Source organism: Salminus brasiliensis, chromosome 2 (genome assembly GCF_030463535.1).
Source record: "Salminus brasiliensis chromosome 2, fSalBra1.hap2, whole genome shotgun sequence".
In the NCBI taxonomy this organism is placed as follows: Eukaryota; Metazoa; Chordata; class Actinopteri; order Characiformes; family Bryconidae; genus Salminus; species Salminus brasiliensis.
In genome coordinates this window covers 52,818,445-52,940,340 of record NC_132879.1, presented here as the reverse complement: position 1 = coordinate 52,940,340, position 121,896 = coordinate 52,818,445, and the positions used below count along the sequence as shown (strand labels likewise).

General features: G+C 41.8%; 4 protein-coding genes and 1 non-coding gene across 12 annotated transcripts; 3 read left to right on the top strand and 2 right to left on the bottom strand.

The window, feature by feature from the left end:
* The first annotated feature begins 655 nt into the window (after positions 1 to 655).
* On the top strand, positions 656 to 5,927 carry phyh (phytanoyl-CoA 2-hydroxylase). The gene is made up of 9 exons (XM_072673161.1): positions 656 to 854; positions 1,203 to 1,258; positions 1,382 to 1,495; positions 2,652 to 2,820; positions 2,969 to 3,050; positions 4,241 to 4,422; positions 4,589 to 4,738; positions 4,972 to 5,106; positions 5,197 to 5,927. The coding sequence occupies exons 1-9, from the start codon at positions 783 to 785 to the stop codon at positions 5,248 to 5,250; spliced, it is 1,014 nt and encodes a 337-aa protein (XP_072529262.1). The 5' UTR covers positions 656 to 782; the 3' UTR covers positions 5,251 to 5,927.
* A 7,213-nt stretch (positions 5,928 to 13,140) lies between these two features.
* On the top strand, positions 13,141 to 26,909 carry ucmaa (upper zone of growth plate and cartilage matrix associated a). Its single transcript, XM_072673976.1, has 5 exons — positions 13,141 to 13,298; positions 16,144 to 16,200; positions 16,287 to 16,382; positions 22,520 to 22,618; positions 26,110 to 26,909. The coding sequence occupies exons 1-5, from the start codon at positions 13,241 to 13,243 to the stop codon at positions 26,205 to 26,207; spliced, it is 408 nt and encodes a 135-aa protein (XP_072530077.1). The 5' UTR covers positions 13,141 to 13,240; the 3' UTR covers positions 26,208 to 26,909.
* On the top strand, positions 24,873 to 25,034 carry LOC140550394 (U1 spliceosomal RNA). Its single transcript, XR_011979098.1, has one exon. It is a non-coding gene; the product is annotated as a U1 spliceosomal RNA (small nuclear RNA).
* A 583-nt stretch (positions 26,910 to 27,492) lies between the features above and the next one.
* On the bottom strand, positions 27,493 to 39,949 carry mcm10 (minichromosome maintenance 10 replication initiation factor). The gene is made up of 18 exons (XM_072673975.1): positions 39,674 to 39,949; positions 38,713 to 38,961; positions 38,302 to 38,616; positions 37,141 to 37,345; positions 36,755 to 36,920; positions 36,495 to 36,662; positions 35,621 to 35,737; positions 35,332 to 35,531; positions 35,172 to 35,242; positions 34,918 to 35,031; positions 33,451 to 33,568; positions 32,382 to 32,613; positions 31,177 to 31,309; positions 30,942 to 31,078; positions 29,511 to 29,624; positions 28,856 to 29,001; positions 28,041 to 28,083; positions 27,493 to 27,893 (listed from the first exon to the last, which is right to left on the bottom strand). The coding sequence occupies exons 1-18, from the start codon at positions 39,678 to 39,680 to the stop codon at positions 27,810 to 27,812; spliced, it is 2,619 nt and encodes an 872-aa protein (XP_072530076.1). The 5' UTR covers positions 39,681 to 39,949; the 3' UTR covers positions 27,493 to 27,809.
* A 2,212-nt stretch (positions 39,950 to 42,161) lies between these two features.
* pparaa (peroxisome proliferator-activated receptor alpha a) lies at positions 42,162 to 105,470 on the bottom strand. Of its 8 annotated transcripts, none has more exons than XM_072673153.1 (10): positions 103,753 to 105,470; positions 103,478 to 103,555; positions 98,668 to 98,725; positions 87,339 to 87,461; positions 57,925 to 58,164; positions 56,579 to 56,736; positions 50,023 to 50,161; positions 47,553 to 47,752; positions 46,423 to 46,891; positions 42,162 to 44,556 (listed from the first exon to the last, which is right to left on the bottom strand). In XM_072673153.1, exons 5-10 carry the CDS (start codon positions 58,124 to 58,126, stop codon positions 44,312 to 44,314), a joined length of 1,413 nt encoding a protein of 470 aa, XP_072529254.1. In that variant the 5' UTR covers positions 58,127 to 58,164; positions 87,339 to 87,461; positions 98,668 to 98,725; positions 103,478 to 103,555; positions 103,753 to 105,470; the 3' UTR covers positions 42,162 to 44,311. The 8 variants fall into 8 exon arrangements, 7 of the variants coding, with proteins under 7 accessions (XP_072529254.1, XP_072529256.1, XP_072529259.1 ...); XM_072673160.1 differs by having other exon boundaries at positions 44,322 to 44,600; XM_072673155.1 differs by lacking the exons at positions 103,478 to 103,555; positions 103,753 to 105,470 and adding an exon at positions 102,404 to 102,599.
* Positions 105,471 to 121,896: the final 16,426 nt, after the last annotated feature.

Sequence of the window (121,896 nt, the reverse complement as noted above, 5' to 3'; positions counted from 1 at the left end):
CTATATTTATATATATATATATATATATATATATATATATATATATATATATATATATATATATACAGTGAAGTGAAGTGGAGTGAAGCTACCATCACTATCAGGATTTAGGTGTCGCTGGTCCAACACACCTTGGGGGCAAATTTTATGATTTAATATATGAGCAGGACCCCCCAGCTCCCAAAAAGTGTGACAAACTCTAACTATTGGGATCAACTTTAACATTGCAGGACCATTTTAATACAGTTCACTAATCTTAAAACAATCCCTCATGAAGATAAGCTAATCCTCCATTAGTCCCACAGTGGGGAAGTTCACAAAAGCTACAGGATTCTTTCAGTATTGCTAGAATCGTATAGTAGATTTAGAAATCACAAGTATGTGCAGATATTATTGGTAGATTTATAGGATAAAACATTATAGATTATACAGAGGTATCTAGATATTACATTTCTACATCTTGCAAGGGTTGTGTCATTTCATTATATTCATTATCAATGAAATGATGTCTTATTCAGTGATCTAAATTACATACAGTAGAAAATATGGGGAAATATGGGGATATATATATATATATATATATATATATATATATATATATATATATATATATATATATACATATTGTGCTACTGCCAGTTATATAATCATGTCCTTATCTGTTTGTCTGCTGGGGGATCTGGGCTAAGTGTCTCGGAAAGACCAGCCAGTGCAGACGTGTAGCGCGGCACGGCCGTTACCCTCAACCCAGGAGTCTACTCTCCGTTTTCGGTCTCAATAAGATGTCTCGACGCGCTGCGGACAGGCTGAAAGTCGTCCTGAATCACCTGGACCGGTCCAGCTCCGCTGCTGTTGTATCCTTTCACCGTTAGCCCGCTAGCTATAGCAAGTTAGCTAGTTAACCTAGCTAGCTGCTAATGCTAGTTGTTTCCGCGCAGCCACCGCGGGAACTGCGTCTACGTTCGCCCAGTTTCGGTGCTTGCTGCGGGCTCAAGTTCTACGACAGCCCGAGGCTTTGAGAGGCCTTTGAGGGCGAGCCTTTTTAGAGTAGTTTTGACACAGTTTTGCACGCTTTTCGATTATTTTCTTGGCGTATGCAAGCTTATTAGATGCTTGTGAGAGTTAGATATGTTTGTTAACTTTAATAGATAAAGTGGTTGTTAAGGTGACAACAGCGTTTTCCTTAAGTGTATCTCATACAGCGCTCGTCCTTCACTTCCTCCCAGGCCGTGGCCCATTATCATCCTCAGAGATTTCGGTTAATGTGTTAAAAATTAAAAGCCAGATTTAGCCTGATATAATAGCTACGAGTCGTATTAATGTCACGGCTGTAAGGTAGCTAGTTATATCACCCCTTTGTTATTTCTGCTACCTTGTGCAGGTACACCTTGAACACCTTGGGTTTCCTGAGTCCAGAGCAGAGGCTGTTTTATGAGGAAAACGGCTTCTTACTCATCAAAAACCTGGTTTCTGAAGAGGACATCGACCAGTTTAGGCAAGCCTCTCTCTATCTATCTCTAAACTCTCACGATCACTCCCCAAACACGCTCCATATGATAACTCCAGCTTTGGCAGAATTAGCTGTAGCACTTCACACGTTGAAATGCTGTTATACACATTATATGTCCAAATGTTTGTGGACACCCCTTCTAGTGAATGCATTCAGCTGCTACTGAGTTGCACCCACTGCTGACACAGATGTGCACACACACAGGATAGAGGATAAAGGTGCACGTATTTGTCACTGTACAGCGAAATGTGTCCTCCGCATTTAACCCATCTGGTAGTGAACACACACTCACACACACACACACACGTGTGTTAGGGGCAGTGAGTACACACACACACACACCCAGAGCGGTGGGCAGCCAACTCCAGCGCCCGGGGAGCAGAGAGGGTAAAGGGCCTTGCTCAAGGGCCCAACAGTGGCAGCTTGCCGAGCCCGGGAATCGAACCCACGATATCGATAGCCCGTCGCTCTAACCGCTGAGCCACCACTGCCCCTGTAGAGAAGCCGTGTCAGTAGACTGACTCCCCCAGCATTGAGCTGTGGAGCTGTGTTATCTGGAATGATGGATGGTGCTCCATCCAGTACTTTTTATGAAGTTTGGGATGAGGTGGGGTGGTGATCATCCAACATCCTGACCTCACTAACACTCTTGTCGCTGAATGCAATCAAATCCTCACAGCAGTGCTCAGAAGGCCTTCCTCCCTGGACAGTACAGACAGTTACTCCAACAAAAGCAGGGCCATGTAGTGTAGAACCGTGCAACAGAATACACTTCGTTCATGTGAAAGTTTTCAAGTGTTTCTTCCACCCAAATGCATGCCCTTGAGATGAACACAAGGTGGCGGCATCACGCAAACATCCGGATCTGCAGTATTTCTCAGTACATTCACCACTTCAAGAAATTGGAGAGCTCCTCAAAGAGATATTGAGCGATGCTGTAGAAGGATTACTTTTTTTAGTTCCCATGAGGAACCATAAGTGTGGAGAGCCTTGAAATTAGAAAAGAACCTCACCGTGATATCTCCATTCTTTATGGGCCCAAAAGTGGTTCTTCTATGGCATCACTCAAAGAACCATTGTAGATGACAGAACTGTATTCTGTAAATCACACGTGTGTGTGTGTGTGCCTGTGTGCCTGCAGGGCAGAGTTTGAGCGTGTCTGTAAGGGAGATGTAAGGATTCCAGGCATGTTGGTGATGAAAGACGTGGCCATTGCAAAGTCTGAGTTTGTGCAGGATCAGAGGGCTGTGTCTAAACTTCAGGACTTCCAGGACGATGCAGAGCTTTTCCGCTATTGCACTTTGCCCCAGGTACATGCACACACAAACAGGCAGTGAGTTGCAAAGTGGAATTCTGTAGGGTTTGAATAATAATACCCAGCATGCTGAGACAGGCCAGCGTTGCCTTGATCAGACTATATGGAGAAATGTAGCAACAGACTCTGTTACCCTGTTACAGATTCTAAAGTATGTGGAGTGTTTCACTGGCCCCAATATCATGGCAATGCATACCATGCTCATCAACAAACCCCCTGATGCAGGTAAACACACACTGAAACACACACAAAAAACTATACACAGCTGTAATAACTGGTGAGGTTATGCAACTATAAGGATCATGGTATTAATTAACTTAATTTGGTGTTTAAATAAGACTTTAAAAAATTAACTTACAACAAAAGGAACACTGTAAAGCCAGGCTAACTTAACTGGTTTATCTGACAACTCATTAAAACGTGTTTTTAAGGCTCGCACTGCATAATCTGATAACTGCAGAAAATCAGATTTTGTCAGCAACCTGATTAGAGCGTATACATATACGCTGAGTATATATAGACTGAGTAATCAGATAATGGAAGAAAAAAAATGGGTCTACATGTGTCAGGCAGTAATCGAAGTTCTACTTTGCACCAGTCAGCCAGTTTTTTTTATTTGAAACTTTAAATTCTTCAATTTCAGCATCACTCCAGAAGGGTTTTGTTAAGCTCTGCTTAATTATTTCCGATACCATGGTCTGTTTTTTTGCGCCTTTTGCAGACTGAGAAATCCAAGAATCCTCCGGAGGACACATGCACTGAGTAATCTGATTACTTAGTTAAACTCCAGCTCTCTTTATCAGATTTCTTAATCACATTTCTAGACCTTACTCTGATCTAAGAAATCGGAGAGTGCTGTTTACATATCCACTTCAGTAAACAGATAATCTGATTATGAACAGATTCTTGAATGCATGTAAACACACTCATGTATTGCTGACCAAACTGAGATGCAGAAGTGTACTGAGATGCAGTTAAGAGAACCTTTGACTAAACTAATTTGAGTTAATTCAAAAAACATTCTGTATTCAGATACTGTAATCAGATACTCTCATTTTAGGTTGGCCTGTCTTTTTAATGTGTACTTACTTATACATCCTTTATGTTGTACTTGTAAGTAAGTTTTTGAATAGGACACAAGTAGCACAATAAATTGGAAAGGCAACATCTAAGGTCAGCTCCAGACTACTGTATTGTAGGTGAGCTGATACTCAATGGAAATCACTTAATCAGCCAAACAAGCTGGTACAGCTCACCTCTTATGCTCTCCGCATACAGTCAGTGAATGTCAACCTTGTTGTTGTAATTGTCTTTATTTCTAACTGTATGACATGTATGACATGTTTTCTTGTTTGGATATTTGAACACTTTCCAAATAGTAAAAATGTTGTAATGACACCTGTGTCTTGTCTCAGGAAAGATGACATCTCGTCACCCCATGCACCAGGACCTGCACTACTTCCCTTTCCGGCCAGTTGACCGCATTGTCTGTGCCTGGACTGCCATGGAGAAGGTGAACCGACAGAACGGCTGCCTGGTGGTGCTGCCTGGAACCCACAAGGGCACCCTTCAGGAACGCGACTATCCAGAGTGGGAGGTGAGAGGACAGGATGAGGTGTGACAGAGCTGTACTGGACTGTGTTTTTTAACATATGTAAACATAGAGACATTTGATTAAGATCATGGGGTGCTATATACACATATACTGTAAATAAATATATGAATCATAATGTTCCTTATTTTCTGTTGTTTACACCACTCAGGGTGGTGTAAACAAGATGTACCATGGTGTACGCAACTATGATCCCAGCCATCCTAGGTTGCACGTGGAGATGGAGAAAGGAGACACCCTATTTTTTCACCCTTTGCTCATCCACGGCTCGGGAATGAACCAAACACAGGGATTCAGGAAGGTCAGGACTGATACGTTTGCACACAGACACGTTAAATGTTTATATATGTTGAAATTCTGATACTTTCTTAGGCTAATTTATCTTTTATTCTCTGTGCTCCATAAAGCAGTCACTTCAGTTTATTCTACTTGACTTGCAATAAGCTGTTCCAGTGGAAACTCTGTTCAGGTGATGCAATCTGGTATGCTGCAAGTGAGACATTTCACTATGTGTCTGTGTGTGTATGTGCTCAGGCCATCTCCTGTCACTATGCCAGTGCTGACTGTTTTTACATTGATGTGAGTGGAACAAGCCAAGAGAACATCAGTAATGAGGTGAAGGATCTTGCAACCAAAAAATATGGAGCAGATATATCCGTTTCCTTTGAGGTACGGCTCCTTTTATGGGTCATAATTGTGCACATTTCTGCATTATAGCTGTAGTCTGACCTCGCCTGTATGTGTGTTTTATGTGTGCAGGACACCTGGGCTTTGAGAGGACGCCTGGTCCAGGGAGAGAGGACATCACTTTGAGCCTCATCTCTAACTCCATCAGAAACATGCACTCATAAGAGTTGTTAATGATACTCTGTAGTGCAGAAATGTTGCCTTTGAGGTATACTTTTAAAAACAAAGGGAAATTAATGTTGGGGTAATGATATAGCAAATTGCCATAGATAGACATTTCTCTTAGAGTTACCACTGAAGACTGATCAGTTTCTACTACATATGAAGTGCAGATTTTTCTAGAACAGTCAAGAATAGAATAAAAAGAAAATCATGCATGGCATTTAGCATAGAACTGATAAGAGCATATATGAGTTCTGGAAGGTCAACAGTAATGTTATCAGTAATTTATTATCAGTAATTTATTATCATCAATTTAGTCATCCTCCTCTGAACTGAGCTGCCAAGGAACCACAACAGTGGATCAGAATCAGGCTGTTTATGTTCATTTCTGTTCTGTAATCATTGGCATGAAAACTGGAGGAGTGATGCTTTTTCTGAAGCAACTGTAGTTGAAATTGTTTATATGGAAGATATTTGGAGTCTATGCCCAAGTCTGCATAGACATTTAAGTGAAGGCCATTTGAGAAGTTCTGCTAATTTTATCTTCACACAACTGTGCCTTAACACCGTATGTGCTGCTTATTGTAAAAATGTCAATGTTACTATGTCAATAATCTTAATAAAAAATAATGTAGTTGTAATCTTTATTGATATTTTCATCAAGTAACCTCAGGTAAATTATATTGTAGTCAATTAAATATAACCATGAAGCCTTTTGTGCAGTGCATGACATGGTAGCTGCCCTTTCATTTTAGGGAGGCTTTGTGCTGCAGTATGCAAAGTATCCCCAAAACAGGATATATTTGCATTCTAATAATACGTCCCTTTCACATTCAAAAACAGGGTGTCCTTAATTCATGTCTAATTAATGTAAGTGAATGAGTAAGATAAACACCCAAGGCTATTAGACAATTTCAGGGCTTGTAGTAGTATTTACACAGTATTTACAGCAGGCCAGTGAAATCTTCTACATCAGCACAACATCTACTTACCACCTCCCCAACTGGCAGAGAAGGAGTGTTTGTATGAATGCGATATTGTGTTCATTTGGAAACTCTGGTTAGTGTTTGCTCTCACTAAGTGGATTGAGTTCAACCAGGACACTCACATGCACAGCACCATGTAAACAGCTCTGACGAGATGATCTGTTCCTCCTAAGCTCACTGCTGCCATAACTGCTTCTAAACATTTGGGAGGCTCCAACCCATGCCAAAAAAATGCAAAAAATGAAAAATTTATTTTGATCTGGTGGAAACGGTGCTAAGTGCAGTGTAATCCAAGAATGGCGTATACACTGCCAGAATAGAGGGGTAGTATTCAGACACGTTTTTGTGCTCTAGGATAAAAACAATGGAATTTAACATTAAAAGCACAACAATCAGTCTTTTCCTAAGGTAAGCAAGTAAAATTTCCAAAATGCACTTATTTAATATTTACATTTTTCTCAAAAACTAAAAGAAAAACAGGCGAATGATGAAGAAATTAATATACAAGTGTCATGTGGATCAATTTTGCTTTCTTGAGACTGATGTACAGTAAATTATAAAATAATATATATATTAAATAATATATAATAATAATAATTGCATATTAATGTACATATTAATTAACTCTTTATACCTACTATAGAGAAATAAGATGCTTGGCTATTGCTGTAATGCAGAAACTGTCTGGGAACAGAGCTAGGGAAAAGTGCTACTGTCATTCTTCTGCTCATTCTCCTATTGGAGTATAATTTCACATGCTGTGTTTTGCTCTGCAATCAGTGTGTGTGTGTTTTGACTTTGGAGGACCCTGGGTTCTCTACTGTTTCCTGGACAGGCTACCTCATGCAGACTACAAACCAAAGGAAACATCTGATGGATTCCAGACGTGAAAGATCCCATTGAAACGCCAATGGGGGGAAAAGGCCTCTTGTTGTGACTGATGCTCACGCTACAGCACAGTATGATCCAATTAAGGCAGGGGAATTTGGGGGCCATGGAAGTCGTTTCACTTTTAATCATGGATGAACATGCAGCACAGAGGTGCTGAGAAAGACAGAACCTCAGGACAAGGGTTATTATTATCCAGAAGAAGCCCAGCAGCTGCGCTGTACAAGTCAGCTTCAGAGTTCTGCTCTCAAAACAAGATATTGTAGACGTTCCTGTGAGATTCTGGTTCATGCAGACATGGTTGCATCACACAGTTCCTGCAGATTTATCAGGAGCACTTCTGCATCTCTCATTTTGCCACTTCCCAAGTGTTTCATTGGATTCTGATCTGGTGACTGGGAAAGCCTCTGAAGAACACTGAACTCATTGTCAAGCTCATGAAACCAGTTTACCATGACTTTTGCTTTGTGACATGGTGCATTATCATGCTGGAAGTAGCCGTTAGAAGATGATGCATGCCATAAAGGGATGCACATGTGCTGTGTTCCAAAGCCTAGGCTGCAGCCGAGGTAGGATGGCTTCTCAGTAGGACAGTCCTATGAAGACTCCTTCTTTGTAGCCTATTGGTCTTGTAAACATAACAGTCTAACAAGGCTATGTGGTGGCACAGCCTGTGTGTGGTGGCTGTGTGGTCACTAGACGTTCTAGCCTCTTGCAATTGCGACTCAGAACCTGTGGAGGAAAGTGGAGCCTGTTAAGTTGGTCCAATTGATTTGACCAATTTCTGTTGGGGGTCAGAAGGATACATCAGTGGCATCCTCGAAATCGCTCCAACCACAGACTGCGTTTCTAGGCTGTAGATGAAGGGCATTGTACTAAAACAACCTTCTGTGACGTAGCGGCCGAGAAATGCAACATACCTCGGCCGAGCCAAGACTCTGCTCGGCAACAAAACTCAGAAAGGCTGTGGCATTGGCAAAGTGTGCCAAGAAAATATGCTTTTCACCATCACACTGCAATCTGAATGAGGTGTTCGGAAGGTGGGATGTGTGCATGTTTCGACCATTTAACTGATAATAAGGTTATGCTTATGCCTAGTTTTTCAGTCCATATCGTGCAATGTAGCAGTTCAAAAACAACCCCAGAGCATGTTGCTACCACCACCATGCTTAATATTTTGTGCAGTGTTCTTGTAGTTGAATGCCTCACCTTTACTCTTCCGATCATACTTTGACTCATCTGACCGTAAAACCTGCCCCGAGAAGGCCTTTTTCTTTTCCATGTGGTTCAGCTACAACCTCTCCCAGAGCTTGAATATGTCATTTCTCTAGCAGGGGCTTCTTCTATCAAGGACAGGAGCCTCTCTCTCACCCATGGGGGTGTTTGTAGACAGTGACGCTGGTGTTCCAGCTACCTCCAGTTCGTGGCAGGGCTGTGCTTTGATGGTTCTTGAGTTGTTCCTGACCATCCAAACCAATTATCTCTCATCCAAGGATGACGGTTTGGGTCTTCTTCCAGACATTGGAAAAATAGCTACACCTTCCCATAGCATGTGGTTATGTTTACAACTTTAATTGTTGGAATTGATGATCTTGGAATGTGCAGTTGTTTAAAAATGGCTCCAGTAGACATCTCTGAATGTCTACTCTGTAGATTGTCAAATCTACAATCAGCTCTTTATCAGATCTGCACTGAGCTCCTTTGGACTCTGTGGTGGTCAATCCAATGAGTGCCGTCAAACAAACCCTTTCACACAGAGAAGCTTCCAGCTGTAGTCAATCATGATCACTAACAGGAAGTTACGAGGCCTTGGCCTTGGCAAGTTAAAAGACATGTTGGACATGTTGTTCAGCACTGCTAAGTTAATCATCTAAGTTGGTGTTTGGATACTTCTGACACTGTGTAGATTCCAGAAAACCCTCCAAAAATGAATTCTCTTTTTTTTTCAGTTAAAAAGTATATTGTGCACTCATTCTGCCCCAGAATTGAAAGCCACGGCATTCATCTCAATTATGAGTGTGTGACTGTCCAACCACAGCTGTATATTAGTCTTAAAGACACAGTAAAAAAAAAAAAAAAACAGGTTGGAGAAGTTTGTGGGAATATTATTTGCCACAGCATTTGATGCATGAAACCACACAAATGTCATAAGTACAACCATAAAAACTAAAATGCTAGAGACAGTTTTGTGTTCCTGGCTTGTAAAGATGTCTTTCCAATATTATAGTCCAAACAATTACACCTCCTTAGAGTTACGATTGCTTCTAGAGCCTAAAGCTGTCTGGGAATCTGACTCTGAAGGGAACGAGATATCCTAAATCTGCCACGCTCTCATTTAGATAAACGTTCCTAAATTAGAGTGAGTCGGAATGCTTATTTTCCTGCCTGACTAAGAAAACAGGAACCTCTGAGACACAGATGACAGCCAAGCTGCAGCTTCCAAGAAAAGCACTATATAAAACCCGTGTAGACACCTGCTCTTCCAGCGTTTCTTCTGAAACAAAGAGTATGAAGTGAATATGACTTGCTGGATGAAGGATCATTGCTGTGAGCCACGAGAGCATGACTGAGGTCAGGTGCTAATGTTCTGGATCACAAAAGTCACTCCAGCTCACCCCCGAGGTATTCAGTGGTTTTCCATCACTTCCTCAGTGACCAGTACTCGCCTCAGGCCGCAGCTGCTCCGGAGCGTCCCAAACTATTGTCAAGGCTTTTCTGTGGAGATTATACAAGTTTTTAGTGCTCAGTTGAAAGCCTGTATGGCTAACCCTAGTGCTTTTGGAACGAGGCCTAATAAAGGACAGTCAATCAGAACAGAGCTTATTTTATATCTGTCTTAAAGCCACAGGAACTGAATCAGCCTGTTTAATTGTAAGGGATAAAGAGAGTGTGGAAAGTTTACATTTATGCCGTTTGGGTGATGCTCTTATCCAGAGTGGCTTACGTTACATTTGACGTGAGAGAATGTAGTGTTAGGAGTTAGGAGTCTTGACCAAGGACTTATTGACCCTCTTCACACATGGCATTACCCATGCGTCTTATATCCGGACAGTATCCGGATCTACTTTGACTTTCTTATCTAAAATGTTGACGCTGTGGAACATTGCATGGTTCTGGCATTCCTGTAACGGCTCTTTCAGAAAATGCGACAGACTATTAAAACCACAAGGGGACGAACTCTGCAATACTGCTCTCAGTTACCGGTTAATAAGCACGAGTGTATTAATACATAAATACACTTGGCGAGATCCGTCTCTGACCGCCTCCGAATGTGGTTTGAGCGATCAGATCAAAATCCCATCACAATGCATCTTGGGGGTTGCTTTTAACACGGACGAGAAATCGAAATGTGATTTGATCACCAAAACAAAAAAATATATATTCAATAAAATGAATGTTAATTATATTGTTAGTATTGGTGTGGCTCAGGCAGGGAAAGGAAGCCTAGTCTGTCACGGGAAGGGTGGTGTTACTATGCTACACCAGAAGACAATGAATTATAACCATATTTTTCAACCATAAAACCACACAAACATCATTAGTGGATCACAAGTGGGAAGCAGCTGAAATCACTCATTATTAGAAGAGATGTCTGAATACTTTTGGACATATGGCAGACCAAAGCACACCTGACATGAAGTAGCACTGTTTAAAATGTCAAATCTGGGAAACTGGTTCTGGTCCAATTGTGTAGAATTCAGAGGTTAATTCACTCAGTTCTTTTACCTCGCTGTCTGTTCTGGCCTCATTCTCACAGCCTGCTTCCTTATTATCTTACTATTTCTCCCACTTGTTGACAAAAGTGACAGTTTAAGAAGCCAACGTATGGAAAGTGTGTTGAGAATATAGGAATTACTGTAATTATATGATATATACCTGATGTCACATACAGACACACACACACACACACACAAGCATACTCGCTCTCCCTGGCTCTGGGGCTGGAAAAATACTTTCCGTCCCTCTGAGTGCCTCGCATGCTGCAAAACTGTGAAAGCTGCCATGTGAGTACTCCCTCTGCGCATACCCCCTAACAGAAGGAGAAGATGGAGACCACTTTTTGAGACTAGCTTAGTTTTGGCCGATTTCAAATTTGCTCAAATATTACTGAAGCTGAATATGTCTACATTTACTCAGTTACATCTCCATTTATGCTGGCTGATTTAGACAAATGTCTCTCAACCCTGTATATAATTGTGGTTGGACATGTATATAAGATGAATATAAGATGCATGTTGGACATTAAAGCAGCTGTATGTAACATTTTTATACCTTAAAATAGCAGCTTCAAAATCACTGTGAAGCTACACTGACTTCTAATAGGGGGAATAGCATCTCTATTGATGCTAATCCAAGCTCGGCACGCGGCTAACTGCACTATGTAACTCTGGTGAAGAGGGCAGGGCAGCACTCGCGAGAACTGTGTAATGCTGCGTATCCCAGGGTCAGTGTAAAATCCTGTAGTATTAGTCCATTGAGACAGTGATGTTTGGAGGAGTAAAGGTGATTCATTCGGCTGTTAAGCAGGGTGGTGGTAGCATCATGCTCTGGAGCTGTTTTGGAACTTGATGATAAAGGTGAAGGAGGACTACCTCAGATTTACTTCAGTATAACCTCAAACCATCAGTTAGATGTCTGAAACATGGACACAACCGGGTGTTCCAACAGGACAATGACCCCATCCACACATTAAATGTGGGTGTGGAATAGATATAGCAGCCTAGTATTAAGCTTTTTGAATGGCCTTCTTAAAGTCCTGACCTCAAAGATGTGAACTGTGCTGAAAAGCCAGGGTTTGTTCTGGGAAACCAACTAATCTAATGAAACTCCAGTGATTTTGGCAAGAAGAGTGCCAGCAGCTTTAACGGTGCTGTTTGTATATGTTTTTGACCCTGTATGTATTCGGATTTTAGAAAACCCCCAAAAATTAAAACCTTTTTTTTATTAAAGATGTTTAACACTTATTACACAACCGCCCCAGAAAAAAAAATTAAGCCCAATATTGTCACATATATATAAATACCTGTCCAATTACTGTCAAAGATTCACAGCTGATGCTGAGATTGTGACCAAGACACATCAGGCGTGGGCTAGAGGGGTATAAAGCCCCCCAGCATTGAACTGTGCAGTGGAAGAACTGTGTTCTCTGGGATGATGATGGTGCTTCATCCAGTACTTCTGGGATGAGTTGGGGAGTTGGGGATGACGAGGTGGGGTGATGATCATCCAACATCCTGACCTCACTATTTCTCTTGTCCCTGAAGTCCCTGAATCAGATCCTCACAGCAATGCTGCTCCGAAATCTAGCAGAAAGCCTTCTTCTCTGGACAGCAGAGACAGTTACTCCATCAAAAGCAGGATCAACTCTTTTTAATGCCCTTGATTTCAGAAAAAAATGAGTAAGCAGGTGTCCCAATACTTTTGTCCAGGTAGGGTATTTTTGCAAAGGACAGAGAAGATGCTTGTGATGGCAATGAGTGCATGCAAGCCATCATTCATCATCACATGTAAATAGAATCAGACTGGCACTGTCATCTCCCCGGGCCGATTGCCCGGCGCTAATGGAATCTCTGATCTCAGTCACATAAAGGAGAGAATGTGGGCGTGTCGGACCGACAGGTGAATGTGCCCCTTTCAGACTGTTAAATTCAGCATAGTTAATCCTGTAGCAGACGAGTAGCTACATGAGGAATGCATTTTATACACACACACACACACACACTCACTCACCCAGCTGATGTATTAACCATGAGAAGTTTAACCTGATGATGAGTCATCTAATTAAAACACACTGAAAGATGCTAATACTGATGATGCTGAACACACACACACACACACACACACACACATCCATGCCATGATGCCCTCCTTTCTTTTTTTCTCTCCCTCCTTTGCTCCTACTGTGTTCCCCAGAGCTAGTGAAATTCCACCTCTCCCCCTCCCTCCAACCCTTCTTCCAACTTTCCTCCTCCTCTTTCTCTCCCTCACATACACACACTCATGCACCCTCCTCCAGGTCCCTGGTCCACTGTGGCTGTGCAACCTGCAGAATACACTCTCTCTCACACACTGGCTGAACCATGGCCTGGGTGCACATTGTTCTGCTGACCCTGCTGCCCACCGTCCTCATCCTCACTGGTGAGTGCCTCGTTTGGAGTGTATGAGAGTGTGTGTGTGTGTGTATGTGTGTGAAAGTGAACTGATGAAGAGAAATTTGACTCTTTTTTAGCTTCTACAGTTCTTAAGTTGAACAGTAGTTCTCAAACTTGGACCCCCACTTGGTCCAGGTTTATGCTCCAAACCAAGTCGCAGCACACAGGGATAGAGCACAAAATGTGGACCACCTGGGGTTCCCTGCGGACCAGGCAGAGAAACACTGCTGTAGCCCACCAGATGTCAGCTTTAGAAACTGATTCATCACATTTATGTTTAATGGAAAGAAAAATGGACCATAATTAGCTGCAATTTACTGTGATTTTTACATAAAATTAATGTTTGATGGAGCACTATATCTGAAGCACTATATCTGAAGCACTATATCTGGAGCACTATATCTGGAGCGATAATGAGGTAAAGTTTAATGAAGGCACTTTATTCAAAAGGCTTGTAGGTTTTATGTAATTGTCCAGAACTCTGACGGTGATACTTTCTGTTTGGCCTTCAAAAATGCTCAAAATATACAATAAGATTAGCCACCAGACGGGGTTAAATGGAAACGGAGCTAATTACCATCTGATAAAAGTCTGGTAATCTGACGCACACTTAATTAACTGCTAAGAATTCTATGGTATTTGAACTGCATCAAAAAATGTTTTATTGTTTGTTTTATTTATTTTTGTCACTTTTATGTTGTGACCAAAAAGTGGAACAGCAAATGGTAGAACATTTAGTATATTTATAATGGATCTGTGCAGAAAAATATACTGTATACTACACAGTCATATCAGAATATTATGACCACCTCTATTTTATCAGCTCCACTCACCATACAGGAGCACTGTGTAGTTCTAACTGACATTATTCGAGTCTGTACTTTCCCTTCACCCTGTTCTTCATTGCTCAGGACCCCACAGGACTGACCACCACAGAGCATGCTGTATTATATGTGTGGCAGGTCATTCTCAGCATGGTGGTTAGTAGGGTGTCAGACACAGCAGTGCTGCTGGAGTTCTTAAACCCTTCAGCTTCACTGCTGGACTGAGAATAGTCCACCAACCAGAAATATCACTGATGAAGGACTAGAAGATGACCAACACAAACTGTGCAGCAACTGATAAGCTGCTGTATCTGACTTTACATCTACAAAGTGGACCAGCTAGGTAGGAGTGTCTCATAGAGTGGACAGTGAGTGGACACAGTGTTTAAAAACTCCAGCAGTAGCACGGCGTCTCTCCACTACATCAGTGTCACTGCAGATAACAGCTGCTCTGTGGTGGTCAGTCCTGTGGGGTCCTGAGCATTGAAGAACAGGGTGAAAGGAGGCTGATAACAGAGTATTCAGAGAAACAGATGGATACAGTCTGGAGTCAAAGAACAACACAGTGCTCCTATATGGTCAGTGGAGCTGATATGATGGGCCAAGTTAATTTAAAACCAGGGATAGTCATAATATTCTGATATGACTGTTTACAATTACTTAAATGAATTTATATTAGGGGATGAGGGATATGGACTTCATTGTTGACTTTTCCTCACTATTCACTCTTACTCATAATTTTTAACATAATGAAAAAAATATATATTCTCCACAATTTGGATTAGCAATTATCCAACCCATACATGTTCCCCCTATATCACATGCAATGCTCCTGATACTGGGAGGGTGAAGACCAACACACCTCCTCCAACACGTGCATAGCCAGCCAGCACCTCTTTTTCCGAACCAACCAACTCGCAGACTCTGATACATCGGCCATCTACTCACCCTGGAGAGAGTAAGGTCAACTGTGCCTCTCTCTGGGCTCCGCCTGCCGATGGCTAGCACCATGACCGGGATTCGATAGTGATCGTCTAGTTCTTTGCGGGCAAGAGCAGATTTGCATGCACCTAGAGAAACTAAAAAAATGGCTATACACAGTCACTGACATGTATTGTTTTCTTTAACCTCTACATTCTCTTAGTCAGCGTTTTGCTGTAGGGTAAGTTCTTAGTTCTTTCGCTTGGGCTGCAACCATTACAATGGAGCTCTGATTGGTCAGCCAGGTCAGAAAAGTGTGTAGCGTTTCAGTCCATCGACATGGTGCAATTAGACCTTTAGTTGTTACAGTCTGTTAAAGCTAGCCCTGCTGTGTGGAGGCTGCACTTTAGCCTGGCTAGCTCTCACTGAGTTAAAAATGGTGCTAGCCATAGTTCAACCACCAAGGGGGGATTGGAATAATGGGAATTCTGACTGGCTCAGTATTTCAGCACACTTCTGTGTGTCTTCAGGGTGAATCCTGAGAAATATTGACCTGTAAAACAAACGTCTCAAACTTCTAGAAACACATATATAATAACATCTTTAATTATCTTGAACTCTAATCTACTGATGTGTGTTCTGTTCTGCCCTCCAAAAGGTTCAGAACGTCATTTTGTTAAATTGAATGTGTTCACCTGTCACAGAAAAGTGTCCTAACCTCGTAAATGTTGAAGTATCCACTATTTTACATTTACATTTACGGCATTTAGCTGACGCTCTTATCCAGAGCGACTTACAAGGTAACTCGTATTACAGAGGTGGGTCAATGTAGTGTTAGGAGTCTTGCCCAGGGACTCTTATTGGTGTAGCGCAGCATAGTTACCTTGACTGGGAATCGAACCCTGGTCTCCCACATGGTGTAATAGCTCACTAACTGCTAGTGGTTTTATCTGTTGTACCACACCAACCACAACAGTTACCTTTCAAAAAGACTCAAAGATTAATATTGAGAAGATCCAAGATTAATATTTCCAGCTGGAACCTCCACCCTCTCTTGCCCTCTCTTTTTCTCCTCCCTCTCTCCAGTGCTGCCAGGGGGAGAAAGCGCAGCCGTGAAGGATGGAAAAGACAGTAAGGCTATGGGTGAGTTCAACACACACACATAAACACACACACACCACAGTCTCTCAAAGAAAACCTGTAAATGGCCTGTTTCTTTTACCCCATAGGACCCTCTAAGCAGGTTTTCGTGCCAGCATCAGATGCCTCCAACTTCTTCAAACGCCGTGGCCGCAGATCCCCCAAAACACACGCTGAGTATTTTGGTGAGTTGCACTGCGATCCAACTTTTCCTAACAATAGCTCAGTGTCCCTCTCTGTCCATCTCAAAATTTGGGACTGGTTTTCTTCACAACAAAGCATGTGTCAGATTCAAGCCCAACATATACTTTTGGACCATTAAATCTCACTGATCACACGCTGTTAGAGGAGCTCGCGCATTTGGCCGGTGATAAATGTCTCTAAATTAGGAGCTAGAGTGTGGAATCTGACACATTACAAAATCTGAGTTTTCATTGCTTTGTTTAAAGGACTTGAAGCTCCAAAAATTCCTGTTGACAACCATAATCCACACATAGCAGCTAAGCGGGCAAAAGGCCTGTTTTGAAATCATGACATCAATCATGACGCCACCCAGGTGGTCTGTAGCAGAGTTATTGGAGGGGATGATCAGACACTGCATTATTGCAAACTGGATGAATTCCGAAGTACAAATAACATCCAGACATCCAGAAGGAGAGCCTGATATTTGATGTTCCTGGGAAAATCTGTCCAAATGTAACAGTTTGCTCCACATATTTCATCTGTACTGCATTTTAAGGTCTAGTACAGGGCAGCCAATCAGAACAGTGGTCATTTAAACACAGTTAGATACAGTTACAGATTTGGACTCCACAAGACCTCTCAAGGCATCCTGTGGTGTCTGGCACCAAGGCCAATGTTGGCAGTAGATTCTTTACGTCCTGTAAATTGAGGTGAGGTAAGGTCTATGGATCACATCAGTGAGCTATAGGTCACCATTTTTGGTGGGTACTGACCACTGACCACAGTACTACATGCCAGAAAAACCACCACAAGACCTGCCTGATGTTTTGGTGGAGATGTCCTGACCTAGTCACACTTTGCTTCTTGTCAAAGTGGCTCAAATTCTTATGATTGACCATTTTTAAGGATTTGAAGACCTTGTCTTTAAGCTTTAAGCTGACTGTTCACCTGCTGTCTCAAATATACCAACACTAGTCAGATGCCACTGTAGATGGAGACCATTTGTTTTTCATTTCACCTGTCAGTGGTGCTAATGTTATGGGTGATCGGTGTATGCATTGCTTAGAATCTGGGTGTAAACAGAGTCTACAAATAGAAAAATTGGACTTTTGCTACTCTCCCTGTGAGCGGGTGTCGTGCTGAAATTGCTCTAAGACCACAGCGGCAATTCTGAAATAAAATGAGACAGAGACCTCCTCTTTGGGTGGGACCACATTTTGATCATTTGGTCAGCACATTTCACACCTGCTGTTTTGGTTCGGACCAAACTAAAAAAGCCGGAAGGTAGAAATGAAAGCACCCTTAGAGTCCTGACCTTAATCTTAACCTTAATCCTTTTAAGATGCCATGGCTTGACCAGAATCAAATAAATAAATGTTGATTTTGATAGATAGATAGACAGATAGACAGACTGATAGATAGACAGATAGATAGACAAACAGACAGACAGATAGCAGTAACATAGCACAGTAATACAATAATAAGGGAGGTACAGTATAAAAAAGAAGTAGTCCAGGCACAGCAAAGAAAATATTAACTATCGATGATACCATCAACTATAGATACATATATCTCCCATATTACAATGAGACATGAATTAACTATAAACTATAAGTCATAAAATAATCACTCTAAATAAATAAAACCATAACCTATAGATAAATAACTCACTTACGAGACAGAGACAAGGTGAACACTTGCAGAGATGGATCTAAGCAAGATTTATTTAAACCCAAAGGGAGAACAAAACAAGAAACGGAACAAACAAGGTGCAGCAACCTAAGGGACAAAACTGGAACCCAAACAGACTGTGACAAACCAAATGTTGAACGCAACAGACCTGGGACTGGGAGGAGCAGGAAGCGAAGAGGAAATGAGCCGTGATATGCTGGAATTAGGGCGAGGGAAGGGGCAAAACAAAAACACAAGCCTAGCTTTGGAACAACAAAAGGGAGAACTCAAAACAGCCACAAGCCGAGCTTGGGCAATACGAAGGGGAAACCAGAACTGAATACTAGAGCAATGCTCTACGTGAATCCAGGGTTAACTGGAAAACTGGCTATCTGAACGAGATAACCGGGCAAGCCTAACCTGAGTGCGCCGTGGAACGGACTCATGAGCTAGAGCCACTGGGGAGCATGAACGGGACTACCTCGAGAACCAGACTTAAAGATAGCTTGACAACGACAAGATGCCAACTTACAGGACCACGCCACAAACACATAGGTTCAATTCACGGCACCTACAGGCTGGCGCGAGGCTCCTTAAACGCTCCCAGTCCCAGGTGCAACACATGAACACAAACAAGGTGGGAGTCCATATTTGGGCCTGTGGGCGGTGAAGCGGGATCGCGCCAGGGGAGGGCGCAATAACGAGGGCCTGTCACGGGCATCAGCAGAAACATGACAATACTGAATAAACATATGCATGCATATGCCTGTGCATATATTGGTATTTAAGTAAAGCGTGCAGATGTACAGGAGGTACAGTAAAGTATTATATTCAAAGATTCACTTACTTTTTCTAGCCTGCACTAAATTAAATGTGCTAAATTAAATACATGAAGAGTACAAATGTTAGTTTTATTAGAGTGTGTTTGTCTATAATTGTGACTTAGAGAATGATCAGACCACATTTTATTAGTCATCAAAGCAAAAAGCTGTGTAATTCCAAAGGTTTCACTTACTTTGCTTGCAACTGTTTGGGCTATATGGGGAAAACTGAGGATTCTGTCACTGTTTTTTCAGCAAACCACCACCAGTGTTTATTTCATAGAGGCCTTCCTCTAGTGTGGCTTTAGTGTCAAAGATAATTCTGATTTCGCGTAAATTACACAGTAAATAGTGGGCTTCAGGGGGAAGAAGAATACATGGAAAATGTGAAACACTGGCCCTTTAAGTGAGGGGAATGCTTTGGGCAACTTGTTATCAGTCTTTAGAGCAAATATGCATGCGATAGTGTAAGTGTGAGTGTGTGTGTAAGTGGTTTGACACTCTGATTAGAGACAGTGTGTGTGTTCTTCGTGGTAAAGAAGGATTACAGATCTCAAAGCATAAAGACAGTAGCATGTTGGGGATGGATGGCTTTGAGGATGGTCGGGGCAATGTGGAGCTGCATCCTCAGTGAGACAGACTACGAGCAGACTCCTATAGTCACGCACTTCGGCATGCCACCTCATCGCCTGTGTGTCTGCCAGGCTTGAAAAAGTTGGGCAAAGGCCTATTTTCACTTCTTCTAAACCAGTGTGTGTGTGATGCTGCTGCTGCTGTTAAAGAGCGCAGGTTGGAGCAAAGGAAGCAGCTGGAGCTGAGAGTGGAATGTGCAGATATAACATTATATTTAACCCCTTCAGCTCTCTCTCTCTCACACACACACACACACACACACACACTAATACATACCGTACATACAAGAGCACACATCACTCCACATTTTTTCGAGAAAAAAACATACGGCAGCAGTGTGTCAGTGATAACCAGCTGTTTTACTCGCCTACTAATTAACATGTGTGTGAGATTTAGACCACAGCTTTTACCACTGTGTTTTTCCCTTCAGCTCCACTGTGGTTTATGATCCAAAACAGCTGTCAATCATTCTACCATGCCCACTTTCCAACCTCTCTCTAGCTGTTATCAACAGGTACCGTGCCTTTAAGACTGATATTTGCAAATGAGGCAGATTCCTTCAGAATCATATAGATAGTCCATTGACTGTAACAGGGAGAATGGCATCTTTATCATTACCAATCCAGGCCAAAACGCTGCAATCTGCACATATGTAACTTTGGTGGAGTTGCACTAGTCCTCTCCTGAGAATTAGGTAGCTAGCTAAATAAATAAATAAATAAATAAATAAAGCAATCAGGACTGAAACACCCCTTATAACATAAGCGTGACTGAATGGGGCTAAAGTGCTGTATGCTCAATAAGCGCATTTTGTTTTTGTGACATCACAAAAGCAATGAATTCATGCCAGGCTGTGGGCCCCCTTTAAAGGCAACATTATGTCATAATTTTACCTTAAAATAGCAGCTTCATAATCATGTTGATGCGCTACTGACTTGTAACAGGGAGAATGGCATCTTTATCGTTACCAATCCAGGCCAAAACCCTGCTAACTGCGCTATGTAACTTTGGTGGAATTGCGCTAGACCTGTCCTGAGAACTGTGTAACGCTGTGTAACCCGAGTCATATTTGTGTAAACGTTGTAGGATTACTCTACCGCCTTAGTCCACATGCTTCTCGTCCTTTCAGTTGAGGTTCTGTATCTCTCAGCTTGTCCAGAAATGCATGTGTGCAGATGTCTATTAGATGGCACTCATTGTATTTATGTGACTTGTGTTTACGACGGTGGTGTGAAAGTGAATTATGCTCCACAACTCTAGGGGGAGCTAAGGAGCAGAACATATTCTCACATAATAATGCATTGAGGGAATTAAAGCTAGATAAATAGATCAATTCAACTGTATTGTCAATGCTACGTACAAGTACAAGGCACTGAAATGCAGTTAGCATCTACCAGAAGTGCAAATATATAAATAGAAATAGAAATATACATAGAAATATAATATAACAGGTGCAAGAAAATTGCATTATTGTGCAATGATGGTGCAAAAATGGCATTTAAAGCCATGGTTAATTTTGTACCTACTGCAGTTGGAACAAAAGCACTGCTATATCGGTGATGTGGCATGGTCAAATATTGCAGCAATATTTTTGAGCAACAATAATTCATGAAAAGACCCACAGAAGCAATCATCTGGACCTGTAGAAGGTCAGGATGCTCATAATTAACACCCAGTAAATAAAATACAGTGATTGCTCAGAGGACACATTTGTGGAATCAGCTTATTAAAGTGTGATTTGTTGCACAGCCCTAAAGGGAATGTTTCTGGGCTCATGTTACTCTTAGTGATCTCACTGAGATCTGCTTTCTTTATACTGGCATCATCTGAGAGTCTGGGAGTTTTGGAACATCTCCAGAAGAGAGCGATAATATTATGTGGAATGGCTAAAAGAGAGTCCGTCTTTGAGTGAGACCATAGAAGACCCGCTTTTGGCTCCATAAAGAACCATAACGTTTGTAATAGAAGTGCCCACTATATGGACACAAGTTTTGGGACACCTGCTCATTCTTCGTTTCTTCTGAAATCAAGATTTTATCCTGCTTTTGTTGGAGTAACTCTCTCTACTGTCCAGGGAAGTAGATTCTAGAGGAGCATTGCCATGAGGATTTGATTGCATTCAGAGACAAGAGCGTTAGTGAGGTCAGGATGTTGGATAATCAACACCCCACCTCATCACCAACTCGTCCCATAAGCACTGGATGGAGCACCAGTATGGCACAGTTTATCCACTGCTCCACAGCTCAATGCTGGGGGGCTTTATACCCCCCTACCCAACGCCTGGCATTAGGCAGCATGGTGCCAATAGGTTCATGTTTCTCTGCTCCAGAGAGTCCTATTCTATTGGCAGCTCTTCCCTGTAGGGACTAGACAAGCTGTGTGTGTGCATTTGCACATCTGTGTCAGCATGGGTGCAACTTAAAGTAGGTAAACTTACAGAGGTAAACCAAACTGTAATGGCTAGATGACTGGGTCAGACTTGGTCACTTACGGTATGAAGTGGTCAGTACCTACCAAAAGTGGTTCAAGAAAGGACAACCGGTGAACCAGCACCAGGGTCATGGGCACCTAATGCTTATTGATGCTGAATGAGGCCTCACCTCACAACAGACAGGACTGCTAATGTTGGTCTGGGTGCCAGACACCACAGGACACCTTCAGAGGTCTTGTGAAGTCCCTGCACAAGGGGACCTAATCAATATAAGGCAGGTGGTTTTAATATTATGGCAGATCAGTGTATAATCAACACATGAGCTCTGTTATAGCTTCTTTTCCTTACGCTTTCAGTGTTAAACTGGCTTCTACTTACTTACTGGATCTACTTGCAATGTCTTATAATGCTTATCTCTTGTTCTCCATCCCACCCCCACATTCTGGGTGTGACTTAGGAAGTGGCAGTTAACAGAAACAAAACCTGATGTGCAGTTAAGAGTCAGAGGAGCCAAGTGAAATTAAAGCCAGTCTCTGTGCGAGAGACTGAACTGATGGAGCTAATGCTTTCTTTCCCCCTGCAGCTGAGCAGAGAGTGCAGATGGCAGCCTCGGAGCGCAGGAGGGAGTACTATGAGGAACAGAGCGACGAGTATGAGAACCATGTGGAGGAAGCGCGAAGCGGTGAGATCTCACTGATTGCTTTGGCTCAGAAAAGCAGAACCGTCCCACAGGCTGCTAAAAAGCCTTTGCTGTCTGGAGGTATCAATGGCTGATGACTGAAATTACACACTGATAAATAGTACCAGTCAAAAGCTCAGACACATCTACTCCTTTTTTTTCACATTTTGGAATACCAGTAGCCTCCCCGTATCCCATTACCTTGAGGCAGCTTTGCACACTCTTGGCGTTCTCTCAAGTAGCTCCATGAGGAGCCACCTGGACAGCTTTTGCAACAGAACTGCAGAAGAAATAAATGCTGAGACCTTGTCGGCTGCTGAAAACTACTTGTTAAGGGGGAATTTATAATGCACACTGTATATTCAGACGGGTAGCAAAGGAAAAACCAACATAGCGTGTCTTGGTAAGGTGCTGGGAGAGCACAAGCCACCAGAGCAGTTTCAGCGATCTTTGGCATTGATTCTGCATGTCTTTGAAACTGTACTGGAGGGATGGAACATCATTCTACCAATTGATTTTCTCTCAAAATGAGTTTTGATGATGATGGTGGTGCATAGGGATCCTCCAATGGGACACCTGGATCCAGGCTATTCCAGAAAAATGCCACCCCACAAAAACACCAATCATTTGGGCCTGAACCATTCTGTTGGCGAACTCTACACATGCACTTCTGCACTGGTGGAGAATACGGTAAAGGACGACTCCCCAGATTAGATTTCTGTAGAGCAGTGCTGATGGTTTTACACAATGACTGTGGAAAAAACATAAAGGCTGTGGATCCATTCCCTTCCATTCTATAGAAATGAAGCCAAAGCTGTCCGCCATGTTTGTCATGTCATGTCAAATTTGCAACCAGAGTCTGTGCACTAGAAATCAGAGGCAGAGCCAGACTCACCTACTCATTTGGTAGACCCACCCCCCCTTCTCCCAGACCACCTTAACTGAACTTAAACGAATTGTCCTCTTTGAAGTCCCTGTTCAGTAAGTAAAACAGATCCAACAGTAAAAGTGTAGCTCATGGAAGTTCCACTACAACCCAGCTCCTCCATGCAATCAACAGAAAGGGCGCCATGCAGGTCCTGCAGATGACCGGTCTCTTCCAGCCAAGACTGTCAATCACTTCATTCCTAAGTGTAACCCCGCCTTCTTATGATATAGACGAGTCAGGGTTTGGGGTCTGGGGGATTTCTAATTTCTGGGCACAATAAAAAATGGGCCAATATTAAAATGGGCTCAGGGAAAATGAACTGTTAGAATTTGCAGACATTGGAGATAGAAGGAGGAGGAGAAAAATGAGATGTTAATGGGCTGTTATCTGTCATTGCAACATATGCGGGTGGGCGGAGCTACACATTATACTTCAGCCAGCCAGCGGAGGCGCTAGACCAGTGGTTGCTTTGCCTGCGAAAGAGGTTGCACTGTCCATATTTTCTACACTCATCCGGTTTACACCACTAAGCTCTCTGAGATGTGTGTTCTTCATTGTAACAAGAGGTTTCTGCGCTGCATCCCTACTATAAAAGCCCTCAGTCACCTGAAGAAAAGCTGCTAACACTGGAGCTTTTTTATGGCTCTAATTTCCTCCTAATTACTGATGTTCTTCCTCAGATCTGAAAGCAGACATCACTTAATTCACTGTTTCCTTTGAAACGCTCTCCAGCTGAGCAGTCTTTGTGACTGAAGCTCCTGCAAGCGTTCCCCAATAATGAACACTCTTCTTTTTGCCATCTTGATCAAAATCTGAGGTCAGCTGGATCTGCTCAGCATCTTTATATGCAGCCCAGGGCCTGGCAGGATGTTTATTAGATGTATTATATGCAGCACACTTGTCTGGAAACATCTGCACTCATTTTTCTCCTCCTCCACTCGTTTACTCAGGTTTTTGCTTCGTCAGCCGTCTGTATATGTGGATTAATACACAACTTCGGTGTGTAGATGTAGCATTTTCATAAATATTTAAACCTTAAATTATTTAAAATTATAAGAAATTTATAAATGAATAACCATATACAGCCAAGCATGTGTCCAAGCTACTGACTGGTACCATACTAAGATACACCATCATACAACACCATCCTACTTATTAAAAAAAGTATGTAGTGTGTAAAACACTGAGTGAGTAACAAGCCAAGGTTCATGAGACAAGTCTAAAAATCTCCTCGTTCCCAAAAATGGCAAATCCAGGATCAGAAAGGAAAATCTGTTCCAACAGTCCTTCTACAGCTTAGCTTCTTCTAAAAATCTACTCCTCACTCCCAGACGTACCTGGCAGCTGAGATACCATGATCAAGAATGAGGTTCACCCAGGGTGAGGCTCAGCCATTGCACTCTGGTTGTGCTGACCCCTGCAAATTCTCCAAATATGGGAATCAACTGCATAATTTCTGGTAGTGGGGGACTGCGTTCACACTCTCCCCTGATTAGGGGCAGTGGTGGCTCAGCAGTAAGAGCTCCAGGCTTTTGATGACAGGGTTGTGGGTTCGATACCTGGGCTCGGCAAGCTGCCACTGTTGGGCAATTGAGCAAGGCCCTTAACTCTATCTGCTCCCTGGGCGCTGGAGTTGGCTGCCCACTGCTGTGGGTGGGTGTGTGTGCTCACTGCCCCTAGTTCACTACCACAGATGGGTACAATGTGGAGGACAGAGTACAGTTACAAGTACTTGCACCTTTTTCAGAGGTGGCAAATCCAGGTTCTGAGACAAAAAAATCTCAATGTTTTGTTCTAACTGCCTGGATGGCTCTTCTGCAGCTTAGCTACATCTAAAAATCCACTTTTACTCCCAAATGTGGAAATTTTGGTCCAAAATCCTGGGGTAGTTGTATCCAGTTGTATTCGAAAGGCTGGGCACCATTGGTCAAATGTCCATTTTACCCTTTTTTTTTTTTTTTTTTTACCCAATTTGGAAGGCCAATTTCAAACCCAGGATTTAAACCAGTGGATCAAAGTGGCAGCACCTTAATCCTCTAAACCAATCAGAGCCTCTATTGTTATATTTCATAATTGGGAAAGAGCAAACACAGCCTCTGTGGCTAATTAAACATCACATTATGTGTAGTCAATCCTAATCATAACAAATTATTAGTTTAAATATAACTAGTGAAATTAGACACTGGAGATGGAAAGACTGTTTAGAGGAGAAACATAAGATGGAAAATGGGCTGAAACATTTGGGAATGGGCGAAGCTACACATCATCCTCAGCCAGTCAGCGGAGGTGCTAGACAAAAATCAGTCATAAGTGAGGCCTGTGCAAAGGTCTGGACACCCTGTCCACTTTGCCCAGAAGGTTTAGCTGAGTGTAGAGGTGGTGCACTGTTCCACTGTGCAGCATTGATGTAACAAACCATCTGCATGAAAGCGTTTGACTGATGGTACTCAGTAAATAAAATGAAAAATGTAGGATACGCACCCTTTAATTTGCAGTTAACTCCCATAGCTAATAAATATGATCAGACAATTTTACCTAGAATTGCTGTCTCTCTCCTCGTTAACAGAGCAGTACGAGAGGAACCGGGAGAAGATGGAACAGTGGCGGCAGTATCACTACGATGGACAGTACCCACGATACCCCCATCACCGCCCCTATGTTTGAGCATGCTTATTAAGTGCCGTAACACCACACCTCCCATGACCTAAACATCACTCGGAGACGTACTAACACTTTTGGATTGGACGCCCACGCCCACTTCCCTTGAAATCTGTTCCATTTCTTGCTTAAATAGATATATCTTGCAAGTGCAATTCCATGTCTAAGACACAGATTAAGCCTAAGCCTACAAAGAGTATTAGTGGGAGTAATGATTCACCATTTGCTCCACAATTTAGACTCTGTTTAATCCATGTCTGGGAAACCAGCCAATGTCAAAATGTGGTAAACTCATCCATTCAGCTTAGTTTCCTTTCGAAATCTGGAATCTGAATTCTGAATATTTTCTGGTGACTTTCCTTCCTAATTGCAACCTGTACACATGCCTTCTAACTTCTGTATATACAGATTTATCCCCTAAAGGTATGAGGTGGTGGGTGGATAACATGAGGTGATATTAAAACACTTTAAATCTGTTGAATATATCAGTGTTTTAAACCACCTGGTATCAAACTTTATGTATTAATACTTATTTAGAATTAATGTAACTTCAGAACTTTAGTAACCAGTGAAGCTATTGTATGTGTGTGTGTTTTTAAAAGGGATTGCTCTTACGGTTCTCCCAGCACCAACCAGATGTATGCTGCATTGTACTTGGATTAAAGCCAAAAAAAAATAATAAAATAAACTGAAAATGAATGAATAAAAGGCTTGGTGTCTCTAAAGATGCACTCAACTCATCATAAGTAACTGGAAGAGCAGATGGACAGTAAGAGGGCGGAAAGAGGAAGGCAAAATATGCACAGCTGTATCTTAGATACAGTTATCCTCGCACTCACACACCCCTGCGCAAGTCGTCGGAGAGGCAGCAGCAGGCCTTTTTTGCTGGCAGCACGATCGAGCTCCAAACATTCCTGAGTTGAAAGCTTAGGCAGACAGTGAAACAAGAGCCGGGGCCAATTTGAAAGATTTACAGACTTTGCTGAACTTCTTCAGCTCCATTTTTCATCCTCCCCGAGTCACCTGGATGACACAAGACAAACTAATAGCTTCTGAGCCCTAAAGCCACGACAGGCAAAAGAGGCTGCAAGCTCACACTGATACGCAAGGGGGTATTTATGTTGTCGCAGTCTGTCCACACCCACTCAAATCTATTTACTTGGATGTGCGAATGATTAAAGACCGGGGATAAGCAATGACCATGGAATGCGAGCTCTCCGGCTAGTTTAATTAAGGCTGTTTACCACAGCCACACGTAACACAAACGTTCATAAACAGTAAAAAACACCATTTAAAATGCATTTCAACATACAAACAAATAAAAACAGACAAAACAAACGGCTGATTACGGCCAGCCCGTGAGGTCCGAGCTGCAAATCAACTGCAACATCTCTAATCCACTCTGGCCTCCTGCGCTGATTTAAGAAATCAATCTCCACATATCAGCATAAACAGTTCTGCCACAGCCGGAGCCTGAGAGACATTTCCAGCTTGGTTTCCTTTAGCAGCAGCAGAGCAGCAGCAGCAGAGCAGCAGCAGCAGAGCAGCAGCATCTGAGCGAATGGGTCCAGAGGGAAGGAGTCAGGCAGCAAGGGGAGGCTGCTGGCTCTATTTCATACTGTTGAGGAATTTGGGCTGCTCCTCACCGCGTGGCAGCAGCAGTTCTCCTCCGATCTTCGGCCCATTCTTCTCCTGGAGGAGCAAGAAAAATAAATAAATAAATAAATAAATAAAATCACACAAAAGAGGGAAATGAGTACCTTAAAGCCTTAAAACCTGCTTGTGAAACCAGACATTAACAAGCCAGATTCTCCTAAAGCATTTGAAATGTTGTGGTACCTTCAACATGCCGTCTCTTTCCCACTTGAACAAGCCACAGTTGCTGAAATGGGGAATATAGAAGTCAGTATCACACAGTTAAAGCATTACACCCTTAAAACTAAAAGGTGCTATAAATAAGTTTTTTTTGAGTAATACTATAGAAAAGAAACACATTTGGTTCCCTTGGTCTCCATATGAGTGTGAAGAACCTTTTATTGTCTTTAAAAGAAATAAAATCACTTGATTTAATAAATAAATAAATAAATAAATAAATAAATAAATAAATAATGATAAAAAGGTTTTCTACATTTACACATTTATTTAAAAAAAATATTCTTTGTGTAATGAAAAGTTGTTCTTTTATGGTTTTGCAGTAAACAAACCATTTTAAAAAAACCATTACACAAAAACAGTATTTAAATGCTTAAAACTCCACAGACACACCACTGGTTCTAGATTTGCAGCCCTTCCCAAAAAGAACCCTTCCCAAAACATTGTTTTTCATGCATTTACTAAATAATAATCTATAGGGTGCTTGGAGTTTAAGAGGCAACCGAGGTATCGACCTGAGGGTTTCTTAATTTCGCTTAAAAAAAATAAAAAATAAAAAAATCACTTCTACACCAGTCCACATCCTCTCCATTTACAGTTAACTTAAGACCACTTAAATTACAGTGTTCTCCTCAACCCATCAAATCATTCTCTACATCATCATGCTCATAATGCTAAAAATAGGATTGAGATTTTTCCAAAATGGAAGAGGGGAACAAATGTGGACAAAAGCCTGAACCTCCAAACTAGCACAAATCAATACCACATCTGTTCTTGCTCACCTGCAAGCAGCACTGGGGAACCGGGCCAGGCTGATCTTCCTCTGGCCGCAGGGGCATTTAAAGAAGCGCTTGACGGCGTCGTGCCAGTGGTAGTCGTGCTTCTCCTCCACGCATCGCTCAGCCGGCTTGAAGTGAGTGTACTTGCACTGCAGATCAGAGCAGCTCGTTAACCACTGTGGCTTTTACTGTAGTGCAGCGTACAAATGAATCACCCTCTACAACCGACTGCGCAGACACTTCAGAACCAAGTAATGCGGCTTGAGTGTTAAACATTCCTCATATAGGATTTTACTCGTCCAGCTCCCCTACTTGACAGAACAGACGTTGGTTGAGTTAGGGTCTGGACGTACTGGATGTCTTTCATCAGTGCTGCTGCTCTGAAGAAAAGGTCCAGGACTAATAAGTCAAAGGTATCGGACAAGAATGAGGTGCATGAGGTGGGAAGGATCTGCACTGAGCCACCAACACTGACTCATCACGCAGAGCTTTTTAAGGTCAAAATACCATTTAAAATGTAGCCGTAAGCAGGAAACCTGCTTCTCCCCAAGCAAATTACTAAACCCTGCATACAACAGGTACACAAGCCATCATGGATCAATGCTGTGTCTGCAGCGGGGCTCACGTCGGCAAACTAAAGAGAAGATAAATGACGTACGTTTTTACAGGTGACCGCTCGACACTTCATCTCTCTGATGTTCCTCATCTTTTCCTCCAGCTTCTCTTTCTGCACCAGCGGCTCAAAGTAGTCCTGCATGGTCTGCGCTTCCACCTAAAGACAGAAATCAAGGCTGGGTTAAAAAAAAAAAATAAAATAAAAAACGTGCAGCCATTTTGCATTCGATTTACACACCATATGGACAAAAGTATTGGGACAGTTTCTCCTGCTCCTGCTTTGGTTGGAGTAATGGTCTCCAGCCGAGGGAAGAAGTTCAAACTGATTTTAGAGCATGGCTATAAGGATTCGATTGTGTTTAGCGACAAGAGTGTTAGTGAGGTCAGAATATTGCATGATCACCACCCAACTTGACCTGGGGGGCTATAACACCCCACATTTTTTGTCCTGGTTTAATTCTGACTGGACAGAATTGCCATGAACCTACACAATCACTCGTAATGAAGCGAAGAATCCAAAAATAGGAAAGCATCTAAAAATAATGAGATATCCCCCTTATTTACAAGTATTCATACCCAAACATAATATACACTTCTGTGTGGCAAAGGCCCTTTGGTAGCAACTACAGCTGCATGTCTTCTTGGATATGTCTCTACAAGCTTTGTACACCTGGATTTGGGCAGTTTATCCTATCCCTTATGGCAGATCCTTTCAAAGCTCCGCCAATTTAGACTTAGGAGCGTCCGTGAACTGCCATCTTTAGATCTCTTCCCAGATGTTTGACAAGGCTTAAGTTTGTGTTTTGGATGGGCTGCTCATAGGAACATTCACAGACTTGTCCTAAAGCCACTCCAGTGTTTTTTTTGGCTGTATCCCAGACTAAACTCACCTATCCCTCAGCTGCTTCCACTCTTGCTGAGAAGCAATCGCATAGCAGGATACTGCCGCCACCATGTTTCACCTAAGGGATGGGATTAACCTGGTGCAGTGCCTGTTTTTTGCCAGAGTGTTCGGTTTCAGTCTCAACACACCAGCTTAAAGGTCTAGAAGTTGTTTTACATCCTTGATCAGATTGCGGCAAGGCATAGATCAGATTGTAGAGAGCCACAGACAGTTTTTTGCCCAGACATCGCAGGGTAAAGAGTGCGCCTTTACAGACCTGACTCTGTGCACATGGGTCTATAAAGCTGGGTCTACTGCAAATGAGCTCTACATACTGCAAGGATAATCCATACAAACAGGATATGCCTGACCACAGCAAGGAGGTTGAATAATTTGGTCAATAAAAGATTTAAGAAAATAAAAGTTCCAATTTTTAGTTTAAAATGGGTAAAAAAGAAATAAAAAAAGAAAAAAAGAAAAATTCCACTCAAAGGGTGCAACAAGGGCTCTGAATACCTTCAGAAGACACTGTATGTGAAGATGTGTGGATGCATTTTAATAGGCCATATTTACAATTTTTAACACACATACCTCTCCCATAATCCAGGAGTTTGAGGACTTTGCATTGAGAATGCGCTGAAACTCCTCAGATTGGATGTATTCTTGCTGTTCCCGCCTCCTCTTTTGAGCTGGCTCCCCTCTCTCCTCCTCAGCAGAAGTCTTATCACCTACAATCAGTCAGGCAGGACATCAAGATCAAATTAAACTCCGGGTTCGGCTGAATTTTTTACAGTGCTGTCAGACAATCATTTGTTGGCTTGCAGACCTTCAGGTGAAGTGAGGTTGCGCTCCACTCTGGTGCTGATCGCGCCACTGTCAGACCGCTTGCGTTTCACTGCGTTTGGGTCATCTTTAACAATGGCCCCGCCTTTAGCCTGGAGCTTTCTCACTGCAGCCAGCTGAGGGAGAGAACACACAGAGAAACGGTCAATGCTACAAAATCACAGAGACATCATATTTGTTACGGTGGTCTGGGGTCCACATCTTTCATCATACGATCACAACAATCTGACTGTGATGTGATGTGAAAAACATTGACCATCTTCATCTACAGTGGCATCTGTCAAGGGGTGGATATATTAGGCGGCAAGTGAACAGTTAGTTCTTGAAGGTGATGAAGGTGTTAAAAGCAGGAAAAACAGACAAGCATAAGAATCTGAGCCACTTTGATAAGAGCCCAACTGTGATGGACAGAAAACTGGGTCAGAACATCCTCAAAACAACAGGCAGGTCTTGTGGATTGTGGTTGTTCGGGTATGCAGTGGTCACTATGTACCAAAAGTGCTCCTAGGAAGGACAACCAGTGATCTGGCGACAGGGTCATGGGCACCTTGGTGCCAGATACCACAGGACGCCTTGAGAAGTCTTGTGGAGTCAATGGCCTTGAAGTCAGGTCTTTTGTGGAAGCACAAGGTGGACTTGCTCAGTTTTGGGCATGTGGTGCTAATGTTCTGGCAAATCATTGTGTGTAATTCTGATTTCACTATAAAAGAAAATATTGTCAACTACAGAACCCATTAATTTACTAGAATGTTTTGAAGCTGTCGCACAAACACTGTCTTTACTTGTTGACTTAACATAATTCTGACAGGTATTCTTTACAATTTTGAGCGACAGCAATTACATTTTTTAAATAATTAGATTTCCCATACTTTGACAACATAATACAGATTATAAATAGAAAAGGTTGTTAGAAAAAGTTCTCAAATCTAATTAAAATAATAACATCTTGTAATTTTCTTGATTGATCCATCTTCTAAAGAGCTCCAAGGACCAAATGACTTAAAAACTAACACCAAGTGACTAAAAACTAAAAACAAAAGAAACCATGACAATGGCTTTTGAGACTGGCACTGGTGATGCCATTACTTTATATGCCTCGCTGAAAAGAAGTCAGTTCATAAGCTACCTAAAGCTAAAGAGCCTAAAAAATGGAAGCAGCCAGTGGACCCAAACAAATTATAGACCCACCTTCGCAGACGACAGGCTTTTTGAACGAGGAGGAGGAGGGGACATATCCAGGAAAATATCATCCCCCTCTGAAAAACCTCGGCCTAGGGTGGGTACTGCAGGGGCACTGAGGCGCCGTTCTGGTGGGGAGGAGCCATTTGGAACCTCTGAGGCTGCTTTCGGTGAAAGCAGAGCGCCCCTGTTCACAGACGGCCTTGCAGGAGCCACGGTGCCCCCAGTTTTCTGTAGCACTCTGAAAAACAAGGGACAAAAACACAATTCATAACGATTCCCCATTCTCACTTCACTCATTTTCCCCATCTCAACATTTCCTCTTTGAGGACCATGCTGTTACAATATCCTTCACTCTACACCTCTATTTAATCACCCTTCTGGGCAACGGACATCCTCAAGCAGGTTATCTGTTAAGGTGACCCCACATATTCTCGTTCCACTAATCAGACACCATACTACTACTATGCATTCTTTTTCTTTACTTCCCCACCTTCTAACATCCAAGGTTTCTATTCCCATGTCAGAATTTTCATGGCTGCCTAGCACTTAAAGCTCAACCCCAGCAAGACGGAGCTGTTGTGCATCCCAGGAACTACACGCCCTCCTCATGAACTTGCCATGTCCTTTAAAAACCTCCCTGATGGCTCCAGCTGCAGAAGTATGAAGCCTTGGCAGAGCTGTGGACGTACAGTTATTGTTGGCCACTTAGGTTGCAAACCTCGCTTAGTCATGCATATTGCTCCTCTACAGCATCTGGACTGAATTTGACCCTCCTTAAGGTGGGCCATCCAGGTGCTTGTTCAATCCTGTTGTGATCGCACTTCATTTCTTTGACTTTAATGGGTTTTTGGTTTTTTTAAAGAAATCAGGCATAGTGAAGAGTGTGTCTAGCGTTTTGGTATTGGTGTTCTACCAAGCTCTCAGTAGTGACTTTTGCATTGGCAGTATCCAAGCTTGGACATATTTGGATACATGGATATTTTCTAAGAGGGCAGCCGCAAACTTTTGAAAGTCAGTCTGAATAAGAGGTCTGATTAGGACCAAGAGGTTCACACATACGCATTCACTCACACACCTCTTCTGGATCTCTTCTGCCCTCTTCTGTCTAGCCTGCATTCTTTGCTTGTGCATCTCTTTCTGCTGTTTGAGGAGGTCGGAGGCAGAGATGGACTGAACAGCTGGTCCAGATGGATCTGTATTAAAAAAAAAATATATATATAATAAATTAGCCATGAGCACAAACATGCAGTTACACACATATTAGACACTGGCTGATGTATTCAAGAAGTAACACTAATGCTGAAAAGGAAGCGTACTAGTGGCCCTAAACAGTAGAGCAGCCACTACTATTACTTAGACCTCATTTACATCTGGTCACGTTTTGTGACTAGTATCTGGATTTGTATCCTGATCAGATTTTAACCCCATGCATTTACACTTGGTAGATGCATAACACGTCGCCCATTAGCCGGAGACTAATTTGATTGTTGTGTGGGTGAGAGTACGCAAATTCGCTCGTTGTGCGGCAATTACTGGCGTTTCGGTTGTGGAGTGCATCTGGGAGAGACGAGTGTGTTTACACTGCGGTAACGTGTCTCAAATGCATCTCGGACCACCTCCTGAAGTGGTTTGAGGGATCGGATTTGTATCTGTGGGTGCATTTACACTTGGGTGCAGTTTTATGTGGCTTGTGGCCTGATTTAGATACAATCCTGCATGAAGCGACCAGGTGTAAACAGGGTCTTAGTTGTGTGTGTGTGTGTGTGTGTGTGTGTGTGTTACTGCTACATGGTTGCTAGAGTATTCCGCTATACAGTAGTTTCCATGTGTTTCTAGCTGTTTGCTATGATTTTGCCAAGGTACCCCAAGTAGTTGCCAAGTGGCTGCTATGGTACCCTATGTTGAGGCTGGGTCTTACAAGTAGGGCTGCAGAAAATATAGTTTTAGCGCCAGCATCGCAAATGTAGGGACACGCGCAATGGTCACATTGCAGGGCGTGCAGAGTCATGTAGGGCAACTTCAATTCAAATGTTACAACTTTTTTGTTCTCATTTTTCATTACATATCTACCATATCCATCCACCCAATATCATTTCTTTTACTCATCTATATCATGCAATGTATTTTTATCATTGTTACATCCCTTCATGCCTATGGGGGAAAAAAAAGTCGCTATCTGGAAACCATGTGTCTGATCAAAACGCTGTGTACAAGCCCACGCCACACAATCAGAACAAGCAACCTGGTATGGAAACAGTGTTGATATCTAGACATATCCACTGGGCCACTACTAAACTGCAATAAATGAAAATACGGGCCAATGGGCCAAAGCATTGAGAAAAACAACAGGCCAGCGCTAAACTGCATTGAGAAAAACAACGGGGCACTGCTAAAATGCGTTGAGAACAATGGGCCAGTGGGCAAAATGCAGTTAATATCATATGAGCTCATTTCACAGGATGTATGACTAAACAAAAGTACAGAAATGTGTTTTAAAGCTTATTAGACGTGGTGCAAGGTTATTTATTAGCAAGCACCTTACCTGTGGGTTTAGTATGTCCTAAGTGTCGCTTTATATTAAGTGCTCCTGGTGTAGGCATGGACATTAGGCTTCTGAAGTCATCAGAGCATCCAGACACCTCACCTGAACTAAGAGCTATAAAAAAATAAATAAATAAAGACCATGAATATATGATACATTCTGCATAGCAATCAATCAATAAATTAATTAATTAATTAATTTATATCAGAAACTATGCAAACCCAAGACCTTTGCCTGACCCAATATGAGCTTACCGAGCTTCTTGGAAGGGATAGAAGCCAGAACGGCTTGTATTGAGGGCTGTTTCTTTGGTTGTGGGGCAGTCCTGTAAAGTTTCATTATAATTAGATTTTCTGGGAAAAAACGCCTTTCACATCACACACCACTTTTCTCAGAAATTGAATGTCAACTTACGCCGATGGTGCACAAGCAAGTGAGGACATGCCCCCATAGTGGAAGTCACTCTGACACAGGCGTTCTCTCAAACCTCCTAACTTCCGGTTCTTTGGTTTTCCGGGGGCCGAGCCGGTGAAGCTGCTCTGTAGCTCCGCTCTCTTGGAGCTCATCTTCTTGTACTGAGCTTTAACATGATACTGGCAGAACTGACATTCATACTAAATGAAGAAAACACAAAAATAACAAATCAGTTCAAATAAGTGCCAAACAAAGGGAACATATGGCATATCAGAACAGATAGACTCACCAAATTGACTAACTGGGTGCAAGAATCTCCATTCTTCTTTTTGGCCTTGCAAGTCCCAAAGTCCATGGCTTCACCCAGCATTAGAACCTTCTGTGGATGGTCCACTGTGAGGCACAGCTGTAGACAGGCAGCAGCAGAAAACTTTATATATGAGCATAGCAAAAAATGCAAAGTACAGAAGACATGAAAGCCGTGTTTTCAAATATTTGTCAAGCAACCAAACAGGCTAAATGACAGCAGTACTGCACATACATTTTACAGACAAAAGTATTGGGACACCCCTCTTAATCCCTGAATTCAGGCGGTGTTTCGCTTAGTCCCAATACCACAGGTGTATAAAATCAAGCCCCTAGCCATGCAGTCTGACTTTGCACACATTAGTAAAAAGAATGGGAGGTTCTAAAGATCTCACTGAACTCCAGCGTGGTTCTGTATGTAATAGGAGACACCGCTGCACCAACAAGTCAGCTGGTGAAATTTCCCCCCTTCTAGATCTTCCTCCATCAGCTGTGAGTGGTATTATTATTGAACAGTGGAAGAGTTTAGGAGGAACAGCTCACAGAGAGCAGCTCAGCCACCGAGTGTCTGTCAGACCACGTAAAGTTACAGAGCGGGGTCAGGGCCGAGTGCTGAGCTCAGAGCAGAGTGCAGAAAAGCCTCCAACTGACTCAATAACTGCAGCAGAGCTCCAGACCAACTCCATACAAATGCCCATGGGTTTAGAATGGGATGTCAAAAGCTCCTGTAGGTGTAATATGTAGGTGTCTATGCAACCACGCAAAAGCACAAGCCCATTTTTCAAATGAATCTAAATGAATGCAACCCTGTATATTCAGCCATTCACTCTTCATCTCGCTGCAAGTCTGTTCCTCACCTCATTAGAGCCATCTTTATTCTTCATTTGGTTGGGGTTCAGTATGCCTATTACTGTCCCAGTGTCCGTCTTCCACAGGTCAGTGTGAACTGTCCCAAAAAGGAAGAGTGACACGTTTACCTCCAGGTTATGAAGGTCGTTCAGCTTCCAGATACTGAAGGTTTTCCCCTGTGAAACAAAAGGTTTAGATGAACAAAACTGATCTCTGTTGCTGCAGAAGTTCTGATCAATATTATGAGCATGACTAAACTGTTGCTCACATTATTTTTGCTTTGTGGGGTAATTTTACTTATCACCACAGCAAAGGTGACCCAGTCACTGTCCTCCAGATTGTCCTTGGCCAGTCGGTCAGGCAACTGCGAGAGCTTGATCATTTTGCGGTTAGCCATTTTGTGGTCAATTTCCACAGAGGACAGACGAGGTCTCCTACAAAAGGGTGAATAATAGAATTAAGGCATGCCATTTTAACCTGAAGTTCACATGAACAAAACAACAAAAACAAGCTGAAGAGCATTAGATAAGTTTCTAATTATTGCTTTGATTGAAAACAGCATCCACTTTCACATCACGCTTCGTTATGACAGCAATTATTTAATCATTATTGTCTTTGGCAAGCTACTTCCATCATAATTGACCAAATACGCACCTCAGCCGGAGACCTGAGAATTTCTCCACTGTAACGTCCGGAGCAGCAGGAGGTCGGGGTGTGGCTTGTCTTGCAATGGGAGGAGTTACACCAGCACTTTGACTTGGTGTGGGTGACATCACTGTGTTGTTGATTTTACCGCTACTTCTCATTGGCTGTGATACCCGGTCACCGACACCCAGAACACTCCGGTTTTCTGTGGATGCTGTTTCAAATAAATAAATAAAAATTAGAAAGTTAACGCGCCTAATATAGGCCTGTCATATATATATATATATTTTTTTTTTTTACTTCAATATTGCCCATTGTGTTAACTTGTCGATGAGAGAACCTTAAAGTGAATGTGCCTGTCCGTTGACTTTATTAAAAAAAAATTTATCATTTGTTTTTCAATGTCAATGTCTAAATACTCAATAATTTACTTAATAATTATTGCTCATTGCTCTAACTAAAAAGAGTGAAACTGCATGTGTATGTCATTATATTATCATTATGTAAATGGCATAAAATGCTCTTAAAATAAAAATAATATTGTTTATCATAATTATTTCTGGAACATATATATATATATATATATATATATATATATTTGGTAAAAGGCCTAGGCTAATTGTTTCAGTAACTAAACAGCAGATGAAAATAATAATAATAATAACAACATTAATTGACAGCAAAATGTTTTAATATGGCATGTTGCATTGAACTGAATATATACTTTTATTGAAATATCATTAATATAGTTAATATAAGTAAATATAGTATAGAGTTCTGCATAGCATCAAACAGGGTTCTACTATATCATGTCAGTGAATTACAGTGTACGTCTTGTACTGTATTGTAAACATTATGTTAGCTTGTGGCTAGTTTATTTCACAGAGGCTACAGATTAGTTCTCAATTGTTTTTCGGTTATAGGTCCAGGTCCAGAGAGGACAGCGTCCGGATCCAGACCCGAGCTGCAGTCCAGACCCGCTTTTGTTTAAAATAAAATGCCTTTTAAATAAAGCTGAATGTTCTAGCAGAGTGAAACCGGTACCATTAACATATCAATATTAATCCCATTTCCAGGCATGCCTTCACGTTGCTGATTTGACACCACTGACAGTTATCGTATCTGACAGTTAGCTCTGCTCAGTAACTACTACACACGGTAAATGGTCACCTGCTTTAGGTTGGTGCACTGTCCTCTGCTTGCGCTCTGCCTCTACATGCGGAGGAGACCCGATAGCCACTCTCTGGGCGGATGGGGAAGACTGGCTGGGAGGACGCGTTTGCAGAGCAGGTTTGCTGCGCTGCTGGGGAGGAGAGGTCAGGCGCTTGGCAGAGAGCTGTGCTGGTGGGGAGGTTGCGCTGCTTGTCCGTTTCTGTGTGGAGGGTTTCTCTCCTGCCAGCCTGGGCAGGGAGACTGCACCCTTTTGAGATGCTTGCAGCTGCTGCTGTAGCTTTTGCATCTTCTCTCGCATGTTTCTCAGCTCCGCTAGAGTTTAAAATGATAAGAAAACATGTGAATGTAAGAATCAGAGAGTTTCAAAAGAACATATCATACTGTCAACGGTAAATAATCTAATCTCACCCTCCAGGTCCTCTTTGGATCTATTGAGTTCATTTTCCACTTCTGCGCTGGAGTTTGCAGACTCCACAGCCTCTTCTGCCGCCTCCTCCTCCTCCTCCTCTGGCTCAGCATAAGCTTCACCTTCATCACCATCATCACCGTCAAACAGATCATCCAAATCGTCCCCTTCTCCAGCAGCAGAGGTCTCTATCTTCTGACCCTCACTCTCTTCGAACAAAGAGAGCAGCAGGTCCAGGTTCTCGTCCTCTGCTGTTGAGCATGAATCAGAAAGGTAGCATTAGAGACGGGACCCTCCTGACTTTCAAGTCAAAGTCCAAGCACAGATGATGTTTAGTCTGAAGACTAAATAAATAGATCCAATAGATGTGACCAGACACCAGATACATTATAAGGACAAAAGTATTGGGACACCAGCTCATTTATAGTAGGGCATTAAAAATAGTTTATCCTGCTTTTGTTGGAGTTGGATCTCTACTGTCCAGAGAAGAAGGCTTTCTACTAGATTGTAAAGCAGTGCTGTGAGGATTTGATTGCATTCAGCAACCAGTGTTCAAGCAAGGTCAAACTCATCCTCATCCAACTTCCAGCTCACCCCAAAAAAAAAAAAAAAGTACTGGATGGAGCACCATCCATCCATCCATCCATCCATCCATCAATCAATCATCCCAGAGAACACAGTTCTTCCACTACTGCTCACCTCAATGCTGGGGGGCTTTATACCCCTCTAGCCCACTCCTGGCATTAGACATGGTATCTATAGGCTCATGTTTACCAGCTCCAGAGAGAGTCCTATTCTATTGGCAGTGCTTCTTACAGGCACTAGACTTTGCACATCTGTGTATAAGTAAAGGGTGCAACTAGGGTTCACTAGAAGGGGTGTCCACAAACATTTGGACAGGTTTTGGCATGGGGATTCACAAACCAAGTTAAGAAGCCAGTTTCAGCTCCAGGATCTGCTCACCTGTCATTCTGCTGTCCAGCCCTGTCCTGTCCAGTCCTGTCCAGTCCAGCCCTGTCCTGTCCTGTCCTGTGTTTATCTGATGCCTGGGTTTTGGGGTTTTCAGGGTCAGGTGACTGCAGATCGTGTCGGTTTGCTCTGCTGGACACAGGCAGTCTGCCCACAGCTCTCACGACCACAGAAACGCCACGATCCTGGTCTTCATAGTCCTCAAAATGCTCCGTATTAGCAGCCCTAATAGCCCTAAAATCCTCGAACAACACCCAGCCCTGTCTCCTGTCTCTCTGGTGGCGCGAAAACTGTTAAACTGTGCGGAGCCCCACGACCACGTCACGACAAGGGGCGACCCTGGCGCCTGTTCAAAAATAAAAACAGCTCAGTCGTGTCTGCTTTGTACATCTATTGTCGTGTTGTTTATAGTTTAAGCATGACACTATATTTAAATATTATATTAATTCACTTTGTTTAATTTTTTATTTAAATTAGGATTCACTCTTTTATGATTTCTGTCTACAGGCGCGCAGATGAGTTCAGGCTGTCTTCCTGTTCGCTGATCTGTAAATCATCAGTACCGCTACACGCTTCGTCCACATGCAGTGTAGATCATAGAATACTGTTTCCGGGTCCCAGTAATGATCCTAATGCCCAAACTATCTTTATGCTCTGGTTAAAGGGCAAGCTTAAATAACAGCTATCTAAAATGCTGTCTACTTTCATACTTATTTATTATTACAACGGGCAGTCACAGAATTTATAAAGCTCGAAAATATCCTGATTTTAATTTCACGTTTTGAGGCAGTTTGTTTGAGAGTGGTTTGCTGTACTCGGACACTCTTCCAGACCTACTTCCACAAATGTCTTCCTTTGCATCCTCACCACTACCTTAATGGTCAATAGGTGAGGTCCAGAGCATACAATGTTGTATACTGTATGCATACCATCCATCCATCCATCCATCCATCCATCCACCTATCTATCTATCTATCTATCTATCTATCTATCTATCTATCTGTATTTCTGTCTGTCTGTCTGTATTTCTGTCTGTCTGTCTGTCTGTCTGTCTATCTATCTATCTATCTATCCACATATCCATTCATCCATCCATCCATCCATCCATCCACCCATCTATCTATCTATCTATCTATCTGTCTATCTATCTATCTATCTATCTATCTATCTATCTATCTGTCTGTCTCTCTGTCTGTCTATCTGTCTGTCTATCTGTCTATCTATCCATCTATCTATCTATCTGTCTATCTCTCTGTCTATCTCTCTGTCTATCTATCTGTCTATCTATCTGTCTGTCTATCTGTCTGTCTATCTGTCTATCTATCCACATATCCATTCATCCATCCATCCATCCATCCATCCACCCATCTATCTATCTATCTATCTATCTGTCTATCTATCTATCTATCTATCTATCTATCTATCTATCTGTCTGTCTCTCTGTCTGTCTATCTGTCTGTCTATCTGTCTATCTATCCATCTATCTATCTATCTGTCTATCTGTCTATTTATCGATCCATCTATCTGTCTGTCTATCTATCTGTCTATCTCTCTCTCTCTCTCTCTCTCTCTCTCTCTCTCTCTATCTATCTATCTATCTGTATTTCTGTCTGTCTGTCTATCTATCTATCTATCTATCCACATATCCATTCATCCATCCATCCATCTATCTATTCACATATCCATCCATCCATACATCCATTCATCCATCTATCTTTCCACATATCCATCCATCCATCCATCCATCCATCTATCCATCCATCCATCCATTCATCCATCTATCTATCCACATATCCATCCATCCATCCATCCATCTATCCATCCATCCATCCATCCATCCATCCATACATCCATTCATCCATCTATCTATCCTCATATCCATTCATCCATCCATCCATCCATCTATTCACATATCCATCAATCCATCCATCCGTCTATCTATCCACATATCCATTCATCCAGCCATCCATCCATCTATCTATCCATCCATCCACATATCCATCCATCCTTCCATCCATCTATTTGTCTATCCACATATCCATCCATCCATCCATCCATCCACATATCCACCCATCCATCCTTTCAGCTATCTATCCACCCATCCATCCGTCTATCTATCCACATATCCATCCATCAATCTATCTATCTAGCTATCCATCTATCTATCGATCCACATATCCATCCATCCGTCTATCTAAAAACAACTGTTTAAAGACTTCCATGTTTTTTGTGTGATTAGCTACATGGACTGATTTCTTCCCAGTTAAGAAAAACAACAAAATGGGTCCTTTGTATATTATTGTAGATATAATGGCATGCTTTATTAAATATGCTTTATTCTTCTGTCTTGCATCACAGGGACAAAAGTGATACCCACTGAGTTGGACACAGGGTTGCAGAGACTCTGGACTGTGACTGACCGATCTATAATTGTAAAGACAGACAATGACAACAGGACAATAACTCACATGGAAACCAGGTGTATATTAAGCAAATATCCTCAAACATTTATTCTCATTCATGAAGATGACTGGAGACTATACATTCACAATTACCTTCAGATCTCAAAGTCAAACTACATCAACTGCCTTAGTTATTAGCAGGTCAGAGTCATGGCGTAAATATTCTGGTAAACTAGATTAATTAGTTTAACCGAGGTCCCTTTACACACACAGATTTAAAAAATAAGCGGTTTAGCCTCTGAGAAGAGCATCACAGCTATCCGCACTGAAATAGGCACCAGTCGTGTAGCGTACCTGCTGTAGCCTAGTGTTGAGGCGGGCAATCAAATTGAAAAGTTAAAAACTGATTTTCCCTGAGTATATAGACAACACAATATTCCCTGATATCAACATGATATTCCCCATTTGCATACCTCTCTTTAATGTCTGTGTAGATTTACATAATGCAGTTCCACAATGCTGCTGTGTTCTGGACGCAATATACATTATACAGTCCTGTGCAAAACTGAGGCCACCCCTCATTTACTTCAGTTTCAGTCAAAACAGCCCACGGGGCAGCACACTGTGGGGCTGAGGCTATTCTTGCCCTACACCCAATGATTCTAGGAAAGCTCTGGCCAGGAAGAAGATGGATGGATGGATTTTTATGGAAATTAGATATGCAGCTCCACTCCAAATTCAGATCAGGTATTTCTCTCCATCCTTCCACTGGGAGAAGATGCCTCAAATGTGTGTCTGACAGTATCAAGCAGCTTCTACTGAGAAAAACAGACAAAAAAGAAGAACATCTGCAAACTGAACTGCTGGAGCTGAATCTGATCTTCTCAGACCAATGGACAGACCACCTTAGAGTCCAGACCTCGACATTATTAAACATGCCTGGGATTTCGTGATGGTGAGAAGCAGAAAATGCTCCAACTTCTAAAAGTGAACTTTGGAGGTGTGGAAAATAAAAAAGGTGGACTCACTAAGCACTGAAACATCTAATCGGCCATAACATTAGTACTACTCACAGTGAAAAACATTGGCGTCAGGCATAGGGTGAGATCTACATATTAGGCAGCTAGAGAACAGTCAGTTCTTGAAGGTGATGAAAATGTTAAAAGCCAGAAAAATGGGCCAGCATAGGAACCTGAGACACTTTGACAAGAACCAAACAACATGGCTAGACGACTGGGTCAGAACATCTCCAAAGCATCAGTTTTTTTGGTATGCAGTGGTCAGCACCTACCAAAGATGCTCCAAGAAAGGGTCATGGTGGACACCTGAGGCTCACTGATGTGATCTATGGGGGTCCCACCTCACAACTTACAGGACTTACAGGATCTGCTGCTAGCATTGCTCTTGGTGCCAGATACCACAGCAGGACACTTTCAGAAGTCTTGTCCATGGAGTCCATGTCTCAAATGGTGAGATCTGACCTGGGGGACCTACTCAATATAAGGCATGTGGTGCTAATGTTGTGGCTGATTAGTGTATATTTAGTTGCTGAGTATGATGTGTAATAATGATCTGTTATCTGGATTTATTGCTTGTTTGGACTGAAAGAAGGGTGGACGCTATCTCTCACACAGCACTGTTTTAGAAGACATAATATGAGGAAACCAACAAGGGTGGCACATTCTTTACCAGATGAGACGCACACACATTCAGTCATCTAATAATTAGCTTCTTCTAATGGCACTGGTGTCAAAAATAAATAACATCTTTTGATTAATAAGAGGTGGAGTGCATAAACTGTGTGTATTCACATTCTGACAACTAAAGCTACTGCACGTTATTCCAGCATTAATAACATCTACATCTACGGCATGAAAATTACTCCTTGTTTTCAGAACAGGCTCGATATCACCACAGTCACATTCAGAGAATAGCACACGCTGCTTTTAGAAGCTATAAAATAAGTTCACTTCAAGAATTTGATGACAAGATGTTTGCTTGGCGGTGCTGCAGTGTGGTCAGTGAAGGCTGCCGGGTGAAGGACCATCCTCCTTGCTGCAGTAAATTTACCTGTGCTGTATAGTGCTGATGGCCTGCATTGCAGTCTAGAGGTTACGAGGATTAGTGGACAGTCTTAAAATCTTAAACTCTTTCCAGATCCAGAACAGTTTACTTCCAGTGCTAATCCAACTTCCAGCAGTTCATAAAAGACCACCCTGAGCTTCAGTCCTCAATACATATCCTTGTAGATTTCCTGCAGTAGTGGGTGGAGAGAAGTGTCCTGTGTCTTCTTAATGTCCTGGACCAGCTGTGCGTGCTCCGTTACGAGCTCCCGAAGGTCGGCCAGTTTCTGCAGGAGCTTAGGGAAGAGCAAGGTGTTTTCCGGGTGGTTGGCCTGCAGATGGAGCCGTAGAGCATTAACGATGCTTTCCTGAATGCATTCAATGTGCGACACGTTTGCCAGTCCTGGTCGGTCTGTGAGTGATGAGGAAGACAGAGAGAGAGAGGGAGAGAAAAAACTAAAAAGTGTGAAAGAAAATAAAAGAGAGTCAGGGACAGTTTATGGTAAATGCATTATTCAGTGTATTGCACTTTCTCCTTTTGATAAATGCATTTGCATGATGTTTAGAGAGAAGGGGGGGGGGGGTCCTAAGAGAATGACATGCTGCAGCCTGTGGTTATGTTCTTAGGCCATTCAGAGCCCTGTGGGCAGCAGCTGGAACGATCACAGCAGGAAGCTGTGGTTCTTTTTGATGGCCCGAAGGAGAAAGAAGTCCCCAAGTCACTGTAAGGCTGGCTGATATTATGTAACCCCCATTAAAGCAGCACTCAGTACTGAAGATGAAAGAGGCAGAGAAAGAAAAGCCTGTCACACACAGTTTAAACTTGCAGTGCAGATGTTTTTCAGAGTTGCCAACGAATAACTATATAAATAGTATATCTTCACACATATGTAGGTTCCAAAAAGTAACTTTACAGGAGAATGGAGATCTATGTAAAATGTACTTTTTCCCAGGACATTTTAGAGCATTTCTATTGGTCCAGTCACCATGAAACTCTGACTCAATGTAACGAACAACTGCCAGATTCACATTATGTCAAGAAGTGTAAATCTTAATGGCTCAGAGTGGCTCAGCGACCTCATGGGTTTGAATCTCGAGCCATGCCGCTTCGCCATCAGCGTCGGAGTCTGAGAGAGACAGCAATTGGCCGTGCTCTCTCTGGGTGGGTAGCAATGTTGGCCCGCACAGGTGTCTGCTAGCTTGTGTGGTGGAGCTAGGGACCTGATGTTTTCCTCTGAGCATGCCGGCTGCTGTTTCGGAGGAGGCGTGTTAAGCTCTTAGAGAGGGTAGGAGCATTGCTAGTGCTAGGGGGAGCTACGAACGGGTGGGTCAATTGGCAGTAACAAATTGGAAGAAAAAGGAAAAAAAATGTATTAAAAAGTTAAAAAGACCAAAAGTGTCATCTGACTGCTTGTCCACTGCCACCCCATTTCTTCCATGGCAAAAGAAAAGGCAGGATTTCCATTATATTGAGTGAAATTTATAGGTGTAAAAAATAAATAGGTGCATAAATAAATAATGCATGGGTGCACTGATCTAAGCAGTCACAATATTAATTTTAGGTTTATGATGAGGCAGGAAAAATCAGAACACACAAAAAACTACATTTTAAAAATACATCCAAAAACAATCCTATATGTCCAAATATTTGTGAACATCCCATTTAATGAATGCATTCAGCGAGGACTCTCCAAAGCAGATAAACATGAACCTATTGGCACCATGCTGCCTAATGCCAGACGTGGGCTAGAGGGGTACAAAGCCCCCAGCATTGAGCTGTGGAACAGTGGTACTATTAGTTGGGAAGTTGACAATAAGGGGGGCACATTTGATGTTGAATCATTGGATTTTGTATCTTGACCTCATTAGAATTGTTGTCACTGAATGCAATTAAATCCTCACAGCAATGTGCCAAAATCTAGTAGAAAGCCTTCTAGTTGAAAGATAGTTTCTCCAAAAATAAAGGATAAACTCTTTTTTTATTTTTAAACGAATGAACAGGTGTCTTTTGTCCATATAGAGTGTTAATACTGTTCTTTTTATTCAGATACTGCACTGCACTAAATCTAATTAATCAGTGTGTAATAATGCTTTCACTGTAATAATATCCACAATATGCTCAGAAAGGCATAAAACCCTATGTCTATATTCAGAGCAAATGACTGACGCTCAACACAGGTAATGTTACACAGGCAGGAGAACGCAGTGTCAGGACTCTTATTGGTGTAGTGTGGAGTGGCACACTCCCCTAGTGTACAGTGCTTTTTTGGGGCCTCACCTCCACAGCAGATGATGGTGGCCACAAATAGCGCCAGATCACTGTCGTCCAGCTCGAGGGCATTGAAGCGCATGGCGAACTGGAACTTAGGCTCCATCATGTCGCTAAAGGGACGGCGGAGACTCTTGAGGAACTCGCGGGTGATGAAGCCTCCGCCATGGGCCACCAGCAGCCCGTCCTTGTTCATGCAGGAGGACAGCAGCGTGAAGAAGGCCTCATGCACACCATACTTGAGCAGCGTCACCTGGTCATTCAGGTCCAGGCTCACGAAGCCTGGCACAGCCTTGGCGAACTCGGTCAGCTGGGTGACCGTCTCAACCGAGCTGTATTGGCAGCAGCGAAAGAGGCGGGACTCTGTCTCTTGCTCCGGCACACCACACACCAAGCCTTCCCTCCCCTCTTCTGGCAGCTGGGTGACCAGGATGGACTGTGCCTGCTGCAGAGTTTCCAGGTCATGAATGACAAAAGGCTGATGATGAAGAGGGAAGAAAGGCAAAGAAGTAAGTACATTAGACAGGATCCACCTAAACCTCTTTTAAACCCCTTGAACACCCTGAAATTCAACCCCTGTGAAACAACACAATTCTTTCATAATATCTGCATTAGTTTATGATCTCATATCTTCTTTAATAGCTCTCTTCTATGTCTCAGAAATCTTTCAGCAATCTATCAGTGTAGATATTATGCTTATGCTTAGCTTTCACTTTACCATTTGAAACTCCAGCATGAAGAGCAGACAAACTGGTCAACTGGTCCAAAGTTACTTGGGTTAATTTGTTTTGTAGAAATAGATTAAAATGGTTTTCAGTTCCTTTACCATTTACATATCATCACTTCCATGTGAAAAAACCTTGCATCTCCAAAATAGTAACTTAACTTTCAATGGGAGTTAATTTGAAAATATTCTATTCCGAGACACTCTGGAGCATTTCTATTGGTCCATTCATCATGAAATTGCGACATAATCTAAAGAACAACTGCCAGATTTGCGCTGTCAAAAAGTGAAAAACAGCAAAAACGGAGATGCATGGTTTTTGCATAGCAGCGACAGCATTTAGCAGCGTGTGTCATCGGTACAATGAGTATGTATCAATATGTATATATTTAATCTCAGTAAATGTCTCACTCACTGATGTGCTGGTCTTTCCAGCGAGGAAGACACGTGCTTTGGCCTTGCTCATGTGGAAGTGTTTGATGTAGGCCTCATAGATCTGCCTGGCCAGACTCTTCAGATCAGCCAGCTGCGTCTCACCCTCCAATGTTTCGCCGGTCTGCAGCTTCGCTCTCAGTTTCAGCTTCTCAGAGCGAGGCATCCGCCCGAAACGGATAGCTGTAAAGCAGACAAACAGGTGTAAACTGGGTAACTGTGTACCTGAGAAACCACCAGAATTTTCACAACAGTCCTGACTCAATTTACATCCCTTAAATGTACATGCACCCAGCCTACGGAGAAAGCCCTGCCCACAGCTGGTGAAATGGGTAAAACATGACACAGCGACTACATGGGAGAATGTAGTGTTGTTGATACTAGAGAGCAGCCCATCACCTCCACGGCTTTTCCTGTGCCAGTGTCCGCTGAAGTTCAAACCAAACTCTGAACACTGGATGAACCGAACACTGGGGAAGCAAACAGGGATCCACACTAGGCTAAAAGCTAACGTTGGACACTCTTCTCTTTATTGTGTACTTCTATAGAAACAAAGTAGACCATCTCAACTGACTACCAAACTGGAGCTAAACACTTCTACACACTACTGTACAGACCTTTTTTACCCAGGAATAATTGCTTGTTTTTGTTACAGTGTTAAAAATCTGCTCTAATATGTGGAAACCATTGTAGTGTCATAAACCAGCCAATAAATGCCTGCCATCAGCAGACAGAGGGCACAACCTGGGAGAGCACAACTGGCAGTGGCTGGTAGTCCTCACCCTCTTAGTATCAGGAGCATTACATGTGATGGGGAAAAGTACTAATGAGTGGGCTGGGTAGTTGCTATCTACAATTGGGGAGGACAATTGGGTTAAATAAATAAATAAATAAATAACAGGGTTGTCAATAGGCTTATAAAATTGTGTTATTAAAAAAATGCATACTTACTATTTAACAGTTTAACAATTTTAAGCTCAATGGTCCGTTTAAGGTTTCTTATAAATGAGAATCTCTAAGAACATTTCCTATGAACGTAACGAGGAGTAATCATTATATGTGACTGTGATTTCTGCTCAAATGTGTAGAAACATCAATAAAATATATCAGATTTTCTGAATTAGTAGTAACTAAACTGTTCAATCTATGCCTCCAAATGTACTGTACTACTTTTGTAATATGGTTCTCCTCAGCATCAGTATCAGACGTCCCAATAAATAACAAGTGCTCACTGATTAAGACAGATATATCTTAAAAAACAACAGAGTATTAATATTTTATGACAGGATTGATTCTCAAAACACCAGGATCAAAAATATCGATGCATCAATCTACCCATGCCAGATGCTAGCAGATAAAAAATTGTTTTAGCTACCAGTAGGTATTTTAACTAGCCTTGTAGGTTATTACTACCAATTCATATTAACAAAAATAATATTTAAAAACAATAAGCAACGATACTTAAGTATCAGAGTCAGACTAAATAAAGACCACTCCGGAGTACATGAGAAATGGAATTACACCATCAATGTAACGTTAGTGGGTTGTATAGATATGTATCTAGCTACTATTTTGGCTATGTTATACTTGCTAACCGTGATTCGGTAAGCTAAGCACGACCTCAGCCCACACATAAACATACACTATAGAAAGTGCACTAGGTGACCAAACAGGTGACACACTACAGCCCTGCATGGACAAAGGGCAGGAGTGGGGAGATGGGCTAAGGTGGTGTGATGTGATGTAAACCTGGGCTCAGAGAGGAGGAACACTGGCTCAAGCCAAGTCTCCCAGCGGCTGCACATGCGCCTGTATGAAAACAGTAGATATACAGTTCAAGGACGGCCTGGAGCAGCTGCGGCTGGGGAGTGAGGTTCGGGTGTTTTGTAATGCATCATTTTCCCAGGCCCTGCACTAGAAGACTAGAGTAACCTTGATGATCTGATAAGGTGAACGTCCCACAGCAGCAGAGGGCAATGTATCTCCACGTCACCCAGGTCATCTGTATTTGCTAAAGAAAATATGGCTATTTTATTTTGCGTTGGCTACAGTGTACTGCCTAAAAGCGCTGACGTCATGCTCATCTAGCAGATGACTATGGTTTGGATAGGCACACTTCAAAAACAAACACTGGCTGTGGTGAGCAGGTTAATATTTGATTGCACTGCCTATTAATGTTAACTTTTTTCCCCATATAAATTGTGCCATTTTTCCAAACGCCAGATTGATTTTTGATAAATATGGTTGCACAAGCAATACTAACCAGTCCATGCAGATGGTATAAAGTGCATAATCATTACATACAAGATATTGTGTGTAATATACAGTGATTCCGTTCATACATGGTGCCCAATAAAGTGATCTAACGTGATCTAACAGCGATGTGATTGCAGTATAAACCAATAAAAGTGCAATGGTCATGTCCGTTGAAAGGCTGGGGGGAGAGCACTCACCGTTGTGGGACATGCCCACGGCGAGGCACTTGTGGAAGCGGCAGTATTGGCACTTGTTCCGGTTCTTCTTCTGGATCTTACAGTTGCGCTCGCACTTGTCATACTCCAGCTTGAGGCGAATAGTTCTCCTGAAGAAACCCTGTGGAGAAACCATGCAGAGACAGGCTTAATATCAACATGGCTCAGTGATTTCAATGATCAACGGCCTTCCCTTGTTTTGATTCACTGGGTCAATATAAACATCATATCAGTTCAATAATGACTCTCACAGCCCATCTGAACTAAAGTGGCCTGATATGGAGTGATGTACACTGCCCTTTTGATAAGGCGTATTTGTGAGTCACTGATTGCCACTTTGAGAGTAAGCAAGTCAAATTTACTTTCCACGGAAGTGCATCCACCCACAACCACACATTAGCCTACATTAACACCTGCTCCTGACAAGAATTTCACACTCTTAATATTCCAGGCGCTACACGTTCCTGGAGATCACACCCCAGCTGTATATAAACAAATGGCACAGGGTGGTAAGAGGCAGAGAGCAGGGTCAAAATGACCCTGGAAAAAAAAAAAAAGCAAGCAGAGCACAAAAATAGCTCTGCTCTGCACAAGTGGCACCCAGCAGGCCTTAACTACACTGCCATAAAGTACTCTATAATAGGGATGTCCCGATCCGATCCAATGGACAGGCATCGGGGGAGATCCAGGCATATTTTAATGGATCAAGTATCGAGTCTCTGTCTCTGAGCACCATTTGGTGTCCTCAAGATTTAAAGACATTATAGCCCAGCCGGTTGCAGCAGGAGTGCGGACGTTCTCAGGAGGTAAATAAAGGAGTTGAGGTTCTGCAGTGTGGACTGCAGAACTATTTATAGTGGAACATGAAAACAGACCATGATATCTGACCCCTTATATAACTGTCACTGACACTTACCAGCGGGAGAACCGCACGCCTTTCTCTGCTTTTAAACCAGCACTGAAGAACCCATTCAGAACCGAGTGGAGGCTAACGCTAATGCTAACACACACAGCACATTCACCCACTATAAACCAGTTAATACACACCAGTAGACCAACAACCACAGATACCAGTCCAGACACACACACACACAAAGTGATCAGACTGCAGTGTTGTAAAGGAGCTGGGAGCTGATTGGTCAGGGAGGAGAGTCAGACTGGATTATAAGATATTAAATACTATAAAACAGTGATTTTAAGAAAAGTCTCGACTAAACTAAATCAAATCAGTCTAGAAAGTCTTATTATAGAAACACTGAGCTCATCTGATCTAAACTGTGGGACTGGATTGTTTATATTAACACACAGATCGGATCAGATTGGATCAGAATCAGCTTATACTCAGCATTAAGACACTCTGATCTGATCGGGGGGGGCAAATATGACCTGATTGGGACCTGATACTCTATAACATCATACCACAATTCATACAAACTGGCACACGACTAAACAAAAAGTGCAAAGCTCAATGTTCATGTTTTGAAATGATCACTGATGCACAATAATCATCGGCACACTGTGCTGATGCAAGGTTTAGTATGGTGTTCGGACTTTTTCAAGTTCCTCTTATCAGGTAATAATTAATGTGTGGGTGTTTATTTTGTCTCCACAGACTCCTCCCTCATGATTTCATTACGCTCTATTTTCTAACCCAGTTACAACCACAGCAGCTACAGCTCTGCTTTAGCAATTCATGATTAGGGCTTTAAAAGGGCCTTTTGGACTCTGCTTATCTGCTTATCCGCTTCCTTCGCCATATTACTATACTACATACCGCATTACGACATAAAGGTTCACCTTCATGCCCTGGACCTTTTTAACAAATGTTACGACTGACTGACGACTGTGGGCAATTTATTCTTAAAATATGCATTTAGGTCCATATGTTTTTGGACAGTGACACAATTTGTGTCATTTTGCCTCTGTACATCACCTCAATGGATTTGTAAATAAGGCAATCTAGGTGTGATTGGACTATTCTTCTATTGATTAGTCTATAGACTATTTTGTCAATTAGTGGATTAATCTGAATGATCAATTTGTTCTCCAAAAAGTTAGACTGAGCACAAAACTGTCAATAAAGGTTTACATATTAAGAGCAAAACTGTAGGTTTAAACAAGACCTTCAGCAGAACAGTCAGCAGTGCAGCGGGTATTTAATAATAAAAAAAAAATTCACAGTTTGCTAACCTCAAAAATAATGTGATCTCTGGAGAAAAGGGGACTTATAACTTCACTTTCACCCAGCTGTATCCCAAAAAAAAATCCCCAAGGTACTAACTAGCAATGCAGATGGCCCGGTGCGGTGGTCTGCATTGCTCTGTACTAAGTATTAATCAGCCTTAAACATGAATAGACAAGTTATGGTGATTTTGACGTTTCTCGCGTCTACATCACGGCCATCGTCTACAATAGCGACTGTGTGTGTTGTCTCTTCAGGTGCTTGGGCTCGGGCATTGCGCGAGTGCTGCTGTGGTATGCCTTCAAAACTTTGCCCATTATACAAACCTCCTTTTGGTTCCAACCTCCTCAAAAGTGTCTTTCTCTTCAACCATAGCAATAAATCTGTGACCACCGCTCCAAAAGTTTGTGGACACCCTTTCTAAATAAATGCATTCAGCTTCTTTACGTTGCACTGATTGCTGACACAATGAGATGGGGTGGTGATCATCCTGATTTTACTAATGCTCTTGTCGCTTGAATGCAATCAGATCCTCACAACAATGCAATGCAAAATCTAGTAGAAAACCTTCTTCCCTGGACTGTAGAGACTCCAACAAAAGCAGGATAAACTCTTTTTTAATTCTCTAATCAATGAAGGTGCAGGTGTCCAAATAATTATGTCCATATACTGTCTCTTTCGGATAGCTTTGTTTGGGGGGGGGTGTCAGCCTAATGACGACTTTCTTCACCTTTTGCATCGACACCTCATGTTGAAGTCCCATTAAGGGAAATGCAATAATAAGGTAAAAAGCCACATCTGTCCGTTAAACTGCTCATCAGACAGTTGTCCAATTATTTTTCATCATGTGACAATGCAATGTAATTCCTGAACGGTTAATGCAATATTTTAGCTAAAGCTGAATGCCTTCTTGTCTTGTCTTGTCTTGATTGCCTCACCTAAAATCTACTGTGGTGGCGTACAGAGCCAAAATAACTAAACTGTGTCCAAATACTTAATCTACATAAAAAACTCATCTCAATCCAAACAAACTGTCCAAATAATTAAGGACCTGCCTGAATTCTTTCATGCTTATTCTTCTAATTCTTGGAATGTGCACACAGCCTGATCGAACATCTAGCAGAGCTTCAGTGTGTGCATGGCATCGCGACTTCAGCTTTGTTTGCAGGTCTCTATTGCAGCACTGAGGCAATCACAAACATTATCGATTCCTTCCTTCCTCACACAGATGCCTCTGCATTATTGTAAAGTTGAAGGCAACAAGCACAAACTGGGTTATTTGCATCTCCATTCAGGTGGTGCTCTTGCCAAGTGGGTCCGAGGTCAGACGGTTGGGACAGTCTGAGGAAGGGGCAGCAACAGGAAAGTCAGGCCAATAGGAACTAGGACCATAACTCTCATGAAAAACAAAAGAACCTCAAGGAACCCCAAGGTTGGCGTGTGTGTGTGTGTATATCTATGTGGTGTGTATGCTGTGTTTTAGGGTGGTAGGGGGGCTGGTCTGGTTGCGTCAGACCTCATATTAGTGTCTACGTGTGACAAGGGAGCTTTAAAAGAATTGATGCCCACTGGCTGGGTACCAGTACTTCATTATGTGTGTGAAGGGTCAGTGGTGCAGAACACTTCATAGACATGCCGCACAAGAACACATGCCTGCCATTGGAAACACACACTTAATCATCGGCACTGTACGGTGGACCGTGGGCTATAAACAGCTCTCCTGACGCATCCTTAACACGGTGATCATTCTGTGAGTAAAAATAAACCCAGTGAGATGAAGATAAACACCAATCCTTACAGCTCAGTTGAGGGACACCATGTTCATATCAGCTTCTGTGCTTACAAGTCTGAAAATATCTATAATAAATGTAAATAATTACTTTATTTAATTTGTGTTTTGTTTTTTTGTTATTTTATTTTTACACATGCATACGTTATTGACAGTGCTATGCAAATATCTAAAGGCATCCCAGTATTGTATTCTGTATAAAATACAGTATAATATTATAATACAGTAAATACACATAAACATCAATATAAACAAGCAACCCACCTGCTATGGTTTTAAAGGGTCTATAATTTGAAAAACTGATTCTGCCTTGCTTTTCTGAACTGTAAGAGTTTAGAACTCAATGTAGTGCATAAACACTGAACATTATGCATGTAAACATTAACATTTAGCAGCAAAAGTAGATTCTTTTAATTACTGGATTATAAACCTACACAATAAATGCAGAAAATGCACAGCTAGCTTAAGCATGTATTGGCTGGTAAATACCTGTACACAGGTACAGGGCTGGCTCATACAGCAGAGGCTTGGAAATGGTTAAGTTCAGTTAAGCTATCCCACCGACACACATCAAGACATACTCTACTCCTCTTATGTTCATTTAATTTATTCAATTAATAGATAAACAAGTAAGTTTTATGTAAATTTCCCAGGTTTTTGAGCACAGTCCTGTGTTTTGTTTGTAATAACACTGGCGTGAGTCAAAGCTACAACGCAATGAACCTCTTGACTCTTGTGCCTGTTGCCCTCATATCCAAGATATGGCAATTACAAAGTAGATAACACACGTTATCACAAGGAACAACAAAGACAGCACTAAACCACTACAAGCAACTACAACTCTCAGCCTTACCTGCAGGCTTGAAACAGTCCCCGGCAAGAACAAACCTGGGACCGATGGGCTTTAGATAAGGAGCCGAGGGCAGGGAGGCTGGAACGCAAACTTAGTTAACTTGAACGTCCATGTCCACCTGTCTGCAGCCTACAGTGCTGGAGAGCCACTGTGCTGAGATATGAAAACTGGTCCTGGGAAGCACAGGGTGGGCTGCAGAAAAGCCTTTTCCAAGTGGGGCAGGGCAAGCACCAGAAGGGTTCACTTTATTTTTCAAACGTGAGTGAGAGGGGTGTCAGTATTTGGGCTGTGTGTTGGCAAGAACCTGGCGATACGATACGTATCATGATACAGGGGTAACGATTCAGTATACTGCAAAATATTGTGATACTGTAAGCAATAGGGATGGGCAATTAATCGATGCCCATGTGCCTATTTGTGTAGTCATGTGACTCGGACCGTCCACTCTGCGTCATGGAAGCAACATGGAGAAAAGCTCAAACACTGGTTCAACTGAGCAACTCCAGCAGCTTATATAATCGTTCATTAATCATAACCCAAATAAAATGTTTGATTAATCGTGATACTGATTTGAGGTCATATCGGCCAGCACTGTACAAGGCAATTAAATATACTGCTATGACTTCTATTTTAGGAAAACTGTCATAGTATAAATGAGGCACAGTAGAACTATGAGACACAGCTTCATGACATGAACATGAAATGGCATCAAGCTACACTAATTGGACAAAAGTATTGGGACACACCTCTTAATCATTGAGTTCAGAGGTGTTTAATTCAGTCCCATTGCCACAGGTGTATAAAATCCAGCCCCTATCTATGCAGTCTGCCTTTCCACACATTAATGAAAGACTGGGTGGTTCTAAGGAGCTCACTGAACTCCAGCGTGGTTCTGTATGTAATAGGAGACACCGCTACAACGACAACAAGTCAGCTGGTGAAATTTCCTCCCTCCTAGATCTTCCTCCATCAGCTGTGAGTGGTATTATTATTGAACAGTGGAAGCGTTTAGGAGGAACAGCTCACAGAGAGCAGCTCAGTGTCCACCGAGTGTCTGTCAGACCACGTAAAGTTACAGAGCGGGGTCAGGGCCGAGTGCTGAGCTCAGAGCAGAGTGCAGAAAAGCCTCCAACTGACTCAATAACTGCAGCAGAGCTCCAGACCTGCTGCTGCTGTTAGAGCTGAGAGCAAAGGACCAGCATCATATTAATGCCTATGGATTTAGAACGGCATGTCATAAAAGCTCATGTAGGTGTAATGTGTAGGTGTCCCAATACTTTTGTCCTCATACTGTATGTAAGGCTGAATCACCGCAATCCGAGTTTAATCTTATTTTTGTGAAGAAAGTAAATTCCACAACAATTTGGCTTTAGTCATTTGGGGTGTGCAAAAGCCATCAACACCACGAAACACAGTTTCCATCTTTCTAAGAAACTGCATGTGACTTTTTTTAGGCAGACACAGTTCAAGTAGGCAGTGTGTTGATATTCACGCTGGAGTAATTGGCCATTCTCGGATGTACCATGGAAAGACAAATGGAGAGAATTTACATTACAGCCCATTTACATCACAGCACTGACTCGTGCCAAATAGGGGAAAAGTGACATGACGGCAGAGGTCATCGTGCCCTCACTCTCACATGGCTCAGTTTTCCATTGACCTCTGTTACAGTAACAGTGTGTCTATATATGTTTGCGTCAGCATGAGCGAGTACCTTGCATCCCTCACAGGCATGCACTCCATAGTGGAAGCCAGAGGCACGATCGGCACACACGCGGCACTCAAGGTTTAGCGGGCTGGTGGTGGTCTCGTCCGGCCCTGTGACCGCTCCAAACACTGTAGAGGAAGGGCTAGAGGCTGGGCTCGGGATATCTAAGACAACACACACACATATACACAAACATACAGTCTGAAAAATGAAGCAAACGAGCCCAGCAGTTTGTTTGACTTACAGACTGAAAATATGGCAGTGTTAAATAAACTGGGGCAACAAAGCCCATTCATTACTCTGACTTCATGGAAATGAGTGGCGCATCACATCAGCTCATATGATTTATTTGAGTGATTCAGCATTAAACAGCATGCCTGGTATACCTTGACTCAATCAGATAATGCCAGGAAGGCACAGGACCTAAACAGACAGGATCTTTAACTTTCAGCTTTTCACACCCTCATCATCCAGAAACACGGCACTGCTACAGTCCTCAAATAAGGGTGGGTAGATGGCGCTCTTTCCCCTCAACCCTCTTCAGTGATGTTGGCCGGCACGGGCATCTGTTAGCTGTTGTGCTGGAGCTGGGGACCCAGCGCTGTCCTCTGAGTGTGATGGGCACCTGGCGATGCCACATTGGCAGCAGTTCGAAAAGACTTTCCATGTATTGGAAGAGACGTGTGTTAAGTCCTTATCCTTCTACTGTCGGGAGCATTGCTGGTGCTAGGGAGTTTATGAACAGGTGGGTTCAATGGGAGTACCAAATTGGGAGTAAAAGGGAAAAATTGACAATAATTAAAAAGAGTCATAAAGATTCTGATAATGACCAAAGTTCTTTTATTGGGGGTTGTTCAATTTACAAGGACAGGGGGGGCATTAGAGCGGAGCTGTGAAAAAGTCATGGATCTGACCTAGACTTATCAGTTGGACTTTTCTAGAGAACAAACTTTTCTTAGGAAGATGTTGGTGAATGAGAATAGATGTGTGTGAGTGTGAAGAAACTTGTAAAGAGGCTCACACACATCTCTATTACAAACATGATTCACGCCAAAAGTGGTTTTTCTCAAAGCTCAAAGAACCAAGAGTGTATGTAGAACCAGCTTCTTCTCATACCTCAGTCACAGCAGAATCAAAATTAAAGACCAGTCTCTTTCAGTGTGTGTTTACGGGTATGTTAGAGCAGGGGCATGTGTGTGTTTATGTGTGTGTGTGTTCATCTCAGTTCATCCCATAGAAACCTTGGTTAAACTTGCTTTCTCATTTCCCAGTTAGTCATGAAAAGTTCACACGATCTAAAGTCAGCATTTTTACAGGTGTACAGGTGTGGTGTGTGTTCTGTATATGGGTACCTAGAACAGTGGAGCTTTCAGAGCTGGTGCTGGAGCTCTGCCAGTCGGGCATGTAGAGCAGACTGAACGGGTCCTCGCTGAGGGAGCAGGTGATGTCCTCAAGCTCCTCCAAGTTCATGATCAGCTCCCCACACAGTGGGCTGTCCAACACTGATTCCCCCACTGGAGACAACGGACTGAATAGACTGGGCATGTCCACCATGGCGCCGGACCACGGCAATCACTGAATCACGCATTAGACTGCATTAGAATGAGAGAGAGAGAGACAGAGACAGAGAGAGAAAGGGAGAGAGAGAGAGAGAGAGAGAGAGAGAGAGAGAGAGAGAGAGAGAGAAAGGGAGAGAGAGAGAGAGATAGAGAGAGAGAAAGAGAGAGAGAAAGGGAGAGAGAGAGAGAGAGATAGAGAATAGGTAAATGTTAAGGGTGTAGTCAAATACATCAGTCTGCTGGTGTGGTCATCTGCACTGTTTGCACTCTTCCCTTTTTTTGGCCAGAATAATCAGAATGATGCTTCTCATCAACGAATCACATTTACACAGTTATGATTGATTGTAAAAATATTTATTATTTATTTAATTTTCAGTGAAGTATGCTCTTAGTTGTTGAAAAACTTCTGAATCAAGCCCAGAATCACATCCAGTTCTGATTATGAATCATATCAAATTCAGATTCTGATTCTAAATCATATCAAATTCTGATTCTAAATCATATCAAATTCTGATTCTGAATCATATCAAATCCTAATTCTGAAAAGCACCAAATTCTTATTCTTAATTCTAAATCACACCCAATTCTGATTATGAGTCATTGCTAAATTCTGATTCTAAATCATTTCAAATCCTGATTATGAGTCATAACTAAATTCTAATTCTGAATCATATTAAATCCTGATTATGAGTCATAACTAAATTCTGATTCTGAATCATATCAAATCCTAATTCTGAAAAGCACCAAATTCTTATTCTTAATTCTAAATCACACCCAATTCTGATTATGAGTCATTGCTAAATTCTGATTCTAAATCATTTCAAATCCTGATTATGAGTCATAACTAAATTCTAATTCTGAATCATATTAAATCCTGATTATGAGTCATAACTAAATTCTAATTCTGAATCATATTAAATCCTGATTATGAGTCATAACTAAATTCTGATTCTGAATCATATTAAATCCTGATTATGAGTCATAACTAAATTCTGATTCTAAATCATTTCAAATCCTGATTATGAGTCATAACTAAATTCTAATTCTGAATCATATTAAATCCTGATTATGAGTCATAACTAAATTCTGATTCTGAATAATATCAAATCCTAATTCTGAATAGCACCAAATTCTGATTCTGAATTCTAAATCACACCCAATTCTGATTATGAGTCATAACTAAATTTTGATTCTGAATCACATCAAATTCTGATTTTGAATTCTGAATTTAATGTTGTGGTGAAATGAGAAAATTCAGAGAGTGCTGAATCATTACCTAAAGTGTAAACATGCTCTATTTTTACTTATTTTGCTCTTATTTGGATCCTTCTGCCAAATGGCACGAGTAGCACAGCGGTTCAACAACCTCTCAATCAACCAACCTGGGCCTGGCGAGAACTGCCACCTGCCTCTGCTGGGGTCACAGAGTCACTGGGGAGAACTTTGCACGTTTGCTCTGAGAAGCTCACTGTGTTAAACCCTTTTTGGATGTGATTAGTTTTACATGGGGAGGTGGGGTAATGTCATTTTACCCCAGGACCTGTAATGTGCACAGGGTCAGAAATCGGTGTAAATGACAGAGACAGAAATAAAGGTAAAGGTAAAGGTGCACATATCTGTCACTGAACACTGTACAGCAAAATGTGTCCTCCGCATTTGATCTATCTGTGGTAGCGAACACACACACACCCTGAGCGGTGGGCAGCCAACTCCAGCACCCAGTGAGCAGAGAGGGTGAAGGGCCTTGCTCAAGGGCCCAACACTGGCAGCTTGCTGAGCCCGGGTATCGAACCCACAACCCTGTCATCAATAGCACAGAGCTCTAACTGCTGAGCCACCACTGCCCCACTGCAGTGCCCACTCTGGTTAGTTTGCAGGTTCTGGTTAGTTTAACCTCGACACCATACAAGACACATGCCTGCTCAGGAGCCTCCATATTGAAAATGACAAAAACAACAACAACAAAAGAAGGGGTAAGACATGGGACATGGGAGCTCACAGTCTATAAAAATGACTGACATGGCAGAATCAGATGGGACTAAAATGACTAGAGATACACTGGTAACAACTGCATTATCCACATGTAAAACTACATCAGTCCAAATAGGCCTTTAGGCTCAGCTCACCTTTCCATGGTATAAACACAAGAGTGTGTTACAGCACCTTATCTCATCCACTGACCAAAGGTGAAGAGCTATATTGATTAGGACACCGCGTAACCGAGGCCAGTTTAGGGAGAGGTACGAAATTGATGCTCTAAAATGGAATTATTATCACTGGCTAAGTAACAAAATGGTCCTTAAGTGAAAGGTTAACTGCATGCAAGCAGAGCTAATTCAGCTGTATATCCCTCCTCCTCCTCTTTGCACCTTTACGTTTTATTCTCTCACACTCTCGCTCTCACTCCCTCAAACAGGCCCACATTAGCTCTCAAGGCCAGAAATATACAGCAATATACAGTCCCATTAAATTAATGACTAAATGAAAGGAGAAAATAGAGAAAAGAGAAAAAAGTCCTTTATTTTTTATATTTATTTGCATTATATTTGTATAAATAAATATAAAATATATATATATATATAATATTTATATCTATTTGTATACATATTTGAGTGTACTTTTTATTTAGTCACTAACTTTCAACTTAATATCTACTGAATAGAACTTATTCTATTTAATTTAATCCTAAACCTGACCTTACACATACATTTAACTTCTACCCAAAACCTTAAATAGCCCTAATCCTAATTCTAATGCGAACCTTTACCTCGTCGCAAAACATGAACATTATACTAATCCTAACTTTAACCTCAGTCCAAAACCAAAAACTAATCCTAACCCTACTCTTAACCACAAACCAAATCATAACCCTAAAAACCTAAACCTTAAACCTAACCCTTATTTCTAAAAACCTAAACCTAACCCCAAATCTCACCTCAATCCCAAATTCAAACCTATCCCAAACTCTTTACCCACTTAACCCTGAGTATAACCTTACCCTCAGTCTAAAAACCTAATCCCAAACCTAACCTTAAACCAAAACCTACAAGTAATCCAAATTCTAGTCCTGAATGTAACCCTAACTCTAATCATAACCTCAAACTATAACCTAAACTTAATCCAAAACCTAATCTATTTCTGATTTGAACCATATTCCATACTGCAACCCTAACCCTTAATTTAACCCTAAACTAAACGTAATGAAACCTTAGCCCAAAACCTGAATCTAAACTTAACCCTAAACTTAACCCCAACTCTGAACTATTGTAATGAAACCTTAGCCCAAAACCTGAATCTAAACTTAACCCTAAACTTAACCCCAACTCTGAACTATTGTAATGAAACCTTAGCCCAAAACCTGAATCTAAACTTAACCCTAAACTTAACCCCAACTCTGAACTATTGTAATGAAACCTTAGCCCAAAACCTGAACCTAAACTTAACCCAAACCCTAAACTTAACCCCAATCCTAAACTAAACATAATGAAACCTTAGCCCAAAACCTGAACCGTAACTTAACCCCAACCCTAAACTAAACATAATGAAACCTTAGCCCAAAACCTGAACCTTAACTTAACCCAAACCCTAAACTTAACCCCAATCCTAAACTAACGTAATGAAATCTAAACCCAAAACCTGAACCTAAACTTAATCTCAACCCTAAACTTAACCCCAATCCTAAACTAAACATAATGAAACCTTAGCCCAAAACCTGAACCTAAACTTCATCATGTGCCTGTAGCTAGTCTATATGGAACTGTAAAATACAGCGTGTCCAGAACATGACACTGAACACTGAAAGCTGAAGCCTGTGTTGGTGATATGGTCAGCTTCATCCCACACCACAGCCACTAAAGGAAGAGAAAATAGCACATGACTAAACGCTGATTGAAACTGGGCCATGGCGTGATGGAAAACGCACCCTGAAAACACCGACAATAAATATCCAGCATTAGACAGGAAGCATTCTGCTGCTGCACCATCTGACTGGAAAGACTTGGCCTTAGCCCCTGCCTTTCCAGAGCTGCCTTTGGCGTGATCCTGAAGAGCAAACTCTTCTGACTGCTTGAGAAGGACACCATGGTAGACATCTTCCCCTGCTCCGTCTGTTGGAGCGGGCTGAAAGATGAAGCAATATCTTCCTCTGAACAGACGAGTGCGGTGCTTTAGAGAGCAGCCGTGTCAAACACACACAGACATGTTTTGCAATACTGTGTTCCCACCGGAGACCCACACAGACAACCATACTGCTTAGAAATGTAGGTCAGTGACTAGGCAGCGGTGGGTTTGTGGTAGGAAGCACGCTGGCTTTAAAGGCAATGCTGAGGACATTTCAAAATCACTGCGATAAAGGCCCGACCACAGCTGTCCTGCCGGACTCTGCTGTCTATAAAGATGGACAGAAAGAGATTTGAGCTCTCGGACAACTTTTAACAAGGTCTCAGCCCTCATAAATTCTTGTGACGCTCCTTTGACCTGTAATAGGGAGAATAGCTTCTCTATCATTGCTACTCCGGGCTCGACACACTGCTAACACACTGTTATTTTACACTAGCAGCTCAGTCCACATGCTTTTTTACTTTCGGTGATGGTCCTGAATCTCTCAGCTTGTCCAGAAAAGTGTCATTTATTGGCGGCTCAAAGTGTGACTTACACTTCCCAACTGTAGGGGGAGCCCAAGAGCAAGAAATGCCAATTTTCCAATGTTTTATAGAAATTCGATTTTTTATGGGGTGGAAGTCATTCGCCAGAAGAATGTGTTAAACCCTCCAGACAGAGAGAGCGTTTACAAGCTGTGATTCCTCCCAAAGGTGTGTTTACTAACTCCTGGCCATGCGGAATGGCCAAACTTTTGCTTCAGGCCCTTTGTCCTTTCATCAGGTCACCTTTTACTGGCTTAGCTCTTCACTGTAACAGACAGTTTTAATTAGACCAGGGGTTCCTGAACATCTGTATGCCACTGTACACCGATCAACCATTACATCAGGCACCACCTGGCTTGTGCCAACACAACAGCTCTGACCCGTTGAGGCCTGGACTCCACAAGACCTCCACAAGGCGTCCTGTGGTATCTGGCACCAAGACCAATCTTAGGCCTGTAAGTTGTGAGGTGGGACCTCCATGGATCACGTCAATGAGCCTTAGATGCCCATGACCCTGTCGCTGGTGCAGTGGTTGTCCTTTCTTGGAGCACTTTTGGTAGGTACTGACCACTGCATACCGGGAAAAACCCCACAAGACCTGCCTGATGTTTTGGTGCAGATGTTCTGACCCAGTCGTCTAGCCGGCACAAATTGGTTCTAGTCAAAGTGACTCAGGTTCTTATGCTTGTCTATGACTGTTCACACGCTGCCTAACATGTGGATCCACCTCGTGGCAGATGCCGCAGCAGATGAAGCTAATGTTTTTTCTTCACCCGTCAGTGGTGCTAATGTTATGGCTGATACCAAAAGACCTCAGGAAAGCAGGACCGAAAGAAAGTCAGGATGACACAGAAGCAGCTAGGGTGAAATAACCTGTGCAAAATGCCAGACTGTCGGACTCTGTCCAAAGTAGAGAACACACACACACACAAAAACACACACACACACACACACAGAGGGAGAGAGACTCCCACGTGACTCCAGCCTCATGACAAAGCACTGCAGCCAAGAACAGGATAGCCATGCCCCCTGCAGCCAGCAGGGCCATTCAACACCATACAGTACATAGCTTACAACTGCTATATATGCACACCACCGTTACACCACAGAACAACTCCCACCACCACTCCTTCCAAGCACACATACTTCAGCCGGCCTCGTGTGCACCAGAAAACACACACACACACACACACACAAACACACACACACACACACATACACACCCACACTTTACGCATCGCATATTCGCCACACAGGCGTGCAAACACGCACACACCCACACTCGCACTTGACCCATCCCATATTCACCTTACACGCTTGTAGCTGCCCTCTGTTCTGTTCTGCACCCCACTGGGTCACTGGATTGGACTGGACTGGACCGGACTGGGCTCCTGAAACTCCTCTAGTGTAGTTTGGTGGTAGGAGACAAAGCTCTCACAGTGGTTTCCACTCCCCTTACATTCACAGTGCTTAATCTGCACTTGTCATGGTTTTACAGTACATTTACTGTATAAAAAAAAAAAAGGAAGGTCCAAGTCCAAGGGTTAAGGGGTTCGATGCATCTGCAACTGCAGAACTCCAGAATGTCCACTAAGGATGTAATGAAACAAGAGAATGGTCATCACGTAATCGTCCCACAGCCTATAATAATATCAGTACAGGCTGTTTAAGACAGCTGTAGGGCTCCGCTTACACTCTTAAGCAAGAGACAGGGAGGATGGTTCACAAGACACACATACGCATATACAAACACACACACACACACACACACACTGAGACCATTCCCCGTGTGCAGCCAGCACAGCCTACGTGCAGCAGGGGAAGCAGGCAGTGGAGGGTCAAAGCTGAGGGGACTGCTAAAGTAATAAGGCTCTATTCAGCCCATTCTCCTCTCATTGTCCTCTCTCGGCTGGCCCACATGATTGTGCTTGAACAATAACTCAGGCCCTGGGGTATTTTTGGTCGCACAGGAACAGGAAGACGGTCTATGTCTCTGCAGCAAAGCAACACAAACAACAACAACAACAATAACAACAACAACAGGGATGGAAACTATTTCTTTAAAAGCTGGTCAACGCTGCTGCCACATGGAGTGCACAAGCTTAATTTCTACAGCTTCTACAGAGTGACCGCAACCCAATGAGTCTTGTACACAACAACAGATTAACGATTAACATCCGATTAATGAGAACCGGAGAAAAAAATCAAAGCAGACATGCATGTTTGGTCACACCGATGTCTAGTGTTTGTTTCCTAAAGGCAACAAAGACTACAGGCTGCATGGTCAACGTCTCAGGCATCAGTTCACACCTGTAGGCTCCCTGGATGCACTTCTGTCCAACCTGCAGCTCAGAGAAGATCGATCAGGGACCGCTCACCCAAAAGGCAGAATAGCTGTTCACAAAATCAAAGAAGTCAACACTCAGTGTTGACTGCATGCAAAGGGTCTCAGCCACACTCCTCAAAAAACAGTGGTTCTAAAAATATGAGCCCAGATCTGGCACCCAGACGAGGCTCTTCTCCTCTGCATATCCTCTACAAGCTACGTGAGGTCTACATGAGGAAGCCCCGAACATATTAAAGCCCCACAGCCATGACCCAACGCTAGCACAGAGCAGAATGAAAGCAGTGCTTACCAGATCACTCTTCACGAGTCTGTTCTAGCAGCAGCAGCCAATAAATACACTGGCCCCGGCGGGGGCCAAAGTCCAAACCCCACCACACACTACTCTCCTGCCTCTCGGCGAGAAGCAGATTTCCTGGCGCCTTACCAATGGAAGAGGGCAAGCGAGACGCACTCGCATCAGATAAGACGGGCCTAACCGCGGCGTGTGAGCAGTCGTAAAGGCCTGGCCGCTGTTACTTCAACAATAGGGACGGGATGGGCTCAAAAAAGCGGATGCACAGCCTTCGAGACTGTCCTGACTGTCTATTTAAGGCTAAGCTCAACTCAAGCTTAGACAAAGAGGGACATCATATTGAGAAAATTGAGGCATTTCAGAAAGCAGGATTTCTCAATTAGCCAGATACAGAACCATAAATCCCAAAGCTGAGGACTGTCCGATAGGAACGTTCCTCAGCCCTTTTCCAATAGGACAGGCTTATCTGTAGGCCTCATCTTTCTGGCTAAAGTGAGATATCTTGCTTTGAAATAAAGCCCCCTCATAGGGCTACAGCCCATATATGCAGAAGGTGTAGTGTAGTGTTGCAGTTACATCATCAGGTTCCTGTCCTCACATAACCCATTTTGTCATGTTATGGCAACAGTGCTCTGAGGTATGCAGGGGAGCTAAGGGCAGGATCGGAGGAAGCCACACAAAGGTGTAGAATCAGCTACATAACTCCGACCCAGTATAAACAAAAACATTTAAAAAGGCTCAGTAAAAGAAGCAGTTCCACCCAAGAGAAGGTGGGTATGTGCTGTAATTACAATAAACAGAAGGGATAATAACTAGGGATAATCTAATGTTATGCTTTATGCTTTTGTGCTATGCCTCTCACCATGTAAGACTCTTTACCTGTCAAATAAATGGTAAAAGCTAGCCTGGTCCTAATAGACTCCCACTCTTAATGCCAATTATTTTATTTTATTTCTTTAAAAAACGTCTTAAGAATTTTTAGATTTTTCTGTTCCCACTTTTCCTCCCCAATTTTAGACAGCCCATTAGCCAACCCACTCGTTAGTACTCTCCCCGTATCACATGTAATGGAGAGGACTGACACATGCCTCCTCTGACATATCCGCAACCAGCCACCACCACTTGCCACTTGCAAAGTGCCGCCATGCAACGTCACTGGCCAACCAAAGGGTACCTAGCTCTGATGCATCGGATAGCAGACGCTTGGGTCAGCCAGCAAGTGACCCGGAGCAGGGCCAATTGTGCTCTTTCAGGCGGGTCATGGTGCATCGCCTTGGCCCTTAAGAAAATGAGAATAAATGGTATTCTCAAAAAAATGGATGCTCTGAAATATTTTCAGAACCGTATGAGAGCCTCACACTTGTCTTAGACTGTAAGAGTTGAAAATGGTCGAATTACTAGAAATAACAGGATTAAAAGTGGAGATTGTTCTTTTAGTTAGTTTTCACTGCATATAATTCAATATTGGAAAATTAAAAACGTTAAATTTACGAAAACTCATATTACAAACAGCCTAAAAAAAAAAAATCTTTAGAAAATCTTTAAGACTTTTTTAATTAGAGAACATTTGAGAGCATCTTAAGCATTTTTTGGGAACTGCATTTAAGAATACTCTTATGAACATCTTAGTGTTTATCTTGAGATCCTTCGTAAGTTCTTTCTTAGGCAAGCTTTAATGAATCCGGCCCAGGAGCAGTAAAAGTATAAGATCCTTGAGGAAATTTTGTAGGTTCTTCAGTTTAAAACTGTGGAGGAACCTCTTACGGTGCTCTGAGGAACCTTCAAGGAACCTTTTCTCAAAGGTTCCTCTAAGACCTTAAAAGGTTCCTCCACAGTTTCTTCCTGAAGAACCTCCAAAATGTCCTCAGAGATCTTATACCTTCAAAATACACTCTTAAAATAAAAGGTGTCTTGGGTGACCTTTGGTTGATGCCATAAAAACAACAACATCAGGTTCTTCAAGCCTTTACCAGGTTCTTCACACTCACACATCCCTATTACAAACTTGATCTCTGAAGCAACCAAAAGTGGTTCATCTGTGGCCTCATTCAAAGAATCTCTTGTAGGACCTTTATTTTTAAGAGTGATGAAATACTGACCAGCTGGATGATGGATTCATGGAGGGACTAGTGTCTAACCCTCTAACGAAGATTCAATGGTTGACATTTTAGAGCTGTTATCAGTAAGATAAAGTAATTTTTATAATGCTGTCAATGAAAAGGTTTGATAAGAATATTAAGATAAGGAGATTAAAGGGTTTTACAATGCTGTGAATTAGGAATGAGAGATAAACACTAGCTAGGTCCATCCATCCATCCAGCCATGCAAATAAAGACTCAATATAGAGCGTTACATCGCCCTGTCAGAAACACGCTGGACTCTAACGTTGAACAGACGTTTGAAAATGAAAATCTGACGTTGAAACAACGTTGCACAGTTTAATTGTAGTTGAATTTTGGTTGTCACAAGTCACAAATCTACCAATAAACAGCACTGGGTTGACATCAAGCTCCAATGTTGTACAGACGTTAAATTCTAAAACCAACGTCACTCCAATGTCTAACAATGTTAGAATTACACATTGTGTGGACGTTAACATGATGAAGTTGAGAGTTGTTGTTTTTTTTGTTTGTTTGTTTTTTTAACTGTTAGCTAAATGTTGGTATTTCACGTCAATGTGGCATGTGACGTTTGCAAGATGTTGGATTATGGTTGCTCCACATCACCACATAAAACCGACAGAATATCAACGTCAGCTGTCGTCACTACTCCAAGTGAAAGTGACGCTGGCATTAGACGTTACCCTAGTACTGAATCGACCTACATTCAACCAGATGGCAACGTCTATCGACGTTGGTGGTCTGCTGCGAGAGGTTAACTGCAGCTTCCAGCAGTGTTTACATGGCGCACTCAGGACTACTGGCTTATTAGTTATAAACAATTCTGACATTAATTAAAAATCACTTTATACACTTTAACAACTATTAAAACGTCTACAGAATAATTATTTAATTAAAGCCTCTAAAGGCTGTCCTTTATTACTGTAGTACTCAAGTTTGCCGCTACCTCTCAGTGAAGTTCGCCCAGTCCAGGGTTCAGCGCTGCTCCATAGCCCTGCTTAACACCCCTGCCCCCCCACCCCACCCCACCCAAACCCCCCACCCCCGGCACTGCTGTCAAAATATCCCGATCCAAATCTCAACGAAAAGTTCAGGATATGACGGTAAAGCTGAGGATGGCCGTGGCGAGCACACACCCCCAGCACACCAATCCGCACGTCCAATAAACAAGCGCCGGCTCGCCTGTAAGCAACGCCCCGGGGCAGCGCTTCCTATTTTACCCACCCGTATTCCGGCAAGCCCCGCCTTGTGTGCTAGGATTGGCTCCTACCTCATTCTCTCTTGCGCGCTAGGCACCGAGTGGACCAATCGTAGCACCGGAGTCGCGAAACTACCAACCAATCACAGCTCAGGAAGGGCGTTAACGGAATACGGGTGGGAAGAGAAAACAACGCCGGACGCCGGTGACGGTTGCCAACTCTGTGGGGCTGTTGCTAAGCGACTGCAGTGTTTACATTAAAATATTAAATAACCGAGTATTATTTTTTTAGTGTTGATTAGAAAATCTTAAAAAAATACCAGACTATTTTAGAATTAGTTAAATTAATGAATCTATGATTTTCAAAAAGATCGTAATACCGTCCATATGTTATGAAATTCATGCTAAGAAGAAGCTAGCTAGCCTGCTGGCTAACGTTGGGCTGTGTGCAGGTGCTCAAGCTAGTTAATGTAAACATCACCCTAAAGTCAGTGGACAGACACCTGTTCCCCATACAGAATATATCCTAGCTATGACTTGTGCTGCCACCTGCTGATACATGGCAGTAGGCTGAACGAAGCAGAGCAGCCTTCAGGCCAGCCTGATCTTCATGTGTGGGTGAAATTATACAAGCTTAATTAAATTCTGTGCAGTTTTGATGAACTTTAGATAACTATCTGCGAGGTAACACTGCTAGGGGGGTTTAATTAAGATACCTGTCCCAGCCAGGGCAAGATCATGAACCAATTAAGGCACTTTCACACCTGATTTATGAATCATGCAGGTTAAAATGTGAAGAAATGTGACACCCCCCCCCCCCCCCCCCCCCCCCAACCCTGTGTGGTTAGTCCAACTGGGAACACAAAGATGCCAGTGGTGGGAACAGCAGGGGTTAATCATGGGCCCCATCAGAGTTGTACACTGCACATGGGGCCTAGATGGGATCCGTGTGAGATTAGGGTGGGCTGTAACAATAGGGCACATTTGGGTCCCAGTAACACCCACTCAGAGCCTTTGCCCACCTGGAACCCACCTGGAACCCACCTAGCCCACGTTCCACCCATGTGAGCCCCAGGTGAACATGTTGGCTGAGTATTGTAACTGCAATGTAGGCAAAGAGACATTAAGACGTATACATGGATGTATGGATGTAGATACACTAACTGTCCAAATGTTTGTGGACACACCTTCTAATGAATGCATTCAGCTACTATAAGTTGCACCCGTTGCTGACACAGATGTGCAAATGCACACACCCACACACAGCTCGTCTACTCTTTGTAAAGCAGTGCTGTAAACAGAATAGGACTCTCTGGAGCAGATTAACATGAACCTATTGGCACTTGGGCAAGAGGGATATAAAGCCCCCAGCATTGAGCTGTGTTCTCTGGAATGATGGTGCTTTAAGATGTGTTCAGTAGCTGAGGAGATGAAGTGGGGTGGTGCTCATCCAACATCCTGGCCTCACTAACACTTCAATCAAATCCTCACAGCAATGCTCCTCCAAAATCTTAAGAAAGCCTTCTTCCCTGGACAGTAGAGACAGTTGCTCCAACAAAAGCAAGATACATGAACGAGCAGGTGTCCCAAAACTTTTGTCATTTTAGCATTTCATGACAAAAAGTGTTACCATGAGCCTATTTCAGTGTTGTCGCTTCCGGCCTAGCCCTCTGGCTCTCCTCTTCTGTGTGCCAGTCTCTGTGAGCCCCCCTGGATGCCAGCCAGTGCCCATAAATTCTGCAGTAGTAAAAGGCCGGTCAGCCTGCAGCCATGTAGCTGTTCTCTTAACGCAGGCTAATGGCTGTCTCAGGCCACGGCTATGTTTTATTTACAGTACCAGCAGCTCTGGGGAAGGCAGGGGATAGTTATGTACTGTCTGCTTGAGGGAACAATATCGGATGGTTTGCTGGAGACTGGCCAGTTTGAAGGTCTCCCGCTTAGGATTATAGTCAGGAGAGGGTACAGGTGCTTTTGCCAAAACAGTAACAGAGCCTTAGGGTGCAACGATGCACATGATCTTCAGTTGAATAATATTGAGAGACGAAGGCAATGCAGTGAAACAATCATTTAATAGAAAATCTTGTAGGGAAAATAAGAAAACCCACCAAATGAATCCCTATTTAAAATGCCTAAAATCAGAATCAGCTGCAGATGATCATAACATGGTTAGAGAAGATTCTGGAGAAGCCTGTCCTACTTAAACCTCAGACATTTGTCTGGTCTGCTCTTGATGGTTTAAGTGAGTAGTGAAGAAGATCACCATGCAAAGATTCAAAGAGCTCTCTGAGGCCTTCAGATAGAAGGTGGTAGAAGCAGATGAGTCCTGGAGTTAAAAAAGATCTCAGAACTATTAGAAATCGGCCTCTCTGTCTCTCACTGTCCAGTCCAAATGCGTCAACATAGCCAGACCAGGACGTCCTAGCAGACCACAAGATGTGTATAGAAGTTAGAAGTCCCCAATAACCCTAAAATGCACGGGACCTACAGGTAGTCCTCTCTTGCTGATGTCAAAGTACAGCATCTACCATCAGACAGACACTGCACAAGTTATTCTGAAGGAGGGAACCCTTTCTGTCAAAAGAAAAATCATCAGGGCAAGACTAAAGCTCGCCAGAGAACACCCAGACAACGGCCTTCTGGAACTACGTGCTTTAGACAGATGAATCCTGAGTCCTGATGTTTGTATCTTTGTAGTGCAGTAAATGGTAAATACCAGATTTAGGGGTGTCCTGGCTGTATAGGCCGAACCGAAATGAGACCATCTACTCTGCGGTGGAGCACTGCTGTTCCTACCCTTACTGCTGTTCTACTAAACAAAACTTCTAATATTGTAACTGATGTTTCGTTGGGATGTCCTTGATTATAACATTATACAATATATTCATATATATAGTTATGAAATACTAATACTAAATAACAATGACAACAGATTTCAGCAAATGTGTGTTTATTGATCCTCGCCGGTATGCAATGAATCTCGGGATATGTTAGCTGGCCATCAGATCCTTTGTTACCATGGATACATTTCTCGGCCACTTACGAAGGAGCCTTCGCAATTGGGCAGCCTAGTCGTGCTACTGTGATGCAATCAGCCTTTAAATACAGCCTTCAAAAGAGGCAGCCCCCGAACTGGGACACACTAACTGACAACTTTATCAAAGCATAATTAATATCAGCAATTTTACATAAATATTAGTGTGAACATTCTTCCTTATTTTTGCGATCATCTATTCCAGACATGTCTGTTTTTAATAAAGCAGTGGAAGCGTTCAATATCACAGATTTTTATAATCAGTATAACATCTGACTCCTGTTTGACCTCCATAATGACATAAACGACTGTTAATATGCATATTATGACACCTGTAACGCAGATTTGAGGAATGTTCCTCACAAATAATTAAGGCAGACAACAGATTTTGGTCACATCTTTATTAGTGATTTTCAGCTCACACTAAAAAAAGTATATAATATAACAATAATCCAGGTAATAAAAAAAAAAATTAACAAAAATAATGACTTTCAATGAGTGGTTACTTACTCGGCTACTGGGCTGACCTAGTGCCACTTTGCTGTTGGTATCTAGTGCTGTATTGCTGCCCTTCAGGGAAGGCAGTAGGTTGTATAGTTATCTCCTGATGGGGCAAAATCACGACCCTGAAACCACACAACCTACTACCTCACCCTGTACGAACATCACAGAGAGGCTTCCCTGCTCTGCAGCGAATCCCGTTTGGGCTCAGAGACGAGTAAACATCAGCAGAACCCAAAGGAGAGCTGCTCGGCACTCTTCTGTTTCCTCCTGTCTCACAGTTCCCAACAGAGGACAGAGCACTCAACATGGTGTGAGATACTCCAGCACGTTCAGCCCGTTACTCCAATATGTTCCACTAAGGGCTCATTTACATATACTCTTATAATAAGGGTTCTGAAATGAGCTATAGTTCTAGTGGAAACTTTAATGGGTATAAAACCTTTATGTTTAAGTTCTCTTCTAATTTAGAAAAATTATCCACTGAAAGGTTCTTCAAGAAACCAAAGGTGATTATCCCTTGGCATCTCGCCGAAGAATCCTTGCTGGAACCTTTTTCAGGAGTGTTACTGCAGCTACCAGCACGACATTTACTAAATTCTTTATGCCTTTGCGTTGAGGTTCTTCACGCGTCAGCGCTGTCTTGATTGATGGGATTACGGCCACTTCAGGAAAGACAGTAAGTTGTATAGTTATCTCACAGCAAGGGCTCAACCCTAAAACTATACAACCTACTACCTCACCCCAAAGGACTGTGTCTCTCTCTCCTGGTGGATGAAGACGTCCGTTCTCCAACTTTAAGCCCGAAAACGGACAATAAAAGTGTCAAATATTTCCAAATCTTACAGTGCAAAGTGTGTCAGCACACTGCCTAAGGGGGTATATCTGTGGCAATGTACTGCTTAACAGGGGTGTAAGAATGCAATATCATATTTGACAAGTAGGTCGGTTCAAATCTTACAGAGCTACATATACTGCATAACGGGTGTGTGTACACTGTGTAACGGGTGCATTTACGCTTTGTGATTTACTGATTCAAAGTTAATGTGATTCAAATGCAGAGTTAATATTCAGAATCATTCAGTATATATGTGGCAAGTTGATGAGCTGTTCAGTTCAAATCTTAAAGTGCTACATTAACTGCATAACGGGTGTAAAGATGCATTTATGCATTGTGATTATACTGATTAAAAGGTGATGTGATTGAAATGCACTGGATTAATATTCAGCATGATTCAGTATACATGTGGTTGTAGCATATTTGAGGAGCATAACAGGGGTGTTCACACACTGCATAACAGGGTTGTAAAGATGCATTATGCACAGTGATATATTAATTACGGTAATAATTTAATTGCACAGGTAATATTAAGAATGATTCAGTATATGTGGCAAGCTTTTCAGTTCAAATCTTAAGAGTGCTACATTTACTGTATAACAGGGTGTAAAAATGCTTTTATGCATTGTGATTTTACTGCTTCAAAACTGATGACTGACTGAATTCAGAATGATACACATGTATGTTTGTAATCCTTTTTTGCCTAAGTATCATTTTCAAATGTAAAACTCCAAAAACAAGCTTGTTTCATTTGTATTGAGGGTATTTATAAATACCTCAGTAAGGAAGTCTGAGGTTTTATAATGAAACGGATTCCTAAAGAATCAGACCTTAATTGAATCGAATAAGGTCAGAGATTTCAGTCACATCCATAGAATGAATTTAACACTGGCTATGTTTAAAAAAGCAATTTGCTCAGTGTCATTTTCTGAGAACACAATGAAACACTGTGGAGAAAATCTCCATTTTCAGAGGTGTCCTTATTCCTGCCTAAAGAATACCACCTCGATCCAGAGCGCCTCTTCATCAGGGGCACGCTTTTGTGTACAAAAAGACAATCGCTTCTCAGCAGGCCATCTGTGGAAGAGAAAGAGAGAGGAATGTAAACGTATTTATTTACATGTAGCACAGTCAACACAGTAGTGACACTCCCTGTCTCTCACTCTCTTTGGCTGCGCTGAGCGGTGTGATATTTCTTGAGCTTTCTCCATTATTAATGGCATCCTTGTTTACAGTTCTGCTCAGTGAGCCTAAAGGAGGATCGCGTAGCACCTCTGTCCTTAAGGGCAGCCAGGCGGGCCGCGTTGTGCTGCCACTGGCCCGCATGTTCCGCTGTGTTGGAGCCAGCCTGAGGGTACCAGCTGCAGGGTTTGAAGGGCCGCATGCGTGATGCGCTGCCGTGCAGCGTGAGCTGCAGGAGGCCGAGCGGCGTGTACGTGTACGGTGTATGTCCACGTATGAGTAATAGGCGGCCGGCTGGCGTGAGGTCTGTGGTGAGGGTAAGGAGGTAGTGGTGTGTGTGCGTATGAGTGAGAGTGTGGGCTACATTGTGGTTTACCTCAGGCGGAGGGGGGCAGGCACACACACGCAGCTTAGTCATACTACCACAGGCCCCACGAGAGTGTGTTACCGCAGCACTGACTCACACACACACACAGACACTCATTATGCACACATAAATACAAAGACAAATACACACACAAAGACACAGTTAAATACACAGTCATGTACTCGTCACACACAAACATGCTACCAGGAACTACCACACACCAATAAGGGTAGCACTACGCAATTACCACTGCATAATTGGTGCCATACAAGGTTAAGTGAAATACATGTATCGCTGCAGTCACACAAAAGCCTTCAATTCTCCAAAATGGCAACTTTACAGGAGAAGGAAAAGACCGTCTTAACTTTCAATAGGGGTCAATGTAAAAATATTTGATTTCCGGTCATTTTGGAGCATTTCTATTGGTCCGTTCATCATAAAATTTTGACCAGATAAAAAACATATACAAATGAGGTGAGATATGATTTGTTACTAATCGTCAGTCACCTGCTCTTGCTTTTCTTTTCCCTCTCAAACACACACGTATTCCAACCTGTTTGCGTTTTTTTTATTGGAAAAGCAGGTAGGAGGAGGAGGAGGAGGAGGAAGAGTAGCCCGCTCTGAATCATGCACTATAAAGGCACACAGATACCTCCTCGGTGAAGGGCATTTAAAAAATATCTAATAACTGAACAAGAACAAAATCAACCACCTCTACAATAAAGTGGCAGAATGATCAACATCCCTCAAGTCAAGTCATCCATCCGCATCAAACTGCAGTGGGAGTAATTATAAGGCCTCCTCAGTGTCCTTGAAAGACCTGACGGAGCGAGAGGAGTTAAATGCGGCGCTGAGCTCCACTCCCTCTGGATACAGCCACAGCCAGTGTGTCTAACAATGTTTGGCATAGCGGGAGCTGTTTGTGCTGTACTTTTAATAGACTGAGAGATAAATGCGAAGCCTCCTTTTATCCCACACGGGGCCTGCAGGGCAAGGCCTGCTCCACCCACCCACCCCCCTCATCACAACCCACCCCCTCCTCCTCCTCCCCCCCGCAGCACTGTAACCTTAGATGGCACGGCTGTGCTATGCCATGACCTCCAGTGAGCCAGACGCAGGGCTGGCACACATTGCACATGTCTGGGTCATTCGTGGTAATGGGGGTAGGTTGAATCCCTGAACATATGAGCGAGAAAAAAATAATAATAAAAGCTTAGAGAGGCAGAGAGACACGGTGGCGTACACCCGTGGTCTTTGACAGCTGTTTTTCAGTGGAAAAACACGCGAATCGCATACATTAACAATGTGGCCTTTGTGTACACATCTGAGTCAGATGTATGTAGCATTGTCTTTCCTGAATACGTCGTTCATATGACCCTATGGAGCCTGGTGGAGACGGAGACAGAGACAGAGACGGAGCCGGTGCGAAACGATCTGTATCCAGTAGGTGGCGCTCTGCTCCTAAGGCTGGAGCCCCTTGCTCTTTGCAGTGAGTGTTTCCGTGACAATAGGGCTTTTATGCAGAGCAGGCAGGCTCACCGCAGTGCCCTCGAGTACCGTTTCCCTTAATCCCCGTTTGACCTTTGGGTGCTGGAGTCACTTTCACTTTTTCATGTAACTGATTTCTGTTGCAGAGAGGAGCCCACAGACATTGTGACATCTAATAATGAGAGCTTGTTCGTTTGTTGGGTTGTGCGACGGCGGAGAGCGATGCGCACCGCCTCCTGTTATAGCCCGCCGATAAATCTACCCGCCTGCTATTTGAATAATACACACGCTTCATTCACACAAAGTCATTACAATTAAAAATGACTCTGTCCTATTTGCCTGAGGACAAAAGATCCTTCAGCACTGACTGATAGAATGAACATTTAACATACCCAACCACAGATTAGCAAGATAAGCCAATAAGTCATGCCCTTAGACTGCCACAACACACATACCTCAGACATACCTGCATCCTGGAGCTGATAAACCTCAAGACTACATGGAATAAATTAGACAACACCATGAATAAACAACATTCATACAGTACTAATAAACAAAAACACACACATTTCAGCACAAGCTCGCTCGCACAAACATACACTACTACACACACCAACCAACCTAATCAGTAGTTGTTAGCTATCGATTCATATTTCGCACTGCTGAAGTTGCTCTCAGTGCCTTCTTTGATTTCCTCACTCCAAACAAGTTGAGTTTAGTCACAGGTCTTTAAATGAGAAAGTGTGAAAACGTCAGAAGCTCCACTCCTGACAGGAGTCATAACACCATTAGAGCAATTAACAGTTACTTTGTTCCACTCGGTTCCATCTGTCGTCTGTCAGTCACGATAAGACAACCCACTGCACTTCAGGAGACCCCCAAAGTGTCCCTACACGCTTTCCGGTGCAGACGCTGCAACTTCGCCACTGGTTCAGCCATCTGATTAGTAATAATAGCTGCCCCCATGAGTTCCACAATGGCAAACTGCATAGCAACACGGAAACACCAAACTGGAATCGGACTGGTGCAAAATCCAAGCGCTCGCTGACGTAACGCAACGCACGTCTGAGCAACAGCACTGTGTTTGTGGGTACCGGGTCGCTTTTTGGATCTCATTTACCTCAATTATTCACTAAAGGCAGTTTTGATGCCGATGATCAGAGCAGAAATTAAAACAGCAACAAAAACAATCAAATCACAGCCGACTCCCCGACATTTTACAGAACAGAACAAAAAATAATACCATCAATATTTCATCAATATGAAATCAGCCTTTAGAGTAAAAGAAACGTGTGTTTTCTGATTATAATACTAATAATCAGTCCAATCTTGTATTGTGAAGCTATTTTTACAGAATCAAATGCTGATCCGTATTATAGTCAATATAAAATAAACATAAAATCACAGTTGTTTGACTGATGCTAATATTCAGGTCGGCTTTGTGATATTTTATATTTTAAATGTATGAATTATCACGTTTTTTTTTTCTTTAAAGCTCCAAAGTGCTAATATTCAGTGCCACTTTCTCGTTTTCACAAAACGTGTGGATATTCCACGTGCCAGAAGTTCACTCCTCACAGCAGCTTTTACCATATTCATGTGAAAATGCTTCAAAAGTTAAAGGTTTTATTAAAAAAAAGTGATACAGACATAAAAGAAGCATAAAAGTAGCAAAGAGTGTGATTACACACACTGTTACACCTTCACAGGTAAAAGGCTTTTTTAATCTGAAATTTGTCTAAATTTAAGAAACTTGAAAAAAACAACACACAAATTAGGACACACAAATACAGAGTAAATATTACAAATCTGAATTTCATGTAATTAGAGACATTTTTAAATGACTGTAGCAGTGATCAGAAGAATACTGTAGTTTAACACTACTGTAAATGATCATTTTTAAACCTGCAGTTCTCATTTCCCAGATGAATATTTTCATTCTATTTTACACTTCCTATTTTATTTTTTATATATTAAAACTGTTTGAAGCCAAGTGCAAAAGCACACGTGGGAATAAGCGGGTTAAGTGTGTGCTATCTAAGTGTGTGTTCACCATGTTTCTGAGATGAAAATCCATATTCATAAATATTTGGAATATTTTTGACAAAATATACCTAGACTATTAGATCCCAATCCTAACTCAATGTCTCTTACACACACACACACACACACACTTGAAAATCTGTGTGTGTGAAAAGAAACCCACGTAGAAAATGTCCCACACACCTCAGTGCAGACATTTTATTCTAGATTTCATTCAGTCCCTCAATACACAGCTTGAGCATTATCAAAACCTAAGCCAATGAAACACACACAAACACACACTTGCAACCATGCAAGTGCATTCACAAAAATAATAATCCTGCAGCAAGCACACACACACACACACACACACACACACATATACACACACACACACACACACAGACTACATACTACAGATAGATACAGACAGATAGATAGATAATTCGTGCTCAGTCTATAAATATTATTCAAAATTACAAACAGCTATTCTTACACTCTGATATATTTCTGAGTCATATTAAATCAATTAAAAAGACAGGATTGCTGCAGTAATTATGGATTCATTGGGAGATATTACTGTGGTATTATCTTCATATAAAAAAAACCTTCTGCAGTTCTCAGATTTTCATGTGCAAATTCACCTGGATTTAAATTCCCAACATGTATTTGGTGCAGACTGCAAGCTAACTACAAGAGCCATCTTCAGTCTAGACTGTGTGTGTGTGTGTATATATGAGTATCTTTGGGGGGAGGGGGGTCTAGACCCTTCATTCTCCCACACACACACACACACACACACACACACACACTCTCTAAAGGCGTGGGAACTCCTTTCAGGGCTGAATTAGAGTTCCTTTGAGGGGCACATGGCAGCAAGTGTGTCTAGGTGTGTGTGAGAGTGTGTGTCTGAACGTGATGAAGTGTGTCTCGCTCCACACACACATGAACACACTGCCCAATGGCATGTTTGAGAATACAGGATTAAATGAAGACTTGAAACCCAGGCAGGTCTTCTGCTTTGGAAACGTTTGAAGTGAGCATGAATTTAGACGTGTGGACATTTCCTTAATAAATATCCTTAATATTTATTAAGGAAATATATAAGGAAATATATATCCTTAATAAACAGATATAAAAATAAATAAATAAATAAATATTATAAATGATATATACACACATTAAAATAAATGTAATTATTTTTAAGCGTTTGACCGACACAGTAAAACTACAGTAAAACTACAGTACAGTCTTGTGTCCATTACCCTCAAACATATATCGTAATTACGAACAATCAGGGCTTAAGTTTAACCTCAAGCTGCAATCCCTGTCCCAACCCCCCTCCTCTTTTAGATGATGCCACCTGCTCTGTGCTTACACCATACTCCATCTTTGGAACGCTCCATTCACCACACAGAAAATGGGTAGGCTAAAGGGTGGTGTGTGGGGGGGTGGGGGTGGTTGGGTGATCACTGCCAACCCAATATGCCACTTCTCTGCAAAAACACTTCACAAGCCCCCTCTTGGAGTTTGATATGCTCTAGGGCTAAATCGCCCATCATAAACCAAACCAGGTGAATCAGGCCTGCTTTATTACTGCCTGCAAATTTGTCATTTATTTCAGTGCACGGATAAGATGGAGAACTGCCCTGACAACTGCACCACCGTATATGGCGTTTGGATTATTCGTAATTCGGTTCCTGAATAAACATATTTTGAGGGGGTGTGTGTGAGGAATGTGTGTGTGTGTGTGTGTGTATGTGAGGGTGTGTGTGTACAAATGTGCTTGTCTGTAATGGTATGTCGATCATTTTCCTTCTTCCTCCAAAAGGAACCTGGAGCAATAATCAAAATCAGATACAGTACAGGCAATCTGCAGAGCTCACACTCACACTTCAGCTGTGAAAAATATATTTTTTGGAGAAGTTACAAATGGCTAGAATTGTAGTACTTCATTGATCTCAAAGGAAACTGCAGAAAAAAAATTCTGTAGAATTGCTGCGAACATGGTACTTTAAATATAAGTGAGGTGGATTCAAATGGAAATCGCCGATCTATATACAAACATCATATAAGAAGGCAAATTCTAAGACAAATCTATGGGGTATGAACCATCGTAATCTAGTAAACGTTACAAAATACTGCATAAATATATCTGTTTGTACTTTATTTGCGACGCTATTTGATAAACAGTTAAATGTCGTTAGAATTTTAGATTTAGAGTAAAAATAAATGCGGAAAGTCCAGATTTCTGACCGCCACAGGACTGCCACACATCTATTAATTACTATTAAATACAAGCAAAGAATCTGTATTATGTAATAAACTCCACACATATTAACAATAAAATGCTGACGCATATACTATATATATATATATATATATATATATATATATATATATATATATATATATATATATATCTGCATCTATTGTGTGTATACAAGAACACCATTTGTTGTAAATATCACAAAATCCTTAATAATATGTAGCAACACAAATATCCCACATTAATTTCAGGATATGCGAAAAATCAACCCTAGGTCCAGCACATAAATATAAAAACTCAAGCCAGGATACAGGAGCGTGCAAGGTGTTCTAGCAGGCCATTCCAGTGCTCATGGCGGTCTTATGAAATGAAAGGTACGCCTACTAAAACAGTTTTGGCCTGGTCTCAATGCAAGCAATGAGTCTTACGAGGCTCTCTTAGAAAGGATCCCCTTCTCTTATTCGATGCGAAAACCAAAATGAGCCTGCAAAAGTTGTCCGATGCGCGTTTCAGCATTAATTCAGGCAAAGTTTCTTGTTCAAAGCGCCCAAATATCTACAAAGTTTGATACACTACTGTAAAAAAAAGGCCTTGCGGTTTGCAGCATTTTCATAGCACAGAATTTGAATCTGATTTGCGCTGTTGCTGTGTCAGGGTTTACATCTTAGCGATGCAAAAAAATGCAAAAAAAAAACAAAACAAGCAAAAACAAAAAAAACATTCCTAAAACCGAGGTGGAGAAACACGAATGTAACCACAATCTAAAAAGCTCTGGGAAAGGAGAGAGCTGAGGGCGCACGCTTCTTGAGTTTAATCGAAATTCGAGTGATCGAAAAAACACAAACAGACCCGCGTTGTGTGACTGCACGAAGAAAGCATGCACAAACATCAGACAAAAGCCATGTAGATAAATAACTTACCACACAAAGGAGCAAAGCATGATCAGACGGAGGCATTCCAGAGTGCTGGTGCTACTGAAGGTCTGTGCTGAGGAGGAAGAGAAAGAGAGAAGGAGAGAAAGAGAAAGAGAGCACAGGCAGTGAGCTCTCCTGAGCCAGCGTGAGGACTGGAGAAGGCAGGCCAGAGGGGGCCGAGCCAGTCCCTCTACCCCAGCTGCAGCCCCCAGCGCTGGGCCACATGCCTGTCCCCCACCCCTGGCCTGGGACGAGCAGGCCTCTGCCACAATAGGAGGCCATGAGGTTTGCCTGGGAGGCGCGTGTGTCGGCCCGTCTGGCAGTTAACAAGTCTTTGAATGAGGAATGTTAGCAAACAGACAAATAGAATGTCCGCTGCATGCTAATGATCCAGCCAGTCCGCTCACAGCATTGGCCCGGGCCTATGAATAATTCAGCAGGCTGAAAACTGAGCCCCCTCCCCCTTTATCCACCCCCCCAGCAATCCACACACCCCCCTGCGCCTGAAATGCCTTCAGTGGATGAAGAGAGAAAGAGAGAGAGAGAGAGAGAGAGAGAGAGAGAGAGAGCGAGGGGAAGACGGAGGAAAAGTATTCCAAATCTCAGCCTGCTCACTCGGTCGCCTGCTCGCTCGCTGGCTTACTTCCTTGCCCGCCGTTGCATGCTGACGGTCCAATTTTACATCCAGCTGAATAAACACACAGTCGCATTCGCGCACGCAATCGCGCAGGCCGGCGCGCATGGCCGCTACAAATCTGCTCTTTCGTTTCTACATGCAACATATTTCTTTCTTTCGATGGAGGCATCTCTCACTCATTGCCTTTTTATGTCTTTTGTTTAGAATTGGCACCTGTCCCAGAAAAAGCTCCACCACTGCACCGCCCTCCTGCTCTCCTTTCAGAGAGAGAGAGAGCCCGCGAGAGAGGGAGAGAGAGAGGGAGAGGAGTGTGAAAGAAGCACTGTATGTGTGCGCATGAGGAGAGGGAGGGCGCGAGAGAGAGAGAGAGAGAGAGAGAGAGAGAGAGAGAAGGACGAAAGGAGAGAGGACGAGAGAGAGAGAGAGGGCGGTGCTTCAGCAATAGAGCTATTGGCACTTCCCACTTCCCTACTCGGAGACATGCAACAAGCTGGAAGACCACAGCCATTTTCAAACCTCAGCACTACAATCGACCATCCGAGAGAAACCCGAGCGACGACCACAACCACCTGCGCTCCACATCTACACGAAAACACGGCCAGTAGATTCAAACCAAGCGTCCGCAAAGCATTCTGATATTCCGGGGAGAGCGTCGGGACAGAGATAGGTCGCTCTGTACCTGCGAAAATAACACAGGAAAGCAAACGCAATAGTTAGCAGCAGCAGCAGCAGTCATGAGGAAGGGGGGTGTGTAAAAAAATAAAGAAAAGAAAGAGAGGAAAAATGCTAGAGATGTGCAATGGAAAGACCAGAAATAGCAGGGAAGTAACTTCTGCTAGGACTGGAGGAACGAGTCTTGGCGACGGGCTGGAGGCAGAGGGTTAAAATCCAGAGAGTAGTAAAAAACCCTCCTTCTCCTGGCACAGGCTGCCTGAAGGGGAGGACCTTACTGTAGAAATAGCAGCAGACGCTTTTTTCTCTTTTTTATCTGCACGCTCTCTCTCTCTCTCTCTCTCTCGCTCGTGCGCGCTCTCTCTCTCTCTCTCTCTCTCTCTCTCTCTCTCTTGCGCTCGCGCTCGGGCACGCTCTCTCCCCGTCCTACTACTTGCATACAGCCAAGTCTGGAGGAGTGAGAGAAAGAAAAAGAGAAATAGAGAGAGATAGAGAGAGAGAGGGAGAGAGGGAGAGGGCCGAGAGGAAGAGAAGGAGCGAGGTAGAGGAGAAGTGGATGGAAAGAGGAAAGAGGATGATGAAATAAGGGAGCTTGCAGAGGAACACGAGCAAAGCAGCTTTTCTTTTTTTAATTCTACACCACAGCCAGTAAGCACGGGAGAAAGAACGACAGCATGGGGAGGGAGGGGTGAGAAGGGTGGAGAAAAGAGTGACACAGACTCCAGTTCTCCCAAGGACTACTCACACTCACACACATACACACACACACACACACACACTCACACACTCCCACTCATACGATGCTAACTATTCAAATACAGTTTGAACACTTGCACCGAAATCATCAATAATAATTTAAAAACTTAGTTTTGAAGACTTTGCCTCTCATGTGCACAGCTACTGCTCTCACACTACTACGAGAGAAGGGGAACATCTAACCGCCGGCATAAAAAGGCTGTATAAAAGGGAAGCAAAAAACAAAAGCACGGCTTGAATCATTTTTCGGCGAGGGACGGTCGAGTCCACTTGCTGCACCGTGAGGGGGTTACGAAAGCAAGCAAGGCAAAGACTAAGCGCCTATTTGCTTGTAGGAACCAGTCCGAAGTGTTAGGGACGGTGCCAGGGCGATGCCTAACAGCTTTCTGTGAGTGTGTTCCTCTCCCCGGGGACGCTGGTGGTCAGACTTTCGGACTGTAATACCTCATAACCCCCCCTTACGCACCACCAGAACTGCCACCAGTCAGAAGCTGATAGAAGCGCTGCTATGCAAGAGGTGAAACAGCTGCTGTGATTTGCAGAGAGAACTCTTCTGCAGTGACGACGCACACACACACACTGCTTACTTCCACACACACACATACACACTGCAGCCACACCACAGCCAGGGCACAGCCTACCTGACACTCTGCCCAAGGTTGAGAAGTGTGTTTCTGCACAGTGGAAGAGAAGGAGGGGTTTATGTGGTTGCTGTATTAACCCGATCACGTTCTCCGCCGTGACATTGTGCCTTCTTTGCTTGATTCGCACACAAAATAGTGCTTTAACCACCACTCCAGCGCTGCGCTCAAGCTTTTCTTATGTGTCTGCCGAGTGTCATGTGCTAATGGCGCAGCGTAGGAGTCTTAATATTCTGCAGAATGTTGCCGAGAATCCCCCTTGCATCCCCCATTTTGTGTTGTACAACTCACAAGTGCGCATGCGCAAGCACATGCACAAACACTCCTAACGCTCGCTCTCCACTGCTGCTCTGTACAGCCAAATGGAGGGATGATATACATTTATTAACACGGATGCAAACTAGAAGACATAAATGCAGCAGTGAAAGTTTATCCTACCATCTTAATAAATATTACAGACGTTACAAACTAACTTTCTGCCTGTTTTCTTAAGTTGCTTTAAAGTTAAACCAGCTGAGAAACTACACCGATTAGCTCTTGATGAAGGGAAAGTAGAACTTCCCTCACGTCCCCGGGGAAGCGACAGCAAGAGAAAAGAATAGGAGAATAGAGAGAGCGCGTGAGACAGTAATGCAGCATATGCTCTGTGCAGGATAGATGGAGCTGTCTGTGTTACAGTACACACAGAGAGATCTGCTGTTTTTAATGCTTCGCAATGTTTAGCTGTCGGCGCTTCGGTCGCCGTGACAAAAGCCTGCGCCACGTCCACCTAGCGCTAGCACGGCCACACAGAGGGTGCTGCTACTGCTCAATGAGCTCTCTCGCTCTCTCTCACACACACACACACACACACACACACACACATACAATCTTACACAAGTGCGCGCACACTCTGAGAGAAAGAGTGGCCGGTCCGCCCAGGCTCTCTCTCCCTCTCTCTCTGCCTCATCCTGGGCCTCCTCTCCCAGCTTTCTCCCCTCGTTCTCTGCTGCTGGCACTGACCACTCATTCCACACACACACACACACACACACACACACACACACACACACACGGAGAGAGAGACACACGAGTGGCCAGCACAAACCACACCACGCACACCACACCTTCGCTTCGCCACCAAATCTGGCCTGCACAATGCCACGGGAAAAGGACGAAGGGGTGAAAAACGAAAAAGTGAGCACTTCTCTCCTTTTTTATTCTAATTTTCCAGCAACAAAGGCAGACAGTGCACTTATTTTGGCAGGGGCTAAAAAACGCCCTGACGTCACATCGCGCCACGTCCCCTGACCAATCGCAAAATCGCGAAAAGAGTTAGGCGCACTTCATGTGTGCAGCAGCTAAAACGGTCGCAGCCAGAGCAGCGTGTAGAATAGGACAACAACAAATCGACCGTTCGAAACACAGCAATGAACGAGCAACGGCAGCAGCAGTGGCAGTGGCAGCGGCTGTGGCAGGACTCTGTTCCTCATCTGCTACTTGTTTACTATTTAACCTGCATGGAAGGAGGGGGGGCTAGGCGTGTGTGTCGTGTCGCACACTGCATTAAAGTTCACTTGAGGACACAATTTTGGTTTCGGCTTGGCTGCCAACTCCCAAACACTATGCTGCTCTATAAGGCATATCGTTCATAAGACTGATGGACTAGGAGCACCACTGATCACACGCCAATCATAACAAACTCTTTATGATACTTTTCACTGCACAACCTCAGGGTTATTACATGCGTCACCACCAAAGATCGTTTGCAAAAGGCTCTCGCAATTTTAAAAGCCCTTTTTTCCTGTGCTGAGGGGTAAACCCTACCCCATTACCTCTTAATTACCCTGGATGGGATTTCTAATATATTGTTTGCAGAGCAGATTTCTTTATGAAATTGGTAATGCATAATGCAGAGCTGCAGCAGGCAATAAAAAACAAACAAGCAATGACTTAAATAAAATGTAAACTTTGACATATGCATGAATACATGAATCATAATTGGTGCAAAATGTATTTTGCTTATTATACAGTTGTTTCTTTCATGTAAAAATGAATCAATAAATCAATAAATCATGGGAAAATCAACAGTATTTTTTAATTTCGCCATGGCAATCAAGGCAGTGCATCCAGGCAGCAGTTAGCAAAATGTCCTTTTCATTCACAAAACAAAATGGCTGCCACAGCTCAATAAATGACTGCACATGTACCAGTGTTTCTGTCCAAATATATACATTTCGGCTCTGCCACGCTAAAACCTCATATCTTCAACAGCAACTTTATAAGAGTAGAAAAAAAACCCCAATAAAGCTCAGTGCAGAAACATTTTATTCCAATCATTTTGGAGCATTTCTGCTGCAAGACTAAAATTTCAAATGTCAAAAAGTGACAAATTGCAATACTGGAGATACGTGGTTTGTTGCAGGACCGCAACAGTATGATATGCATCAGATCTTAGAAAATAAAAGCTAGATGTAAAATAATTAGACAGCTATTATAGAAGTTATTCAAAAGAATCGTGAGATTTCACTTAAGCAGTATTTCGTTGTGCACGGGCTACAGCCTACTTCGACTCGTTTCTGAGGAAACATTTAGCTGAATAAACCGTGTGATTTTTACAGGGCAATATTCACCAAATCCGTGCAGAAAGAAAGCCGTTTGCTGAGCGAAAAAGTTTGACGAGGGTCACAATCCAGCTGTGCGCTACACTGCCTGTTTAAACTGAGTGGATTAGCAGAAAACCAAAAATACAGTAATCCAAAACAGACAGCTTCACTTCCAGATGTGACAAACAAACTAACAAGTAATTACACAAATTTGGCGAGCAGATGGAGAGAGCTGCACCCTTTCTCATTCGCTCAAAGAGACCCTACATGTATCGTCATTCAAGAAACAGATCAAAAGCATGGTGGGCTTTTGAGGGATGGGCAGGGGGGAGGAAAACGTGGATCTGCAGCATCAGTGGCCAGAGCAAACGCCACACAACTCACAAGGCTCAGACGCTGCCTGCTCTGCTTGGAGTTTAAGCTCTGCTGTGTTTAACCCTTACAATCCCCCAGAGAATAAAAACACTGCAGCCTTAATAATTAACCTGCGCCAAAGGCTACTGAAGTCACAAAGGCCAGCCATAAAGCTTTAAGGGTGAGCTTCTAATTAACATTTAATGTTCAGCATCAGGGACGGCTATGTAGCATTTGCCAGCATTTAGTAGTACTGAATATTTCATTCAGTATTAAGGGAAATGCAAGGGTTCATCAAAAAAGAAAGACAGAACTTAATCAGACGTTTATACAAATGTCCTTTCACATACCTTTCACTCCCTCTCTCCGGAGAGGTAGCGGCCTCGCTGCGGCCGTGGTGGTCTCTCCTGGGCCCCCGTGCGCACGTGCCTGCGAGACTTCTCAATTACAGCTGTGAACTCTGGGGTCAGCCTCTGTAGAGAGAGGAACAAAGGGCGTGACCCTGGGGTCAGAAGTGTTACACTGGGAGCAGGCCGGCCCCCATTCAAAGGGAGTGTGCTGTTTGCTTTGTGTAGGTAAAGACCACTAAAACACTGACTAATAGGGATTAGGAAGTGATCCCCTTAGGACTGTCACTCAGAGCATGCCCCTGACCTCCTGCTTCCATTAGGAGCCGAAAAGCGAAAAGCCCGCTCACCCCTGAGCCTCAGCGCCGCTGAAAAAGACACCAGCCGAGCACGGATCGGACACATTTTACACCTGTTGCGCACGTTCAAATTATGGCTTTACATTAAACTAGTAGAATTATAGAAGAACATAATAAAAAAATAATAACAATGAGTTATTATTATCTAAAAAATAATGATAATTATATTAATAATGTTAATCTAAAAATATAACATAACTAGGAGTTGTCATTAAATAATATACTATAGACAAATATACTTAGAAATAACTATTTACTGCAACACTATTTTTTATGACTATGACAATAATTCATTATGATATGGATGATCAAAAAATAACAAATAACAAAGTGGGGGAAAAAGGACTAGTACATTTTTTGCTCTAGAATGAAACTGTTTAAGTATGTATATGGTTATAACTATTTTCCAGGACAATTTTGCAAAACTTTCAGGCATTTCTATCAGTATTCAGATATACATTTCATATTTTAACCTTTAAACTGCTACAAAAAAGATATACATAAGATATTCGATCCAACTAATACAGAATAAATGTTTACAATTAAAATGAAATACAAAATCTAATTTACCGATAATTCAAATTTAATAGGATCCTTCAGGTAATTTCATTTAACCTTATACTGAAGAAACATTTAACTGTAAAAGATCTAATGCACAGAAATACGATTCACACAGACTCCACAGCTCCTTTACACTTAATCTCCAAAAGAGGCAAGATATTAACACTCGAGAAATGCAGTGCAGTAAACTGTAAATATAAGCCTTTATCATAACTATTTAAAACGTATGCCACTACATATTTACTTACTATCTAAGTATTTTTTGGCTTTTGTCACACCCCACCAAAACCAACTTAAATGAATTTTAGTTAAATTAATATGCACACAGCACTTTTCTCAGCTCTACTACACAGAGAAATTGCATTTACCCATAACACTCTGTAATAGTCAACTTCATACTCAAAAAATAATGAAGTCTGAATCATATCTAAAATACTTTGATGGATCTGAGATTTTCAGAAGCAGAAAAAGGCTGAAACAAAGTATGTATTAAAGGATCAAACCATAACATTTAGATAAAAGGGTGTATCATAAAAAAGTCTTTCAGCCTTAGTGTATTTATTAAGGATCAATTGGCATGGAGACACGTCATTTTGTCAGGGTGGGGCAGGGCTGAAGTGCTGAAATAACAAAATGGAGGACTGTGAGACAACATGGCGGTCACTTCTGATAAACGAGACGCCCTATGCTCTATGTCCAAGCAGACAAGCTATGAATTTGCGAAGAGTGATGTTATGCATTATGAGGAATATTAAAACCAGCTCTGCAGTGAAGGGAAAAAAAGACCTACCCTTTATCGACAGAGTGGACACAGGCTTACTCTGCTGCTTTCAGAGTCACACAAATGCGGGGGTGTTAACTGTTTAAAGGTCTAGGCAGACCTTTTATATATATATATATTAATATTGCATTATTTAGAAGTGAAAGAATAAAAGGTAAAAATCTGAGCAAATGCCATAAATCATTTTCAGAAGTTTTTTCATTATACAGAAAAATGTGTAACACTGAACTTCAGTCTACGGTGAATCAGTTAGCACCACACATGTACACATTTATATAAAATCTGAAATATATATTAAAAAAGTTATACTTAACTTAAATTGCAATATATTACGCCTCCAATAGCACAAACATAAAGCGAGACTGTGTTCACTATTTAGTACTATGTTGTTCTCACACAGAAACAGCTAAACATTCCCTAATAAATGCATGTATGTTCGTTTTTTAATATACATGTATTCATACATATGAAATTAGCACCAGAACAACTCTTAAAATATCAACTTGTGATTTACACTGCTGAGGGCTCAGTGAATCAAAGAGAAATCATACATTTTAAAGCACAACTAGTTCACACTACGAAACAAAAAGATTAAAAAAAAAAAAAAAACAGAATTTATTAACAGAAAAAAAGCCATAATTTGTACACAGTTGGACCTTTGTCAAACGTGCCAAAGGATGGAGATCAGCTAGAAGTCGCATTTCAACAAAAAAAGGGCTACTGCCCCAAGTTTTTGATACACACTGCTGTAAATTTCTGTGTCTTTAGTCTCTAAGAAAAACAGCTTTCTGCCCAAAATCTCACCTTGCAAAACCTAAACACCCCTAGTAATAACGCCTGGGAAAAAGTGAGCACAAATCATTCAATTTTCTTTATTTTTACTGATTTTAACTTTTTTATTTTTATTTTTTTTTTTTTATTAAATCTCCTCCATTTCATCCCAGCCTGTAGAATAATGTTTTATGGTTCAAAAATTCTTCTGATTTCTCAAAACATTATTTTAAAATCACAAATCATAAAGAAAATTATGTTACAGCCGTGTATCGATGTTGGGGAAAAAAGGGTTTAATATTTATTTAATCATGAATGTTCTCAACATAACATGAATAAAACCTTAACATCATTTATTCATTAATTACCATAATTTCCCCTTTAACAGCAAGAGGACATTAGGCAGGACATTAACTACATGTCCACAAAATAGAGAACACTGTGTAGATGTGTACGCTTTGGCTTACAGTGTCTAACTAAAAGTTCATGTTGACTAAGACTAAGAGTTAATGTTTCCCTGAATTCCCTGAACATAAATGATCATCTTAGGGAGCTAACACAACCCAGACCAGGAGCGAAACATTTTCAGTTTCCACATTTAATTACCAGAGCTTAACACCTACATGCAGTTTTATATCTGATCATATTTTACATTTACAGTTTTTTTTCAGACAAAACAGTAATAAATTAAATGCTGAAACAAGTTAATTCTTAATGTTTTTGAATCTTTCATTAGTTTTAGTCATTTCTTACATTTTGTAAGGCAAAGAGTGGAATTTAGATGTAAAGCTTATATGTAGAAAATAATTTCATGCCTATAATAAACGTAAACTATAATAATGAAGCAATTTCTATTTAATAACTTTATCTGACTACTAGTGTGAAGTATACATTTGCTTTTAATTTTAATTCATTCAATTTTAACTCCGATTTCAGATGAATCCAGAGGTTTCGTATTCTGCCAAGAACATTTCATTTCTACAAATAAATGTGCATTTCCAGTTCAGCAGTAAAATACAACTACATTTTCTGGAAAAATTATTTAAGCAAATGTGTAGCATAAAGTTAAATGCAATCCCCCTTCCCTGCTGTCATGAATGATGCTGCATGTGGATGAACCTGCCTGTAGGAAAGTCACAGAAACCATTACATTTTTATTTCTTTTCCAGAACATGACTCACCTTAAAAAAGAGAGAACAAAAGGTTAAAAAGCACAGAATTTATCCAAACTAGTCCAAAACAACTGCTCACTGCACCTAACAGGCGCCGTTGCTAACTGCGACACAGCCGAGTCTCCAGAATGTTCTGCAGAGCATATTATGCTTCAGGAGAGGAGCTGGATTCTGGGGCATTATCCCTCACACTCATTAACTCTGACTTGTCCAAAGGAGATACAACTACAGGAGTAGATTGGAGATACAGAGACTTAATGGAGAGTTTTTTTTTTTACTACAGAAAGTGCAGATGGTTTGGTGTGATCTGCTTCAAAAAGGGTCAAATGACAGGGAATTAATGGATGAATGTATGTACAGAATGCACAGAATATGCAAAATAAAACACTGAGGGGGGGGGAGAAAAGTGCTAACTAACTTCAGAAGCTCCAACCACACAAGATTGGGGTCATTATTCTAACAAAACGTTGTGCAAATATTTAGATGAGAACAAAACTCCACCCCTCTGGGATACTAAACACTTTTTAGGAACTTTACCAGCATGGAGTTTTAGCAATTATTAATAACTTTCGCACTCAAAATTAAAATACGTTCTGAACAGTAAATCGACTGGATTGCAATGTTAGATTTGTCCTTTTTTTGAAGAGTCTAGATTCGTAAACTTGATAAAGTTGACACTTCCCAGCTGCTGGTACATTAAATTAAAAAAATTAAAAAACTTATTGAATAACTTTATAAACATATCAGAAACCAATTTCGCTGGATGTCACCCTCCCAAAATATCATTACCTTCATATCATATGCCCCACACTAATTATCAGCCCATCCCAAAGGCAACAGCCAAAGGGAGGGTCACCTCAAAAACTTGTGTGCTCCGATATCTACCTGTCATGCCAAGGCGCCTGTCCATCCTGGTCTCCTGGTGATAACAACTATTTAACATGGAACCTTTTTCATCTTCTGCGTGCCGGCCAGGGTGGGAGGTGTGTGTGTGTAGGGGGAGAACGGTACTGGCCCTTAAAAGGCTCCAGTCCTTTGCAGCTTGTCCTCACATGTGCCACGTCACGACCTGCCGGCTTGGACAGGACTTCCAGGATTTGCCCCAGCCGAGCCCTCCACACCCAATCCCCTTCTGCCCACAATCTTATAGCTGCCCCTGTGGAGCAGCACACAGGAAACACTCTCCAAAAAAAGACTTTATACAAGGAGGTCAAAGACCCACACCCACATTGACTCTCCAGTCCATTTCTCCCTCCAGTCGGTGAATTACAAAGCTCGATACGCCAACAGAATGAGATCAGGGATGAGATGAACATGACTGCACTAAGGGCGATGCACGGAGGACGTCGAAAGACAGGAGACGGACAAATTTCCATGCAAATCTTGTGCACAGCTGCACGCACCAGCACACTCCTGTTGTACGCTTAGGCTGTTTAACATCACATACAGAGTTTCGTTTAAATGAATACGTGACTCTGCCCTGTCCAGTATCGATAGCAAGGTAGAACGCTGACGCGAGAATCACAGGAAGTACTGGGCACCTTTCTAAAGTCTGCAACACACCACTCTTACAAGTATGCTGCACTTGTCATTCTTGCTCAAGGGTATTAACCCCATTAAATATCATTTTAAAGGGATGATATAGGTCAGCAGAGGAGACGTGTAATTGCAAACATATCATTCCACTGCCGCTTTTTTTATTTTCTTTAATTGTCTTTGGCAAGTGCTCTCCCTGTGGGAATTACAACCTTTAATAGGATGAGGTAAGCGCAGTGTAATACTAGCCTGTCTCCCGTATCTCTGTCTTCGCCCGCTCTGCAGCTTAATATGCACCTACTGAAGCCCAAAATAGAGGATTACTACAAGAATATGTGCTACTGTTCAGGTTAGCTACTATTTCTGAAGACGAATCACTCAGAAGACTGAAGACGATTCAAGTACGAGTATAAAAGACATACTGAATGTAGAGTTTCTATGATTTTGGTTAAAGGTTTCTATTCATAAGCTGTATTATTTTTTTTTTGCTCAAATAGAGGCACAATGAATCATCATTCGCCACCAACAGGCAAAAATCTTGTATCTCCAAAAAAAACTTTACAGGAGAAGAAAAAAAAAACTCTCTTCCAACTTTCAATGGAAGTCAATGCAAAAAGATTCAAAATAGTCATTTAGGAGCATTTCTATTGGTCAATTCATCAAGAAAGTGTGCCAATAATAAAAAAAACAGATTAAAATTATATCAAAAAGGGAAAAATGACAAAAATGAAGATTTAACATTTTGCGGGACAGCGACTACATACTGAAATATCAGTGCAATGCACCGTATTACAGTGAAAGAAACTGACTAGACTAAAGCAACCAAGAACCTGAGCACTGCATAAATACACTAAAATAATTAAATTAAAAAATGTATGCAGCTGCACCTTTAGGACACAATCATATTTATATTATGTATTTATGTATTTTGTTATATCAGCGCAACATCAATAAAGCATGGAAACACCTACTTTGACAACAGTTCTACTGCTTTCGAATCTGAAATCATTTTCCCTGTCAGGTCATGCTAATGTCCGACAGCTGGCACTATCTGAACCTTACTGTCGCTCACTGTTCCAGGTTCCAGTGTCCCCAGTAGACAGCACTATATGCTGTGGTGGGACTCGGGGGAAGGGTGGTTGTGGAGTGCTATAGATGCCAACAGTCATGAGCATGCAGGCCGTAACAAAAGCAGCCTTTATGTAGAATGCATGCAGATAAAGGAGCCCCCCTTTGTGCGGGGTTTCACACGTCTGGCCCTGAGAGAGCAGGGCCGCGACAGCCACAGGGGACTGGAGCAACATAGGAACACACGCTGCCTTCCCGTGGCCGGGCTACACACACACACACACACACACACACACATACATATATATATATATATATTTATATATATTTGAGCAAAGTGTGGTAAATGGATTATGGAGTATTTTCAGAAGTAGAACCGAGGCATTATGCTTAATATTGTTCATTAAACACAGAATACAAAGGTAAATTACTGTAAATGACTAAACGATTTTAAAATAAAACATATTTTAAAAAATATTTTTAAAACTACATCAAGAAAGTCAACATGGGCTACACTAAATGATAAACTCTAAAAGCAGATCTAAATAACTATTACACAGACTGCTGAAGTTGTATGTGAGGGCTTATGAAAGCCCATTCCAATCACTTAAAATAAAAAAAATAATGAAGAAAAACAACGAGAAAGGATCTCAGAATAATGACTTGGTATCTTAAAACATTGACTTCACAAAATAAAGACAGTCTCTCAAAATAGTGACCTTGTAATTCCAAAAAATGAAAAAGTAACTCTTAAAACAATTTACTATCTCAAATGAATGACAGAATCTGAAAATAATGACTTACTATCTCAAATTAATTACTTAGTATCCCAAATTAATGATTTGGCATCTCAAAATAATGAATTAGTAACGCCAAATAGTGAGATCAAATAATGAGTATCTGAAGATAATGAGTTAATGTCTCACAATATTGACAGTATTTCAAAATACTGACTTCAGATCACCAAACAATGACCCAGCAATTCAATTATAATGAAAAAAACAATAATTAGGTGCTGGATTATTGTTTGTTTTTTGTAAGTGGCGGGAATCTGCTTTCACAAATGATTGCTGGCAGTAATGTGTCAATAAAGTAAGGCAAAGCAAAGCCAGGCCATGAGAGAGAGGACATATGGAGGGCACAGAATCAAAGCTCTATGGAGTGGGACACTGCTCACAGTGGGATTAATTACGGGGACCTGAATCTTCAGGTTGTGTCTATGTCTGTGTGTCTGAGAAACCGTGTGTCAGCACTGCAGCCATTCAAACTGCACACAAACACTTCTGAATAGGGTCCACTTAATCAGGTATGCTCCCTCCTTCTTTCTCTCACTCACTCACTCTCTTTCACTCGCGCTCAATGCAGACATACAAACACACACATACATGCGCACACATGAGCGGCCTTAATAGGCATGCTGAGGTGTGATAATCAAATTATTCTCAGCACTGGCTGAGGGTTAGAGGGGCCCCTTTCGAGCATCTTATCCCCAACAGGGAGTAAATCACTCTCCAGACATCTGACGTGTTCCGGCGCAAACACACGTAAACGCTCACACATGCTCCAACGTGCACGCACGTGTGCACACACACACACACACACACACACACATATATATATATGCACGGTGAGAAGAGTGCCTTTTTTCTTGTGACAATCACGTCCAGAAAAGCCAGAAAAGGGGTTGAGAGATGAAGTGGTGAAAAGAAAGAGAAGAGCGTTTCTCCGCACGTTAGTTCTTCTTGAGCCTCGTCTCTATTGACCTGTAAACCTTTGTGACTGGAACAAATGCAAATGGCGCTGACTTGCTCACACAAACTACTAAAGAGCTATTCAAATGAGCCCCTGCCAACAATGCAGCAGTGGCCGACCCATGGAGCGGTCCCAGTCTGCAGGCTCGGAGGCCCAGGCTGGAACAGCCAGCTCCATCACACTGCCTTACCCCCGCAGACGGAGGATACTGGTAATCCACCACCTAAAAACCCAAACAAACAACGGCTTTAAGATTCTAGTGTTTTCCTCAGGCACAATTTTAATAGGCTCTTTTCAATGATTAAAAAAAGATAATTCCAAGTTCTGTCACTTTAAAGCAGGGATGAAAGGCCTCACCTGGATTGTAGAATTCCACAATCGGGAGGTACTAAAGCACTAACAGCACGTCTTACAAACTACATTTACTTTTTTATTTGTAGTGTTTACATTACTTAAAAGGTTTGTTCTTGTTGAACAGCGTTGCTCTGAAAAATCTTCATTTATGTTATTCTTAAATAATAAAAATATTCTTCCTAATATTCCATCAATACTTTTTAAATATGCAACAATACTTCGGTACTTCCAGAAAAGTCTATACGTGATAGTACTGAAATAATTTAATAATCCTTCTGATTTCATTTTTAATTACTTTTTTTACATTTTAACATAATTAAGATATACTGTTAATTTTATAATATTAATATTATTATTACTATAAATTGTATAATATTAATTTTGTTAATTTAGAATAACAAAAACAACTAATAACATTTTTTTAATTAGACCACTTTAAAACTTTTAGGTAATTTAACAATCTTTTATCATCTAGACCAGATATATCAAACATTTCTCATTGTTGTTTCGGAAAAACCTTGAATCTCCGAATGATAAACAGACCAATAGAAATGCACCACAATTAAAAAAAAAGTTAGAAAGCTTTTTTTCCTACCCTTGTAAAGCTGATGTTTTGTAGACACAAAGTTTTTGTGCACATTTATCTCTAATCAATGCAATTTAACTTTTTTTCAACCTGCCAATGATTTATCAGATGGTCATTTGTGACAGTGTTTTCTTAAAATAGCTTGTGTGGCAGACATTCCTCTGTGGATAACAATAGGAATAGCTGCATGCATTATATCTGACTAGGGTGCTGAAAAAGTGGTCTCTTTATTGTGGGCCTGGAAAATCTCTAGAGCTTATCAAGTCACTGAGTAAGAGTGCTCCGGGTCAGAGGAATTTATGGGCAGGAGACTAACACAGGGCGATAAGGGTCAAATGATGTCATTCAAACAGAATGAATTATCGGCCGCAAGCTTATGTTAAGCTGATGTAGTGCACACCACAGAGTAATATAAGTCACGAACCATCCAGTTGGTCGTATATTTCATGCTATTCTTGTATGCCTTTAGTTGTTTCTTACCGAGTTCTCCACGTTGCGGATAGATCAACCGATCCAGTGCCTGCTGATCGAGTGAAAAAGGAGCCTGTGAGAAACCCCAAGGCCAATGTAGCACAGTATTTTACAATGCAGTTCACTTCCCTGCTGCACCGTGGTGTTAAGCAGTATATTACACCCCGCCATGTAATGGTCAAGGAGGCCATTTTAAAGGATTTGGAACTACTCCCTTTACGAGAATAAACACTGTCTAAGACTGAAAAAACTCGGACCGCATATCTTTTTTTTTTTTTTTACGCGGCATTGGCTTCAAATAAACCAGCTCAAAGTATCTCTTATTTAACCAAAGGAGCTGCAGCTGTGCTAGTGGCGTCCCTATGAGAAAACACCTCCTCTGCTCCTTACATTACAGCCGGTTCTGCTGATTGGCCTTTACCAGCCTCAAATAGGACTCCTATGCCTATATCTGCTAACAGGAGACCGAATCCCAAGAGAGGGATCACATGGAGCAGAGCAACATCTGGGAGACACCTGCAAATGGCACATGACCTGAGAGTCACTGCACGGTACGTGAAGAGAGAGGGAGATGAGCAAAGACTTCAGACTAGCGTGAAAGAGACAGTGAGATAATAGAGGTCGGAAAGGGTACACCGCAACCTCCATTTGTTTGTGCCTTCCTTCTCCTTCTGCCTCCTTCCATTCATGATAAATGGCAGAAAACAGCTGCTCTCTGGTCTGAAATTTCATTTTGGTAAAATATTTGAGCTTAAGTAGGCTATAGACAAGACCACACTGACAGTTCTGTGGAAAGCTGTAGCTCTAAAGAAAGTTTCAAACGGAACATTACAAGAAATTTTACATTAAGCCAAAAAATGTAAACCGAATAAAATGTTAGTTACTTTATATTTGCTTTACTTAAATAATAAATAAATAAACAAATAAATAAACAAACAAATGTGCCAAATCAACGTAGGCAATCGTCATCTGATGTACTGTGGAAATCAAGGTAAGATCTGGAAACTCCAGATTGAGCAGCTTGCATGTTGGCCAGACAGGCAAAGCAAGGACCTACTGTGCAGCGTTGGATTTCCCTTCCACCTCATCAACAGTCTACACTTGACATTTGCAAAACAGCATTTAGATCAGTCAGAGGACATCATTTTGGAAGCAACTGCTAAAGACTGATGATGTTAAACTTGGCATAATCACCACATTTCCAACTGTTAACTGTGGGGATGGGCCTTTTATGCTTTGGGGTTGTGTGGCAGCCAGTGGCCGGGCGTATACATTTTTAAATCCTGCCACAGAGAAGATTTGATAAGAGGCTGTATTCTACAACAGTGACCAAAATGATCCAAAACAAAATTTCAAAATACACCATCAACACAAGCTTTTGCGATGACCCTTCAAAGTCCCCTTAACTAAATCAACAATGGACATCTGTGGGGAGCTCTTAAAATACTGATAATACTGAGCTGAGACCTTTGAAAATGGGTAAACAAACACACTGACATTCATAAAATAAAATAAAAACACATTGCATTAATGTTGTGCACTTATTCTAATGTGATTTGTGCCCTCCAGATTTAATAAAAATTAAAAACATGCATCAGTTGACAAGATTACAATAAAGACAAATTGCATCTTGATCTGTGTGGCTATGATGTTAGCCATGCTCCATTAATCATCTTCAATCAAATGGGATATTGTTTTAGAGTGTTTTAGTCTGAGTCTGCCTTTAATTTCTGTCAGGCCCATCTAGCAAGGGACTTAGCAAGCCTGATGTTCATCATTTTCCAGTACTTCCACCACAACAACATGTTCCAAACATGAGGAACGATGTCCTAGATTTTGCCATTATTTTTTTTCTTACAGTAACGCCTAATCGTACATTACTCCTTTTACTGTTTGTGGTTATTCTGCAGTTTCTTCTTACCTGTGACATCTTGACAAGAATAAGAGGCTTCTTTCATCTTCGACATTCTGTGGAAAGTCTGTGGAAGACAAATCGACTGTTAGAAAGCTTGTGCATCACTTAAGCAAAGATCCAAGGTGTTTCATTCCCAACAACTTAAAGTCTGAATTAATGTTCTTTAAAGGAGTTCTTCATCAAATGTATTACATGCGTACTGTGGACAATCATTTCAGCATGTTTCCCTGTACGTAGTAAAAAAAATAAATAAAAACAACAGAATATTCATTGACTCTAAACACACTTATAATGTAAGCTATTGAGCAGACCCATTGGCTTCTATTGCTGGTGTGTTTTGAGTCAATAGGTTTTTTTAGGTACAATTAAACACACAGAAACCACTGTCTGTAATAATCAGCTATGCAATACAGACACCGCAGATGGAGGTCAGCCTGTAAAATGCAGGACTGCTCCTTTAACATCCGTCCTGTTTCATGTTTAAGTGTTTGATTACTCTGCAACATTTCTGCATCGCCACCCTGAAAACGATTTGCATAATGAGATTTACAAAGTCAGCCCCTACAAATGGAGGGTCAGGAAGCCCTTAGTATTTGCATAGGACATACAGTATTTCTGTACAGCAGCATTGTTCTTCATTTGATCTGCATAAGTGGTAAAACAAGGTCAGTTTCTTTTCTACTCTGGACGTGGGCTACTCACTGTAGCCTTAAAAAATAGATGCTTTCTTGGCAGCGTGAAAAAACTGCAAGTTCAGCCAAAATAGACAATAAAGCAGTATAGGGAGCTAAAACACATGCCAGATTGCAGAGGGGCGATTCAGAGCTGGGGCCCAGGCTATTTCCCCCCCCTCTCTAAAAAGATCCACAGTGGAAAGAAAAGCCTTCTCCCTGTCCTCAGATGAACTCGAACATGAGCTTCCTGTTAGACCCTGGGAGGAAACACCCAGCGCAGCAAACTCACACTCACAGAGGAAGGCCTTCACTGCTGAATTCTTCACTGCCTGCGAAATTAGGTCAAGCACTTAAGAGCTCCTCGCTCTGAAACAAGTTTGCTCTCTCTCTCTCTCTCTCTCTCTCTCTCACTCTCCTTCTCTCTCGCTCTCTTTCTCTTGCTCAAACAAACAAACGCATGCGCACACACACAAAATCCCCTGCACACACACACAAACACAATATGTGATGTGATGTCTTTATGTGTCATGGGTAAACCGCAGCTCAGAGACAAGGGGGGGGATGTGTGTCACGCCGGTTGTCCTCTCTTGCACTCTGGATCTGAGCGGCTTATTCACAGTTCCCTGTCCTGTAATGCCCTGTAATGCCCACGGCTGCCGTCACACACACACACACACCGTCCCGGCAGCGTGGACGAATTCCTCCTATGGCCGCGGGCCTGCTCACGCACACATCTGCGCACTTCTTCGGTGCCAGTCTCGGCCCGCTGGCCACGGGCTGCGAGTCCCTTACGGAGCTCAGACCTTAGCTGCCATGACAGGCCACTCTTCCAATATACTGGTCACATTCTGAAGACCAGTGCATACACATATTATTTGAGTGCAGGGGGCGAGATGTTGTCCTCGTTTTACTTTCTTCTGCAGCTTGGGTTGGAGATAGGCAAGTCGAGGTAACCTAGCTTATCAGGAGGTCAGCAGAGGTTCGGGAGGATCTTTGCCCCTGGATTCTGTGTCTTGTTATTATCCCTGCTGAGCCACGACTGCCGTGTTCTATACTGTGCCGATAAACACCGTAAGACATAAGCAGAAGGCCTGGGTCAACGCTGCCACATCATATACAAGATGTAAAAGTGAAATCATCAGATTACAGCACTTCAGCCAGGTCATGTTGACACATTACATACTTGGCCTCTTTCTCTGGAGAGGCGAAGTTATTAAAAAAAAAGGGAACAGGAAAGAGTGAGACCGAGAGCAAAAAAGCAGGAGAGCAACAGAGAGAAAGTTAGAGAGAAAAGAGCATAGCAATACTACACCAGCCAATTTTCTGTCATCCGCCGCTGCAGCAGAGAGTTTGGGGAGACATTCCTGTGGGATTGACAGTTTGGCATGGTCAAAGCTCAAGCAGCCAGTCATGGAAAGACACTTCCAGTGCACACACAGCACAAATTCAGCCAGCTGTACTGCATGCTAGCTGGTCTCGGCCGCTGCGCGTCGGCCTGCCCCGAAGCCCCGATACAGGTTACTCAGCTTCGAGCCACGCAGCGGTCGAGATATTGTCATAGGCAGGAGATGTTAACTGAAAGCTATTTTTGGCATGCAGAGCTGAGCACTGAGTGACAACATTAAAGCAAGTGGAAACCAACTGCCAAAAAAAAAAAAAAAAAAAAAGACTAGCTGACTGAAGATATCTCGCGCTGACTCTTTCTCAAAGCTGTTTCGCAATTCTGATGCGGTCAGCATTTTTAGAGGTCAATACCTTGGTCTGGAGCGTGAATGCATGAAAGTGCTGCCCTCAAATTAGAAGCTTCTCATGTACTGGACGAAACCTTGCGTATGGTGCCTTGAAGATACACCCTGCCATAGGTTTGTGTTTCTCGTTTCCTGCATTATTGGCTCGCTTTTAGTCACATGGCTGGCCACAAAGCTTGTCACAGCACAGGAATAGGAAGCAAGACTTAGTATCACTGTAAACACCGCAGCAAACGAAAGGCCTTTTCTGTAGAACCACTGTGCGGTTTTGTTTCAAGTCATCGTTCCATACTTACTTCTTAATTCTTACTTATTCATATTAATATTTACTCTCGGCACGTATGCGTCGTCAGCAGAAAGCCCTGCAGCCTTTCAACATTAAAGGCTATGTCCTGTTAAATACAGAACAATGACAACTTAAACTCAAAAGGTATTTGTGTGTTTAGATGGGTTAAAATATTATTCTATATGATCGCTGTTGCACAAAAACTTTGTATCTCCAAAATGGCTCCAAAACTTTACAGGAAAAGGAGAATAAACCTTACATTTTAACAGGAGTCAATTTAAAGATATTTTAGTCACTTTGGATCAATTCTATTAGTCAATTTCTCTAGAAATTCTGATAGAATGTAAAGAACAGCGGCCAGATTACCCTTATGCCAAAAAATGTGTTATAAATAATAAATATGTTAAATACAGCAAAAATGGAGATACAAGAATTTAGCATGACCGTGACAATACAGCTCCTTTAAAAATTGTTCAAGTCAAACAGCCTTTTTTTGGGTACTATATACTGCACAACACTTTTGCCAAGTGTGTAATCATGGAACCTCTAAAACTTAATCCAAGTCCACAGAGTACTACTGTATGATTATTACACTGGTCGTAACTAAGTTACTGGTTCACCCCATAAACTCGAGGCTTATTGTTCAGGCTATACATTTGGCTATATGTTATACAGTAATTGCTATGAATTATGTAATCACTACAGTAAAGTTAATATGACGAATAACATAGTTTTGAAAACCCCAATTTACATTAACAGCATCCAGCAGACGCTCTTATCCAGAGCGACTTACCAAAGTGCTTCACTGTTTACTTAAAAAAATATTACATACAAGCATTTTGGGGTTTATTGGATTAAGCTTTTCGATGTATTCATTACCTATCCTTAATTTCCTGATTAGGCACCTACCTGATAGGTAAATTTAGGCTAGGTTTTTTACAAAAACCAATACTTTAATGTGAACACTGGAAATGCAAAAGTCTTGCAGATCAAAATTCCCAGGATATCCATTAGGAAAAATAAAGTGAACTTACTTCCTCATCTCATTCTTTTGTCGCTCAGATAGCATTGTAAACGAAGAGCCTGGTGGTGTAACGTACATCCTGCTCTCAAACACAATTCCTGCTTCTTTAAAATACGCACAAAAAACCCATCCTATTATCTTCTCTCCCTCTCTTTCTCTTTCTCTATCTCAGTGCTGGGTTATTGGCCTGCAAAACACCAGGACACATACACACACTAATCTTTTGTGCACTAAGCCAAGGAGAGAGAGAGAGAGAGAGAGAGAGAGAGAGAGGCCGGTGACACCTGAGAGGCTGACAGAAAATTTCAAACTCACTTTGCAGATGAATTAAGATCAATCAACTTCCGATGAAGTAGACGCTCTCTTGTAAAAGTAGGCTGAGACTCATTTGTATTCCTCTCAAAAATAAGTAGGCGTAGTTAGCCACCCAGTAAAAAGCCGAGCAGGAAAGCAGTCGGTGTGCTAATACCACAGCACATCTCACAGGATGTTAATTATCATGCTCTAATGTGTGTGTGTGTGTGTGTGTGTGTGTTTTCTGGATTATCTAAGTCCCTTTTTTCAAACAGGCCAAAGTAAAACAATAACTTGCAAACCGCATCACGTCAGTCTTCCTTTAAACAGCGTAACAATGAAACAGTACTTAAAAGTAAACAACTGTAAACACATAATATATTTCTTCGTGATAGCAAACAGATATTGCCCTTGGCTGATTCGTTCCTCGCATATGGTCACAAATTAGAGACATAAGAATTGTCTCTACCATTGTAAAACTCATGAAAAAGGTCCTTAAAACTACTGCCCTTGTGGCAAGAACATGATATGGCCTAATTTCTGACTGTACTGCTTACCATCCTGTTTGTTTAATAAACTAATCATCCAGCCCGGTGTATTTACTCTCCATTTGATTGAATGCAGTTCACTCACTTTTACAGCACTTCTGAAGGACGTCTAATAAGAGCAGTATTATAATATCCATCCATCAATCACTCAATCCATCCATCCAGCCCAACTATTCTACCTCATTACTCCTGATTACCTGCCATCAAAGGTGTACGTTCGGAAATGATGATGAAGATCTTACCTGATTAAGAAGCTGTTTGAAAAAGGACCCGGCTGAATCAGGGACTGTGTGCACAGGTTTTCGCCATTTTAAGCACCACTGTAAGACACACACACACACACACACACGCATGCGCATACACACACACACATTAACTAGATGTGATATTAACTAAAAGAACGACAACTTTACTAAAATCTGAAGACGTTGGTTGTTTTTCAGGACAGCAGTTATCGCTGGTGAAGCCGTCCCGTCTAATTAAACATGCTTATAAAAACAGAAAGGCTAAGACTAACCTGACGTTGTCTTGAGTATACTGAGCAAAACCCTCGATCAGTACACTAGTCTGGGTTCGGGCAATGAAAACAGACTCCTAAAACCTAAAAGGAAGCTTCCAGGACACAGAAACAGAACCAGACCTGATGAATTCAGCCCTTTACTTACTGGATAATAGAAATGTACAGGCTGCACTGGCTTGTAATAAAATACGGTGGCAGCCTGTTGCCTGGACTATTGAATGTCTGGGGGAGAAGAGCATAATTTCTGCAAAACAGATCCTTTCCATAAGGATTGTAATCAAATGCAATTGTAATCATTCAATCCACAGATTATTATCTCCTCGTTTACATAAGCAGGCCTTTAAAGCCTTTAGCACATCTTAGTCAGTGTAGAAATCCAGCTATGAGTCAATATTATCATTATTATTATTATTAGCACTGGAGAAAAGGAGGCCAAGGGAGCATGACCTTTCCCTCAGCAGCAGTGCAGATGTGCTGATGTGTCATCCTCCTCTTCCTCGCTCAGGCTTAAGCAAATGTAGCTAGCTAGCTGTTATTAAAAGAGAAATATAGTTAACAGAGAATAGGGGCGATGTGTAATAACGTGTGAAGCACTGGGTCAGTATGAAGAGCCCCCTCGCCCCCTCGCTCCCTCGCTCCCTCGCTCCATAGCTACTTCACATTTGATGCCAGCAAATAATCTGCCAAACAGTTCAGCAGTTCAACGTCCTCTCCGTCTCAGACACATGTGGTTTAATAATCCAGGGTTTAAACGAAGGCTAGCTCGCTCAATTTACGAGATATAACCGAGCTAGCTAGCTATATTTAATAAATCACGTCTAAACACCATAACAGCGCAGCTAGCGCTACTAACTACAAAAAATCACCCCCAGGACCGGCTAAGCTAGCCTCGGTGTTTATAAGTTATCTAGACAGATAGCTCCCAGTGTTCAAGCTGAAGTTCCAGTACGTCCCTCGGTGCACAGGCGGTGGGAACGAGGTCATTCCCCGTGGTGAATTCCTGTCCCCCGGCTACTTTTGCTGACCGCGGGAGCGCCTCGGCAACGCCGGAGCGAGACCGAGGAGAGGCGGCTAGTCGCGGGCTAACCGCCGCTGAAACGCGGTCCCGGTGCCGTCCACCAGCTGGATTCGTCTTTTAAGCGGTGTATCCGTTTTTTGGCTTGTTGTTTTTTTATTATATAGTTCCCAAGGGTTGAAAACAGCCCCCTTTCTTTCTTCTTTCCCCGAGAAGCAGCCTCGCTCGCTCGGAGCCGCAGTGACAGCAGCGCCGCGCCGTTTTACTCAACTGGATCTGGACACAAGTTCAACTGAGGTGAACTGAGGGATCCATCCATCCACCGCGACCGTTACACAAGAGCCCCAGACCGCAGGCAGCCTGGCTGGCTGGCTGGCTGGCTATCTATCTATCTGCCTTCCCGTTTTAATGGCAACGTCTGCACAAGATTACAGCCGGCTGGGTACGATATGACGGAGCTCGCTAGTTTCGGCACATTATTATTTGGCTAGCCACGGGGACGTTAACAGCCCGTCGCCATTTGATTTCCCCTCAAACTGACGAAAAGAAGAGGAGGGAGCCCGAAACGAGAGAGGCAGTAAACTAGCTATCTCTACGCCTAAATAACCTAGATAATAGCTATTTAATTAGCGAGCTAAATTCACACAAGTTCGCTCAAGTTCAAGCTCGGTCCGGTCGGGCGGACGTGTAGCTATAACTAGCTAGCTTAAACGTGTGTGGGGGGGTTTCCTTTTTTTTTTAGGTTTTTTTTTTTTTGCTACATACACTCACAAAAATAGCAAATCGTTGTTTATATTCATTTAAATATGATAAAAAAATTCTGAAAGGTGATAATAAATTAAAAAAATCAAGCTAGCTAGTATAGCAACAGCAGGGTTGCCACAACAAGGTGCAGGATGCTCCATAAATAGTGACGAAAAAATTAAAAACAAGGTGTGAATAATGGTAATAATAATGCTAATAATAATAATAAAATGTAATAAAATTAAATAATATTAATAATAATAAAAAAAAAACTCTCTCTGCACTCTCTGCTTTAAGTCATGTGGCTGACCTCATCTGTCCCCACTCTCAACAGCAATTATCTGAGTCATCCAAATTAAGCTAAAGCTCGCTGGTGAGGCCAGCTAGTGCTTTACGTATTCCCCCTCCAATATTAACCCACCCTGGGGAACCGGTGGGGCTTTTATTCGCTGCCAGCAAACGACGGCATTGCTGTTGTTCCTGTTGCGAGGGAGTTTAGCAGCAGGGTGTGCATTCAGATGTTCAGCATATTCCATATAACCAGGCTTATTGTACTCATTCATTCATTCATGTATTATTTAGACTACATTGCTGCAGTTAGGAGCTACTGAAGTTTAACTTTCGGCCTGCAGGATTTTTTGGCCTGTGCTGATTTTTGGACCCTGCACTGTAAATAAGGTGGTGTAATTGGGTCTCTTAGGCTAAATCAAATATGCATAATTTCTTGCGAGTATAGCGAGGGAGGGCAACAGGTGACTGCTGCTCTGCAGGCGATAGCTGGGAGACGTTTGATATTAAATTATAAATTATGATAATATTTTAATTTTTGCTTCAACAAAAGCAGTGTGCTGAAGTGTGTCTTGTTTTTTTTTTTTTGTTGTTTTTTTTAAAAAGGACATTTATGCAGTAGGTATACTAAAAAATAAATACACTTGAAAAATGAGTATGATAATATATATATATATATATATATATATATATATCATATAATATATTAATAAAACTATTAATTAACGAACTTTGAAAATGTTAAGAAAGATCTGCAGATAGTGCTAATAAATATAATAATACTGAAATTCATTTTTTTCACTATTATCAATTTTTTTAAAGTACTTCTGCATAGGACAAATTATTCCAGTGTAAATGTATTACTACAAAACACCCATGATGTGTTAAGTAGATATAAGCTATAAATTCTAACACACACACACACACACATGTGTACACACACAGACACATATATTTACAAATTACTTATTGACCTAAAAGGCGTTTTCTACACACACACACACACACACACACACACTGATGAATATGTGAAAGCAAATATTAGATTTAGCCTGCCACTGCTGCTCCTATTATTATGTTTAATTCTTTGGTCCCTCTGACTGTTGGGAAATAGCCTCTTTAAGAGGAATACATCCCGTTGCCCCATGAATCTACATAAAGACAGAGGTAATCAGATTAAAGATCTGTATCGTGTCCTCTTCTCTGTGTGTGAGAGTGTGTGTGTATGTGTGTGTGTGTGTGTGTGTGTGTGTGTGTGCCCTACAAAGTGGCAGCGTCAGGTTGAGAGTACAGGGATTACAGAAAGGGTTATCAAGTTCATATATAACCCGATGCTCATGGCAGCCTGAAGTGTAGCATGAATCATTCTCAAATCCACTATTGTGAAGAAATGTAAAAAAAAAAAAAAAAAAGAAGAGGAAAAAAAGGGCAAAAACCAATAATTAATTAATTAAATAAATAAAATTAAGCCCATATACTTAAAAAAATGCCCTTTTTAAAAAATACACTAATTAAACTCTTATTACCAGATTACCTATTGACTTTAAATGGTCAAATCTTCATTGCAAACTCGGTATTTCAGCGCCTTACATGGCACACATTCATGGCACATAACATCTCAATCTGCAGAAAACCAGCACCTTACAAATTGCATCCCCTCTCTTGACGCGTGTCAATCACTTGCAGAAAGCGTCTCGGGAAGGGCCCTGGTGTCAAGCAGTCTGGCCTGCAGCGCTCAGAGGCCGTCCTTTGTCTTTAACTAATCACAGATTCAGACACAACATCACTTGCATATTAAACAACCCCCAGCGGTGCAGACAAACAGACGTCGACTGAGGAGAAGTGGTTAAAGCACTCTACAAACTTATTCCATTTCCTCCTGACGTCCCGAACCGGCGCCAGGGTCACTGAGGAACCCGCAGAGGGAATTATGTTTAATGCTATGTTAATGCAGAAACTTTCTCCACATCTCAGCTCTGCAGAGCGTATGCTCCGAGGGGTGGATGGTGGTTTGGTGATGGTGGTGTTGGTGATATGGTGATGTTGGTGTTGATGGTGGTGTTGGTGTGGTTGGGAGAACCGGGTGGGGGGGGGTTTGCAACGGGGCCTGGGCCGTGCTAATTTGCAATCAGACACTCTCTTTGAGTTCTCCTTCTATGCCCCCAGACAGTGTAAATGGCAGCTGAGACAAAGCTCCCATTCTCTCTATGAGGGCCCTCTTAGTTTTATTTCAGGCCAGTGCTCTCAGACAGGGCATTCTGGGAAAGCCGGGAGATGGCAGTGGCAAAGGGGGTGGGACCCAGAGAGAAGGAGAGAGTGAGAGAATGGGGGGTTTAGAGAGAGAGAGAGGTTTAATAGCAGGAACCAACAGCCAGGGGCCTTGCCGCAATGCCACACCCAAAGACTTAATCATATTCGAATCATCTGATTTATAGATAACCATTTGCTGGTACTTTCTGATATGCCAACTGTAGTTCTCCTAGGGCCCATGTGGTATATATAGTACGTCATAAATGCTTTTATTATTGTTATTATTATGATTATTCTATTGTATCCAGTACCAAGACGTTAGCAGCAGATCCTTTAAGCCTTCCAAGTTGTCTGTGTGCATATATACATTTATGGCATTTAGCAGACGCTCTTATCCAGAGCGACTTACAAGGTTACTCGTATTACAGAGGAGGGCCAATGTAGTGTTAGGAGTCTTGCCCAACGACTCTTATTGGTGTAGCGCAGCATAGTCACCCAGACCGGGAATTGAACCCTGGTCTCCCACATGGTGTTGTAACTCAGTGGCAAGTAGTGGTGTTATCTGTTGTGCCACACCAACCACTACTAAGCAGTACTAACCAGTATTAAGTTGTGAGGTCGGGCCTCCAGTGAGCCTTAGGTGACCATAACCCTGTTGTTGGTTCCCTGGTTGTCTTTACTTGGAGCACTTTTGGCAGTTACTGGCCTCTGCATACCAGAAAACGCCACATTATCTGATTTTTTTTATTCTTGTCAAAGTGACTCAGATTCTTATGCTTATCCATTTTTCCTGCTTTAAACACATCACCTATAATTAGTCTACTTTGGGTTTAGTAGAGCTCAGTAACACTGAGATAAATAGCTGATCAGCAGTGATTTATCAGTCGACTCAGGCTTTAGTAGAGCTCAGTAACACTGAGATAAATAACTGATCAGCACAGTGATTTATCAGTCTACTCAGGCTTTAGTAGAGTTCAGTAACACTGAGATAAATAACTGATCAGCACAGTGATTTATCAGTCTACTCAGGCTTTAGTAGAGCTCAGTAACACTGAGATAAATAACTGATCAGCAGTGATTTATCAGTCTACTCAGGCTTTAGTAGAGTTCAGTAACACTGAGATAAATAGCTGATCAGCAGTGAGTTATCAGTCTACTCATGCTTTAGTAGAGCTCAGTAACACTGAGATACTAAATAACTGATCAGCACAGTGAGTTATCAGTCTACTCAGGCTTTAGTAGAGCTCAGTAACACTGAGATAAATAACTGATCAGCACAGTGATTTATCAGTCTACTCAGGCTTTAGTAGAGTTCAGTAACACTGAGATAAATAACTGATCAGCACAGTGATTTATCAGTCTACTCAGGCTTTAGTAGAGCTCAGTAACACTGAGATAAATAACTGATCAGCACAGTGATTTATCAGTCTACTCAGGCTTTAGTAGAGTTCAGTAACACTGAGATAAATAACTGATCAGCACAGTGATTTATCAGTCTACTCAGGCTTTAGTAGAGCTCAGTAACACTGAGATAAATAACTGATCAGCACAGTGATTTATCAGTCTACTCAGGCTTTAGTAGAGCTCAGTAACACAGATAAATAACTGATCAGCACAGTGATTTATCAGTCTACTCAGGCTTTAGTAGAGCTCAGTAACACTGAGATAAATATCTGATCAGCACAGTGATATATCGGTCTACTCAGGCTTTAGTAGAGCTCAGTAACACTGAGATAAATAACTGATCAGCACAGTGATTTATCAATCTACTCAGGCTTTAGTAGAGCTCAGTAACACTGAGATAAATAACTGATCAGCACAGTGATTTATCAGTCTACTCAGGCTTTAGTAGAGCTCAGTAACACTGAGATAAATAACTGATCAGCACAGTGATTTATCAGTCTACTCAGGCTTTAGTAGAGCTCAGTAACACTGAGATAAATAACTGATCAGCACAGTGATTTATCAGTCTACTCAGGCTTTAGTAGAGCTCAGTAACAATGAGATAAATAACTGATCAGCACAGTGATTTATCAGTCTACTCAGGCTTTAGTAGAGCTCAGTAACACTGAGATAAATAACTGATCAGCACAGTGATTTATCAGTCTACTCAGGCTTTAGTAGAGCTCAGTAACACTGAGATAAATAACTGATCTGCACAGTGATTTATCAGTCTACTCAGGCTTTAGTAGAGCTCAGTAACACCGAGATAAATACTGAGACTCAATTTGTAGTTGACTTAACGTGTGAACCAATCCACTCATAGCACAAATGTAAATTTCTTTGTAATGTTAATTAATATGCACTTAATTATGGACCTTTTATACATTTAAATAGCATAACAAATATCTGTAGGCCTCTATGGGTTGAGTTTACGTTCACTGCTACCATTCCATCCCCAGTCAGAGCAACGTTTTGCCATTACATCCTTCAGTTATCTGCATTTACTTATCATGTAAATAATTATGTGAAATTGGAGTGTATTGACTCACGGCTATCACAATAAATAAAGGCTTACCTTATGCAAAAAGTACAGTCCGGTCTCTAAAAGCATGTTATGAATAAAAGGCCAGTGCTATGTGAACAGCATTGAATCAAGTAGATAATGTTGATGAAATCATATTTTCCAAGCTGCTAGTATTCCACAAGCTGTTTAACTCTGGTTTCCTGGCCATACCTCAAGCACATGAATTCATTTTGAAATTGAGGTATCAGTGATTTGCTGTCAGGACTTGGAAAAGAATAGGTCCACACTATCATCCCACATATACAGGCTTGATGATTCAGTTAAATCGGGAGTGGGGTGGCTTACTATAGAACATCTTCTGCGCATTAAAGATTTCAAAGCAAATCACGAATGCTTTTTTCCATTTAAACAAATACACTTTGAATGTAACTGGGCTGTGTGCACTGAAATGGACACTGTATGAATGGCTAGTGTGGGGTGTCAACTCTTAACAGAAGATAAACATTACATTGCGCTAAGCACAGCAGAATCATGATTGGTCTCAGATTTTGAACCACATTTACAACCCTCGGATGCCTTGGCCTAATTGTGCAAAATCGAGCAACATGGACAATATCACAGGCAATAACAGCTGCATATAAAATAGCTTCTTGCGCTATGCGCTGGGGTTTTGTGCAAGCTGCATATCTTCGCATGCAGTCATTCAAGTCCTTTACACCAGATGCCAGATTCCACTGTTTTTAGCTGTCGAGACAATGGCTGTCACACCAGTGTTGCTCAAGGCCATGGGTAAATGATTACCTAGGAGCTGGTCAGTGTCCTCATGCAGAGGTCATCGTCACTGCAGTGTGAGAGAGACTGTACACACAGGTGTCGATCCCACAAATAGTAATAATATTTGATTATATGAAAATTCTAGTGGCTACATGGGCACTATTTGTTCAAGCTTACTCTGAATATTGTGTTGATTGTACTTATTGCAGGGTGCCAGATCTGACTTTTAGTGCTATTTTACTTTACAGAGTTCAGGTTTACACAGACAAAGCACATCAAGAAACTGTGCTGTGAATGTCCAGTAGTTTACCCACCTTTGCTAATTTTCAAACTGGTCCTAGAGGAGGTAGGAAAATGAAAACAGTGCTGAAAAAGAATAAGAAAACATAAAACAGCAAATATACAAAAGGCAATATAAGTTATTTATCTCAGTGTTACTGAGCTCTACTAAAGCCTGAGTAGACTGATAAATCACTGTGCTGATCAGTTATTATCTCAGTGTTACTGAACTCTACTAAAGCCTGAGTCGACTGATAAATCACTGCTGATCAGCTATTTATCTCAGGGTTACTGAGCTCTACTAAAGCCTGAGTAGACTGATAAATCACTGTGCTGATCAGTTATTTATCTCAGTGTTACTGAACTCTACTAAAGCCTGAGTAGACTGATAACTCACTGTGCTGATCAGTTATTTATCTCAGTGTTACTGAGCTCTACTAAAGTCTGAGTAGACTGATAAATCACTGTGCTGATCAGTTATTTATCTCAGTGTTACTGAGCTCTACTAAAGCATGAGTAGACTGATAAATCACTGTGCTGATCAGTTATTTATCTCAGTGTTACTGAACTCTACTAAAGCCAGAGTAGACTGATAAATCACTGTGCTGATCAGTTATTTATCTCAGTGTTACTGAACTCTACTAAAGCCTGAGTAGACTGATAAATCACTGTGCTGATCAGTTATTTATCTCAGTGTTACTGAGCTCTACTAAAGCCTGAGTAGACTGATAACTCACTGTGCTGATCAGTTATTTATCTCAGTGTTACTGAACTCTACTAAAGTCTGAGTAGACTGATAAATCACTGTGCTGATCAGTTATTAATCTCAGTGTTACTGAACTCTACTAAACCCTGAGTAGACTGATAAATCACTGTGCTGATCAGTTATTATCTCAGTGTTACTGAACTCTACTAAACCCTGAGTAGACTGATAAATCACTGTGCTGATCAGTTATTTATCTCAGTGTTACTGAACTCTACTAAAGCCTGAGTAGACTGATAACTCACTGTGCTGATCAGTTATTTATCTCAGTGTTACTGAGCTCTACTAAAGCCTGAGTAGACTGATAACTCACTGTGCTGATCAGTTATTTATCTCAGTGTTACTGAACTCTACTAAAGCCTGAGTAGACTGATAAATCACTGTGCTGATCGGTTATTTATCTCAGTGTTACTGAACTCTACTAAAGTCTGAGTAGACTGATAAATCACTGTGCTGATCAGTTATTTATCTCAGTGTTACTGAGCTCTACTAAACCTGAGTAGACTGATAAATCACTGTGCTGATCAGTTATTTATCTCAGTGTTACTGAACTCTACTAAAGCCTGAGTAGACTGATAAATCACTGTGCTGATCAGTTATTTATCTCAGTGTTACTGAACTCTACTAAAGCCTGAGTAGACTGATAAATCACTGTGCTGATCAGTTATTTATCTCAGTGTTACTGAACTCTACTAAAGCCTGAGTAGACCGATAAACCACTGTGCTGATCAGTTATTTATCTCAGATGTATTTGAGCTTAACATGAGTGTGATGAACTTTTGTGGCATTATACACACATCATTAATGCATCTTTAGCTACTCATGGGGAATACTTAGTGATGCTTGTAGTTATTTAACACTTTTTAGTGCATTTACGGTGCTGTACAGTCCAGTAGACCAAATCGGTTTGTCTCAGTTAAGCTGAAATGTGGAGAACTCAGCAGGCACTTAAAAGGGCCCATATCCTCTACTTTTTTTCTTGTGTATTATATATGGGGTCCTCTTATTATGGATTTGTGGAATGCATCTAAAACAGTTATTTTACACAACGTCTCTAACATTGCGCCTGAGTATGACATTGTGAGAGAAAGGACGAGGAATGTCTCGCAGTCTGTGGGTCAGTGGAGGTAAAGGCACCAGTAAGCAAAAATTTATCTTAATAGTACAATTGGCAGCGTATTCGCACGCACACGTACACGCACCCACATTCACACAGCTTTTATGGTGTGACTGAGAGCATTTTGACCTCTGTGCGACCCCGTCGAGAGAGCCTAGGCCTGGCAGTGAGAAGCACAATTACTGTATATGATGCCCCCCCTACTCCGACTCTGCGCGATCACAAACAGTCATTGTCGCTGCATACCGCAAGAACAATTGACTTCTTATGCCACTGACAGAGTCAGGGGACAGAGGCAGAAAGTTTAGCATTGCAGTCGCACAATCAAATCACAAACTCTGGGCTCCGCGAGCCTGTCATCACGAGAGGCCGGCCTTTGTGTAGCCAGCCAGGCCGAGTCCAGCATAGTAAAAGCTGTCTTTTGGCTGGGGATAATGGCAACTCAGCAAAACATAAACTCCAGGTTGACACTGAGGTAAAAGCCTTCTCTCTGTGACTCTTATACTGGGCCTGATTTTATTTTGTAATTCTGGAAATACAACTGTGGCAATGATTTTAAGGGCCTGCACATTCCTAAGCCACAAAAAAGCTTTGTATCACCAAAACCATGCATACATGCTTTAAATAAGACGCTTTATATTACACACTAATCATCAGTACTAGGCCATAGGAGTAGCTCGTGTTATATAATTCGAAAATAGCAGCTGCTTTCAACATTATGTGAAAATGTTATGAAGTATGAACCAATAGAATCACTTACTTGATGTTCTTTAACAATTGTTTTTAATGTAACCATTAAATGTAACCATGGAGATTGAATGTTTTGGACTAACTGTGACAATATGAATCCATCCATATTCAATCAATCCATCCAAACATCACAAATCCTTGCCCAGATTTACCCATGTGCCATATTTCTTCCATTTCCTAATGAAGGATTAACTGAGTGAGGGATGTTCAGTGACTTGGATTTTTGTTGTATCCATCCCCTGATTTATTACACATTTCATATATATTCATATATCGTTTCTGTCCATGGAAGTCAATGTAAAAGAGTTTATTCCAAGTGATTTAAAGCATTTCTATTGGTCTATTCATCCAGAATTACTTACACAGTTTACACAGCGCTACAGGTTTAAAAATAAATAAATAAATAATAATATATATTAATATATTCATATTAAATAAAAAAAATATATATATTTTTTGTTTTGTTTTGTGTTTTTTTAACCCCTTAAACAGCATGCAGACATGAAGGGCCACACTGCAGTTCATTACCAGATTTAATTTACTGCAACTTTTTGACTATATAATTATTATTTGAATGTCATTGTTATTGTTGAATTATTATTTATGGTTACTAAACAAGTAAAAGTCTTAAAATTAACATGTGAATGTTTCAAAGGGTTCATTTCAGTTGGACACTCTCATTAAAACATAACTTACACATGACTCTTATGGTAGTTCCCAAAAATTATTAAATATTAAAAGTAATGTACTGCCATAATAAAACAAAAATGATTATACTTTTTAATGTGTTTTGTTTTTATACATGGAATCATGGTCAATATTATTTGCATAAACAACTTCAAACTGTTAATATCAAACTGACTGACATAACTACAAAGTAATCTCAGTTAAATAAAAATATATAATAGAAAATAGAAAACAACAGAGGTCCAGGCAATTGGTGCTAGTAGTCTCACAGTTAGTAAAATGGAGATCACCTGAGTGCAGTGAATGTGTCTCAAGTGATTGTAGTATGAAGAGACCTGTCTGAAAGCTCCAGTCACTGGTTAATCAGAATTCCAGGCTACAAATAAAGACACCATGAAGACTGAAGCTTTGAGTAAAGCTTACTGAAGAGTATAAGATCCAAGTCACTGAACATCCCCTGGAGTTCAGTTAAATCCATCATTAAGAAATGGAAGGAATATGGATGCAAATCTAACTAGAGCAAACAGTGACTGTGCAAGAAGGCCACCATGACACCTATGACTGCTCTGAAGGAGTTAAAAGCTGCAGTTTAGATGGGAGAGACTCTGCATACACTGCCTGGGTTCTTCACCAGTCAAAGCTTTCTGGGAGAGCGGCAAGGAGCGTTGAATCTCCACTCCAGGTCAACTGGAAGGTTCTTTGGTCTGATGAGGCCAAAATTAATGTTTGGGCCATCAGACTAGACAATACTTTTGGAGGACAGTAAACACTGAACCTCACTAAAACACACACCATCCTCGTCCAATTTAACTCTTTGAGAGCAAACACAGATGTGTTGGTGGCCTCCATCACTAGTCTTCTCCTCCTAAGTTTGTGGGACAGCCTTATTTAGACAGATTTACCCATGTGCCATATTCCTTCCATTTCTTAATGATGGATTTAACTGAACTCAAGGGGATGTTCAGTGACTTGGATTTTTGTTGCATCCATCCTTTGCCTTATTACACATTAAATATTTATTTTTCATTGATACTATGTGTAGAAATTGGTTTTTAGTTTGACATTAACACATTTTTTCTTTTTTTTTTTAAATTCTAGTTAAAAACAATAAATTCTACTGACCTTGATTTAATTTATAAAAGCAATAAAGAGGGAAGACATGCAAGGGGGTGAATACTTTTTATAGGCACTGTAACTGAATAATAGGCCTGTAGATTCTCACTCCTGTATCTTAAAAGCAACTTAATAATTACCGACTGTCAGTGAAGCTGCGGTAGTTACTAATAAAAGCTCTAAGATGTAGATTTATGAAGAGGCTGAAGGGTTTAAACTAGAAGAGCCTCAATGCAAGTCTAAAGGGACCCATAACAACCGTGCAAGATCTACTCCGACTGCCCTCAGCAGCTAAACAACCCTTAAAGCTTCATTCTTTCTCAAATCCAGGAATCCAGGTCCACTCTCGTTTCAGATCTTAGAACATCTGCAGGTGCTTCTGTCCATCCTTTTGTCCATGACTCAACACTGTGGCTCTGAGAGGATGTGGAGCTGACCAGGAAGCTCTTACTGAGAAAAGCAAACAGATAAAAACAGGAACCTCTACTATTCAAACAAAGAAGCCGCTGCTGCTCTCAGGACAATGGACTGATCACCCCACTGCCCAGACCTCAACCTCATTGAATGTATTTGAGATGAAAATGCTCAGAGACGTCTCAGGCTGAGGTACGGATAAATCTCCCTGCAGAAACACTGAAAGTGAGTAGGTAAAGGTGGACTCACTAAACACTGAAACACCTGATATTGCATTTAGGTATTGACACTTCTGTGTCCTTTAAATATAAATATAAGTATAAATATATACTCAATACTTAATGTTTTCTGTTTTGGCTGTAAATTCAATAAAGAAAGGAGCCCAAAAATTCGCATATGACTGTGTAGGTGCAAAAGTTTGGGCACCTTTGGTCAAGTGACATACTTTTCATGAAGTGAAAGTCAGTACATCCTGTTCAGAGAACACACTTCTGCTTTTTTTTAATGCACATCTACTGTTTATTTGAATAAATATAAAAATACTATAAAATATGAGTAGAATTTGGTGGGAATTGCAATTTTTGAATAGATTTTTTCCTTTAAAATCCAACAAATTATGGCTCTTGAAATGGGGCGTCCAATATTCTGCACATGGCTGTAGAAGTGTTTAACTCATTGTCACTGCCATACAAAAATCTTTTTATTTATATATATATATATATATATATTTTTTTTTTTTACATTTTTTACTTTTTGATGTAATCTGAATCTGACCGTTGTTCTTTGACAAAGAAATGGACCAATAGAAATGCATCAATATTTCCCATTGACTTCCATTAAAAGTTAAGATGTTTTTTTCCTTTTTTCTGTAAATTTGAAATTTTGAAGGTACGAGGTGTTTTTGCATGGAAACAACAATACACTTAATAATATACTAGAACTATAACTGTTAACCCCCATAAAGCTACTGTTCAACTTCTGTAATTACGAGCTGAGGAATTAAAGCATGTGGTCCCACGCACAGACCCTTTGTGAGTCAGTCGCCATATAATTTCTCCTCTTCACTGAGTAACAAGTCTTGAGCTCAATAACGGAGAAACGCGGCTGAAGGGGTTAAAGTGAGACTGCACTCTGCAGGCCGCGAGGTCGAGGAGGGGGCTACAGGGCAGTGTGGGAGTCACTCCTCTTTTCCTCCTTCCACTCCCTGCCCTCGGTCAACCCTTCTCCCTCGCTCCCCTCTGCCAAGAGGAACGCTGCACACAGCCACTGTCCTCCCTCGGCTCCCTCGCTCCCGCCCTGCACCTCCCCACCCCTCCTCTGGCATGACATCATCGCACATCTGTTGTCCCAACAGGGCGTCCGTCACATGGGCAACATAATGACAAACTTCTCTTTTTCACCTCGTCTCTCGTTCGCTCCACACCCCTCTTTTGTGTCTCTCTCTGCACAGCCTGAGACCGGGCCTTTGCTCTTGCTCTTTAGCCTGAGTGCTCTGACAGCAGCAGTGCCATTTATTGCTATTGCTAGTTAAAGCTGCACAGGCCTGCAGATAAGACCTTTATAGTAAAATATACGTATACAGTAGTACAGTACTGCAGAATTCTTCTCTTTTATTATCGCAGCTAAGAAAGCCAGGGTCAGAGCACGGGGTCAGTCAAGCTACGGCAGCCCTGGAGCAGAGAGATTAGTGTTAATGTGCAGTATGTATATATATATAGATAGATAGATAGATATTCAGCGTGAATTCGGCCTCACAGTTCATCTGCGTACTCCATCAGCACAGTAGGCTCGATAAGAGCAAGGCCTAAAAGAAGCTCACTCCGGCTGTCGCTCTGTTGGTGTTCATGAAGGGTGCCAGGGCTGTTTCTGGTGTTCTAACTCACTCTGGGTACATGGGTGTGTTATGGGTAAGTATGTGCATGTGAGTCCAAACAGTAAAGGATAATGTGTTTATTTAGCAACTAATAAGGAATTAGTAAGAAGTGTTTCTTTTAATAATAGTGATTGATTTAATCCTAATACTAGCAATTCTAGTACTAATAGCCTACCGCTAGTCCTGATCTACTGATCTGCTGACTGCGCTGGAAAACACTGTATAGCATAGCTCGATGTAAACAGTGTTTTGACATATGCTATGCCATTAACTGCTGTTTGCCCCTAACTGTTACCACTACTTTTACTGTTATGGCACTGTTACTTTCATCAGTGACAATCACTGAGAATTAAACTACCAGATTTTATCCTGTGCAGCTTATATGTATAAGTAATATGTAGTTTATTTATATATAATACATTTAGACAGACAATCTTAAGTAAAAGGGAATATTCTCTAATCATTTTGCCTGATATGTATTGCTACATAATAATAATAATAATAATAATAATAATAATAATAATAATAATAATAACACTCAGCATCATCCTAAGAATAATAATAATAATTTTTTTTTTCACAATAAATTTATTATAACATAAAGTCTAAGCAATATTGTTGATTTCTGGGGGGTTCTGCAGGTGTAAAGCGTTTGTCCTGTGTGTGTGTGTGTGTGTGTGTGTGTGTGTGTGTGTGTGTTTAAATAGTGGCGGGCTTTGGGTCAGCTCCAGCTCTCTGACCGACACTATTGTACAAGATGGCGGGAGAAGCGTGACGCTATGGGCAGTCCGGCAGAGCCGCCGTGTGGACGGAGGGTGTAATTACAGCGTCCAGAGAGAGAGAGAGAGAGAGAGAGAGAGAGAGAGAGAGAGAGAGAGAGAGAGAGAGAGAGAGAGAGAGAGAGAGAGAGAGAGAGAGGGTGGGGGGGGGGGCGTGGTCATAGGTGAGGTTATGAATATGCAGATATTCAGAGGTCTCCGGGTTCACTGTGGGTGGGTAAAGGTTTGGTCCCATCACGAGCCGCCCGGGCACAGGCAGGAGGTGTGTGTGTGTGTGTGTGTGTGTGTGTGTGTGTGTGTTTGATGTCAATGGCACTGTCTCCCTCTACTGGACTGAATCTTCCCATATCAAAAACACCTGTTTGTGCTCTGTTCATGTGAAGGCCAGTGAGTGTGTGTTTACTGCGTCTCAGTACACAGTAATCATCTACAGCGACAAACTGCTTTCATAATCAAAATAAAGAGAGACATGCAAGAAAATGCATGACCCAGTATACACGATCACTGGTGCATTCTGGGTACCACACCCCTGCATACAGTCATTACGCACAGCACTTTCATCATGCAGTTCTGCAAATATAAGCCAGGTAAGTCCAGTTCTTTAAGCGGTTTAGATTTAGGAAAGAGTTTATGGACAAAGATGTACCTCACAGATCACAGTTTCAGTAAAGATTTCCTCCAGCTGTGCAGAGCCTTCCAGCCTTCCAGCCTTCCTGCCTTCCTGCCTTCCAGTGGTGAAAAAAACAAGCGTCATCCTAACTTTGCTACTACTGCCAATACTACTACTACTACTGCTACTACTACCACTACTACTACTACTACTACTACTACTACTGCTACCACTAGTACTGTTACTAAAACTACTGTTACTACTGCTACCACTAGTACTGTTACTAAAACTACTGTTACTACTGCTACCACTAGTACTGCTACCACTACTACTACTACTACTGCTACCACTAGTACTGTTACTACTACTACTATTGTTACTACTGTTACCACTACTACTGTTACTACTGCTACCACTACTACTGTTACTACTACTACTGTTACTACTGTTACCACTACTACTGTTACTACTGTTACCACTACTACTGTTACTACTACTACTGTTACTACTACTACTACTACTGTTATGACTGTTACCACTACTACTGTTACTACTGTTACCACTACTACTGTTACTACTACTACTGTTACTACTACTACTACTACTGTTATGACTGTTACCACTACTACTGTTACTACTACTACTACTACTGCTACCACTAGTACTGTTACTACTACTACTACTGCTACTACTACTACTACTACTACAACTACTACTACTGCTACTACTTTAATTACTGCAGCTGCTGCTGGTACTACTACTACTGTTACTACTACTACTACAACTACTGCTACTACTACTGTTACTACTACTACTACTACTACTGTTACTACTACTACTGCTACTACTACTGTTACTACTACTACTGCTGCTACAACTGCTGCTTCTACTAATACTGTTACTACTGCTACTGCTGCTACTACTACAACTACTACTACAACTTCTACTACTACTACTACTGCTGCTGCTACTACTGCTACTACTACTACAGCTTCTACGACTACTACTACTACTACTACAACTTCTACTACTACTACTACCACTACTGCTACTACTAGGCCACTACAATTGCTGCTAAAGATCGTTCTGCTACTACTACTAATTCTGCTAGCACTACTACTGATATTTCTACTACTAGGCTACTAATGTTGCTGCTACTGGTGGTACTACTACTTCTACTTCTACTATTACTACTACCAATATTCTTTCGTTTTAGACGATCACTACTACTGATATTTCTACAACAAGGCTACTAAAAGTGCTGCTACTGGTGGTCCTACTACTACGACCACTACCGCTACTACCTCTACTATTAATACTACTGATATTTCTACTACTAGGCTACTAAAATTGCTGCTACTGCTGCTATTGCTATTTTAACTAATACTATTGCTGCTGCAGTTGCTACTACTGCCACCACCACTGCTACTACTCGTACTACTACTACTGCTGTTTCAACCACTACTACCATTTCCACTACCACTACCGCCACTACTGCAACTACGACTACTACTTCTACTACCTCTAATACTACTTCTATTTCACTACTGCTCCCACTCCTGCAAGTACTACTGTTGCTACCACCACCACCGCCACCATCAATATTACCACTACTACTATTAGCAGAGGAGCCGAGTCACATACATCTGAGGGGTGGTTGACCCTACAATGACTCCTCTTACTTTCCTATAAGAATATGAACAACTGGAAGGGCTGAAATCCGCATGCCTCGCAGGTCAGGGTGAACTGGACCGACAGCCCACTAGAATTTAAGCTGGAGTGCTACTTCCACACAGCCGTTTTCATCCAAATCCATCAGAATGAAGAATCTGCTGAATGAAATGGCCGACTGTGCGTAACTGTACTGCACGCAGGGCGTAAAGAGGTATCTTCTGGGCATAAAGTGGATCCGTGTGCATGTGGGAGTGTGCAACATTCATTTACTCAGAACATCAGACGGGAGAGTAGGGCCGGAGATTTTCACTCAATCAGTGGCTCTTTCAGGATGTCAAACCACTGTAACTGCCTGCATGCCCCCAGATGTTTCTGGCCCTTTGTTTGCGCGCTGGTGCCCTCGCATCTGTTTCATGGGAACTTGAGAACGATGATTAAAAAAACAACAAAAAAAAACCAATATTCTGGGACGAATTATGAAGAGTCATGATTTACACAGATGTTTTTGCGCAACACATTGCAGAGGAGGGGAAAAAAGGCATTC

What these genes read in the sequence shown, in the direction of transcription:
- phyh (XM_072673161.1), top strand. Translation starts at nt 783, where the DNA reads ATGTCTCGACGCGCTGCGGACAGGCTGAAAGTCGTCCTGAATCACCTG. An exon ending in CAACAAACCCCCTGATGCAG is followed by an intron (nt 3,051 to 4,240) that starts GTAAACACACAC and finishes GTCTTGTCTCAG; the next exon opens with GAAAGATGACATCTCGTCAC. An exon ending in AAACACAGGGATTCAGGAAG is followed by an intron (nt 4,739 to 4,971) that starts GTCAGGACTGAT and finishes GTATGTGCTCAG; the next exon opens with GCCATCTCCTGTCACTATGC.
- ucmaa (XM_072673976.1), top strand. Translation starts at nt 13,241, where the DNA reads ATGGCCTGGGTGCACATTGTTCTGCTGACCCTGCTGCCCACCGTCCTC. An exon ending in AAAAGACAGTAAGGCTATGG is followed by an intron (nt 16,201 to 16,286) that starts GTGAGTTCAACA and finishes TTTACCCCATAG; the next exon opens with GACCCTCTAAGCAGGTTTTC. An exon ending in AACACACGCTGAGTATTTTG is followed by an intron (nt 16,383 to 22,519) that starts GTGAGTTGCACT and finishes TTCCCCCTGCAG; the next exon opens with CTGAGCAGAGAGTGCAGATG.
- mcm10 (XM_072673975.1), bottom strand. An exon ending in CTTGCTTGTGCACCATCGGC is followed by an intron (nt 35,243 to 35,331) that starts GTAAGTTGACAT and finishes GAAACTTTACAG; the next exon opens with GACTGCCCCACAACCAAAGA. An exon ending in AGGACATACTAAACCCACAG is followed by an intron (nt 33,569 to 34,917) that starts GTAAGGTGCTTG and finishes TTTTTAATACAG; the next exon opens with ATCCATCTGGACCAGCTGTT.
- pparaa (XM_072673153.1), bottom strand. Translation starts at nt 58,126, where the DNA reads ATGGTGGACATGCCCAGTCTATTCAGTCCGTTGTCTCCAGTGGGGGAA. An exon ending in TGAAAGCTCCACTGTTCTAG is followed by an intron (nt 56,737 to 57,924) that starts GTACCCATATAC and finishes GTGTTGTCTTAG; the next exon opens with ATATCCCGAGCCCAGCCTCT. An exon ending in ATGCCTGTGAGGGATGCAAG is followed by an intron (nt 50,162 to 56,578) that starts GTACTCGCTCAT and finishes GTTTCTCCACAG; the next exon opens with GGTTTCTTCAGGAGAACTAT.